Here is a 144,179-nt window from a genome sequence, read left to right on the forward strand (position 1 = left end):
TTCTTTTTTGTGGGCCATTGTTGTTTATGTTGGGCTGTTCTCTCCAGGAGTTATTTTGGAATGTGTTTGCACTGGGGTTTGAGGTTTTTCAGAAGAAAAATGCTGGTTTATATTTATGTTTAAAATATACTTCCAAGGAAGAAAAGACAGAATCTTTTGTTTCATACATTTATCCAAAATGCACTTTATAGTTAAATTTTTAGTTCCTTATCCTGCTGTCCTGTATCTTTTTGTTGAAGTCTTTGACCTAAAACATAAGGTTCGAGCCACTGAAATATTCTATTTGTCCTTTTCCTACCTCACCTTCTGCTGCCCTTTTGCCCCCTGTCAAATAAATAGCAGAGAAGTTATTTTGTCTTGAGCAAAGTTCCTAATCTCAAGGAAACGATAAGATAGTATGATAAAACCCCAGCCACCTACAGAATTGGTTTGGATCAAAATACTTTGGAAAACAGTGAAATCAAGTTTCCAAACATGTTTATTAGGTAAAGTTATTTTAAATTCCCTGAAAATGTTTGTAACCTTTAAAATTGTAATGCCATTTACCCAAGAGTTTATACATCCCACTTCTCCAGCAGTAAGGGAGCTGTTTAACCCATGGGCTGCAGTGTTAAGTGTAGCTCTCTTAGTAAATAGTAATGGAATCAGTGGGCTGTGATTCAATAGAAATATATGATATTGTATATCAACAATAAGTAGAAGACTTTTTAGCCACTCTACAGCTTCTGATTCCCCATGAAATAATTTTATCCATATATAAATTCCATTTATTAATGGAAACAAAATTTTGACTCTAATACTCATGAATTAATATATCTAACTACCATATGTAAAGGCTACCTGAACAATGAAAATAGTCTTAAGAGTCTAAGTAATTACAGGAGACTTATGATGAAATAACATCTCTACCAAATGCTTCACATTTCTACTTAAAAGATTAAAACTGAGAAAATGTGAGGGTTAAATCTGCTATACTACAGCTTCTGTAGCATTTCTGGTGCTGCAAAGGAACAAAATCCCAGACAAAGAAGAAGGAGCACAATACCTCTGTGCTGCCCACTCTAGAGACCCAGTATAGAAGGCCTGCCATGATGATGCTTATGGAAGATCCAATGTGTGGGGAGATTCTTCTGCTTCAACATCTTCTGGAGAAAAAACAGTGAAGCAAAATTTTAGCAGAGTCCTGAATAAAGATGTACTTACGTATACTATGGGCAAAATAAGGTGGATTAAGTAGACAAGAATACTCTTTCTTTCTAAATCCTCTTCCACTTTTAGACAGAAAATGGTTTGGCCAGAGCAAACCATAGGGGTTGGTGTATGCTTTTATTTTGACACAAAACATCATGGCCCGTTTAAACTTAGGGAAAAGATATTGCATTCAGATGGATTTTTAGCACAGACCACAGAAAGGCTATTCTGTACTTTAAATTAAAAAGGACATGCATTCCAAGTCGTGCTCTGAAGGGGACTGGCTTTGGTGGGGAGGAGATGTTTGTTGCTCCCACAATAAGGACTTATGAAACATTTTAATAAACAATAAGGCTTTGTCTGAAGAGAGAGCCTTGACATCCAGTTTGCAGTATATGCACAATACATCCAAACTGAACCCCTGTTGTATTCAGAGAACCATGGCAGACTAGTGGATGAAATCCTTATTTGCACAATCGTGCACTTATTGAAGTGGCCTTTCTCAAAGTACTTTCACAGGGGGTTTAACTCCATGCCAGTCATGTTTTCTCCTGTCTTCTATCCTGACATGAGCATTTTTCACTCTCTCAGTAACAAGGGATCTTGTGTGGGAAAATGTTTTCCCTTTATACCTTACAAAGAAAAGTCTTTTCACTCCGAAAAATTATGTTGTTAATTGCATTAATCCCATGTTCTGTGTGTATGCTTATTCCAAGGAATTCTCTCAAAATTTTATGGACCATAGTTTTTCTTTGTTCAGGTTACTGAAAAGCTACTTAGGAAACATTTAGAGTATAAAAACTATGAGTTTTGTTTCTAGTTTTTTTAATACAAGATAAATCAATGGAAGCAATCATAGTTTTGCCAGACCTCTGCACAATTCTAGGCTTTGAACATCCACATCTCTGACCATACAGGAGAAACATCAGGCTCAAAAAGGCAGGAATGCAGACTCAGAGTTTTGGGTACAATAGCTTGGACCTTAGCTTAAGGGTTCACATATATGAGTGTGCTACACAACTGCTCTCCATCTCAGCACTGCTGGAAAAGAAAGAATTCAGAAGTTCTGCTTTGTACATTTACATGGAGGCTGAAGGAGGTGGAGACTGCAGGAGCTTGATTCCAGATTTCATGACTCACTAATGGCAACGCTTTCATCTCGTTTTCCAAACTCTCGTTGTTTACTTCCAGTAAAATTGCAGGCAACATTTTCATTGACTTCAGAGAAAGTTGGATGGCGCCAGTGAGGTTCTCATAGTTTTAGAAAGTTATCCAAATTTGTCACTAACTTCAAGAATTTGGTCTGAAAAGTCCTTTTATATGTGGCCTAATTACTGTGGGAATAGATACAGCCATTGTATGTACCAAGATATTTTAGCTTCCCTTCATACTGTAATTATATGTATTATCTTACATCACTAATTAAGTTCAAATGTTCTTTTCTTAGCACTGTCATTAATAAATTGTAAAAAATATCTCCAGAACAAAACTAATTTAAAAATCCACTATACAGGCCACTTATAAGAGAGCAATCTGGTTGCGTGTTTTTAACTACTGGCTTTCAGATACAGCCTCAGGGACTCCATTTGGGCGCTCAAGTAATTCTGTCTGATGAGTAATAAACAAATAATTCTACACCCAATTCTGTTTTATTCCCACTGAGTGGTAGCTCCTTATGCAAGTAGTTCCCCTTCAGTATTTAGGCATGCACTTAATCCCAGCTATTTATATGGCTAAACACCACTCCCTGAAATAAGGGATACAGTATTAGGCCATGTGTAAAAAGCAGACGATTGCCCAATAAAATGCAAAAAATCATATGTTGAAAAGAAAGACATTATATTCAGGACTCAGTCATCAAACTAATTATAATTTTCAGTTAAAAATAAAGCTTCTCAACACCATATCTTAATGCATATTTTTTTCCACAAATTTGAGATGAGCATTCATGAGATGAGCATTCATAAGTTTCACATACCTGGTTTTTGAGTGGCAGTGATTTTTTTAATAAGTGGAATGTCCCTACTCTCTTGATCTTTTACATGGTCAGTGCTAACGTTAACAATAATTATTTTGGTGCTAAGAGTATTTCACTGAATGTTAAGTATTGTTTTATACTATCTTTGAATAGCAGCTGTCAGGTTTTTCAGTTTCAAGGGAAGAAGATTGTTTATTTGAAAAAAAAAAAAAGACATCACAATACCTTCTGGGCACCCCCACCAAAACTCTTGCATGGAAAATATAGAACTATTTTCTTTATTAAAGTTTTAACTAAAAACAAACTTTGGCAGCTAATCTTCTAAACATCTAAACCTCATCAATTACTTTCCTCTGCTGTTAGAGCAAAAGTATGCCATTCTTTGGAGAGCAATATTCAGGATGTGAAATATGCATGCATACATTTTCGTATATATGCATACTCTGGCAAAGATTTTAATAGAAAAATGTCACCACAGCTCAAGCTCAATAAAGAACTGAGCAGTCCAGTCTATAGATTTTATGTTTTAGCCTTTAGGGGTGGGATTCTGACCCCTTTATTCAAGCTAATAATCAGAATTTTCAGTGAGGTTTATTGAGTATTGGTGAAAGCTGCAGCAACCAACAGAGGTGTGTGAGTCAAAACACCGCGGAAAAAAGGCAGCTATCGTGGTTTTTACCCTTATAACTTTGCTGTGTTATAACTGCAGGTAGAAAACACAGTCAACCTCACTTTAAATTAATATTTAAGCATCATAAAAAGTGCTACACCTGAGGATTATTTCCAAACTCTTCTCCATTTCATAGCACAGGCAGGCATTAGCTCATACACAGCTACATGTCTGCGTGCAATGATACACAGCACAGACTCAAAGGGTCCTCCTGCAAATCTCCTTCTATCTACAAGAACACCTGTATTATTTGTTTTTCAGATTTCAGTTCAGTCAAATCAAAGAGAAATTACTTAAGGAACAAAGAGCCTTACTGACACTTCTGGCAGATTAGGGAACAGCATCTTAACCTCAGATTTCACTTACAGCATAAAGGCTTGATTCAGGCAGCTGTCTGTCTTACTGAACTTCAGCAACTACATTCTCCTCTGCCTATTCTCAAGTCCTTTAAAAATTAAATTCAGAAAGGCTTGTGAAGCTGTGCCTGGCACAGTTTTGGCTCTGCATTGTAAGGGTGAGTTCTTGGGCATCTTGTCTTGGTTGCTTCAAATCAAAAAATTCCCAGAAGAAATCTCAAAAACTGACAGCAAGTACAATATAAAAACAAAGTGTATAAAAGCAATGATATAAAAGGAAATGAAGTATGTTTTTCTATGCTTTATGGTAACTTTCCATCAGTAAATTTTTTAATATTCTTCTATGTTTTAGGTTGACAGAAACTTCTGAAAAATATACTATTTTTAATCGTAATAATTCATAGCTATAATTAAAAAAATCTTACAAATAAACATTAGAAAGGACAATTTTAAGTCAAATAGGAGAAGGATAATTCCTAGGATGCATATGCATTTGAGGACAACTGTAGTACCTGGCACCTCTGCAGTAGCTCTAGAGATGCCCTACTTGCCACAGAAAACACACATTAAAGAATTGATGAAGAACCTGTTCAATATTACAATAATAAGAGAAGATAAAGTAAACCAGTGACTCCCCATTGCTTCTGGACAGGCACTCTCTTTCTGTAGCATAATTCTACAGAAAAACATTTTTTCATCTGACAAACTTAATGGGACATGGGAGAGCACAGCTACCATGCTCTGACACATGCAAGACAAATTCCTTGGTTTGGGATCTGCCAACAGCACCTTAAACTCTTGTCCTGAGACTTTGGCAATTAGCTTATCCAGTGTGATTTTTATCATATATTTAGTTGAAGCACAGATTATGAGTTATCTTGGGGAGATTTTTTGCTCTGAAGTGTGAGCTGAGAATGGGTGTGGGAAAAATCTTTTCTTCTCTGGTGCTCTGTTTTCTTGCTGAATTTACTGGGAACAGCAGAAGTTTAGAAACAGTGAAAACAAGCCTCTGTTATTTATTCCACCTAAAGTGTTGCAACTCTGAATCTTCTTGTCAAAGTGCATTAATTCAAATTATTATAATAAATTATATGTTGTGTGGTTTGGATCAAAAGAGCTTTAGAGCCTATTTTGCCTATGGATTTCTCAGATGCTATTACAGTTTGCTTTCTGCTAAGCAGTCTATGAATAGAACAAATAGAACAAGAATGAGAATTGTTTGACAATTAGCGTAAGAATATAATACAAAGCACTAAAAATGCTCACATCCTCTCTCACCTCCACTAAGGGTTTCTTTTTTGTTTTTTCCCTCACTCAAGAAAGAAATACTCTGGAGCCAGCATCCACAGCCTGCCTGTAGATGTAGTTGCTATTTATTTTAGGACAGAGAACAGAAAGACTTTTTACCCAGATATAAGCATAAATCTCAATAGAACACATCTCTTCCAGCTCACTGTGACACAAGACTGGTTTTTGAATTTCATTTGTTTCTTTGAAATCATCTGAGCAGGGAAGGGATTTGGACATAGCCGTGCCCTCTGATGTATCCCATTTTTTTAGAGTTCTGAAGGTTTCCTTGCAGAGTGTGAGAACCAGGCACAGCCCTCTTCTGTTCATTTCAGACGATGCTATTTCTTTTAAACATGCTACTAACATCTTGACCATCTATTATTTTTCCTAAAGAAAAAGGTGCAAGGCATGAAATTATCTGAATTTTGATGCCCATGCCTATTATATAGTGCTGCTGCCATCTCCAATGGAAATGCAGGTTTTTTAACCACTCTGTTCTACAAAAGACAGGCAGCTCTGCTTTAATAGAAAGATACAGGAACACAAAAGCATGGCTATACAAAAGAAATAATGCCCCACGTCAAACCAAACCAGCACAGTTAAACTACAGGTACCATGGAGCATTTTCATCTTCTGGAAATTCACTTGAAAGTTCCTCTGGAAACTAAAACATCTCATGATATGGGTACTAATGGAACAGGATGAATGAGACTTGGAGAGATGCACAGACCCTTGAACAAGCAGGGTAAAATCCATAATTAGGCACCCAGCAAGGCAGGTGATGTGTCATAATGTCCTTCTTTAATAAACAGCAAAGGAACAATTTGCAGCACATTACTAAGGACAGTCCTGCTGGGTTGCCTGTCCAGGGAAGTGGAAATGTACAGTGTTAAAAGTTCACTTAACTATTACACACCTTCTTAACACAAATTGTTATCCTTACACAGAGATATCCAAAAACAAAAATGAAGGAAACATTTGTTCAGACACTAAGATGATCTGTATACTTGATAAGGAAGAAAGATCTTCTATCCTTCACGTAAATAAATAACCAAATAAATAAATAAGCATTACAATCCACCACCTAAAATTCTGTCAAAATTTTAAATATTTTATCCAAAAACATTTCAAAACGGGTGGTGTTGCATCTAAAAATACAAAACACATGGGATTTTATTTCAATGAGACATAGAAACATTATTAAAGACATTAAATTAAATGTAGAAAATAATTTTGGGAATCTGGTTCAGTTAGAAAAACATCAAAGAGCTTATTACTGTATCTTGAGTTAAGTAAGCATGTTGTCACTCTAACAGACTGGTTTTAATTTGTTCAAACCACTCTGTTGGGATGATTTATATCCCAATATTTCTGGCAAACACATTTAGGAGAGTTAATTATCTTTTCTGAAAGGCACAACAGGTTTTCGTTGACTCAACTGTGGCGCAGAATATCAACACATAAATTCAATAACTTTGAACAGGCTGTTAAAATTCAGTATTCTAATTGAGCAACTCCAATTCAAATAAAACCATACCACTTTCAGTTTAAAAAAAGGCTTTCTAACTTTCTTTTTTTATGATCTTCTTAGTTCTGGGGGCAATTTATGGGATGAAATGAGAGCCTCAGTGACCCCAAAGGAACTCTGCAGTAGTTCTTTACCCCTTCAGCCTCACCAGAGCAGCCCTTTACGGGAAGGGGGATTTTGATTTGGGTTTTTCTGGGGGTTGCTTGTTTTGTTTTGCTCATGTCAGTAATTCAGCTCACTGAGTAGCCCCATATGCTGCTATTCTTGTGCAATGGGGATGAGTTTTCTCAACAGCTTAAACCAACTTTGCCACCAACACCTCTGTCTCTCCCTTGCCATCTCCACCCCTCTGCTGCTGGCACTGGCAGCTCCCAGTGCCTCAGAGCTGGATCAAAGGGCTTCACAGAAAGCTACCAGAAACTTCTGTGGGCTGGCACTCTGCTGCCAGGAGCAGTGCAGGAGAGGAGGGGAGGGACACAGAGCAAAGTGTGAAGATGGGACCACGATTGTGGATTGTGCTGACTCAGCTTTGCTTAATTTGTCACAGAAGAGTGACCTGAGGGTATGGCAAACACCAGCAAGGAGATAAAAAGCATCAGGGCAGAAGGAGTGACTGGAAACTTATAAAACCAACCTTCCCAGCAATGCCAAAGTCTTGAGCAATTTCAGCCAGAGGTCTGAGATTGACACAGATGGATCCTGTGCTCACAGCATGTCCTGGCACAGCTGGCCCCACTTCAGTCCCTGTGCTGCTGACTACTGTAGGGGAGGGAGGGGTGGGAAGCAGAGAATCAGCATATTTAACACAGCTAGGAGGCTGTTCCCTGAAGGAAATATCTACAGGACATATTCAGACAGTTTTTAAATTCTTACCCTCTTTCAAGAAAAATAATTATTAAATGCACTGCCTGTTATATCACTTTGCAAGTTGGATTGGTGTTTGTCTTTTTAGTCTTCCACTCTTTGCATCTTCAGTATTAACAAGCATTAATAGTTTATAAGTTTTAACAAGCATTGTAGCTAATTCTATTGCTCGGATTCTTTCTTTGGGTGATTTCTCACAGGGATCATTTTTGTGTCTTTTGTGAGCAGAACTGCAGACCAGAGTGAATACTTGCAACCCACATTCCCTAGTAAAGTGAATTCATGTTGAAGGAGAGAAAACACAATCAGGTCTGCAAGGATAATGTCATGCCTGGTCAGTGGAGGAAGCCCATGTACTCCCCTTAAGAGTGCATAGCCCCATTAGAGGAGATGCACAATGAGGTTTCTAAATTTTCTTTGCAGCACAGCATGTAAAAATAGAGATTGCCCCATACACTGAATTTATGCCTTCAAGGGAGAGTGATTTGAGCATTTTAGGATTGGAAGGGATTCTCAAAAATTTTCTAGCCATCTCATCAGGGAGAAAATCAACAATATCACTGAGGGATTCAATTGTGTTCTATATAAATTAAAAGTTCAGGGAAGAGAAAGAAAAAAATTTGGCGCTTATAAATTGTTTGTTTTGGCAAGCATCCTGCTCTATGCAATTCCATAGAAACTGCCAGAGAGTTTATGGAAGGTTCAACATTTTTATTTAAATCTTTTTGGCCCATTTGGGAGGACAGTGACCTGTGGGAAAATTTATGCATGCTTACTCAGAAAAATATCTGAAATACCACTGTAGACTCCAGCTGTTCAAATAAGAAGGAAGAATGATTTAACTGCTGGCCATGACCAAACTTGGATGACAATAGTTAATGTGGGATTCCCATCTCAGCAGACATTTACTTCAGCATCTGCTACATTCAACAATAGCAGGAAAGAGTGGGAACCAACAGCAGGATTTCCTTTGAAAATTCACTTTTATTCCTTCTTCCCTTAAATCCCTTTATTCTTGCCTAGTAAAAATTGTATGCATAGTAGGAGCTGGAGGGAATGCAAGGTCAGGCCTGCAAACACCTCAATCCATCAGCAGAGAGGTGTGGCAGCTGGTCAGCGCTGCCTGGCAGGAAGGAAGCTGCAGCCTTCGCTTTGAGTCACGAGAAGCAGCCAAGGAGCTCCATCCATGCTCAAATCGTGGATGTGCCTGGGTCAGGCTCTGGGGGAAAGCTGTGCACAGAAAACACTGTCAAGCAAAGCTGCTTTGTCATCAGTTTACAGCAGATGCCAGTGTATGTCTATGTTCACAACAAGAAACTGAGATATGTCTGTGTCTGCCTTGGCAGGTGATGGATTGTAATAGGAGCTGACCTTTAGAGAGACAAAGCTGCTCCTGAAGAGCCAGCTTCTTCACTTAGTAGAGAGGATTTTACAGCAGGTTATTTCCAGTCTGGCCCAATTGGCCAGAAGGGTGTAAGCACACCGAGAGCCAGCTGGATCTCTTCTCAGTGAAAGCTCTCCAGTTTGGTCAAACAGTGTAGTGTTGACCTGGAGTGCACAAATTGCAGAATGTGGGCATAGCAGGGGACTTGTTTCAGAAGCAGCCTTACAGCAGCTGGTTTTCCTCTGCTTCACTAGGGAATGAGTTATGAGATCAGCATCCTGATAGCAGAAAGGAGCTGGACTGGAATTACCAGCAATGATCCTTGGAAGGACAGGTCCTATCACTCCCCCTGGGGTCACATCAGAGAGATGACTTCTGGTCAGGAGCTCTGAGATCCCAGCAGATCCACTGCTGGGAATACTCAAGCAGCTATAGCATAACACAAGACCTCCATTACAGCCAAAACCAACTGTGCGAGAGGATATACAGTTTAACCACATGATAAATCTCCCTTGAAAGTCCCTCCTATCCATCACCTTTACAAGCTTTCTGAAGTTTCTTAAGAACGAAAGCTAAAAAATTTTAGCCAGACAAAAATATAATGTTCAGAGCTGGTGAGCACTCTTTCTGTTCCTTTTCTTTTTCAGACATTTTCATGGCACTGTGTAGTAGCACAAGCACAATGAACAATGCTTGGTGGCACAAGGTGGTTGAGGGAACTGAATCAGCTCTTGGTTGGCTGCCTGGCTTCCTCTGGGTTGGCAGCAGGCTCCCAAGGAAATGCCTTGAGGAGCTCAGAAAGACCACTCTGAAGAAAATTATTGTATGCAATAGTGTCTTCTAACCCCTTCTACACAGCAATAAGCACAAACCTTTGTAAATGTATGTGGTTTATCTTCAGAACATACAGGAGAGCGCATTCTGCTGACACATGCCATATATGAAACAAAAAGGAAGGGAAGCTGATCTCATTACACTCTGACTACTTGACTCAGATTGAGTTTTGACTATTTTTATCTTGAGTTTTGACTATTTGTATCTAATTGAAGTCTTTGTATCAGAGTACATTCTGGGTATTTGACTACATGCTGAACTAAATGTAGTCAAAGACAGAAAAGTTACAAAACCCAATGTTGGTGTTCTTTCTTATATACATGCAGGCACTAGAAATCAAGAATTATGGCTGAAACTCCACCATCAACTCATACTCAAAGAACTCTAGCATCAACTCATACTCAAAGACTTCTGTGAAAAGACAGGGATATTTATATATTTAGGAATATGTGGACCCAGTTAATGATAAGAAATCCATCTAAGCCTGCTTTTCCTTATTGAGCAAACTCCTACAGTTGCAGGTGTTTTTAATTTAATTTTTGAGTGATTTTTCTCAGATTATCACCCGACTAACAAACATCAGGGGATTTGCTACTGTCATAATTTCTTCACTGAATGTGTGAAAATACAGATTTAATTCTTCATGGATTACACACTGGGGGTAAAAAAAAAGAGAAAGAAAAATCCAATGATCAACTGAATTAATATGAATTTATATGAAACCACATTGATTTTATCAGAGCTGAGATTATCCACTGGTCCAGAGCAGGGAATGAGACCAGATCTTTCTTTTAGTATTTTCTTTCTATCTTGTCATGCCAATATGTTGCTATTTGACTCTGTTGTTAGTGTCTAATATGGTTTAACTAACATGAGATTCATTATAATAAAATTCATAATTTTAGGAGATTTAAAAATGTTTTTATTTATTATTATTCTAACTAAAAATTTAATGAAATATCCATTTTGCATTGTCTATGAAATTGTATCATGGTTCCCTGGCCCTTGGTAATTCTTGAATGATGACTTCTGAAAATTTTCAAAGTAGGATTGAGAAACAAAAACCAGTGAACTTTTGGTTTCGATATCTACTAAAAGACATGTCCTAATGTCTTATCAACTTCAATCTTTAGAACAGAACGAGATGTTCTTGGGTTGAGAGGAAAAGCACAGGGAAACACTGGGGCTGAAACAGGGGTGTGAGCACTGAGCACACACTTCACTGCTAAGTCATCATCTGCATCCTAAATTTGAGTAAAGAAAACTATTTTCTTCTATCAATGATCAAAGCCTCCATTAAAACTGCGTGGCTTGTGTAGGATTGGATGAAATCCCAATTTGTAGCCTCAAAGGAAGCCTCCAAAGGCGTGTGTGTGTGCACACATTCACACCTATCAGCACCTGCCAAAACGCTTCCAGCTCGCTGATCCCAGAGTGCATCTGAGGCTGCCTCAAATCTGATATGATTGCACTGAAATTGGACACTTCATAAAAGGGCTTGGAATGAGCAAATGGAAACATGTGGCCTAACTCTCCTCTCACACTCATATCAGGGCAAATTAAGGCTAACACTGGATTAGTCTTTTTGACAAGCTGCAGAAACTGTATGAAAGCTTCTGGGAAACCCAAGGCTTTTGCAAATTTGTGTTTAGCCTGACCAAACATTTCTAATAGAAAAGGATTTTTTGGCATTTTGATGAGAAATTATTTTCATTTTGAAGCTAATTTTTTTAACATAAAGTGTTAAATTAATCAAAAATAAACTTAACATTTATGGATTATTTCTTTGTACTTTCTGCAAATGGGAAAATCTTACGTGAAGTTGTCACTTCCATTCCTGTGGTGAAAAGAAGGCAAACAGTTTCATATAGTGCACAAGTGAATTCAACATATGACTACAAATAGTAATAATACACTCTCCTTCCATGGATCAATTTTGCTCAAACATTAAAATCAATTAAAATTTTCAGACTGCTTCATTACAGATGAATAATGGGGTCCAGAAAATTTGATCAATTCCTTAAATATTTCTCTCATTTAAACAGAGGAAATTTCAAGGAGCTTTACAGAAAAATTATACTCCCAAGTCTTAATTAAAGACAACAGATTCCCACTTGCAGAGAATACTCTTTTCACTGTTTGGAAAATGTAGCAATGTAAGGTGTACTCAGTTCACTCCAATCTATCTTCACTTTCATTTTCCACGTCCCTTCTGGAAAGGTCCTAAAGGATCTTAAAATAAACTGTAAATCTAAGTTATACTGACTTAAAACTTCTTTCAATATTATGGTAATGATAGTTTTGTAGCAGGTAGAGTTCAGAACACCCAGCCAGACTGTGTTGGCTCCAGCTTTGACACCACCTAGTGCTTCACATCTGGCCAAAAGGGAGTTAAAATGTCAATGCTTGAGCTAACTCCTTGTGATTTGGAATGACAGTGCCTCTTCTCTCCTCAAGAACAGAAGCAGATTCCTCTACTGAAAACTGTTGGCTATCAGGGCAGGTTTTGTGATGAGTTCCTCTCTGCAACTACCTTACTCCTGCAAACTCAGGTTTTTTATTCAAGTTGACAGCTTCCAGAACTTTTCAGTCTAATCCTAATTTGAATTGTTAACAAAATTAAACTGCTGGATATTTAGTTTTTTCCAACCAAGATTTTTAAAAACTTCACAAGACATGCATACATTTATGCCCTGTTTGCCTTGTGTGATCTTCAACACTATTGTGAATATTTATCAGTATCACTTGACAGTCTAGACTGCAAGATGTGGCCAGAGACCTGTCCTAGTCTCCTCAACAGTTAAGAGAAATCTTCCCATTCTTTGTAGGTTAACTTCTTGATTTCTTTTTTTCTTTGTAAAGTATTTGGAACTTTATTTTCTGTTCTCAGTCTTCATTGAAAGATAGAATTCTAAAGGTTAAATATCCCCTTGAACTATAACATGAACTGCTGTCTGGGATGTTTTGAAAACTGCTAAAATAACTCCTTCATTTTCTTAACTATATATCAATCTATATATCTAGGTGTTGCAGGAAAAGGGTTAAAAGCAGAAGATTTGGCAAGAGAGGAAAGTAGAGCTATCTTCCTTCAAGATGACCTTGCAGCTGGGAGACACCAAGAATATCCAGTGTGGAAAATTTTGTGTATTGTGCTTGCTTTGGGTTGTTTTCTGTCTGTCTTGAGAGGTGTAGTTTTTGTAGAGGATTACAGAAAGCTATCAAAGGCTTGGGGCACTCTTCATGGGCAGGCTTGGCAGAGAGATGAGGAGCTGGGGTTTATGGAAAGCACGCGGAGAGCACAGCACTGTGAGGTACTGCACGTGCCCCGGGCCCTTGGGAATGCTGAGGGTGGGAATGTGCTCCCGGCTTTCTGCCCCTGCCAACACAGACTGAGCATAGCAGTGCATGTGTTTCCTCTTGCTTTTGGGGTCCTCCAGCCAGCAGGGTGATGGAACAAATAAATCGACTCTGCACCTCAGCTGTGGGTCGTGGTGGCCTGGGTTACTTGCATCCATCAAAGCGCACACGAGGTTGGACTGATGGGTGATTATCCTGATTAGACAAGTACATGCCTAGGACAGAGGGAGGGAGAGGGTAAAATTAGCAGTCTAGATGGATATAGTGCACGATATTTTTGGATAAATGTTTATTTGGGGCACAAAAAAAACACTTCAAAACCCTCTCTGTCTTTCATGGGAAAATTGAAGAATACACACAGCTTCAAGATGCTACTTGACTCTTATGAGGCAAAATGCCTTTTGAGTGTTGTTGTCACATAGATAAGGCGCTGGGGAAAAGCAGGAGTGAAGTCATAGGGATGAGTTATGGAGTGCCAACCCTCACAGGAGAGAAAGGATATTGCCAGGCCACCACCACGAACAAGTTCTCAGACCTTCCCTGCATGCTGTGAAGGACTAAGGCATTGTGTTGGGGCTGCAGTGCATTTCCTTCCCAAACCTGAGCAGGAAATGGGAGTGCAAGGAAACAAAAGAAGAAAGAGAAGTCCAGAGATAGTTCCATTATAACCACATGCGACACTGCAAAATACTTCCTCTCTTCTATAAGAAAAAAAATCTAAATTAAACTGATCTATGAACCTAGAAAAGAAATGGTCTTCATTCCTCCTCTTACACTCCCCATGTTCAAATTTTGTCACATGACTGGCAATACTTATTCTTTCCTTTCCTGCCCAGCAAAATGCTTAAAGTGCCTGACTAGTCAACCAGGAAAAAGACACAGAGAGACCCTTAAGTTACCAGAAAACCCTCCTGATTATCCCCCTCTCAGTTTAAAAGGGATTGAATTTTTTTGCTTAAAAATATAATCCTTTTTTTTTAATTGCTTTTCTTTTCTTCCTTTTCCCTGAGCAAAGTATTACTGTTCACTTTTTCCTGGAAAGATATCCACTCTAGTCTAGCAAGTGAAAATTAATAAGTCACTGTTACTGCTAAATCAAAAGCACTGGAGGAATGCTTTCTCTCCAAGCCTTCATTGACTCCAGGAGACTTTGTACTGAAACCTCTAGGGGAAACATAATATGAGACTAAACAGGTTTTCCAGTAATCATATTTATTCATTCTTCCTAATGCAATAAGATACACCCAAAGTTACTCCATGTTAACCAAGAACATTTTTATACTTCCAAATATATTTTGCACTGTTAAATGCAAAGATAAACAGCTTGAGGATACAGTTTAATAGTTCCTCTCAGTATTAATCATCAAAATACACACACACAAAAAATAGTATTCATACTTCCACTGAAATAGTTAAACGCTGAAATTTTAAAAAGATCTTTCTGTAACAGGATAGGGAATATTACCTCTGGGCTAATGTGCACAGTAAAGGAAATTAAAAGAGGCTGCAAAGCAAAAGTAAAAGTGGAGCTGGCCCTTACTGAAGTCAGTGACAAAATTCCTTTAAACTGCAGCAAGACAAGAACAAGCCCCAGCAGACTGGACTGACTACAAAGCCAAGGGAGATTTTAACATATGAGTAATAATAAGAAGGAACAGTACAACAATTATTAATACTAAGAAATTAGGAATCATGCCTTTTAATATTTAAAACAGCTCTCCAAATACACATTTTAATTCTTCTTTAGGATTAGTACAATGTTATCAATAAAAAAAAGAAAGGATCTATCGTCTTAGTCTAATTGGGTTGGTTTTCCCTTCACAGTATACATGCAGTGTAAATGCATTGATATTTCTGTATATCTTTACCATGTGTGCCTGCAGAGAGGGAAGGACCATAGTTACATGGGCAGGAAACAGAAAATGTTCCATTTTCCAAGCTTATACTTGCCTTCAAATCATCGCAATGCCAGATTTTATCAGGAACGCTGCTTTAAAAATATTAAAGAGAATTTCAGTTCCAGATGGAGCCTACAGTGATGTTACAAAGATAATATAAGAAACAGAAAGTGGAAACAGATGTGTCATTTTTAAGGAGATGGATTCCATTAGTGTAAAACTCTCCAAATGTTCTGTGAGCTGTGACATCTGCAGCAGTATTTTCAAACCTGCGTAGTTCTCTCCCCTTCCCTCTATGGGTTTCCTGGTTTGGATGGTCTTTTCTTCCTTTGTAACTTCATAGATTGTAAGGGACCATCTAGCCTGACCCTCTCAAAGGCTGCAGGACTTCCTACAATTAAGTCCTAAAAGAAAAAGTTGCCTTGAATAGCAGCAGTAGAAAAACAATAACAATACTTGCCGGCTATACTAATGAATTTTTTGTAGATAGAAAAGCAGAAACCAAATGTCTCAGGACAGCCATCCTCTAATCCTAATCACAGGATTGTCACCTCTTGCCCTCAGTTATTATCTCCTCTGTTGCATTGCTCCTAATGTTTCATACTTTGATGAATAACCTTCCCATACAAAAATAAATTATTCTCTTTCTTTCTGCATTGACACATCATAGGACAGGAATCACCTGTCCTCTGACAGTTGCCAGAAATAGTTGAAGTGTGAGCTATCACAATGAGGTTTTAGTCTATGTTATATTACCAATTGCCCCTTTCATGTCTTAACCAGAATTCCAAATGAAAAACACTTCACTGCAATTGTCTTTAACAACCAAACATCTCAATTTATTCAAAACAAGATAGTAAAAGCTGTTTGCTTCAAACCTATGTCAATTGATGGTGACACAAGGACTTTCATTTTTTGTGTAGAAGTTCTGCAGCAGCTTCCCACAAATCCTCCACCTACTGCAGTCACTGTCTTGTTCCTTTAAAACATTGGTACAGTATTAATTTTCCCAGATCTATATTAGAATAAATGTTTACAGGGAGACTTATCACACCAATTAAGTTTAAAAAATCTAACTTGAATGGTATGTGTTTGATGTCCTTAAATACTGGATGACATGGTTACTTATAGAGCAGTTCTGCCTCTCTGGGTTATTATAGACAATAATAGCACTTTCTTTTAGCAATGGAACAAGTATAATTGCAGCTTTTCTTAACATATTTTAAAACTTCCCTCTTACACTCTACATGTTCTGTCTCTGTGGGGCTTTTTATTCCCTTAACAACTGTTGAAAAATTCCCACCTTCTGTAAGGTCCCTTCCAGCCCAAACCATTCTATGATTCTACAATTCTGACCTGTACCACTATCAAATTTACCTTTCTTCCATTTCTGTATAAATTTTCATTCTTCCTGGGTTTATTATGTTTGTTTGTTTCATATCTGTTTCCACTTTCCCTTTGAGCCAGGGTTTCGCTTTGTTTTGTTTTGTTTTGTTTGGGTGGTATTATTTTTTTTAAACCAATATGGCCTTCTCCTCATTTGTGGTTTTTGAAGCGTTTGGTAAAATATTCCTAAGCAGTTCCCAATTATCATTCACATTTTTCTGTTTAAAAGCTTTTTCCCCAAAGATTTCGCTCCTAATTGTTTTCAGCTTTATGAAACTGCTCTTTCAAAGCAGTAAGAGAGGGGGAATGTGAAGTTGTTTTTGACATTTTTTGCTTGTTTGAACACTCTTTTACTTTGATATGCCTAATATAATTTTGCTAAAGATGTATGGCTAAGCATTAACAGTGGCATTAACACTGAGTTTGAAATTCTCTTTTACCTAACAAGGTAGGTTCAGTAGAGGGCTGAGCATTCCAGAAACATTTTCTGACCCAAGAAACAGGTAAGAAGAAATTCCTATAACTTTTTTAATGTTTATAATAACTATTTAAAGAACCAATTGTCATGGTCTGTTCTGTTACTTTGTGCTGCAAAATTCTTAGAAAAGCAAAGTTAAAAGCAGAGTTTGATTCATCATTTGGTACTAGGTAAATAGAAAAATATTCTTCCTGCAAGACTGGTCAGATCTCAAGAGACACATTCACAACTGCACTTCAGATTTTCACCATTCCTCTTAAATGTTCCTCAAGTGTCTTGACTTTTGCTAGATTCTTGGTGATGAGTGATACAGGCTTTCCAGTAGAAAAACCTCTAGTGGACGGGGGAATGGGGTTTCAGAGAGAAACCATACATCAGTTTCTATATTAAAAAGCAATGAACTTTATATATTTGATAAAAAAATACAACTAAATTTTGAGTTTTTGAATGCGCTAAGAACAGGACTACATCTATGAACAGGTGAATAATTGCACTGTCATCCCTCTAAGTTAGCAGATGCTTCATTTGCTCAGAAGAATTACAACTGGGTGACAGTTTTTTTAGAACCCATCCAATCCAAAAATTTTTAATTAATTCAGAAGTGACATGGACAAAAATGAGAAACGGTGACAGAGAATAACATCTTTCTTTATACTTGTATTCAAAGTTTAATATATATAAAACTGATCTTCATTGCTGACCCACTGAAATAATCACAGAAGTTTTTCTGCAGTGTTACAAAATTCAGTTATTGTTTAATGATTCAGAGCACAATTTAGATAATTTTTTCCTCTGAGCTCCTTAACTAAATAATCACTATTCTCTTCTTAACAGGATTAAAAGATATGTAGTAACTCTTATGAATTACAAAAGCATTAGTGGCAGTAGTCATTTGAAGAGATCCAGTGTGGAATAGGCAGAAGTAATTTGGATGCCAAGATCAATTTCCTTATTACTGTAAGAGAACTTATGCTTCCAAAACTAATGAATTGAAAGTCAGTCAAGATCACACTGCAAAATCTGTTAAAAAATTTAGTTGGAAGGGATTAGGGGTGGTCAATTACAAGAGATTCAAAGACAAGTAGTCTTCAGGTTTAGTGATACATCAAAACTGTTTCCAGACAACTTTTAGGTATGTGGTTTGACTTGTCCCTTTGGCATAATCAGCTCCATCTCTCAGTGCTGACTTTTCTGTGTCTGGTCAGTAAGGAAGATCCAGAGGGTACCTGGGTAGTTGGGGCAGGGAGAGTTTTATTTCCAGTGTAAACATAGAGACATTTATTCCTGAGTGGCAACACACATTGTCACATCAACCACAGTGCTGAATGTTCCCAGTTGAGAACTATTTAAAGAATAAGAGCAGACTTTGGTCAGCCACCTCTACTTGTGTACCAGAAGAAAGGACCAGGTTTTTTCAAAGCAGTCAGTCTTTGCTTCACTTACTATGTCCACAAAGCGAGTGATTTAAGCAGGTAATCAGAAAAGTTTGGTAACTGATTTGAATAAAATGGAACAGAATTATTAGAAATAAAAATACTGTTTTGGCTTTAAGAAAAAAACTTTTCAAAGAAGGCGTCATAGACTGAAAGAAAATTTTGATTTGGAGAGTACACCCCCCAAAGTGTCTCTAGTAAGAGTCTTTGAAACAAAACCTACATTTTAAAATGATTAAGGCTTTCTCTGAATAGTCAAAAATAAAATAAAAAAAAGTTTAAAGCTGTAGGGACTTTAGTTCCATTTATTAAGGAGTTTTAAATCAACATAATCTAGTTCCTGAACAGGTTATAGACTGGTTTTGAGGGTACCCTCAAACTCCTATTGCTCTTCCTCACTTCGTATTAAAACTCAGAACAATAATTGGAAATAATCACAGGTTTGAAATTTATTTTCCAATGTCCTAAGGCAATGAATCAAATTTTGAGGCTAGAAAGTAATTTTTTCTGTGCTCCAAAAATATTCTGATAACTTGCATAAAGCAAAACTCCACTGATAAAATGGGTCTGGCTTTATCAGGATACTTAGACAAGATCAGTAGAGCACTCTTTTACATCTACAGTGCTGTTAAAAACCTCTTGAGTTGAAATAGAAATCTTCCACTTTCTGAAAAAGCACTCTGCCTATTCTTCAAAAGACTGCTCAACACACACACAATGTGTTAAGATGAATCCTTTATGATCACTATGTATTAGGAGCCCCAGAAATCACACAACTAGAAACAAAACTTTCTGAGAACTAAGGCAAGAGGAAGTCTAATTTCTTGACCCCAAACCTCATTAAGCAGAAGGCAGGCTACTGACAGGAATTCACTCAAACCAGATGAGCTTCTGGTGCACACTCCCGTCACCAGCTGAAGAGACTGAGATTGTCCTTCTCCAGTCCTTTCTGGGAGCTGTTGCATCAGGTATGCTCTTGGGAACTTAATCATATTTCTCGTTCTCCATCTTCTACATATGCACCAAAATTGCACCTTTCCTTCTACTGCAAATCTTGCTCACCATGTGCTTATTTACAGCTTTGGAGTTACCAAAGCAAATCGCCACTCTCTGCATGCACAAATGTGTTCAGAAAGGCCCAGTAAAACCATTCAATACCCTCCCAGGCTTCTGCTGGACTTCCATGCCCCAGGTGTCCCCTGGAGTTCCACCTTATGCTGAGTCTCCCCCCAACTGAGGCACTCAGTTTTCCAAATGAGAGGAGTAAAATTATGACCTTAAGCATAGATTTGAGGTTCTAGTCACTTCCTCAGTATGAAGGAGCAGAAGCATGGACAAGCTCATAGGGGAGGGAAGGGAATGTAGACTTCCAATAATGGAGAGATTACAAAGAGCTAAAGGAAAAAAACAGATACACACATATAGATATACATAAGCAAATAAAAACGGAAACCACTATGAAGACAAAACAAACTGCAATAGAAGGAGGATTCTAAGAAATGGTGATGGAAAAGAGAAAAAAAACAACAAAGTATCAAAAAAACCCCCCTTCAATCAACCATATTTTTATCAGCCAGGCTGAAATTAAACGTGAAAAAACCCAACATTTTCAATTAAAAATTCTGTTTAGAAAATGCTTATATTGGGGAAAAAAAATCACATTATGAACCTTTATTTTTGTTGTACTTAAAAAGAAATAAGTGTTTCTTTTCCTTCTACCTTTATCAATGAGTATTACAGTATATCTGTTGACACCAAAAAAATTTCTTAGCTCCACTGAAGTGAACAGAAAAACTGTATATGATAATTTAAGTACAGAAATAGTATCCATGCTTTTACAAAAGATACAAGCACAATATTTCTAACCTGATCAGGCCACTAAACTTGAAAAGTTATAACCAAAAGGGAAAAAAAATATGACTGCTTGAAAGAGTTTAACTAGGAGATCCTGCTGGATTGTGTCAGCTTTCCTTCTATTCAGAATTTAATCTGGTGTAAATCTGAAGCTGACATGGATAGACTAATAATGATTAGGGGGAAATATAAAGCAAAAGCCCTTCTCACTTAATTCTAATTTATGCATTGTTATGTTGCTCAGCTGGTTCTCAAGCTGGGCAGAGGGAAAGATTTAAGAGAAGTAGCAACTCATCTGAATGCCAGCGGTTTTCCAGAAGAAAGAGGAAAATGCATTTTCTTTGCAAAAAGACTCAGCTGCTTCAACGTGGCAGAATATGTCTGCGAGAAAAAAACATCTATGGTGATTATGGATAGGAGACTGAAGTTTTGCAGTTGAAAAAGGCTCCCTTCTAAAAGGATGAGACGTATGGGAGATCTCTTTCCTCGGCTGGTAATGGGCGCAGACAGCGGTGCAACGTCACGGCTGCCCCTCTCCCCACGCCAGTGACAGCACTGATGAAAATGAGATTTCCCTGGGTGCACACAGTGTCCAAAAACAAATAGGAAGAGACAGTGTCAATGAGTTTTTTTATTAATCATAGGAATGCTGAGGAGATTGTCAGGGAAATGAGGGTTATGAGGAGAAAGACTGCACTGAAAACTGAAGGTGATGTCTTGAAATTTTAGAGTGAAAGGCAAAACTTCTCCTGGCATCTACAGGGCCAGGAGCTCATCCTCTATGTGTAGAACAGTGAATGCAAAACTTTCTAAAGGGAATAAATAATTTCCACCTCAGAAATGTTCTGTTAGGGATTCACTCCCCCTGATGAACATACCACGAAGGTTGAAAAGCAAATATTTTCATTGTCTACAAATGGTGTTATAAATTAAGCTTAAAATGACCACGAGAAAGAAGCTCCTAAAATTATTGTATGCTTGATACACCAGCATAAAATAATTTTAGTTAAGTTGTGACAAGATTCACAATACTTCTCCCAAGGCTGAAAAACTTTAATAAACTTCAGAGCACAGCAGAGGTATGCCAGTTCTGGTATATCAAGCGAGTTACTTTGAAAACCTCTGTACACACCCAGGCACCAGCATGATCTTCCTAAGATCCAACACAATTGAATAATGTGACTGCAGGCAGCCTTGGTCATAATACATGTATTAATCATCTTTTTTTTTATCTAGAAGCAGGAGAAATATTACTAATGAAATGAAACATTAGAAACACCAATAACCCAGAGGAGAATTAGCCTGGATGAGAAGCTTACATCCTGGTTTCCAAAAGCTAAAATCTTCCCCAGCTCCTTCTCTCCCTGCTCATTTTCCTCTGCTGAAAAGTGACAGTGATTGATATCTTCTCCCACCCTAAGTATGCTGTGGTTATTTCTCCTTATGGTTGGAATTAAGCTAACAGCCCAGCTCAAACACTCACCCATTTAGATGAAGTATTTATTAGCCATGAATCCTTCTGTTCTTACACCACCTCAAAGTTCTTGTGTACGTCACTGAGAAGCACAAAGGGAAGGATTCTGGCATTCAGCACCAAATCCTCTAACAAGACGAGCAGGCATGGAACGGCTCCCAAAGCCCAGATGTTTAAACCATATGAAGCTGCAGAAGAAAATAAAGAGCAGCTGAATTACAAAGGAGGGGAGGATGCAATGTTTGTGTATGGTTAAACTACTGTAAACTTTGAAATTTGCATTATGGAATCCATTAGCAAACCCATAACTTTGATTTAAAAGTAATAGTCGTAAGATTCTTACTTTGCCATTATTTATGGTATAATGAGAAGGTACGTTACTAGAATCCCACAAACTAAATAGATGGATTTCATTAAAACTGTCCTGATGAAGAGCAAAATCGAAGGAAAAAGGAAACAACAACTTTTATTTGATGCCAATTTATTTTCATAGGCTGCTTTGCACAGCAGAAACCTAGGAAGATAAAAAGACAAAGAAAACTTTTCCGTCTCTTCCATAACAGAGAGGAACTTTTTAATGGTATTTGAAGGGCGGAAATGACCTACTTCCAGTTGCTTCTATATTAAGAATCTGGCTACATATCCAAGAGTTGCCTGAAGAATCAAAGCAGCGTACAAATTCAAATCAGGATTTATTTGTCAACACATTGGTTAAATAGAAAATTTGTTGCTAAAGAATGTGCTGTAAAAATGAATGCTTGAAAGTCTGCTCCAGTGGGGTCCTTCAGGGACAGAACTCCAATATTTGCCTCGCCTCCCCTCCAGCTTTCTCCTGCTCTCCCTTCCTCTCTCCACTCTGATGACTGTCCTGGGGAAGCAGAAATCACAGGAACATCATGAGCTTTATGCCCACCTCTCAGGTCAGCTTTTTTCTCCAAAGGACCCACAAACCAAGTCTGCACAAAGTGCAACTAGGACTGCTGTGGTATCCATTGGGGTTTTTTTGCAGAGATCCCCTTCCCACTCAACGAAGCCCCAGGAGTTCACCAATCCCCCCCCCCCCCCCCACCCCGGCACAAAAACTGTTCCTGCTACAGGGTTTTTTCACAAGACAGAGCTCCTCCAGGAAAACTGCCAAGACCAGAGCAAAGTGACTGTCCTGTCTCATGGATTCTATTTTGAATAAGCAACTGGGGAAGGAGACTGGCAGAAGCCTGGAGGGCTCATATCCGTGCTGGTAAACCAGCACAGCACCGATATCTGTGCGGGGTGCGCACGGAAAGGCTGCTCTCCTCTTCCTGCTCTCCCAGAGCAGCCCACAGAGGTTTATGTTTGGGACAGTGTGAAACAGATGATAGGTCACAGAGCATCACATCTGGGGCTGCACCCATCCCCTGCTGGGAGGAAGAGGAATGAATGATCCAGCATTTGCATGCTATTATCTTGTGAGGAAACAGGAAGGACAACACAGGCAACTCCAGAACTGTTACCTTTAATCTTGAGTTATAATTATGGACACCAATCTATAGTCAATTTTACAGTAACCAAGGGGTACTGTCCACAAAATCTATTTACTTGTCTACTTTACAGCTCAAAAGGCCACTATCCCCAACCAGTCTGTTGCTGCCACGTTCCCACACCCTGAGTTGTGTTTCTGGCTGCTGCAGTTGGCCCCCAGGCATGCCAGTGCTCTTTGCATTCCAGCCCACACACTCACCACCTCCCAAGGCCAAGGACTAGAGCTGGGTGCAGCATTCTAGGTGAGCACTCAGCCAGCCTCAGGTCAGAGGTGCTAAAGCTCCTCCAGCTTCACTGGAAACTCTTCCCCTTGATTCTACACCTGGACTATAGATATAGATATTCCAGTGTGACTTGAGCCTTCTCCTCATCTTCCCTTGTAGCCTGCAGACAAACTTTTGGCTTGTTCTTCCTAAGTCTGAGCCTTTGCATTCCATTTTAATATGTGCATCACCTTCAGATGGCTGGAGACCTCAGGTTCATTTATTCTTGTAGTGCTACCCTCCACTTCTTCTACCCTCAACAGCATCCTTTCCAGATCTGTATGGGCCCCAGTGTGTTGTTCTGAGCCCCCAAGACCAGTGGAAGCTGAAACCAGCAGGCAAACCACACCACTGAATACCTGGAAAATAGATATTTTTGTTTCCAGCTTTTTTTTTTATGAAGTTATATCCACTGGTGTGCACATGTGCTCATCAGATGTACCCATGTCTGCACACACATAATATGAACATTAAAAGAGCAGGCTTTAAAACTGCTCAGTCATTTTGGTACTTTTGCACTCTCAGCTATTGAACTAACAGCCTGAGCAGCTGAATTTTGTTTGGGATGATAAAAGAGACAGGTTGTAAATTCAAACTATGGAAACTTCGACACTCCCAATTGCTGTTCTTATTCTAATGTTTTAAACTATTTTTGTTGATTTATTAGGAGTTAAATAATAATCATTGCAAGAAAATTAGAGCCATTAAATACTTCTCACTCATTTAATTTTAAATGTATAATATACAGACTTTTGACCATCACTGCCTTACAGTGACACCTTCTGGAAAATCTTGGAGGAGAGGGAAAACTTCTCCATAAAGAGAGAGTGTGTAGGGGACAGATGTGAATCAATGTAGATCAGCCTTGGAGCACTTATTCCTGACAGACTTTGGATGTTCAAATACATGTATAGTGCTGTTACAGACACCCTACAGTTCAGTTCTCTCTAAGAAAACAAACCTATTGCTGTATCTTTAATCTGGTCATGTTTGTTTTCTTCCATAAAATGGTGTTAAAGTGTAGGTCAGTCATAGTATCATTCTTCTTAGCATCTCACAGAGATTTAAAAAAATAAAACTAGAATTATTTGTTTTTGCTGGATTAACATTTATTCTGTTTGCAATACTGTCTAAAATATTTATGTATGCTAAGAGAGACATTTGTGTCAATACCAAGTCTTTAAGGGACAACAATAGCTGCAGTACAGAGGTTCAGCTGATTAGGCAACTTGCTTGATCAGGCAAGAAAAGCAGGGGGAAATCCCCTCAAAATTCACTAGAGAAGACTAGCAGAAGATGTGAAAACACAGTTTCCACTTCTAGAGAGCAGTTCAGCTGCTGACAACTACTGTCATGGCAGAGCTTCCAGTTTCTGGGAAGCTCCCTCACTGTTTAACACACAAAGGAGTTACACTGGCATCAGCAGCAGTTTCTGAGACCACTCTCACTGTCAAAAGAGTGGCTCTGTTGTGTCTCACCAGACTTAGAGGAAAGGAAGGCTTTGAGGCTGGCTGCCATTTAAGCAAATGAAAGTTTTACAAGGAAGATCTGGGATCTGGGGATGGCCACGTTTGGTTCATTAGCAGAGTTACAGTGATGAACAGCTTGTGCAAGAATGGTGTAGGAGTATAGACAGTTTATTATAAAAAGCTGAAATCTAACTGAAAACAGAGCTGCTAGGCCCCCACAAAAAGTATGGCAGGGTGATTTTCCAAGTTTGCAATTCTTGACATCACAAGAACCAACTCCAAAATGTCTCAACATCCTTACTCACGTTGTCTCTGATGACCCTTGTGCCATGAGTCTCCATCCCTTTGTATAACAGTGCTCACTGTAAATTTCCAGCTCATTAGTTATATATGCAAGCATGAAATCAGCACAGCCATGATTATTTAAACCAGATGAGGGTTGACCTTTAGTTTGGACAGAGGACCATGTGGGAGAGGGAATTGTATTGCATGGGAAAGAGTCATCACAATTACCAAAATAATTCAGGTGAGCTCGGCTGTCCTCACAGGAGACAGACCCTTGTGCCCAAAGCCACCAGGGCTGGCTGGCACTGGCCCAGCCCAGAGCAAAGCACACCTGGGTGCTGCACGTGGCCAAGCTCTCCTCCCTAGGGATGGAACAGGCTGATGGCGTGGTGGGACCTGCCACCCAGCAGACAGGCTGTACCTGAGGTACCTGGCAGGGGCACATCCCACATTTTCCACCTCCAAAGCAACTCAGCCAGCATAATTCATCTGTCTGGTCCCAACAGGATACCAGCATGTGGACAAAACCTGCATTCAGTCTCAAGAAACTGAAAATTTTCCCATTGCTGCCCGCAAGAGAGGACTCCAGGAGTTGGAGGACTTTACAACAGAGATCTTTCCAATGCAGATTAGCTCAATTTTTCATTTATTTCTAAAGATTTCTGTTATCCTTTGTCTACTGGTAGTTTCTTTATTTTATTACATCAGAAAGGGCAGTTAATGATTCCCAAATAAAAATATTGTATTTAACATCACAAAAAGGGGACTTTGCTATGGAGACACAGTTTCCAGAGGAGAAGAGGAGAAAAATCCACTGAGCAATAAAAAAAGTTATCATATATTCAGGACTGATCAATCCAAACAGATTTTGTTTAAAATCCATGAAGTTTCCAAATTTGTGTCTACTAAGCCCTAGAATTTATTTAGTTAAATCCTCCAGCTTCAACCAGATGAGTTCTTTAGGTAGACAAACCTGCAGCAGGTGGGGCTTAGAAAATACCATGTACTGTAGGATTTTCAATAAAGCAAAGAATGAGTAAACCCCAATTGTATTTCTATATAAATGTAATCTCTCTTTGTCCATCTTGTTATTCCAAAGGCTGTGCTCTTTTGTAGCAACCCACTACAAAGGAGGCCAGAAAGTGGTGCACAATAGGTGTAACATGGAGAGAGCAAGATGGAAGGATACAAAAGCCAGGCTCACTGGAACTCATGGGAGCAGAAAGGGAAAGGAGGATTATCTGCAGGTGTGATCTATGCCCAGTGAAGAGACTTCACCACAGTAACATAATTTAAAGGGGCTTAGTACTGGAAAGCAAACTGGTGGCTCTTAAAATTTGATTTCTTTTTTAAAAAAGGGGAGCCAAATTTGTCACAATAAGCTCAGAACAGCTTGCAATAGCTGCCCCCACTGAGGGTCTAGAAACACCACTGCAATAGAAGCATGAGAAACTGGGAGAAGAAAAGGCTTTTGCAAGGAACATCTTAAGACAGTGACTATGAGGTCTTTTTTCCTCAAGACCTGCTGAATTATAAAGAAAAATTATGACAAGACGTGCATGCACTTTTCATTGATAACTATGACAGTCACATAGCTATAACAAGGAGTTTATTTCAGCCTGGATGCAAACCACTGGTCTTGAAATTTCAATCATGAAACGAAGGAGAGAAAGAGAGAAGGAGACTGAGACACAGAAAGAAAAAGCCTGTGTTTTTACAAAAGGACACAATATGCTGCCAGGTAACCGGACAGGGAACCTTCTGTGCTGTCAATGTAACTACTATAAACTGATCCTGAGAAAATATTTAAATGTAAATTTCTTTTCAATTCAAGAAAAAACCTTCAAAAGGAGCACTTTAACAGTAATCCATGTTAATTTACTGCAACAATAACCAGAAGTCAGTTTAGCAGTTGAAATTTTGCTTTTACTACAAAGCTTGAAATGGAAACTGTGGCCTTGATGAAAACTGTAAAATTCCAGTAAATGGGATTAGTCATCCTTTTGTGTGTCCCAGTTCCACATATCAAATAACAAGCAGTGACACCCTCAGCTAGCAAGTGGAAGTAAATATACTTCAAAAAGGGGGAAAAAAGCCGCAGAGAGGATGAGTAACATTTGACATTTTCATGTACGGAATTTCTGTAGATGTCTCTCTCCCAGAGGAGAAATCTCTTCCAAAATATTTAGTTCATTGTGGTATTTCTCTTTGATAGAGTACTATGAAATCCAGAGCGTTGAAATCCTTAATGAAAACATCGTAATATTTAACTCTTTGCAACCTGGGATCATTTAAAGCTTTTCAAATCAAGATTAGTATAACAAGTGGCAAAGAGAAATGGATTTCAATTTTTGAGGTTCCTGCAGATTGTGGAAAACTTCACTGCCTGATCTCTCTCCATCCAATGCTGTGAACCTTTAATTCCACCTTCAAGAGAAGAATTCCATTGAAGAAATAACTACTCCATTGAGCAAGCAGATATTTCTCACACTAATACTTGTATGTCTAATCACTGGTTTTGATGGAATATGGCTAATATTTCCAACCCAGAGCTCGCTGTCCTCAGCAGAAACCTCATATATTCACTTTCTGCTGCCCTTGGTTACACAGTGTGTTTTGTCAAAGCATGAAGCATGCTGCTGCTTGCACAAGTAAGGAAACCCCATTGGAAAAGTTGCATTTATTAATTTTCTGGGTTAATTGACTGTTGCTATTGAGTAAAGCACAATTGTTATAAGAATTTAGCATACTGAATGGATCTTAAATAGATTTCCAGTCCAAACACGCTGTCAAGTACATGGAATAATAGGTATAATTCTTTTGATCCATAGTCAAATTACAGGACAATAAAAATCCTTTAAAATTAGTTATAAATTTCAGTAATTGACAAAAAAATCAAAACAACTCTAGCAAACCCATATTCTTGCAAGTGCTTACTGTTTTTATCATTCTAACTTCATGTCATGGATCAGAAATTAAAGTCCTTACAGAATGCCTCACCAGCATTGCTTAAAAACTCACAATTCCTGGAAGCTCTGCAGCTTTGGAAACGCCCTAAGTCATTTCTCTCCATCTTGCAAGAAAGCCATGCTCCACAGCAATCCCAGCCTTCAGCCTAATAAAGAAGGGCCTTTCTCCAGAAACTCAGCCCTGGATGTCTTCCTTTGTCAGGGTTAGTTTGAAAGTCAGACTGGGAGAGCTCCAACATCCAGGACATCCATGGCCCATCTCTAAATGGATGGGTGAAGGTCAGAGAGTGGAATCTCTTCTGCAGTGGCAGGATATCACAACAAAGGGCCACATCCCAGTCCTGCCACCCTTGCCAGCTGGCCTGTCAGTGGTGTACAGGTGAAGAAAGGACTGAAGTCATCAAAAAACCCACCTGCTTGGCTTCTCTTGGACACCTGCAGATTTACACCTCAAAATGCTTTGTTTTAAATAATAGTCCCAAAAAGGAAAGGATCTTTTGTTTATTGCTGTTACAAACATCATTTGTGTCACATTCCTATTTGAAAGAATGGAAATTCACTTTGCCTTTTAAAAAGGGGGTAATCCATACTGCACAACTGGGTAATTCTTTGCACATTGCATACAAGCATTTCTTAGATTTCAGTTTGGTATCTACAGTATTTCAGTGTTTAGTTTTCATAAGTTAATATCTTACCTTTGATAGCAGCTTTTTACCAAAGTTGAATGAAGATAAATATAGCACCTTTCACTACATTCACTGCAGGCCATGGCAAGCAATGCCTGTGGATAGATGAAAGGACAGCTGACACAGGCTGTCCAAGGAAGTTTATATAACAGTGGGAAAAGGCTGTGCTCTGCAGGCTCACAGGAATTACAGCAGTTAGGGCACACATATGCTGCACAAAGCCCAGCAAACCCAAGTGGGGCTGCAGGCAGAGCTGGCCTTACTGCCAGCAGAAAATCACAAACGCCATCAAAATTCTCCTTTTAAGCTGCAGCTGGCTGCCAACTGTTTAGCAGCTGCAGAGGAAAGGAGGAGAAACAGGGAAATTTTACAGTTTAACAGCATATAGCTTTGGTACAGATAAGTTCAAGGAGAAATAGAAGAAAAAAGCAAACACATTAAACATACATTCTCCCCCTTGTCCCCACCATTTTAAAAAGAAGTAAGAGAATTGCAGGGAAATGACAGGGAAATTACATGGCCATTTACAGACACCAAATTTCTGTACCGGCTGAGAGATCAATGATAACAGAACAGAACAGATTATACCCTTAGCTAGATAGGAGAAAGGCTGGAGTTTAACTGCTCTACAAATATCTAAAGGAGACCCTTCTAAGTCTACAAAATACAAATTCACAAAATGCACAAATTTTGACATTTAAAGAAAGCTAAGGAAGGTGAAGAGATGACTCAGGACACCTGAATCAGAGCATGATTACCACGTGAGACACAAGGGACACCAGTGCACTGCTCCAGGCTCATGACATCCGCTGATGAGAAGATGCATCACCCACTAAGCTAAAAAAAGATGCACAAAGGAAGAGTGGCTTCTGGGAAAGAATTTCCAGTAAAGCCACCCCTGCATAAGTAGCACAGACCACATAGTCAAACACAGCAGACCCACCACAGAATAAAAATTAATATCAGAGCTACATATTTCCTTAGGCTGCCTGTTAAAGAGGACCAGTGGGAGACCCCAGGGAGAAAATTCATAGAAAACCAGCATAGGAGACCAATAGGAGACTACAGAGGAGAAAACTCGGAGTAACATATTGCTGTTTTTCCAAACATATTGATATGGGAGATTTAAACTCATATGCTAATTATTTTCTCATTAGAAGAGTGCTGTTGCACTATTTGCAGACTGAGTTACTACTCAGCATTGGCATTTTGTCCCCAGTCTGTCCCTTAGTGGGGACATATTGATACACACTCTCTCATATGGAACATATTAGACATTAAGTATAAAAGCTGTTTTTGTTTTTATATAACTTCACACACAGAGAAAATAATATCCCACAGACTATATATTAATCATGTTTACTGATCTCTGCAGAGTATTAGTACACTTTGAAGTCAGCCTGTTGTGCCAAACCTCTGTCAGCTGAAGCCATAAATTTTCTGCTTTACTCCTTGTGTAACTTTTCCTTTCTCTCCCCACCCCAGCCCTCAATGAGGCAAGGTTAGTTTTGAGCTAGATGCATTTCTATGTTAGCCTGCCAAATCATATGAAATGTGTGAATGGATGACTTCAATTTGAAGGTACATGTTCAAGTACCCAAGCCATCTTTTCCACCCAGTAAACTTCTCAAACAGTCATTCTTTTTGAATTGTTCTGCAACAGAATGAAGCTTTCCAAAAGCAAAACTCTGCCCATCAGCACACTGTTAGTTAGCCACATTTCAAACCTAAGGCTGTAAGTTACCTTTAGAAAGTGATTATAAATAAATCATCTGAGATATGGTTTCTCCCATATTGTGAACCACAGCAATAACACATATTTAACTGCATAGGTATTTTGCATCAGAATACAAAAATATGTTCCAGTTTGGAAAAAAACCCAAACCAACAACAACCACAAAACCAGCTGCTAAAACAAAGTGAAAAGATGTGCTGATAAAACTAAGCATAGAGTTGTGCAGAGTTTTCTGCCTTAAGACACAAGGCTATCTAGCAGGGGAAAAGGAGTTATCATCTTTCAGCCATCAGCAGTGTAGGCATGCGCAGACATGCATCCACAGGATAATGGTAGCAGCCAGTGGCTGATATTCCCAGCACCTCTCTGCAAATCCTGGTCCAGTAGGAATAGCTCTTGAGAGCCTCTCAGCAAGAGTCACTGACAATTATCATGAAGTGCAAGTGTATGTATCAAGGCACTTACTGTATTCCAAAGCAGCAGCATTGCTTGATAAGAGCAGCTCAGGAAAATCAGGCTAATCTTTACATGCTTCCACCATTAGCACCAGCTTCAGCAGGGCAAACAAATGCAGCACTACAAAAATAATAATTCTGTTCCTTCACTAAGAATAGAAACACAGAGTGCATATAAACAAGAAAGACATACAGAAATCTTGGCTCTAGTTGGCTTACAAGTCAAAGTTAAGGAAGCAAGACTAATGTTCCCTGGAGCCCCATCAGCACTGGTGATTGTTTGTGGCTATGCATAGTTAACATCTGTATGCATCTGCATTGCATTTGAAAGTCTAGGCTTCTGATTTTGACCCTCTGAGAGTCTGAAGCAAGCTGCCTACAGTAGCCTGAAACCAGTGGTGAATATACATGATCTTCAGTATATTTTTCATAGTAAAAATCATTTCAGTCCCTAGTTGCCATTTGACTACAGTTGTTAAGGACTAAAGAGAGCTATCTCAGCTGGCAGGGGCAAAAATTAAATGGCCTTGAGATCTTATTGACAGTCTCCTTCTTTTTCTTCCAAAAAGACAGCCCTTACACAGCTAACCAAACAGAAGCTGACAGAGTACACAGAAAGCTGAGGTGCCTCTGAAACTACTGCTAGCACCAAAAGTAGCAAAACTAGTAAAATACAGGAGAGTACCTCAAACATATTAATTTACTTCATTTAGTAATTGATTGATATAGTGATTTTGGTGTGAAGTGGACTTATTGCAGGGCCAATGTTAAAAGCCAAGCTGCTGCTCTGGTGAATGAACCTGTTTCTCCAGGATGGACCCAGAGCAGCAAGCAGGGAAAGAAAAAAGTGCCACCACATTAGGTGGGGAATCATGAAGGAACTTGTACTTGCCCAGTGAGGTCTCCATGCAGCCATGATGAGAAGCTGCTCAAACACCATTTTTCTTGATGGTTGACAGGGGAGATGTGGGAGCATGCAAGAGGTGTTTAGGAACAGGGATGTAACACAAGATTCTCTTCCTAGCTCTGGGAAACTGTCATTAATTCAACAACACCTGGAAAACCAGGGGTTTGGCTCATCAATGGACAAGTGAATGTCCTTTTTCTGACTATGCAGCCAAACAAATACAGTCTCACTGAGAATCTGAACTGTGTAATCCCACACCAAGGCCTGTGCTGACTCTCAGTAAGAACAGGCTTGAAAGGAGTCCATCCCATTGGAGCTGCCTGTTCCATGCTGTGTGTATAAGCATTGAGTGCCAGCACCTTTCCCCAGCCTGAGACCCTCACCATTTTCTACTTTGCTTTTTTCTGACATTGTCTAGGGACTAGAATCTCAGATTTCAGTAAAGCATTGCTTCAATATTAAAGAAAAATGTTACATTCATTTTGAAACTCTCAAAAAAAACTTAAGAGCTTGAACCCACTGTCTTCCTATTACACCCTAAAAATACACAAGTTGAAGAAAAAAAATTACATGATCATCAGTATCATCAAATATTATAGTAGGTGAGGCTAGTCAATGTTACATGATTATGCCATGAAAGATTCTGACGTTAAAACAAATGCACATTATTCACAAGGGAGTTATTAAAGTAACAACAAGCTTCTAAATTCCCACGTTTTAGTTTTATACCTGAAATTTAACCTCATAGGAATTTGATTCAGTGCATTAAATAGAATGGCTTCCTTGAAAATAAGTACCTGCCAGCACACTCATTGCATCCCTATTCATAGCATGCCCAGAGTGCACACACTCTTTTCACCACAGTATGGATAAAGATAAAAGATCAGAGGTGCTTTTGAATGTTTTAGAATTTGTTTCTACTCTGAAAGAGTTAGTTATCAGGGCTGTGATACAATTCAGAGGCAGTTTTCTGACAAAGCTGAAGTGGCCACTCTCTAGGGCTGGGAAAGGATGTTACTGCAAGGGTTCCATTAGTCACCAAAGCATTTTTCTCTTAAATGTGCCAGTTTTTGACCTTGGAGGTCAGCAAAAGACTGTGCATCTGTTGTTGGTTGGTTTTCCTGAAGACTCATATCTAAGAGCTTGGGCTGATGTTTCCCTAATTGCATTTCCTTTCTACAACAATTTGCCATGGCCCCATTCACAAAGGGGTTCATCCAGCCTGGAAGTGCTTTTTGAGGCACCTGAGGACAGGGTCTCCTCCATCATTTCCAAGCAGAGCAATCACAAACCTTTACATCCTTGTAAAGTTAACCCAAGTGTTCTATTCAGAGCAGGGGAGGGGGAAAAACCAAAAATAATATACAACTAAATCAGAGCTATCCCACAACAGTGAGATACAAGGAAGCCACAAGGGACCTTTAATTTGCAATCAGCTGCAGGCAGGGAGCTCCTGGTATATGGACAACAGTATGAGGGAAATGATAGAAAATGTTACTAAAATAAACAAAAAATGCAGGAATGAAATGCAGACTTATTTCTTCCCAAATAATTCAAACAAGTGGATGAAAACTACAAAAAAAGAATTTCTTCTTTAAGAATCTCTCTTTTTGCAAAAGACAAATAGCTCAAAGCAGGAAACAAACACTGTGACACATCAAGGTTATTGATGGTAAATGTTCTTGTTTCCAGTAAGAATTTAGTGTGTTTCAGATGGCTTAAATGGAATTTAAAAATTACAGAAAATACTTCTGCCAAATACAAAGAGGCCATCTTTTTTCTTGCTTTTCTTTCCCTGTTACTTGAATTGCTTCTTTTTTTCTTAACATGTTTTGAAGCAAACAGCTTTTAAAACCTGTTTATATTCACCCAAGTAGTGATATACAAGAAAGGCAAAACACTAAGCATCCTAAGTATCCTTCCTATATGTCTTGTCTGTGTGTAAGACCAAATATTTACAGCACACATCTCAGTGAAAAGTTCCACAAAGCAGAAAGCAATCACCATGGGATTGACAGGCATGAAAATATGGATTAATATTGCAAATCAAAATCTAACATCTGAGAGTTCCCCTTTCAAATAAAAAGAAAGTTGTTTCCAAAGAAACAACCAAATCTGCAGCACAAAAAACAAATAAACAAGCAACATAAAAACAAAAAACAAACCCTCTCAATTAATTAAAGAGAAAAATAGTTCATCTGCTCTTGATTTCCTGATGTCATATCCTTAAATCCTAGTTAAAATGTCACTTAGGAACAATATTAAATGTTCAAGCTAACTACCCCTGTGACCAGGATTGAGCATAAAACAAGTTTTCACAGACACAGCATGGGAAAACTTTCAAGAGGCTGCAAAAAAAAAAAAAAAAAGCCAAACTAGCCCAGGCTTTCTGGGAAATCGCATATCTGGGAAAAGTCCGTTACATGATATATATCACCCACTGGCAACACTTTATCAAGTAAACAAGCCTTTTCACAAGGCTAAATACAACATGTATTTAATGTCCCAACATTTCTAGCTTGGAATCCAATGAAAGTGTATTTACTCTCAAAGCTGCTCTTTCAAACTTCCTGACGTATTTGTAAAAAATGAATTCATTTAGCAGAGGATTGTATAAGGTGGCTAATTCTTCCCTATTCACTAGGTGGCACTATGAGTCCACCAGTGAATTTAAAGCTCATCGGTATTTTCTATTACAGTTGTGCAAATGTCTGTCTGAAAAAGCAATATTATCTTTTAAAGCCTTCTTTAAGAGCTCTTCTGGGGGTTAACTTGACATGCTTTGTCCTGTTAAGCAGGAAAGAAATTTTTCCATAAGATATTAAGGCCACAAAATGCACCATGTAAATCACTTTCTATTTATATTGTTCTGAATGGTGCTCAAACTTCATAAACTGAAAGATCCAGCAAGGGGGGGAGGAAGAAACCAAAAATTTATCCCTTAGGCTTGACATTTCTAAATGTTTAGATAGAGAATTTGAGCTGCAATAATAGTAATAATAGATGGTACTTATTTTTTTTTGTATTTATTTACTTACTGATTACTAAAACTTAAACTATATTTAGTTAAAACTACATATAGTAGGTTTGCTGATTTTTATTGAGGAAAAAAACCGTGAAAATTATGGGAATTGAAGTTAGAGCCTGACTTTTCTTAACCTGAAGAGCTAATAACTTGGGACACAACATCCAGTGCTTTCCAGTGAAGGGGACACACTTTCAGGGAGGGTGGATGTGCCAGTCCAAGGGTTTCTCACAAAAGCCTGCAGCAGGACTGATGGCACAGGAAAGCACACTGAAACCTGCTCTGATCCCCAACACTGGTTTGGCCAGCAGGCCAATGATTCACTAGGCTGGTTAACAAGGGAAAGGGGGAAAGAAAAGCCAATTTTGTTGTGATAGCAAAGGAAAGCAGCAGGCCCTGCTGTGTGCCTGTGCTGTTTCTCCAGTGGGTTACTTTTCCTGAACACCCACCCAGCCTGTCTGTCCATGGGCTGTGGATGCAGTGGGTGCAGCCAGGAGCTGGCATGGTCCGTGTCCAGCACCAGCCCATGGGGAGGAAAAGCAAAGAAAAAGCAAAGCCAAAATAAGGAGCAGCTGTGGCACTGCTCTGTCAAAGTGAAGAGCCAGTGGTTGCCCATGGAAGGCCAGAGCCCTCTCCCCTTGGGCTCCTCTCCCTGATGTAAAGGTCATGTCCATCAGAACAACACTTTCCAGTGGTCTGTGATCTAGCTACAGAACAGAGCTAATGGCAGCCATGGATGTGAGACATGGAAAGGAGGGGGCAGGATGCCAGGGCAGGTCTGGCAGGTGCCCAGGACACAGGGCAGAGGTGCACAGCCTCTTGCAAGGCCACAGCTCCTGTCTCAAGGCCACAGCTCCTGTCTCACTTGTGTGCCACAGAAAAGAAAGGCCCATTCACATGTGTGTCCCAGCCTTCCTACAGGACAAATTCCAGCCTTGCTCAGAGGGTAAATCATACACAGGGTTTCCAAATGATCAAGAGCCCTTTAGAACTATGTTTTCAAATACACTTACCAGTTTGACTACATCTGAAAATCTGGATCTCAGGTGATGAAATAGGAGATGGGGCAAATCTGACTCTTAGAAGGGGTCAAAACCATAAATAGGAAAGAAGAAAATCCCTCCCTCCTAAATCAACCCTTCTGTATTGAGCATATCTTCAATGTTCCCAAGGTAGGATATTTTTAAAAAATCTCATATATTACCATTCACAGGAACATGGGCATATGAGTAATTCCTGGGGTCCTTTAAAAGTATTTATTTGAATGTTTTTCTTCTTCCAGTTTGTCACGTGCTCGCATATCAAAAGTTCAGAAAAGGCACAGAGCACCACTGTGCTCCCAAGCAGCTCCCTGAATAGTCCCTTGGCAGCTGTAACTCAGCAGGAAAGCTCAGGGGCTTGGATGTGTTAATTAGCTGGCAGCTCTCCTCAAATTTTCAGCAGCAATGCTCAGTGCTGTAGCTCTGTCTCCAGGCATACACTTTCATTTTGCTGTTTCACCAAGCAAACCCTGAAAAAGGAAGAACAAGTGCTGAATTTAATAGGAGTTAATGCATTACTTTGCAAGTGCTTCATGGCTGAGAGTCTAAAGTCTTCCTCCCAGCAATGTGACTGAGACAGCTGCAAATCTCCAAGTGATGACCTCTGCTAAGGGACTCAGTTCAGCCCAGCTCCCAGCAGACAAATGACTCCAGATATCTCCCTTCAGCCACTTACCCAGGCTTGGGGAGGCAGCAGGGCATGTGAGCCCTGTGCTGCTGTGGCTGCACACAACCAGCTGTGAGGTTCACCCTGCAACTGGGACCTTGCAGTCGCTCTGGGACTGGATGTTCCTGCCACACAAACCACCCAGGAGCATCAGCAGCCTCCAACATCCACTTTAAACACATTTTAGAGTATTGTGCTCAGTTCCTCAGCACCAAGGGTTCTGTCAGATAGCACATTACCTGGCACCTCACACATTGCAGGAGGATATTTCAATTTCCACAAAAAAGTCCTGGACAAATCAGATTCACCTCTGAGTACTGGAAGGGCCCAGTTTTCAAAACCTTGGGAATTCTTTCCTTCTCTTCTCTATTTCAGCAATAAGCAATAATAAGTAATTAGCACCCTCAGTATTATTTCAACATCCATTTTCTGGACCCCATTTAACAAAATGCATGCTAAAAGAAGTTTTTCTAATGGATAAGTTTTCTTGTGCAGCTTTTCCTTATGGCCAGGTAGCATTGTAAGATAATTTCTGTCGGCTGTAGGGAGTAGAGACCAGCTCAGTTAATCTGAAAAGAGGTATTGTAATCTACTGCCATATGTCAATATTTGTACTTGCTCAAATTAAATACATGAGGTTAAAGTAGAGCACAATCTATCTAACATATTTAGAGGGGGGTTAAGGTAAATGAAGCTTACTTAGTTTTGTTTGGATGATAAAGCATTTAACCGCTGCTCATACACTTGGAATAAGTGGATTTATCCTTAGTTTGGTTATATGTCTATACAACTTCCGTACAGTCTGTCTGTTTTTCCTTTACAGTTGAGAAAAGGTCAAGGAACTAACTTCAGCCTTCATAAATAACTTTAAATTAGGGTGTTCTAGCAAATGTGCCATTTCAGATGCCATTTGTGTGGCAGAAAACAGCTGACAGTAAGTGTGGCCCATTGAGAGGACAGGGCAAGACAAGTTCTATCTTAATGAAAATGGTGCAAAGAACCAAGAGTGCTGCCTGTCTCTGCTATTATTGTCCAGAAGGAGACCTCAGTGACAGGGAGAACCAGTAGCCAGGAGCCAGCACACACATCACTGGGCAACTGGGGAGAGCACTGGCCACTGCCACCCCTGCACGGGGACAGGCAAAGGCACCTGCCAGCAGAGGGGACGCACAGCAGGGCCCAACACCCACAGTGGCCCCAGCCAGACAGTCCTGAAAAAGCACTCCCTTTGAAATCATTAGCGATATTGTTTGTTTGTAAAATATTGTGTCTTAAGGTCCAGAGCTTCTGCTTCTTTAGACTGACTTATGCCAACAGTCAAATATATGTCTTTAAAAATAGTATGTGGAGTAGGAATGTAAATGTAAGGTTACTTGTTCCACTAGAAAAATACCAGATCAGTGAAGTGATTCAGTTTTGATATTGCAGTTCCTGCTTGTTAAGGAAGTCATTCTTGGTTTGGAGCTCAATAAGCCTGCAAATGGCTATCCATACCATTGTACATTAAATATGGAGATATTTAACAGTGATTAAAACAATATTTGTTAGCTTCATTTCCAGACATCAAATTGGGGAATTAGTACAAAATTCTGAAAACAAAGTGCTGCTTTGGTAAACATCTACATTGCCCACCACTGTTTTTTCCAAGAGATAATTTAAAGAGGTCTAGTATTTAAATATTTGCCTTGTCTTGTCACCACAGGAATACCTCAGGCCCTACAATTACTTTTCCATTTTTAATGCAGAAAAGACAGCTCTAACTGGTTGGATTCCCATAGCTATAATTACCTAATATCTCTGAATTTTTCATTATGTATTCCCCCCTGGATTCTGGGGCTTAAAAGGGGCCACAGAGCTGACTAAAGGCAATAAACATGACTGTGGTGGTTTCCCTGTGTGATACCTCTCCCAGGGATCCTGACTCATCACAGCCCTTGACCAGGCATGCAGTTAGCTAGCCAGAAAAGCAGGCATTAATATTGTGGCATAAAATCTGTTTAAATTTGTTGCAATCCATCCAATTCAGCTCAGTTTCCAGCCAGGAGGTGGCAATCTTGTTTCATACTTGTGCTGTTTTCAGCTAGACTCCAGCATCAGGACTTGGACCTGTGTGTGCCTGCAGAATAAATAGTGAAAACCAACTCAACTTTAAATTGGCTGCTACATCTTATTATAGGCACAAGATCAAAAGAGAAAAGAAACTCCTCATCTCTAGAAATAAAGATATATTAATGTTGAACATTCCAACTGGAAAGAACAATTTTTAAAAGTCGTTCTTGGTAGGTAGAATAATTTTGCAACAGGTCTCCTATTTTTGATTACATTTAGGGTGGAGAAAATGATCATGGGCTTATTTCAGAGGCAGAACTCTTAAAGTGAAAGTAGATTCAATGGAAAGGTCTTTCTTTACAGGAGGTGGGATTTGCTTTCCTCACAAAATAACAACAGAGGAGCTCGGTATTGGAAAGATGCTGTAAATTTGGTTTCCTGGAAAAACCTGGAGTAAAATAAAAATTGATAGGTATCTGGACACACAAAAATGATATTTGAATAGATACTAAAAAAAAAAAAAAGCATACACTACAAAGTAATTCAGCTCTGGTCTGCAGAAAAAAATGAAAACAATTTCCTATAAATAAAGACGATAAAGATGAAGGAGCTACTTCTTATACAGGGCCTGATCCCACCCACCAACACCTCACTCACTGAAGGAAATGGAAGATTTACCACAACAAACTCTGTGATCACTATTGAACAGGAGGAAACACAAGTCTGGGATGATTTTTTCACTCCCTGAGCTCTAGCCTTCTACCATAGCATTTCTGGCATTTTGGGACAGTTTGGCCCTTCTGGCTTTTCAAGGTCCTGGGTGTAGACAGAGACACACCAAGAGACAGAAGTGAATCCCAGAGAACAGTTTTACTGGGAACTTGCACAGGCATCACAGCTGGGCTTCTGGTCTCCAGAGGCAACATGACATAACTTGGTATTTTTCACCCCAGAAGTGTTTCAAGAAGTTATGTGTTTGGAGAAAAGACCATCATCTTGCAAGCTGTGTGAAAAACCAAGAGATCAGCCTCTACAGAGGTCTACCATTAGTAACAAACCACTTCATTTCAGATGTTGCAGATTCCAAAACATCCAAAACTAAGGGAAGAGCTTGTTCACAGAGAGCACCAGGAGGTGGAGCTTCTCTGCAGTGTCCCATGACATGCTCAGTGTCAGGATCCTCACCACTGCCAGGTCAGGTGCTTGGTGCACCAATGCACGGCTGCACCTCCCAGACCAGCACCTGAAATGGGCTCTTTTCTCTGGGACTCAGCTGTGCCTTCCAGCAGATGTTTTTTCATCATCATCATGTACATTTTTTCAAAGAACCATCCTGATAACTCTCAGCAGTTCTATATTAAAGGAAATAAGAGCACACAAGAGTGGAATTAAGGAATTTCTGGTTCTTCGAGCCACCATCCATTCAAGCCATGCTGTGGCTGCTGAGGCCCAGGGCTCCTCATCCCTGGCTCCCATAGTTCATGGATTTGTGGATCTGTGCCTGTTACAGCATCACCCCCTCTGTCCTCTGCAAGAGGCTGCTGTTCTCTGTTCTGGGCACCAGCACAGCACAGTGACTGTAAAGGACAGAAAGCAAGAATTAGGTCAATAAATTATATGTTTCAAAGCACAACAATAATTATGTTGTGCACAGACATTTGCAGTTCATTTAATGAAATGAGAGTGAAGGCCCCAAGACCAGAGGGTGTGGAAACCTTCAATTCACAGACATACACTAGCTGCATACCAATGCAACATCAGACCAAAATAAATCACTAAGATAAGAGAAGATTCTTCCTGGAGACTGAAAAACACTGGAACATCTGGAAAGAAAAAAATAATTTAGTTCAAAATGTGTTTTGGATGCTTCGTAGGAAAAATATCTGCAAGAGACTTGTCTTTAAACAGTGAACATTGAGATCCAGGATGTTTCCTGGGGATTAATGACTACCTAGGAGAGTTAATGACCCAGAGAAAAGCTGAGGGTCACTAAAACCAGTCAGTCACCAGGTCATTGGGAAATTCTCTCTGCTCAAGTTTGTTATGGTTGCTGACAGTGCTCCTCCTTCTTGGTAAATATAAGAAAAGAAAAAAGCAGCAGCATACTTCTTTCTGCAGCCATCCCCCTGTCAGGGGAAATGTTGGGAGGACACCACCACTGTGCTAAACCTTGTAAAAAACCAAATATAATTTTTCCCCTTGAATTTAGATAATATTGCTATATTTCAGTGTGTTTAGATTAGGCACAGTTGCATATGAAAAATCTAAGTCCCCTTTCAATAAATTCTTGATATCCATCAGTTTGAGTATTACTTAAGAATTTTTTTACATAAAAGATTAACTTTTTTAATAATGCAGTTTCAGTTATTAATTGCACTTTTAGCTCACTAGATTTCTGTCTAAGGCACCCAAACGTTACCAGTTATTAAACCCTGATTTGCCAATGAACATTGGGAGAAACACACTGCTCGGAACATTTCATTTGTCTGAGAGCTTGTCAGTAACAAGGGAAGTACAAGACAGGCAACAGCTATAGTCATGTATTTCCTGTCTTAGTTACACACCATGATACTGGCACAGGAGTCAGCAGCTAAAAGCAAAGTCACAATTTTCCTGGAAAAGATGTTCCTTCAGGGAAACCTGCATCTGTGTTCATGTCAGGCTGGTCAGCCATAAAAACCAGAGGCAGGAAAGTTTCCTTTAATGAGTAAATTTGATAGTGAAGCACATCTAACCTAAAAATGTGTGCTTACAAAACCCAAACAGAAAGAGGCAGGGGGGCACAATTAACAAAGGTAGCTTGAACAAACAGCAGCTCTCAATTATTAGGTACTGCCACCAAAAGACCTTAAACACCAATTTTAATGCAAAAGGATGCAGGTGAACACAGATGGCTGAATCAGTGAAATATTGCAGGCCTGGAGTCCTTCAGGCAGAGACCAATGAGGGAGTGCCCAGGCCATGTCCCTCCAGCAGCAGAGGCTTCAGACAGATTTAGCAGAGAATCATGGAATTGTTTAGATGGAAAAAGATCTTTAACATCACAGAGTTCAAACATTAACCAAGTTCACCACTAAACAATGTCCCTAAGTGCCACATCTACACTTCCTTTAAATACCCACAGGAATGGCAGCTCCACCACTTCCCTGGGCAGCCTGTGTCTGTGCTTGACAACATGCTTGGATAACACATTTTTCCTAATGTCCATCTGAACCTCCTCTGGTGCAACTTGAGGTCATTGCCTCTTGTCCTGTCACTTGAAACAAAAGGCTGACCCTCACCTCACTGCAAGCTCCTTTCAGGCATTTGTTGTGAACCATAAGGTCTTTCTCCCCTGAGCCTCCTTTTCTACAGAGTAAGCAATCCCAGCTCCCTCCTCATAAGACTTGTGCTGCAGACCCTTCCCCAGCTCTGTAGCTCTTCTTTGGCCATGCAGGAGCAGGTTTACTGCCTCCTTCCCCAACTAGGCTGGGCTGGGAGTGGAGCTGTATGTGAGCAATTTAAGAGACACAGGACAAGAGCTGTTCAGGTCTGACAGAAAAGGTCTGACATATAAACACTACAGTTTCCATAAAACAGGGACCTTCTAAAACAGATAATTATTTTAAAAGTCTAATTTCATCAATTTGAGTCAGTTATTCAGAGCTGATAAAATAAATCTCTCTCTTTTCTTCTGTAGAGAATGTTGCTGCACTTTCAGCCAGGAAACCTTCTCTTGACTGAACATGCAGCTCCTCTCAAGAGAAGCCTCTTCTTCCTTGCAGGAAAAGAATGCACCACTTTTCCTTACAGACTTTGTTTGGATGTTGCTCCTCATCAAGGAGGATCATCCTTTTCAAGATGTGTTGGGCCTGAAATATTCAGAATAACAACTTTTACTGCAGGAAAAGTGGAATATTTATTTTTAAGTGGTCCTACTTTAAAGCCAAGTGCCTTAGCCTTTGTTTTATTGTTAGGGAATTTCTCTGCACTTAGAAAAATAGAAGTTTACCAGAACCCAGAAGGATCTTAGGAAGTTCAACTCCACCTGTTCCCACAAGGCATAATTAGGCAAATAAAATTTCCAGTGTTTACTTCTCTTCCAAGCTTCACTTTTTCCCTATCTCAGTTTGACAGTTTTAGGCAGCAGTAATCCTTCCTTAGAGAGAATGGAACAGAAATTCAGCAGCTTCTACAGATTAACCTGAAAATGCTCAAGTTTAACCTGACATTTCTGCATCAGCAATAGGCACACAAGTAAAATTGTTTGCCATATCAGCCCTATGACACCTTCTTGAAAGGCCAGGGTTCAATGTAAGGGTTAAAATAAAGATGGAAAAGTGAGGCAAGAAGAGGGAAGACTGCCAGAAAGTCAGAAATCTCTTCCAACATTTTATAAAAATCTTCTACTTTCTGAGTTTATCTGGAAATCTGTGAAAATCATGTATTGCCATCTGCACATTTTTTACTCAAAGCAGTGGCAATCAGCACAAAAAATAAGTAAATATAGGCAAAAAAAGAGGAGAGCCTAATAATTTTATTATGGCAAAGCTGCAGACTGGGAGAGATGAAAAAGAAATATGGAAATTCAAAACAGAGAAACTTCCAATTTCTACGGCATAATTTTGCTGAATATCAGGCACAACAAGGAGAGTAAACATCAGAAAAATCAAGAAAAATTAATCTCCATTGCTCAGTGGATGTCTCTATCTCATGCATTGCACCAGGGTGATTAGGAAGGTGATGCTATGAGCAGACCCAAGTCTCATACCAGTTGCAGAAGCAGCCACCACACTGGACCTGGGCACCAGACTCTTCACATATGCTCAAAGTTATTTGCTGTGCACAGGAAGCAGGTCTATGAGAACTATAAAGTAGTACAGCTGGGACAGTTTCTTGGGCGGAAGAAAAGGACTATTGCAATTCCAAATGGGCATGTGGAGGTTTTTAAAAATATCATTTGCCAAAAACTGCCAACGTGCACTATTCTGACTTTGTTATGGGATCTCTCTGCAGCTGAATTTTTCCTGTTGCTGCTCCTACAGGTTCTGGGGCACTAAAAGATCATGTACTCTGAAAACAGCTACAGCAGGAAAAGCAGAAAATTATAATAGCTCCTGTTAAAAATACAGTCTTTGTGGCAGTCCTCTGGAGAGGTAAGATTGCCCTTGTCAAGGCTGGGGGACAAAGCAAGCTGCAATAACCTATATGATGATAGCCTCAACATGTGTTAAGTTTCAAGCTTCAAGTAGTCACCAGCTGTGACAAGAGTGACTTTTCCAAAAATTCCTCTTTAGTCATCATGTGCAAGCAGCGACTTACTAAAAATCAAAACCTGCAGACTGAAAGATTGTTTCTTCTCAAATATCCATCCCACATCCATGAAATACATGCAGAATGGGGGTAACATTTCAATAGATGTCAGATCCTTTGCCCACCAGGAGCTTTTACACAAAGCCAAGAAAATGATAGAAAAGGGCAAGAGAGAATGACCTGCTGAAATGTAATTCAATATTGGGTCATCCTTAATACAAACACTGCAATTATTTGGGGTTTGGGAAAATTAAAAAGAGTTTCTAGAACCTCATTCAACAGCCTCTGTGAGCTGGCAGGGCTGACAGCCACTCCCACAGAGGTCTTTGCCCTTTCCACCTCCAAGACCATGTGTCTGATGCCTGCCCTGCCAATACCACCTGTAACCACAGCCTGTGCTGACCAAAACTGCACCTAAATAAAAGAATTTCTAAATTTTTTTTCCATCCAAATCCACCAATGCCCCCAAATAAAATCAACAACAGACAAACTAAAAAACAAACAAAAATTGCCAACAAAAAAACCTTTCAAACAGCTCTTCTGTTTAGAAACCATTTTCATAAATACATTTTCAATCTGACTACTTATTTAAAGACAACTGCTAATGTATTCACTCTGGACCAACTTGTGGAGAGGAAAAGAAGCAGTATCATTTAAAACAGGGACAACACTACTATACAAGACTTTCCCAAATTAAAACAGGAGAAATTGGTAACAGTAGTCAAAGAAATTGTGACAATGATTTTTGTAAAAAAAATGAGCTTATCAGGATGGAAGTATCCTTAGCTAGCAGATTCCAGTGGTAGTCAGAGCTGGTAACAGATTAGCATCTCTACAACAAATTAACAGCCCATTTAATAATATGCATTACAACATACACACACGATAATTTTAAGAAATTCAGAGTTGACAAAAGACAAGAAACATTTGCTCAGGGAGAACAGGGCTGGGCAATTTCCTTCTCTCTTGACCTGGAATGCCAAGATCCACACAAAGAGAAGTTCTGGAGAGAGCTCTGGCTTCTGTATCTTACAAATTCATCATCTCTCAGTCTGTCTGTTAATTTTGCAGACAGTCATGCATCTTATTTTTGAAGATAGCTGTTCTGGAGAGGAAGGATTAAGCTATCATAGCCTGAGGTCCAAGAAATTAAATTTGCTACTTCTCTGAACGTCACTCTGGGGCTGCCTTAAACTTTTCTGGGGGTGGGTTGTTGGATTTCTCCAGCCCTGCTGTTTTTCATGTGCTTTCACACGGGAGAGAAGGAGAATGCAGCCCTGAGACGTGACACACTCAGAGTGCAACTGCCAGGCAGCCTACCCTTCTGCAAATGCCATTAGGAACCTTCCTCTTCAAAAAAACAAACTTAAACCAACATTGGCACCACAATTATTGCAAAGCTGATGAATGGGCCACTCTGTTACCTAAAGTCCATTTTAATCCCAAAACAACATAGTTAGGATGGGAAAGACTTTTTAAAGGTATTTGAAATATGCATATTCCATTTCAGGTCCAGGGAATCAAATTACCAGCATGTAAGTGAGATAAGGCAGCAAGAGAGCACCCAGGTCCTGGATGGCTGCGGGACTTGGGTGATTTGCTCAGCTCAGTCCTCAGGCTGAGCAAAGCCCCCGATAACACCAGCTGGAACGTGTGCCCTGCAGCCCTGGACAGCTGGAAGGAGAAAAGGCTAGTCACAAATTAAATTAAGAGGTGTAATATGGTGTGAGAAGAAAAACAAATTGAGATTGTGAAAACAGGTGCCAACTGACATTTACTCAATACTCAGTCACACTTTCCTTTCTCTCTCTGTGATTAGCAGCTAAGCTGAATTAGGATACATTTCATGCTTCTGTGACCTTCTAGAACCCCCTTACAGAAAAAGAGAAACACCTGTAGCGAGAAAGTTTTTTTTTTTCCTCGAGGGTAAAAGTGCCAACTACTGTGAAGCTGGGCTGGCCAAGACCGATACCCTAAAGCAAAAATATAGTGGTGCAACCAGTTAAATTCTATTTTTTAATAAAAGAGCATTAAAGACAGGGCTTTAAAGTAGTGATCCCTTTAGTTTTAGCTTTCATATTTTCCAGATTCTGTACTGCATTAGGATACAACTCTGGACTTCATATACAGTGTTGGCAAGTTCTCTTCACAGTTTAGTCAGACAAATCCTTTTTCAGCCCAAGAACCAAGGACACTGTTGCAGCTTCAGGTCCAAAAAGTGTAAACAGCGAATTGATGAGAGCAATCTGCGAGGATGGGACTTCATAACCTGAAGCTGTAATTGGACAATCAACCCCAGTATATAAATGGACCCAAACTTATAAAAATGAGAGAACTCGTAACCTTGTACTGCCCAAGGTGTATCCTTTGAAGGCCTTTTTAATTAGTAACTACTCTATTCCTTTAACACTGTCTAGCCTCAGTTCTAGGCATGATGCCTCTCAAGGCATCAGAAGCACCAGGCAGGAAAAGTCATGGATTTATTTATCTGCATCATTCAAGTCTATCCTACTAATTATCATTCAGAGAATAAGCTGAAACCCATGAGCACCACCCTGAAGCTCCTGGGAAGACCTAAAATGAAAAGCAATGGACCCAATTGTTCCCTGCAGAGCCCTGTGTTCTTTCTGTGCCCCTGAAAGCAGAGTCATAATTTTGTATAGGCTCAATCTGGGGCTCCATGAAAGAAAGGCTTTACCTGTGAGGGTGCAGGATATCACCCCAATGCCACTATACCTGAATGGCATTCCTCTGGTCACACCACATTTTGGGGTGCAAAACTCTTCTTCCACTGCCTGGGTAGTCTCTCCTGTTCAGACATGGAGGCTCCCATGGGCTCAGTGCTGAGCCTGGCCCACTCTCAGCTGGGGGACTCTCCAGATGTCCCTCAAGGCCTCTGCTCAGCGCAGGCTCCACACAGCATCTTCCTCAACTCAAAGCTTCTTTCCTAGGAAGGAAACTATGGCAGATTTTCATCAAATGGACCTGCAAGCACATGACTTAGATGCTAAGGAGATCCCTGACTTTTGGCTAGGCAAGGTTATATAGAAGATATGCCATATCCAACTGCTAAATCCAGGACAACCCCCTTGTACACCCACAGCCCTTATAATTTCAGAAACGCCTCTTCTGACACAAAAAGATCAGCAGGTCTGTGGGAACAGAGAACTTCAGAAGTGCAGCTTTCAAAGCAGACCTTTCCCTCTTCCCAGAAGCACCAGAATTATCAGAATAAAAGCCTTCAGTGGAACTTACCTCTGTCTGTGTGAGGCTGTGCCCATCTGGCATCACACCTGGCTGTAGCAAATATTCAGTCCTATCCTGTGTGGCTCAGAAACCCAAGTTCCTGCACTCCTCAAACCAAAGTTCAAAGCATGATCGCACTCACAAACAACCCCAAATGTGCTACAATGCACAAAGATCAAGTGCTTTGGAAGAAAATACTTCAAATGACACCTTCCACTAATTTTTAAGATTAGACTTTTGTGCAATAACATGAAGTTTTGGGACTCTATCAAGGACAGCAGCATTGAATTAATATTTTTTTCTAAAACCCTCCACAGCTGAACAGATGATGGCAAGCGTGTACTATAAGAACACTTTATGAAAATGTCAGGGGTCTTAGAAATAGTTGACATTCTCTGGCCTCCAGTTTCATGATCTTTATCATAGTAAAATGTTTTTGCTTACTCCTTGCACACCTGCTGTGTGTCAGTTTTCCCCCAGTGGAGCTCCCTTACTGCATGCACTGATCATACTGACATACATAATCATTTTCTTTATACCAAGATGATCTCAGGCACTATTGGACCATCACACACTGGTAAAAACAGAAATAAAACTCTTTGTGAAGAAAGAGGAATGTAGACCAGGAGCATGGTTTACTGTTAGAATAAATGAGAACAGAGGCCTGGAATGAGCTGCCATGAAGCTTTGGATGAAAATTCATAAATATTTCTGAAGTATTTATTTTCATCTCATACAACCAATTATTCTCATGAAATGTCAGCAGTAAATCAGGCCAGGAGACAATCTTCTTGAATTTTGAAGCCATAAAGCATAACCAAAACAGTGCAGGGAGTGGGAAGGGTGGACAAGAGGAAGGGATATAGATCCAAGAACTTCAGTGCCTGACCTCTTTTTAACCTCTACAGTTCAAGAGTTTCAGCTCCTCTACTCCACTTCTTTTAACTGAGCTCAGTAACTTTGCTGCCTGCCCAAAAGTACCTTGTCAAATACATCATTCAGCTCTACACATGCACTGTGCAATCTCCTTCAAAATACATGTGCTTTTAGAAACATACTATCCTGTGCTTGTACTTTACAACAAAACAGCTTGAGGAACAGCAACAACAACAAAAATGGTGATTTTTGACTACAGATTTTAAAAAGAGCAGATTTTAAAAAGTGTTCTAGCAGGTTTAATTGTATTTGGAAATATTTTCCAATTTTTGTGAGTTTACATTTGTTTAACAAAAACCAGTCTTTCAAACTTATTCTACACTGAGTAAACAGTTGTTGATGTAAAACCTACTGAACACAAACAATACTAGAACTGTCTGGTTTACTTCAAATATAATTAAATTAAAAAATCAAGAGTAGAATATTTTTAACTTGATGTGTTAGGGTAATACACTTTGGAAATATGGAAAATCTCAGGTAATTATCCTTGCACAATTTTTTATTAGGACTTGTAAATTGAAATTACCTAAAAGATGCAGCAGGCTGTTAAGAATGGAATTTAGCTTACATGTGGAATTGTTAATAGGAGAGAGAAGATTCATTTAAATGAAATTATTCCAGGCCAATAAAAAATAGGCACAGAAACAGAAGTCCTAACTGTGGTTTCTCTCTTATTTAATGTAGAGGAATGGCCACCATGTAGAAGGCAAAAGCATTGGTCAAAACATTGCTCATACAGCAATTAATGAATCATACAAAAAAAAAAGGCATTAAGATAGGCATATCTTATATTTGAATTTAAAAAAAAAAGCATCATTTTTCATTTCCTCATATTTGATTTTAAAACTGCACAGTTCCCCCAAAATGGTCAGGAGGGTGGTACTTACTTGTATACTTTGCAACACAAAATATACAATTATGTATATATATATAACCTATGTTAGACTATATAACCTATATATAACCTACATGCTAGACTTCCTTGATTTAGGTTTCCTTCTACGAAAGAACATGAGATTTGCTCATTGATAAAAAATATTCAGAAGTAACAAACATTATCTCTGGCAATTCCTAGTAGTAGCACTTAGTATTTTTTGTCTTTTAAAAAAAGAAAAGTATTTTCTAGTTGAAAAAATTTTGATGTATCTACCAAAGCAATTTGCAAAGGCTAGGCAGTTTATTTGGAGAGTGCTTCCTTCATCTGTGATAAAAGCCTGAAAGTAGCTAATGGGAAAGAAAACAAGTATTGCAGGTGAATTAATATTTTTCTGGTGTGAAATGCTCAATACAAAATGTGTAAGTCTCAGAAGCACAAGTGCACACAATATTAGAGATCCACAAAAACCCAATTATGCTGCAAACTTCAATCAATTTCTAATTTGTATTAACACTGTAAAAGCTTAAAGTATTGGAATGAGATATCAATAGAGGTTTTATTTAAGTTTTCAAAATAAATCTGAAGTTGAGAGATGTTTCTGACCTACCAATCTTTCTTCTGCAGTGCTCTCTTCTCAGATTATTCAATTCTCTCTCAAGTTAATTAACTGAGAATATTGTACTGTTGCTAAATGACTACAAAATATTGCTGTTGCTAAATGAGTACAAAATTTTATTGTTTGTTTTCTAGAAAATGGGTGAGTAGACACACTATGAGAGCCACATCTTTCTCAGTTAGGTAAGTTATCACTTGACATGGCATTGAATAAATAAATAATCAGTAAAAAAGTTTCCAGTTAAAATAATTTTAAGTTACTATTCTTAATAATTAATTGTAATTATAATTTTTAATTTATTTAATTTTTATTACTGCTTCTTATGGATTCTTTTCAGCTGTAGTCCACAATACTAGGAGAAAAGTATTATGACTGTTAAACCAAGAGTCCACCTACCCAAAGAGTCCTCTATCCAGTATTAGTACACTCCTTAGGCTCAGGATGACACACCCTCTAGAGACCACAATATTCTTGGCAACAGCAATACCATTGACAGAAAGTAAAAAAGGATGGATTTTACAGCAAGTAGAACAGCACAAATGTTTCTGTGTGGAATCACTCGGTATCACTCAGGTGCTTCAGCGAGTTCTCTCAGTGCTGACACCCCCATGTGCTGGTTCTACAGAACTCCAGTCAGTTCTACAGATTTCTACACACTGCACTTCCCTCATGAGCAGAACAGCGAGGCTCCAACGCATTCAGAGGCACTTACCTCACCACTAGCCTCAGCAACACTTAGAACCCACATGCAAGAAGAAGAAAACTAAAATACTTTTCCTTGACATCCACAGGAGAACCATGAGTCCATGTTTTCTTTACACGGCACTGTAAAGTCAGCAAAACTGGTGAATTTCCAAATGCATGACATCCCACTTTCACTTTTGCACTGATACAAAACAGAAGAACATTTCATGGAGGTCCTATCCCTTTTTTCCCCCCAGATACCTGTGTTTCTACATTAGACATAAGCAGGTCTTGTTTCTTTGCAGAAATGATGTTTGGGATTAATGGGAAGCCAGTGTTTTAAATCAACATAGATAACATAAAATTGAGTAAGATGTGAAGCCAATTTTTCAAACAGACTATAAGGGAATGCTTTGTATGAAGTTCTTAATAACAAAAACATTGCCTTTGATAATCAAATTCCAACTTCACTGTCACACTGAAAAAATAACAAACCTGTATGGGAGATGACATCTGCAAAGTTTTGTATTTACCCTAACACAGGCTGGCTATTTTAAGAAAAAGAACAGAAAAAGTGAAAGTTCTGGCTATTCTGTGCAGGGAATTACCAGGTAACTTGCAGAACCATATTCCACATGCTCTAAATGAAGAAGAATGTTCCCAATTCAAATAATTTTTACAATCTCTTACCTAAAACTCCCAAAAGTTGGTAACAGAAAAATTTCATCATTATCTCTCAATTTAATTCAGAAGTAACATGTTTTCAGAGCTCAAGCTGAGAAAATTTCAGCACAAAAACCTCTAAAGACTACTTTGGACCTGTGTTTAAAATGTTATGGTTAGAAAAAAAAATACAGTTTTTGAAACCTACATTCCTTGTTTCCATTTAATATGTCTTGATTGCCAAAAAATTCAATATAATCTTGTTCTTTATTTAAACCCAACCTCAGAATTAATTTGCAGACTAGTCCAATTCTAACGTGCCAAATGAGAATTCCAGTTAGCCCTTGCTGAACCAGGTATCAAATTATTTAACTGACCCATGCAGATTATCCCAAGCCCAACGTGCCATAGTAATTCAGTGACATGGCAAATATCTCAAATAACTGGGAAACAGTTATTTGAGACATCTGAATACAAAAGAACTCAAACATATTTTGGGGAGGGACACACATGTAGTGGTGTACATGTTTCAAGTGTTTACTAAAGCTTAGTTTCTTTTGAAATACATAACAAAAGTGGACTAATTGTTTTCATGACATAATTTCCCTTCTTCCAAGGAAGAATTCCGAATTATGGAACTTGCAGTCATGTCAAGGAAAATTGACGCTGACAATTGAACTCCAAAAAAGCTTTAGCAATCACACTGCATTAGACATGAAAACCAAAAATTAAATAATATGATAGACTGAAGATTTAAATAAACCACAGAGACATATAAGGCTCAGTTAGCAAAGGCCAGATAATTTTAAGATGTTTTTCAAAAATAAGCTTATTATGGAGTGTATTTTTGCCATGAAATTACCCTAGGATAACAGGTTCAACAAAAAAGAACTTTCAATCAGCTAGTAAAATTCCTGATATGTGCCTATATCCTGCAGCAAAAGTGGTAAACACTTCACTCAAGGGTCAATGAACTAACATCTCTCTAGCTCAGGACATCTTTTTGATGAATGTGAAGCAGCTGGAATAAACAGATCAAGGGTAACAATTGTGATCCCATGGTAGACCCAGCTGCTGCAAAAACAAACCCAGGGGGAAAGAGCCGAAGATTTAAAAAACCTGCAATATAAACCCCTCTTACATCATACAATGCCATTGTTTCTGCTTCTTTTTAGAACACAGGACTCTCTGCAAACACTGGTCAAAAATGAATGTAGAGATTATTTTGTTAGAAGCAAACCCAGTTTATAAAACACTAAAAAAAATTCAAAGAATGGTTGTTTTATTTAGACAGTAATAGTTTTATCTTTAGCGACCTTTCGTACCTGCTACGAGAAAGTTATTTGAAAAATAAATGGAGACTCATACTATTCCTGTTAATACTTTATTAGTGTAATTTTTTAGCTTTCTATTGGACAGAACATAAATGCAAACTCCAAAAAAAATTCAGAGTCCTCTGCCATTCAGTAGAAGTGACCATGGCAGTCCATTTCATGTTCATTCTTTGTTACAGAAACGAGAGGAGGGGGAGGGGAGGGGAAAAGCATCAATAGAACAATTAGGCACACAGCTGACACTTACTGTACAATGATATGCACAAGTAATTTATAACAGCTCTATGAGTTTATGAGATGTGTTCTTCAGATTCTTCCCTTGTAATACATGAACTTTGCTCGAGAGCAAGGATCATTGAGAACAAAGGAATTAACAAAGGAGTAACAAGTAAGACTTTTAAAACAAGTCCTTAAATAAACTAAAGTAACAACAGAATGCAGAATTGTTCACCTGAGAAGACATTTTTAACCTAGACTTCAGAACATTAAAAATTCATTTATTTTACAGCTATTCAAATACACATGCATTAAATGAAAATATTGCACAAAATTAAAATTTAGATTGTGGAATTTATATAGTTTCATTTTGGTACACATTCTGGTAGCACTTAAAATTAACTGGTTTAGTTCTAGCAAACACCAGCAGCACAAGCTTGAGGATGAACCAAATGAAAAATTCAATTGCTTATTTTCTCTTAAAAATAATTAAGGCTAAAACAAGTGCATTTGTTGACAGTGGCACTATTTTCAGCAGCCAGTCACAGCACCTAAAGGCCAGAAGATACACTCAGACACTTAAGTGCTGTATATTAACATTCAGTTTTGGAGACTTCCTAGGATAATAGGCTGCATGGGTTGACAGCGTGGGTACTTCAAATTGTCGACAGGAAAACCTTTTAAAGAAAGATACATACAAACTTGCTTTAATAAAAAGTGCTCATTTCTGATGGTTCTTGCCAGCCAACAGGCACCACTGAATTAGGAAGCCACATTCTGTAATTAAATACAGAAGACAAAACTTCAATACATATATACGTATGCACACATGCCTATATAAATGTGTGTATAGGTATATGTAATAAATTCATTAAGTAAAACATCTAGTAAGTATGGTGTATTATGTTTAGTTCACATTCCTAGAGATATTATTTTATTTTTGTACAGAGATGTACCAGATAACTAAACAATAGAAAAAAGCCAAATTTTTATATTATCACTATCTTGATGAAATTTTTCATGGTACCTACAGATAAAAGGTTCCACAGATTTGACAAAACAGTATTTGAACTTCCCAGTTTCATACTGCTTAACAAATTCAGTGACTTAAAAGACAGAAATTATATTTGGTAGGATTAATGAGATATTTACTGTTTCACCAAGAACAACTGCTGAATGATCTTTCATCAGTCAGATATCAGTTATGCATGAGCACCCTGACAGAGGAAGATACAGGCATGTAAACAATAGGAGCTGGCTATGTTGATTACTTCACACTGAACTCAAGAATTTTGTTAAATTCAAAAGCATTTAACCATCACACTTCCACAGAACCTGCAGAGAGGAAGGGAGAGGGGTTCTTCTATATTTACCAAGTTGTCTTCCTAGGGATTACAAAATAAAGGGATTTAATTTACAGCATTTAGTTCTGCAATAAAGAAAAAAACAAGTGCACTTGAGCCCATGCATACTGTATGAGAATGTTAACAGTACAATATGATCATCATTAAGTAGTATGATAAAAGGCTACATTTCATTAATAGAGTCCATGAGAAAAATTATCTATATAGAAGTGTCAGTCAATTTAACGAGGTCCTTTGAGAGCCTTCTATCTTGTCTCAGAACGCTTTCATCAAAGGTCTATGTTTCTCTCTTGCATAAAAGGACCATTTGCTCCCATTAAGACACAAATTACAACAAGGATCCTTGGGATCCTTGATCCATAACTGTATTTTACCCTGTGTTTAGTGTTCAGAAAAAAAAAGGGACTCTAAAAGATTACCTTCTATTCACTCAAGATAGTGCTCAAACAGTCGGGGACTATGAAAAACAAAACACAAACTGAGATATGCTGTGGCCAAACAGGATTATTCAAATGTTACTGTATTTTTAATCGGACAGAACTTCTTCCATGAAACTAAACAGATGGATGTGGGGCCTTGATGTCAAATTTTTATTAAAATTTTACACTATGCAAAAAATAAAAAAATTATTTAAAAAAATATTGTAGTTTTATTTCCTTTTTATTTTCATATATACACTGAGATGCATTCAGAGATTTCCAAGTGTTTGCATATGACTAATGAAATCTTTTACCTGTGAGGAACCAAGTAATTCTAACATTTTTCCATATGAGGCTTACACACTAAAAGGTAAGGAATCTTTCAATTAAGTAGGACATAGTTCTTTCACATCCCAAAAATGCTCCAGATTTTAGTGGGGAGTTGTGTGTAAACTGTGTCTTAGTGCAACTTCCTCCTCTTCTAACACAATATCTATCCTCTTAGAAACATATACTCCTTTCCTTCTACAACTACCAACTTGGACTTATGTTCCAATAGACCAATTGAACATAAATATGATGCTCCTTCTCCACTGAAGTTACATGCAAAATGTATGCCAGGTGCTGTAAGAGCAGCATATGGCCTTTAAATGCTACAGAATAATCAGAATAAAGGGTTTGTTTCTACTGCACCTCTGCTTTTACTAAAACTCCCATTAGGTATAAGGTTAGTTTAATTTTCAAAATATGAAAGGTGATGCAAATGTGGCATAAAAGCCACTTACCTCCACTTTTTTTCAATAAATGTACTTTTACGATGGGGCTATAGCTATTCTCCCTGCTCCTACCAACCTGTTATTCCACAGACTGCTTTCCTGGTTAATTCAGCCTTTACAGGAATGTTAAGATAGCCCTACAGAGCCTCAACACTTGTAACGCCGAACAATTCCACCTGACTCTCACACATTGCACCATCTCCCAATGCCAAAACACCCTTTTCTTCAATTGTATCACCATAGTTGTGCTTTACTTGAACAGTCTGGCACTTTGCATTGCTGGCAAAACATCGACTCAGGAACGGAAGGGATCAGCATTCTGATATACTGGGCCAGTTTTCTTCCCAATGTTGCATGAAGACGCACCAAATCATTTAAGACACACAAACCATTCTGGTCGTGGTTGAACTACAAGTGAAGATGAGAAGATCCACAGGTCTTACAGATGCATTAATAATCTAATATGTGACACTAGAAGACTGGTGCAGAAATGATGGCATGTGAGTTTGAAGCCCCAGAGAATCTGCCCAAGTAATTAATCCTGGACAAACAAACACCAGCTTAATGGATTTGAAGTGTCACCTTTTCTGTAAAGAAGGCGCTTGAGTAGAGTGTAGTCTCTGCTTATATCTCTGCATTTGCTTTGACCTTGAATGCAGTTTGTGGAACAGCTCAGGGAACTTATTTTGTGGAAATAAGGTTTCTAGGAATCTCTCCAGAAACACATACACCATTCTCTTATTCAGCTGACTATGCTGGAACATTTCGAAGACCCGAAGAATGCCCTTCCGTGTAGTCTCAGCGCCTATGATGTGCTTCAGTTCATCTACAAAAACAGAAGTCACACAGAAGTTTAAGCTAAATTCTGCTTCCATGTTAACAGCAAACTTAAACTGAATATTCAGTCTTTCAAACCATGTAGTCTGAAATTTAAGGTAACAGTACCTCTGCACAACATTACTAAACTAAAAGTTCTCTTACAGAAGAAAGCATTTCTGAAAATGACTTCACTCTTACCCTATACATGTGGAAACCATGTTTGCAAGAAATCGTACTGGTTTGGAATATACCCACTTCAGCCACAACTTAATCCTCTAGAAACTTAATACTGGGACAGTTCCAAGAGAATTACTCGCAGTACACGTGAAAATGTCCAATGCTTTAATAATTAGAAACCTTTTTATTTAAATACAGTTCATATATCAAGGTTTCTTTACAGTACTTAAAACAACCAACAAGAATACTGACATTAATTTCAGTAACAATATATCGTATGGATCATTAGGCTTTAATCCCAGAGTCACTTACCTGGCATTACCTCCAGCAATTTGGTTTTCCCTGCCACTCTTGTTCTCATTCTAATAGCTTTGTCCCTTCGTGGAACAGTTTCTGCTAAAATGCCATTGGGCCAAAAAGCGTCTCTGTAATAAAAGCAAATCTGTCAAAATACATTAACATTTTATCAAGCGAAAAGCTCTTTTAAATCTCTCAAGGCTATCTCATAAAATAAATATAAGACAGTAATTTGCACAACCTAACACACACTTCAAATATCAGAAGAGAAAAAGAAAATGAAGAATGATGAAGACAATCAAGAAATCAAAAGCAAGTAGTACGATATACTCAACGTATCAGGAGCTACCATATACTTTTTTAGTACAGGGATCAGAAGAAATGACATTTTAATAAAACAATGCAAATCAAAATCATTCAAAAACCACATAGTTCTTACATAAAATAAACCTAAGTCTTGCTTTTACCAGGCTTTATTGCTACTGAGACTCCAGGTCTATTAATTGCTTCATCAAAATTTTGACACCAGCAGTTAGCTTTCCAACAAGCTAAAGCTGAGAAGAAATAGTTTCAGTGTAGTCAAAAGTCCAATGCAAAAGACATGCCTCTGATAAGCTATTCTGCCTCAGTGAAAGATGTTTTCTTTTCTGAATAAAAAGTATGCATTACAGTTTAATCAAAGAATAACAGTACATTTGTAAAGTATGACCCTTTGGAGAATAAATTACCCTACTTTGACTTTCACCCCAACAAAAAAAACCCCAAACTATATTGAAAGAAAAAAAAGTGTGCAACACTTTCTCAACACCAATTTAGAAGCCATTAAAATTTTCTGGAAATTGATAGTTTCAAATTCAGACTTTAGTTCCATTGTATCTATCCGAAGTGAAACATCATCTTGGAGCCAGGGCTCTTTTAGCACTAATTGTTTGCCTTTAAAAGCAAGGCATGTACATGCCTTCACCAAGGCAAACAAGACATTACATCACTACAGTGATAAATTATGAAATTTCTAAGCTCTTCTAGATGGCTTGACAAATAAGTTTTTGAGGTAGAGGAGAAAATTTTAAAATAGTTTTTAAGAAATATCTTTTCCATGTGACAACTGCTTTCTCTCACTTAACATGTAAAAAGCAGTGTATGATCCAACTGCATTCTGAAGAATAGTAATTTCCTCATGTAAGAGGAGAAGGAAGACATACAGATATTAGACATCAATTGGTGAGTGCTTTGTATTTAACATCTGTGATAAAAGACATACCTGAAGCGTTTCACTGCATCTGCTACTTGCTCGGGAGATGTCATCCAATCAACGTGATCAACTATTTTTCTAAAACAAAAGCAACAAGTCTCTTGTTTAATTTTTAAAGCAGACAACCCAGAAGTGAAGCATTTTAATGAGCATTCTAGGGAAAACAAAGTATAATTTTAACTTTCTCCAACTCTGTAAGTAGGTTCTATAATACTGCACATAGGAAGGCAAACACTGATTCTCAAGATAAAAATCTAAGCTCACTGATCACTCCCTAAAGCTATAACTTTTTTCTTTTTTTTGGTAAATATACAATAATGAAGTTGGCTGCAAAGCTGCTGTTGCATCACCCATCAGCATAAGATAACTGGTTTGCTTGTAGAGCACTCCATGTTTTTCATGGAGTACTCTTAGGTTCTGCTTCTGTAAGCAAAATCAGAATCTCAAAATACTTGCTGCAATATGTACTGTTACTTCACAATACTTAACAGGAAATACAGACTGATAATTCATCAGGCCTTCAGTCACCAACCCATACATACAGTTCTATATCCAAATCTAGGATGCTTACAGAAATGATATATGCATCTGTGTATCACCACAATCCCAGAACTGTTTCCCCAACCACAATTTGAATTTAGTTTTCTAAGAAACAGAAAAAGATTATTTTTCTGCAGAATACTATTAAATCCCAAGAACCTGCCAGGACAAGGTATGACTGCTGACCAGAGGAAGCCATGAGTATTGGAAATGGCTCTAAATGCAGAAGCAGACTAGCACTACACTACAGCCATCTCTGCAATAAGGAAGCAGCAGCCTGTGCAGAAACTGTTGCTTATACTACAATCTGGAAAGAGTTGTTCAACAGGGCAGCATGTTCTTGGAAGTACAGTTCTCAAGACAGTTTTCAACTGGCCAAAAGGAATTACTTGAGAAAAACCCCACGCTACTTTACCACATAGCTACCTCATTACTGCTACCACAAGTCTGCATGTTTAACAGTGATGATGAAAACATCACAAATATAATTGTGAAGGGTAAAAAGAAATGACACAGTGAGGAATGTCCTGAAAAAAAGTAATAGGAAGCTATTTCTCACCATCTAGAAATCAAATTTTTGATTCACGGTACAAAAGCAAAAGTAACAATGCAGTTGTTGTTTATATTTTCTCACATTTCAGAAACAAATTATTAGGAGGCAAGCCTGGAAACTGTATATTTCTCAGCTGAGGGCAAGAAATATTACTTAATTAGCACCATTAACTGTCTTTGCATTTGCATGGATAAGTGTACATGTGAAGTACAAAGAACATGGAGCGGCCAAAACAGACTCCATAGGAGTCCTTTTGCTTCCCCACTTCCATCTTTTAAGTGTGAGAGCAAAAACTTTACACAGTAACTCAGTATAGTTCACATAATTTGAAAGTGCCAATGTATCATTTGTGTCATGAAAGAGATGTAAGCAGAAATAGTGCAGAAAGTAATAAATAATATTAATAAAAAAAGGTATAGTGGTAAAACAGGGCAAAAAGCACAAATATTTAAGCTACATTCACAGAAATATGAACTCCTACATGTGAAATCTATTTTGTAAGTTCTCTGACTTGTAAGAGTTACTGGAATTTTTCTTTCAATAATATTTTATGTTTATCGCCATTTTATACCACGTTTGCACTCAGTTAAGTGATTTTCTCCAAGGAGGAATGCATGCAGTTTTAAAGCACAATAGTTTAGTATTACCAAGAAGGATGTATAGACAGATACTGTACAGTCTCACATACATGATTGCTCTATAGAAGAAAAGCAGTACCTATTAATTGTGTCACCATATGTTGCTCTAATAAGTTGCTGAAGTAGATTTTTTATATTTCTTCTTAACCACTGATTTCTCTCCTTTAAATCAAAGACTTCATCCATAAGCAGAAGCATTACTCTCAGCGGAATATTGTCATCCACCTGATCACCAAGTAAAAGAATAAACAGTAAACTTTTATTTCAGTTCAAGAAAGCTACAGTTTTAGAAGCTACTTTAGCTGTCAAACACTTCAGTATCAGCACAACAATGACAAAAACTTCACTCTGAATTTTACTGAAATATGAAATCTTCCCTAAATCTTCGGTAACATCACAGTAGCAAAGAAGGACTGAACATTATATATAAAACCACATACATTGAATTTTTAAAATATTACAAGAAGTAGCTATTTCAAAAGTCAACAGTTATTACAGAAGTTGAATAAAATTAATACATGTAAGTATGTCCTAAAGAGAGACCTCATCCCTGATCTCTTCCTGGTTGCTGTGCCTCCAGCTGCCTTACACAAAAACTCAGGAAGGAGATTTTCTTGGGCACCATTTTCTTATGGATGCTAAAAACAGTGACATTTCACTGCAATGAACTGCTTTTTATTTAGACACCATTGTAACCTGCATGACTATCCTGTGCTTTTATGCCTGAAGATTAAGAAAAATATAATAATTTTACTTTTTTAGCAGATTATGTTACACAGATTGGCTTACAAAAATATGTTGGAGGGAGAAGAGAAAAAAGCCCAAAAAAATTAAACCCCCAGCCATAAAACACAGAAACAGTAGAACATGCACTCTTCACAGTTATTCCAATGTTGTGCAAACCATTACAGTGCTAGCAAAAATGGTAATTTTAAAAGGAAGTATGCAAATTTCTTTTTAAAAAGCTTAGAACTGCTTTGAAGTGCCTGGTATAGTGCCAGAAAAGAACAGAAGTGTAACTCAGTGCAGAATAAGTAACTCATTTGTTTGGTTTTAGAGGTGTCAACTCTGAAAGGACAAATGTCACTCACGTTGTCATCGATTGGTGCTGCAACACGGCAATGGTCAGGATCTGAATAGGTTTTCTGCATCAGAGGTGGCACCTACAATAAAAAATGCTATGTTAATGAAAGAAAAAAATACTTTTGAGTATGAACAAATCAGAAAAAAATTCATAAGCAGTCTGATTATGAAAATATAAAACAACAACATTTGCTCAAAAGTAACTGCAAACTAATATATACACAGCTGTGGATAAGTAACAGCAGTTCTTTCACCTTCCAAAACGAAAAATCAAGTCTACATATATTTCCGTATAGCTACCAAAATTATCAACATCTTTAAGACTTTCACATCTAATTTATCAAGTGCCTAGTGCTTCACCTGAAAAATACCGGAAAACTCTTATAAGAGACTGATATTTCTTTTGATATTTCTTCCTGATCTTGACTCCTGCCTAGTCACAGGCTTCCCAGCAAGTACAGCTGCAACTCTATAGCTAGTCATACACCAGGGAAGTTACTAGCAATGATCAAGTCCAGAGACAGTCACTTTGCCCTGCAAGTAATTAAGAAACCTCATATATCTCCCCAGGCCCCAATTTATTATTCCCTTTCATGATTTAAGGATTAATTCACCCATCTCAGTTGCTGTTCTACATCTGCCATATATAGCACAAGATGGAACAACCCCTGACCACAGACCTTACAGCTACACATAGAAAGAGGAACACCAGAGAAACGAAGGGAAGATGAACATGTTCTGAACATAACTATTTAACTATTTTCATAGGACTTCCAAACTGCATATCAAGGTACTCCTCACCCATAAAGTATTATATTTTATAAATGTAAGAAATAAGGGAAGATGGCAGTAAAGGCAGGGAAAAAAATTTAATTCAAATCAGAATTCAGCAAGGAATAAGTTGAAAAGAGGCTATATCCTTATTCTAAGTTTCAAAATATATGGGTTTTTTTCCCTAACAAAAACAGCAGATGCAGGAAATTAGCTGACTGAGAACAGTTAGTTAAAAAATAAGCCATGAATCTCATGTTCTTCTCAAGTTACTTCACTGAACTAAGTGGAGAACTGTAGTAGTCTGTAGATGCCATCTTAAAACATGTTACTTAACTGCAAAGACCTCCATTTTTGCAGTAAAATCACTGCTTAACCTTATTAAAAGGTGCAGGTACAAAACAGATTGGTCTTCTGTTTAATGACTTGATTCTACATAACATTAGTTTCAGCGAGTCAATAGTGACTCTTCTGTTAATTTACTAGTATGTATTAACCACCAGTATTTTCTTACCTTGAAAAATGATTGCTTTATGTCTTGTCCCAATCTCTCTGACATTTTACCCATGTTGTCTGACATTTTAGTCATTCCCTCTGCCAGGCTGTCAGGGATAGACTTGACTGCATTTGATACATTTCTCATAGAGTTACGCAGTGGATTTACAAATGTGTCCATCTGAAGGGGAAGATGTTTAACCAGAATTGTATCATCTATGAGGACACCAGTATATTAATAAACTATGAGAAACATGGCACAGAGAGCAATAACATAATAGTTGTTCTTACAACTCAAATTACTTAGCTTCCTTACAGAATGCAGAATACAGCTCTAATTTTACTTCCATTTATATTTCTCATTTGTTACAGCCCTACTGCAGCTATTTACATCTTTCAACAGATGTGTTTTCCTGAGTCATTTTCATTTCCCATCCCTTGGCTTTTCTTAGCTTAAATTTATTTTCCTTTTCTTCTCCATTCAATACCATTTCTCCCTTCCAAGCTTTCTACTTCCAGATGTTTCAATTCTGCTTTCAACTCTTCATCTTTGCAACATGCCTCTTCTAAACAGCACTGCAATAGTATGTATCATGGCAAGTATAATTAAAAACATAAAGTAGATTCACAGAAACTGTTACAATTTTTCTTTTGGTATATACTCTGAACTCAGTCCAAACAGAAGCACAAATACCAGAGTGATGCCCTTTAAAAAGTTATGCGTATAAAGAATCTTGTAAGCTGGAAAACACATCTTAGTCATTATAAAAACCTTGATAAATATTTAACTATTTCACTGTTAATTATTTAAGGAATATAGGCAGGACAGTAACTTGAGGTGACAATAGAGTTGCAGATGCTTTTTATATCTAAATTGCTAAAACTTTAGAAATAGCTACATTTGCAAAGCAGATGCTCACACAAACTGGTCAATGGAACAAAGAACCACTTGTCTGAAGACAGTTCTGGTGGCTTAATAAAAAGGATGTTGAGCCCAGAGCTCTGAATTTGACCAATGACTCTGGATGGTTACACCTAAATGCATAACAGGTGCTTTTGAAGGGAAATGCATATTGTGTTTTGGGCTGAAGAGTGGAAAGCAGTAAACAGTAATAGCAGCAAATACAGAGTAAAGAACTGAAAAAAGAAATCAGAAGGAATAAGACGATAAAAAAAATCACAGATGTTTGATAGAAAGCAACTTGCAACAAACACACTTTTAGACTAGTAGAGAAGTCTCAGTGCAATTTACTGTGTCCAATTTCAAAAGTTTATTTTATTGGCATACAAACAGATTCACCTATTATAAAAATGGTAATTTTTTGGTTCTGTATGTCCTTAGATACTTTGCCACTGAAAGTTTTAAAACAAGCATCATTTGCAAGATTTTCAAAGTGCTGTATAGTTCTTTAATATCAGTTCAACGTGTCTATTTAATGCAATCATTGCATTAATGAATGCTCTAAAGTTCCCTTGACTGTACTAAACATTCTTACCTTCCGTGCAAAATCTCCCTTCCCTTTGCTGTAGGCTTTATTCTCCAGGAAGTCATACACATAATGGGCTAAAGCTGGAGAAGCTTTCATCATTTCAGGATTTAACAAGAGCTGAGTAAAATAATTTTTAAAATCTATTTTAATACATAACGAACAAGAGACAATCAAAGACATCACATGTAGCATTATATTTTTTCATTCCTAATTTATATTCCAACATTAAAGTAGTCTCAGGATGGAAACAATGGGTTTCTTAGTAATTACCATAATTTTAACCACTATGGTAATTATAGCAACTCACAGAAAAATATCACCAAACAGTCATTTTACAGTGTTTTACTCATCTTCATTTATTTACTGTTAACATGTTCATTGACTTGGCCAAGAAATTTTAGTGCTAAATGACCAGAAATCCTATGAAGGAAGACAATTGAATTTGTTTGGGCTGATACAGGCCTTATCTGAAAAGAGGAACTGTGTGATTTGCTACACCGCTGGAGTGGGTGCCACTGAAATCCTTACACAGCAGCACAAGAGAAAGTCATCACAAACATGTCAGCAGGAGAAGGTCAATGGCATAAAGCTCAAAACCAAAATATCTAGAACCTCATCAGCTCAGAAGAGCTGCGACAGAACTGGCTGAGAATAAACTAAAACACCAAAGAAAATGCAAACTTATGAGACAGTATCAAGTTCTTACGGTATATTATTCAGTTTTGTGTACCACCTACAACACAACCTTTTTTTTTTTTTTTTACAAAAGAAAAAACCACAAAGACAAGCCACCTCTGAAAAAACCATTCCAAGCACAGAGCTAGAAAAACCCCAGTAACAGCTTACCTGCAAATAAGCATTTAAGTCTTTTTTCCTCTTTTCCAAAAACTCTCTGTCCATGTTGTTAAATGTTTTTTTGCCAGGAAGTTTTAGTATATTTGCAAGGTTTTCAAACTAGAAAAAAAGAGAAGGTTTTTTTTTTTTCTGTTTTCAAGAGCTTCAAGTCTTCATATAAGTCTTCATATATAATATTAACCTATTCTTATATATTCTTGATATATTCTTATATATCATCTAACACCTGACAAAAAGAATTCTCCATCATGCCTGGAACTGAGAATTCTTGGAGAAGCCAAAGAGAGAGGTATGGTGTAAATAAAAAATGCATGAAAATTCCTGGGAGACTATTAAGGATAAAATTTAATTTCTTGTGAAACTCTCTTTTGAAGTACACTTTTGAAATACAAACCAATAGAGTGTGCAAAAGGCTTAGGCTCAAAATTTACCATTATTATTATTTGGAATGAAGTTACTACGATTATAAGACTACATAAAGAGTAAAGATTTTCAAGAGAACTTGTAAATCTTTCTAAAATCTCCCTCCTTTCCTATCCTGATCAAGTCTATCAAGGAAATAATTAAGCTTTTCTCCCTGGAGAGATAGCAGCACCCAGTTTGCACACAGGTTATCACAACTTGGTCTAGATGTCATGATCTGTGCCTTTTCTCCAGATAATGACAGTGGTTGCCACTGTACTCTTTGACACTACATGGTTGACATGCATCCTGATCTAGTTTTGCAGGAAGAATGGCAGTCTGAGGGAAGGAGAAGGGAAAGAAGAGGCCCTAACACTTAATAAGGCTGAATATATTTGGTAAAATGCACAAAAAATTAAAAAATTACAAGAATAAAATTTGAAGAATCAGGACTATCTCCATACAGAATGCAGACTGCCTATAAATAATATCCTTAAGGTGGTAAAGAGAGAAACATACAGTATTCTAGGCTTTAAGAGACAATCTGGAAACAGGTTGCATCCTTTTCCTCTTTAGAAAAGACCACAACATTACAGATTTAAAGATATGGATTCCATTCAGTCCCTGCAAGATCTCCTCTTGCATCATTAAACTTCAGAAGGCCACAAAGCTCCATATAAAATTTATGGTCTGCAGGAAGCACCAAAGAATAGCACTTTACAACTTTAGAGATCCCATTCCCTTGCAAGTAGGTCATATGGGAAAATAACTGAACAAAAGATGGTCTAGTTTTCATTTGGACTCTTAGATCTGACCAGAAGCAATATAAGCAACTAACAGCCTCTATTTTAAACATAGGTATCTACTTCAAATGGTATTTACTACATGACTCACTAAAGGAACTGGTGTGAATCTACTCAGTGCTCTAAGAAAAACCCTTAGACACTTTGAACTGCTAGTTTCAATTCCATTTTATATCAACTATCTATTTTCTCTGAAAAAAAATCCCTGATCATCTTACTAATTTTAAATCAATGATTCTAACTTTTACCCTTAACATGTCAATAAGAATGTCTTAGACAAGCACACAAGACAGTAAGAATGTCTATTTTCTTGTCAAGACTAAGCAAAACTGTTGGGAACATCTGAGATGCCACAGTGAATCACAGAAATCTGTTTACTTTTTGCAACCTTAGTGCTCTAGGTTAACATTTCTATCTCTGTAAATTCAATCAGACATAGCAACCAGAAATGTTGAGCTTTCATATTTTGAACAACTTTGCTTTTGCTATTTATTTCTATTAATTTGAAGTTATGTTAGTTTTAAATGATTGTCCCGAACAGCAGAATGTTCATTCACTCTAAGATTAAGAATTCTTCAAAACACTGAATTAATTTAAGAAAATCAATCTGAAGGAGTGCAAAAATTGGTATTTCAAATTTACTGACAGCACACTAAGACTATCAGAAATTTGAAGGAAAGTCAGACTTCATTTCTAATTAATCCAAGTATTAAACATGTTTTCTTTTTTAATAAAGCCTTTTCAATTTTTATTACTGCTGTAACTTTAAAATGCTAACTTACCTGCACAGAATTTGTTCTCTATGACTCTCAATTAATAACAGAGTAAAGGGATATAGTCTGACACTTCTGACTAGTTCAAAGGTTATGCAGTTAAATCTGACTTCTCCAAAGGCTTGGTTTAAAAGCACTTCAGCCTCCGTTCAAAAGCACCATGTTTTCATCCTTTTTTCAAGTCAGTAGGTTCTACTTTGTACCAGGTGGTGAATTACAACTCTCTATTTCTTCCTTCTTTCATTTTAGGAGGGTTAAGAGTCTGAGAATACAAGTACAGCAGTAAAAGGCTGCTAGTACTATTAGTACTAGATTGCTAGTACTATAGTTAAGTGCTACCAGCTCTTCCTTTTGCAACCCTACCAATTCTTAACATTCACCTAAAACCTAAATACCTATTTCCCAACCTCAGCTTTTATTTCTTAATCTCTGAAAAATACAACTAACTCTCTTGGAGACCAACAGCACTTCCATACAAAGATTTAAAGTAAAATTAAGCCGTGTGGGAAGAGGAGGGAGACTTTTTAAGTTCCATTTCGTTTCCAAAGAGCAATCATACAGTCACCAATCACAAAACTACAGAAAAGTGCACCTGTAAAGGTCTTCATCAGATGGGTTACCTGCTCAGTGATCCTCATGTGGAAGTCGTGGAAGTCGCTGTAGCGCCGGTATGTCTTCCACATCTCCTCGTTGTTTGCGTTTCGCCGGTGGACGGTGATGGCGTACAGGGCGTACGTCTTGCCGTGGTCATTGCACACTCCTGCCACAGCATATGGGTCAGAGTCAGCATAGACTAGCAGTTTTAAAAACAAAAATAAAAAGGGAACAAACAGAAAGAAGGAAGACGAAAGGACACAAATGTGAAGTGAAAAAATGTCTGGAATGACAGACTTAAAAGACAAAAATGGACATGCAAGCAGAAGATTAAACTATCCCTTTAACTTAAACATTGTACAGTACCCTCCAAAACTTACTACGTAAACTTAAATAGAGATTAAGCAGCTTTAAAGCTAGGCAGGTTTCAATGACATGCAAAACATAAAAAGAAAAATTTTCAACTTTTAAATAGTAAATAGAACTTTAAAAAAAGATATTTTAACTTAAAGAACTCAAGATGAGAGTGAAAGACAACTGTGAAACCAGAAGAAATTCCAGTCTGCAAAGTAGTCTAATCACATTGCAAGTGTCTGCCCACCAGAAAAGCCTATAAATACAAGACAATGATTGCAAGCTGCAAGCATTCAGTTTTGTTATTGGCATCAGGAGTTTGTTATTAACTCAGTTATTAACTCTAGGATAAAAAACACTCCCCATGTTATTTTGGTCAACCATATATACAGATATGTGTACGTATATATGTAATGCATTCTCTGTGTGCGCACACACACGGTATGGAAAAGTCAATTCATAAATAAAAAGAACGCATATAGCTATCTGAAATAGAAGCAATCATCTTTTTGATCTCCATTAAATATTGAAGTTTTCTAGGACATTCCTCCCTCACAGAAATTTTCCCAGTACAGTATTCAAAACCTTCCATTTCATTCAGAGAATAACCTAGAACCACTATTGTTTACACTGCCATTTAAATTGGCAACATGTAGTATTTCCAATTATTGAGCCAATACCCAGTATGTACAGTTTTACAGTGGCTAAATGAAAACATTTTTTAATCAAGCCCTCTGAATTTTTCTATGCACCCATACTGCATAAAATAGAATCCTTCTGAGAAACCATCAATTCCATCCTCTGTAGTACTTTCAGTCTTGATTTCTCTGAAGTATAATACTTTTGTCTAAGCGCCCAGAGAGCGCCTCTAGGATAGTGGCAGCTGCTGCCAATGCAAGAATTACACATTAGAAAGGTGAAGAGTGGGCACAGAGCATCTTGTCTTTGCCATCCAGCCTCTAAAAGAAGCATGTTGAGCGCTGAATCCCTAGGGGAATGAGCAGCAGTCAGGATGGAGCCAAAAGACTGCCCAGAGAGCAGAGCGAGGAACCCCCAGCACCACAGATTCTGCACAAGCCCTGTCCTCTACATGCACATTGACCACTTGGTCCTGCAGCCACCAGACCACATCCCAGGGGCACTGCCAAGTGGCACCTTCAGAACCACTTCAGGCAGAAAAAGAAAGAAGTTGTCCTGCTGCCCCTTATGTCAAAGCCACTTAATTAGTATTTATTTTGCAACCCAAGACAGTGTGAATCCTGAAACACACAGAGATAATCCTGCCTGTATATAACCCTCACACACAGGCAAGGCCAGTAACTGGGTGAGGAAAAGGACCTGCTCACAGATGCAACTTAATACCATCCTGCAATATAAACCTGTACAGATCTCCTGCTACAACTGGAGCATTATGTATTCAAAGTCAGACTGGCAGTTATCAATACATGCTGCCCTCAAGATTATAAATATTACAATTTATGTGGTTCTAAGCTTACCTTTTTTTCTTAGGTTAGAATGATGAAACTTCTAAGTTTAATTCAGAAAAAAAGTACCATATGCCATTTTAATTAAAAAGCAGAATTTGGTTCTCAACTTTCAACTCATTTTCCACTTTCCCTGAGGACTGACTACCATTACACTTGGATTGCATACTGCCTTCACACTGAGTTGGAATAGGTTTAATTAAAAACTAAAGTAGCTGAATGCTTGCTGACAGCATGTGTCCACTACATAAATGCAGAGATTTAAGAGCATATTGCATAGTAAAATCTACCAAAAAATATCTGAAAATCACAATTTAATTTCCCAGTGTAATTGCATTTAAACAGAGTATTTGTAAATAACAGATGAGATTTTTTTGTTATTTACCCTCATGTAATAAAGAAAAATAATTTCATTCTAGGCAAAGTTTTTTAAAAGATAACCAAAAATGCCACCACAACAACAACAGAAGTTGCTTCCTGAAACTAAGCTAAGTCAGTAAGGAAGCACAAAGAATAAGGGAAAAATATTATACTAAGAGAATGAAACAGTCAAGAATTATAATTCTGTGACTAGAAAGAGAGATGTCTTTCAGAATTTCTTTAAGTAATTGCTAAAATAAATCCTATTCAACAGCAAGTTTAATGAATGATTGTCCAGAGATAAAAGCAGTAATAATAATAATAATACCATACGAAATAGAAATTAAATCACTTTTTAAGTACAGATATATAGTCTGTGACCTACAGAACAAATACTGGAAAGATTTCCAAAAAAGACTTAATGGAAAATATGAATTTAAATGTTTTATGAGGCCAAAAAATGAGACAATCAGGATTTCAAGGGCCTGTAATATTACAAAACTCAAAACAAATGGTGGCAAAAAAGTCAGCACACATCCTAAGAGATTCACTTACCAGTATCTGAGATGTATGCATGGAGCTGAACAGTCTCATCAGTGGGGACATTTGAAAGGTCATCTAAGGACTGCAGGGTGGGGAGATAATGCAGGAAGAAAAAATGTGGAAAAAAGAATAAGATCAGAAATACATCATATTCGAGATGTGTTTTGATTTATCTATTTAATTTTCAAACTTTCAGTTCACTATACTAAAAGTTTAGTGCACTGTAACAACTCAGGTGTTTGTACTACTTGGTTACCAAAGCCATTCTTTTGCACAGTATAGAGCATTTCATTCCCCCATCATTTTCACACAGTTTTGTGACCACTCATATTTGATCAAACATATTTGCCACTTCAGTTTGGTCTCAATTCTAATGGAAGTATGGTCTTTTACTGAGCATTGGGGAAAAAACCAAAACAAAACCAGAAAATCTCCCAAACAACTGGGGAGATACAGATGTTGTGTAACAGGTCTTCTGGCTTTTACCTTCATAGCATTCTGCTTTCTTTCAAATATCTTTATGCCCTACACAAACGTTACACAGCAGTAGAAACTAAAAGTTTTTCTGCTGTATGTAAAAAAAAAAAAAAACAGCCAACATTCTTTTCAGGAATACTTTATGTCGTAAAAAATGAACAGGTACATCCTCAGCTGGTTAATGCTCTGTCTGAATATTTAATAATTACTGGGATGAAAAGAAGCCTAATGGGTCTTTTAGAGAAGCCTTTGTTTAAATCTGATTACTAAGATTTAACATAATCAAGTTCTTCAAGACTGCTGAAAGACTTGCTTATACAACTGACGGAAATAGAGGTTGGCCACTATGCATTCTAATCTTAAATTACCAGATTAAAAAAAAAAAGAGTTGGAGCCACCTAAGTAGCATTCGCAGACCCTTGGATCACAGTTACTTTATGTATTTTACCCCCTAATTGTAAAATTCTCCAAAGAAACATACTCAGAATGAATATAGCTACTTGCTATCTTTTATAATTTAATCAAGCCAGTTTAATAGTGACTTATCATGAAAAGTTACCTACAATAGGACTTATTGGTTAGCAGTGCCATGCCCATATCAAATTAAACCTCTACCTACATCAATTCAGTTTCTAAATCTCTGTTTCCTTAAACATAAAACAATATACAAGATTACAATCAAAAGACAGGCTGGACTTAAACATCAACTATTTAAAGACTCTGCTCTTGCCCCTTCTTCATCTGAATCTTTATCAGCTCCAAATATCCCAACATAATACTCCTTTCCTCCTCTAGTTCTCTTCAAGGAATGGCTCTTGTCTGCCTCAATGACCTCAATCAGTCTCTGCCTAAATGTCTACTACTGAAGGCAGCTTTTCTGTTATAAAGTCTAGACACTGAATAAAAGGCAGCTTAAAAGTGGCTGAGTAACATGTGTTGCAGTAGGGAGTCTCCTGAACAATATGCTTGTAGACTTGTAGTACCAAGGTCCCAGACTGAGAAAAGGTAGAAGAAAGAAAAACCCTTCTGGGGAAATCTGTTTTGCCACAACATGCTATAGTGCTGGAAGTTTATGTCTGTCGAATGGTAGAACAGATGAATTTATGCAAAAATATTTTGACAGCAGACATCATCTTTACCTCAAGAATCTATAAGTTACTGGATGCTGGAGAGTTATTCTGGTTAAGTATCACCACAAGTGGGTTGTTCCTTTAATCTTTATGCTTGCTTTTAGTCATTGCTGGACACAACACTGTGACTTAGTCCATTCTTGAGCAAGTGCCTTGGACAGCCATGACCCTGTCAGGTGTGCTGCTCTACACTGCAGTGTTCAATTCAGGAGCAGAGTAGCAGCTGAGACTGGCTAACAGAAGACTTTTGTGGAAGCCTGGATAAAGTGCTTGATATTCTGAAAGCTCTAGGATTTGATTATCAATAAGATGGAAGTGATGTGATGTTATAAGAGAAGACAAGTAACTGCCAACTGCTCAAATATTTTGTTTGCTACAAAATACTGGCATTAAGGTACTGTTGTATTGTTAAAGGCATAATTATTTCTTGTTTTCCTGCATCCCTTCACTGTCACTCAAGTTCAGATTTCTTTGTGACTACTGAGTGGGGTTCAAGCTGACATATGCTAATGACTGCCAAAGTTCAACCCAACCACTTCTGCTGCCCTTCAAGGTCTTGGAACACCTGTGTAAATCCTTCTATTTACTCAATGCAAAGCTCCCATTAGGGATCCTTCAGAGGAAATCTGCAAGAGTCTATAAATATTTACAATAATTTTATACTCCCAAAATGTGACCCACTGTTTTAATGTAGCAGATTAATGTATCAAAACAAAAGGCAGCAATTATGATATTTTTGTAAAACAACTTTTCTTCAAAACAGTTTTGAGCCCCTCTTCCAAATTCTTACAGTGAAAGTTGGAATTGCAGACAATATATTTTATAATAGTAACTTTAGGAAACACTCAACTACTGTGGCAAGGCACTATACAGCAACTATTAATACAAGTAAATTAAAAGTTTGAAACCTGAACAGATAACACAACAGACAGACATTTAATATGAGCTAATATCTCCACCATTAGATACATTCACAGGAACACAAGTTAATTAAAAACCTAAAAATACCACAACCAAATCTTATTTAACACATTGTCATTAGCTGCAAGTACAGAAATTCCCTGACCTTTGAAGTAACCTTTCCAAGGTCTATTTTTCTTATGTAACAGACTAACACAAGGGAGCTAAACTATGAACACAGAAATTTACTCTTGACATGGAATTCAGCCAGCAAAAACTAATATACCAGTATCCAAACACCTGTAAAAGCACTGAACACCCTGAACAATATGGACTACAGAACAGCAAAAGTAGTTCTGCATAAAGAGATATTTATTTATGTATTTCTCCCAGAATGTTCCTAACTCTTTATAATAAATGTAGTATTCTATAAATACCTTTGTCACAACAAAACCAAAAATCAAGTCTTTGAAGAGTCCCATGCAAATACCTATTTGCACTGCAACAGTGCTTGGTAAAGGCTTTAGGACTTTCTAACTTAGCTTGGAAAGTCACTTCAAATGAAGCAGGAGATAACCACAGCCAGATAAGCCACCACAATGACAAATCCTAATCCATAAAACATAACTCTGGTATGTCACAACATTGTTAGAAAGAGTACTTAAAAGACATTTGAAACATCTTTTAAAGAAATCAGTCAGTTAAAAGGCTCTTGTGAAAAAATATGGCTGAATTAAGTTTTTCTTCTGCATCTACCAGGAGTTTGCATTAATTGCATAAGCTAAACATCTCCCCTTTTCTTTACATTTCAAAATGTCAACAATAGGAAATAACAGGAAAGAAAATCCCAGTTTAAATTAAAAAAACATCCAAAACCTACAAAAACCCAAACCCATAAACAACAAAACACACAGACATTAAAGGTATGTTTATTTCTTTAGAAAACACTCATTCCTTTTGATGCAAGCATGACCTTACCAATGCAATGGAGCTGCTAAGGAGCTGCAGCACCTTCCCAGAACAAACTAGAAGGGCCCAGGCATCACATAATCCAGGAAATTGCATGCAGACTGTAAATCTTTATGTAAACCTTCATGAAACTAAAAGGTTTGGAAACATACTCTCATATGCCAAACTGAATTTTGTGTACCTTGTGCCTCAGCTACACACTGTCTGCAGAAACACAGGAAGGATATATACCAAACTTCTTATGATTTCTCCTTTTTAAATAAATATATTTGCATTTTTGGTTTAGGTACACTAATTTAACAAAGAAAAGGTTTTGACAAACTGACGCAGGTCAAGAATTAAAAAAAATAAAATTGAACTTGAAACTGGACAAATAAAAAAAACAAAGACTCATGGCTGAAATAAATTCCAGATACTTAAATGTTTCCAAATCGAGTCCTGAAAAAATCAACCAACAAAAATATAATTAAATGCCTCATTTTTCAATCCATTTGAATTTAATCCTGGGAGATTTCTGTTTCAAAGGATTTGTTTTCACCTATTATTATGTAACTCCAAATTTCTATCTATTTATGAAAAGCAAGTAGGGGTAAGAAATTATGCCTTCCATAAATTAACTGTTTCTGTGAGAAACAATGCAAAATGTCATTAAACACAAGAAAATACAAAAAGGAGAAATTTTATCTTACAGAGTAATTAATAACTTGTGTGTTTCAATTTGATTCAAAAACTTTTTTAGAAATTCAACTGCAGTGAAGTGAAACCTGTAATGTACATTGTTAAACTACTTTATCACACTTTCTCTACTTTTGAGGACAAAAAAAAAATACAAGCACTTACCAGATTTATGCTGCTAGTAGGAGACCCATTAAAAGATTCTGGGAGCAGGGAGGAAAATGAAAGGAAAAACCAGGTTAGAAAATTTTCCCCCATTGTAGGGCCACACATAAATAAAAATGCATCCACAAAACATTATGGAAAATGAAAGAGAACTGTGGCACTGGGCAAAATGCTGCATGCAACATGCAAGTGTTTCAAATTTCCAACAAAGACACTTAAAGAACTGTAAGTTTATAAAGATTCTACATCAATACTTCAACATTTTTTTAAATTTATATCCCCACATGGTACTCCTTAAGGAGTTAAGGAGCTAGTTAAACAGTGAAAACAATTTCCACTGGATTTGTACTTCAGTTAACAAGAACAATGATTTTATTTGCTTTAAAAAGCCACATTTCCTATGTACTTTCAATTTCTATTTCCAGAGAGGAGTATAGTTATGTATTAAAAGAACCCAATACATTGAAGAGTTTTAAATATCTTCATGAAAAAAGTAGAATGGAAGAACTGCATATTTTTTTAGTGACAAACTAGTTACCAAGATCTGACAAGAATTTATGTAAGATTATTAAACTTACTGCAGTGAAATCCCTATGTGAGTTTACACACAAAAGCATGAGGAGGAAAATAAATTTAAGTATGAGACACCACAGAAGTATTTAACTTCCTAAAAACAGTGCGGATAATTGTTTTATTTTCATTTGAAAACAGAGAAAAGAATGGTCCCAGGAAATACCCCTTAGAGATACAGAGCTCACCTCCTTCACCATCATCTGATCCTCTGAAACTAGGATCCTTCAGCATGTCCAGCTCAGCTAACATACGCACGTACAACACATTCTGCTTGAACGAAGGGTAGAACCTCTCATCTCGCAGCATCAACTCGTACACCTTATTGAAACAAAAGTGCCAACTTCAGAGATACTTACTGCATTTTTTAATTAATCAGACTAGTTTTCATAAATTCTACTTGAACAAGAAGTACCTGTGCATACATGTCTCTGACTTACTCTTAATGGAAAGGTTATCAGAAAATAACTAACTAATCAGACATGCACATCTAGGAAGGGAAGTGGCACAATAGATGCAAACATTTCTGTCCTCTGCTCTGAACCCCTCCAACTGCAGTATAAATCTATTTGGTCTTTATCCATTTTATAAAAGGTTATCTCAGTCCCTCCTTGTGGATAAACTATAAATGTAGACCTGCAAACACTTAGGGCAAGAGGTGAGAAGAGGGAAAGGAGGAGGGAAGACACCATATGTCAGAAGACCCTTCTGACAATTTCTAGTTTAGCCAATACGATATAGCCACACCTCACAAAGATTTAACCACACCACCTTAAACAATTCACCTTCACAGCATATACACAAATATCTATACATGTAGGAATTAATTCATAATGTTTGGATACTCATGTCAATTGCAGAATATTTTAATTTTTTTTTTCATGGACCACTGTTCAAGTACTTTCATCTAGTAAGAATAGAAAAAAACTCAATACATCCAGGTTTGAGGAAGTTCATTTATTTTGTAACATATGGGAAACTTATCCTCCTCAGCAGAATTCCCAAGAAAGGCCCAGATTTCCCAAGGTGCTTTAACTAGTCTTAAAGGAAAGTCCCATGTATGATAGTGTGATTCTAAATTCAACAGCTCATATCACTAATTTGTAGCATGAATGAGAATATCAAAGTAACAATCTAAAATAAAAACATTTCAGACTGGGTATGTAAGTTATTGCCAGAATATTAATCATTCACTTTTCCTTTTAAAATATATATACTAGACTTGAATAATAAAAGTCTACAGGTAGTAAATATACTGGGTTTTTTTTCAGTACTTGTTACTTCTGAGTGCTTCACTGTGCAAGTTTGCAGAAAAGGACGAGTCAAAATAATTTCTGAGAACAGCTATAGGATTTAAGATGGGACCATTACATTTACCTTTGAAAAAGAGAAGTAAAACTGAACAAAAACTGTATGTCTTAGTCTAGTCATGACATATGTCTTAAATTGGTGCATTAACACAAATTAAAACATGAAAATTTTAAACTGTGTTTCATGCTTAGATTCACACAGGAAGGACACCTACCCCTTCTGTCAACTGCTTTGAAAACCATGGGCTAACGAATGGAAAAGCAAAAGTTGATAATTTTAAAAGAGCATGATTTTCATAGGACAGAAAAAGGGTTACACAGGTTTTAGAGTTTAGATATTTTACTTTTTTCCTAGGATCTAGAGTTATGTTTTATACTCTATAGCATTTACAGGTCTTATGAAATAAAGGACGAATAGATTATACCTTTCTCTGAATGTCATCAAAGATTTCAGGTGTTGGATCCTCATGGTTCAGTGTTTCTGCAAGTTTTGCTACTAAGTTGTCATCAATATTAACTCTTGGAGATGCCTGTCATAGAGATCTAAATCAACTTTTGCAGCATAAAAATAAGAAAGCTCTACTTTATCAAATAAAATCCAATACAATGCTGCAACTCTCTAAGTAAACTAAATTTCTTTTTCACAAGTATCTCTGTAACTGTCTAGAACATATGACAGGAGTCAGATCCCATCCACCCCCAAAATTAAGTTCAGAGTTTGTATTAAAACCTGGAAGTTTCACTATTAAACACTAGGAATAGCCTCCAAAACAATTTATACATACATTGTGAGGCAGTACCTAAATCAGATTTACTCAGACTTATAAACAGCTTTTATTTATTCATGAAAAAGATTAGGATTCAGAAATCAAGAACAAGCCAATAAAAAAGTAATAGGATGAAGTTCTGAAATATCTGAGGAAAGGCTAACAGTTTGTCAACAGCCCATTTCTGAGTGAGCAGTGATTTTTATGCACACACAAATTCAAAACAAAGATGCTTTGTCAATACAAGCTGATGAGTGGTTTCTTCCACAGAGGAATCCTTACTGCCTATTGAAAGTTACCCAATGGTGACATTTGAGCAATTTACACAGAAAATTGTAGAGAGGCACAAGAAGCTACTTCATTTGATAACCCAATTTAATCCAAATTTGGACAAATACACAGTTCCATTTTTTAAATAACACTTCTTAAGGGGGCAGGCAAGGGTGGAGGGCAGAATAGAAGGAAGGAAAAGGACAGCATATGCAGAGGGACTTTTTTATTCTGTCTTTACATTGCCTAGTTTGCATATTCTAGAAAGCCAACTTCTGAGGAGCACAGTGCATCTGACAAGGCAGTCAGTGGCAATATGAGCCTTTATAAATAAGGGGGAGCACAAAAGAGGAAGACTTCCTTACTGCTTGACATGAGAGAGAGAAGATACACACACAATAGCTTAAATGTCAACACGTAAGCAACTTGTACTACATAACAACCGTTTTATATTAACTTAGCCATAACTATATCAAAGAAGTATCAGGACAAAGAATAAACAAGCTGCAGAATGAAGTTATTCCTACCTTTTCTGATAAATATTGCTCATAAACTCCAAATGCAGCTGCTCTTAATAGACCCTTGGTCTGATTAGTCTGATGCTTTCCATCTTTCTGCCGACTTTGAAGTACCTCCAGTTGTTGCTGAGCTGTAACCCTGTATCCTTCCACTGTCATCCAGAAAAACAGATGTGCTTGGCCACCAGTTTGCTGCATGTAATCTGCAGAAAACAGGCACCACATGACCTTAGTTACTGTTGTGCATCTTGGAATAGCAATTCTCTATGATGTTGACTACATATGGAATACCAGAATCTGGTTATACATCTGGAATACTTGCCATATAGAGTCAATTAAAAAAATACATATACATATTGGTGATAAGTATGTGTATATATGTATACATATATACATATTTGTGATAATCATAAAAAAGAACCTGAGAGCAAAGTCTAGGAACTAAGCACTGAATCCTCAAATGCACATGTAAAAAGTGAATCCATTTCTACCGTGTGAATATAAGGCTTGTACAGCATGATACAAATGGAGACAAAGTTCAAACTGAATTTCTAAAAAACATGTTCATAGAATCATGGGATCATTTATATTGGAAAAGATGTTCAAGAGTGCCAATCTAATACTTTCAAGTCCATCACTAAACCATGTTCCTAAGCACCACATTTACATGTCTTTGAAATACCTCCAGGGATGGTGACTCAGCCGCTTTCCTGGGCAGTCTGTCAAGCCAATGCTTCACCCTTTTGGTGAAGAACTATTTCCCAATACCCAATCTAAACCTCACCTGGCAGATCTTGAGGCAATTTCCTCTCTCCCTGCTGCTAGCTGCCTAGGAGAAGAGAGCAGCCCTCTCCTCACTACAGCCTCCTTTCAGGCAGTTATAGGGAGTGATAAGGTCCTCCCTGAGTGTCCTTTTCTCCAATCTAAGAAACCCCAGTTTCATGGGACACTTCATACAAGACTTATGCTCCAGACCTTTCCCCAGCTTCGTTGCCCTTCCCTGGACATGCTCCAGCACCTTAATGTCTTTCTTGTAGTGAAGGTCAGGATTTGAGGTGTGACCTCACCAGTGCTGAGTACAGGGGAGCAATCACTGCCCTAATCCTGTTGGCCACACTACTGCTGATCCAAACAAGGACACCATTGGCCTTCTTGGTCACCTGGACTCACTCCCGGTTCATGTTCAGCTGCTGTCAACCAGTACCCCCAGGTGCTTTTCTGCCAGATAGTTCCCCAGCCACTCTGCTGCCAGCCTGCAGCACTGCCTGGGGTTGACACAAGTGCAGGACTTGGCACTTGGCTTTATTGAACCTCATACAAATGATCTCGGACCATAAATTCAGCATTCTTCCCACTAGAGAGCCTTCCTGCCCTCCAGCAGATGAACACTCCTGCCCAACTTAGGTGTCATCTGGAAACCGACTGAGGGTGTTCATTTTATGCCCAAGATGATGATGATGATGATGATTATTATTATTATTATTATTATTATTATTAAACACCACCCTGTTTGCAAACAACAGGTTCAGACAGGTGCCTTTCTAGACTGGCTGCCTCACCAACTGTGTCAGGAAGTACCTCCCATGCACTCCAGGAACTTCCTGGACTGTTTCCATCTACTGCATTAAAAGGATTATAGCCACCAACAAAACTGATGGATATTCTTAGTACTGACATTTCGCCATTCCAAGCACACAGTCCTGTGAGTTAGCATATTCTTTATAAATAAAACAGATCAGACAAATTAACACTTACCCATAAAAAACTGTAGTGCAACATTGTCTACCAGAATATGGTCCAAAGGGACTGTGCAAAGTTTTCCAAAGTTTGCTGCCAGTTTCACAGTATCTATTTCCTGTAAGACACCGTTCAGTGTGTTCATAGGCCTTTTTTGAACTAACTTTTAAAACTTCTACTTACAAAGCATATAGGTTAAAAAAACTTACATACAATAAAGTAGCAGCTCAATGATTAACTATGTGCATGATCACTAGTAAATGAAGGTCTAGATTAGAAGGTCATGTTTTCTTAATTATTTGCCTTCAAAAACAGCTGCAACTGTTCTGCTATATGATAAGCTGGATTTTAATACTGCTGTTCATGTAATACTCTACAGGTCAAATTAATCCCAAATACCTCATCAGCAGTGACAGTAGCAGAAAATTAATTAAAAAGAATTAATGTCAGCATTTGATGGGCTGCAGGTCACTACAACTTAAATTCATCTCTGTCACATTTTCTCCTGCTTATATGACACTTCTTGCTATTACAGCAATACCTTCAGGTCCAGCTAGAGAATGCTTAATTATTTTAATAGTCAATACATGCAGAATATTACACTACCTTGGAACCACATCAAGGTCAAATTAAGAGAGTCAAGAAACTAAGTAAAGTCAAACATACCAACTCTATCAACCCTTAATTATAAAACAAGCAAAACGAACAGCTCGTCAGTCTTTTGCGACCTCACTCTTTTGAAATTAAAAAAATTTTAAAACACTTACTTTTCCTGACTGCAACCTCTGAATTCTTGAATCACATACTTTAATAACATATAATAAACTGTTTATTTGATTTTTTATAGTGTTGATATCTGCAAGCAAAAACAAAGACAATTAAGCAATGCAAATGACTAAATAAAGTCTAGGTTGGTTTTTCTTTTTCAGTTTAAATACCTTGCTAATGAAAGTGAACAAGAAGAAATATCTTTCTTTTCCCTTTTTAAGATTAATGTTTAACTGACTACCATTAATACCTTAAATATTACTGAAATTCAGAACCACCAGTCAGGCAGTTTTGATTTAACAGAAACACACTTAGCTAACCAAATTCTCTGTCCTTACAAAAAGGCATTAAACACACACCAACCAGCAAAACAATTATGAAAATGAAAACTCGAGTTTTAGCACTTTTTATGCAATTTTTAAAAAATAAAATACTTTGTACTGTGTTGCATCAGAGCTTTTAATTTTTAATTGTTGCAATATTCTACAGAGATCATGCTTTTAAGTGCCCTTCATATTTTTCAAAACAATGCAGCACTAACCATCTCCTGCTGTATCTAGAGATCGAAGATATTGCAATTCTTCACTTGCTTTATCTTTCACAGCTTCCAATTCGCCTATATTATCACTTAATTTAATAATATTCATAAAGGCCTCATAGTTACAGTTGGAATCACGAATCTGAAACACAAAGTTTTACAGTGTAAGTAACACAAAACAGCTATAAGTACAAGACATGATTCTTCTTCAAATGAATTAGTTTGATACAGCACTGCAAAGTGACATTTTGAAAGTTCTTTGATACTTCTAAGTTTTCTTTTTGGTACTGGAATTTTACATGGACTAAAACAGAAAAAGCATGCATAGTCAAAAACTATTTCACACCATCACTTTCTGTTTTCAAGAAGTACAACACAGACACATGGGAAGTCCATCAACCTCCTTAATGAAGATCTCCAAAATCCAATCCACCATCTTCTGTTATTATCTTCTTAGCTAAGTAGGCAGAAAATGGTGAGACCACTGAAAGGGTTCAGCTTTACCAAGATCCCCTGCAAGTACACATGCCCCCAGAGTAGTGGCTTCTTAAGATACAGAATTACAAAAAGAATTAAAACATTCTACCATGTAATCATAACCTACTGAGGGAAAAACAAATCTACATGACTCCCCTCTGGAACCCTAATTCAGATACCCTGGCAAATAGTATTAAGCTATTTAAATACATACAATTTTACCAGTACTGGCATAGAATGAACCTGTATTGGCATAGAATGAACCTGCTTTAGGGACTCAAAGGAATTTGTGCAAGTGAAAGAAGCCTGCTGTGGTGCCAAGACACTGTGCTGTGAATGCAGCATGGAGATCAGGGAAAGGTTGGCAGCTTTACAACATGAGGACACAGGTGCTGAGGGTAAAAACAGCATTAGAACTCAATCAGATGAAGCTTAAAAAGTCACTTCACCCACATCTCTTATAAATGCTCACTTTGATATGGAAATGTAATACTTGGTCTGTACTGAAGAAGTGCATTGACATGAGCTGCATGAAGCAGAAAGAATGAAGACTGGATATCATTGATCAAAGTAAATGGGAAAATTTCCCTAAAATCTGCTTTTAAAAGTAATCGTACAAGCAACGCTTGAACTTAAAACATTTTGTAAATTTGTGAAGAGAGAAGTTTGAATTAACTTCTGATTTTGCCTTGAATCTTTGTATTTCATTGCAACAGAACTAGTATTGGACTGTGGTACACCAGGAATTAAACTTCTCCTTTCCAGAAACTAATCTTTTCATTCAAGTGTGACTTTATGTCAAAGGTTCCAAAAGGAGCCAGGATTTATTTCAGTCATCTCTACTTCTGACCTTAATTTCTGCAACAATCTCCATTTCATATGACTTGTATTAAACTTTTTCCTTATCTTTTGCCCAGCACATTTGCTTCTTCAACTCAGAAAGCAATTTTGAAAATCAGTTATTTGGGACATCACTATCATAACAGCAAGCTTTATAAAAAGCTCAGAATCCTATCTCTGGACACAGCCGGGGGCAGTGTGCAGTAAATAAAGAACGAGGCCAAGTTACAAATAAAGAACACACGTAGGAGGAAAGGGGAATTGAAAATTGAAAATTCTGGTCCAGATGAGCACTATTTTTTTCTTACTAAAGCTAGGTTCCTAGTAGAAAGCTAGTAGAATGTGTGCAAACTTTTACATGAAATGAAGGAGGCTGGAGTGAAGGAAACACTGTACATATACCCTTAAAGCCATTCCATAATTCCATACATAAGAAGAACTTTGAAATGCAAGGGTGTTTTCATAGAACTTGAAAGTACACTATAAGACTAAAATATATGAATAAAAAGAGAGAACTTGGGGGGGAAAAAAAATTAAACTTGATCCATGAACTATACAGGATAATAATGTATAAGAGTAAGTTTTAACTTGCTTTGCAAAGAATCAAGATCGTTAATTAAAGCACAAATATTCTATTTATGTTAGCTTTACTATACACTACTACTTTAAAAAGTTTGGGGGCGTTTCTCACAAGTGCATTAGAGAGTTATCAAGATTAAAAAATTGTTTCTGCCCATTCCATTGAATTATTTAGGGTTAACACAAACAGTCCTAGAATAACTGCCCTGAAATTCCTTAGCAGAAAATAAATTTTTCTTAGTTTTCATTCTTGAAGCATCTTAAGCTTGAAAGGCGAAACTGTAAACAGTCAGGGGAAAACACCTCCACGGGTACTGCCATGCTTTCCAAACAGCCAAGCAGAACAGTCAGAGGATTGAACTTTACATTTTGTGATACATTAGTCCTCAGTCAGGCAACTTCTGCTGAACAATCAAAATGAAGAGTGCAGATATATAGACTCCATGTGTATGTATGTATAAAATTAAACATAGCAGCCCAAAGTTCATTATCTCTGCCAACATATCCATTGGTAATGTTTATACCAGACACCTATCCATCATGATTATAGGGAATACAATTAAAGCTTTATATGAAAACGTTCTGGAAATAGAAATTATTTAAATAATTTTGTGTCTTACCATCCATATGACATACTGATTAATATAATCAGGATCACTGAGCTGGTTTATTAATGGAAGAAGAATTCCTCGGGAGAGGATTTCCTAAAAAACAAAGGATTTTTATATCATCATTTTATATATTTATTCATAAAGCTAGTATAACTGCAACAATTTAAACACCACTGTGTAGAGCTTAAAACACAAAAGTGTAATTACAGAAAACATTTAATAGGCACTACTATATTTTCCTCCAATTAACACTACAAATGTAATTTGCAACTGCAAGAAATTACAAGAAAAGCCTCCTCAAGAAAAAACAACCTCAAAATAAACAACATCCACTTTCTCATGCTTTTGTCATGATGGAGCTAAAATCACCTTCAAAAACATCTCAGACAAACTGTTCTCTGCTATTAAATACTTATCAAGACTCTACTGCTTTTAAATACCCTAATATTAAATTAGATCAATTTTAGAAAATAAGACCAGCAGTTGAAAAAATTTTTATGACATTAAACCAAAGAATTGGAATGGCTTTTAGAGTCTGTACTTACCCTGACAAAGTATCGCATGATCTTATTCTGGAAGTCTCCAGGAGGTAGCAATATATACAGTAAAACCTCACACAGATCCCTTAGGAATCCTAGAGAAGGAAAACAAAAACCCTTCAGCACAATTTTACATTATGTTACTTCTCATCTTACCTGATATCACCAAATGCCATACATAAATCCTTAATTCTGAGTTCAAACATACAATCATGTATCTCTTACATTCCAAGCATTACAGTAACACCTTTGAGATGGAACATAAGCAACACTGATGAAAAAGATCTACCTCAAACCCAAAACAACAAAAGCCAAATTGCAAGATTAAAAAGAACCCCAACAACCTAACTCAAATGCATTTTCCTTACTTAACATATTCTGTTTTTTTTTCCTCTCCTTCAACACCTTCCCTAAAACTATAGTGCTTTTTGCAGAAAGACTACAAAATAGTGATAAGGAAGGCACATCTACCAAAAAGCAGTAAGAATCTGCAAAACCATCCCCTCCCTCCCAGGAAAAAATATTTTTATCTTAAAATTTTTCCAGTGAAAGGAGGAAGACTTACATAGGTACATGCTTCATTTTAGTTATCACATTAATATGTACAAATCAGAGGAAATATACATGTATGGTAGATCGCCAAACTTTGAAAGTCATATGCTAAGATTTTAATGCATTTCATATTGTGAACACAATTGTTAGTATTTTAATTTAGTTTCCCATACTAAAAGATTTACTCAGAAGATAATATTGAGAGACCTTCTTCATCTTTGGGAGAAGTGCAGACTAGATCACGACAGACTTCTTTTTCCATTTCAACTTCAACCTCAAAGAATGTATCTACAAGTTCCTCAGCTTGATCTATGCAAAAGAAAATTTAAAAAGCATGTTTTTGTCAAGACTAGAAACTTGAGAGAGAACTTGAATTATAAAATAAAGCTAACTATATTTCACACACATAAGATACCAGCCTACTTAGACAAATAAAAAAATACTTCAGATTACCTTTCATCTGATTGCCTTTCTCTGCTATCCTTTGCTGAGCTTTTCTGAAAACTCGAAGATGAGTGCCAAAGTCATCAACAAGTCGTGTAGTGAAATAAGGCTGCCAGTCTGTTTCCTTTGACCTATTAGTAAAGGACATCCATGGAAAGTAATTATTTTATTGTGAACACAAAGAACAATAATAAATTCCTACCTCTCATTCCTTCCTGCCAGAACACTGACAGTAAACATGGAAAAGCAAAGAAATAAATCAGTCTCCTAATTGCCTATCCACTGAAAACCTAAATATTGAAAAATACCACTCTTACACCACATTAATATTTATGTTTGATTTAGTTGAAAGTCAACATTTGCATCTAGAATAGTGTTCTGATTTGTGACACTGTCAAATATCTGTGAGAAGTCCTGATATAAACAGTTCAAAATGCAAAACTAAAATACTCTCCAGGTCTTTTTCAGCCATACTTTCTACCATTTTGGAAGGCATCTAGTCACAAGAATTTTCTTCTGAACTTGCAGAATACGTACCAGTGAGAAAGCACACACTTGAAACTAAACACAGTCTAATCAATCAACAATTGATTCCACAGCTTATATGAGGTTCTTAGCATACTCCTCTGACAACACAAATAGGTTTCGATCAGAAAATAGTCACTGTCATAAAACTACTTCCTTAGTGGTGTGAAAAGGACAGAGGCATTTTTAGGATATCTGTGCCTTAATAGGCAACCTAGCAATCTGATTGTGAATTATAAGTTTAATGAACTTTGATGCCAGTAATAGCTCTTACACCACACTAAGTATTTTATTGCCTGAACTCTCAAGATGTTAAAACAGGAATCCTTCTACAACTCTTCATTCTTTTGTCTTTGTTCCCTTACCTACTCTTTCTTTTCTCAAGGAGAAAGAGACAAGGAACTCTGGAAGAAAGGGAAGACTACTGCAAAATCTAGACATGTAAATAGGAAGCAGAGCTGTCTCAAAAGGCCATTGATCAAACAATCCAGATCCCCCACCTGCACAAGACAGAACCACACAAAACCTCTGGATGGCAGCCTTACCACAGGCTCCCAAAGCTGCAGCTCTCAGGGAATACTCAATTCCCACTGAATTCATTCTCCCCAGAAGCTGACAGGCTGTATGAAACTACAGGTGATGGTACTAACCTAAACTGCTTCAGCTATATCTAACTACAGGCCTTATAAATACACTACATCATTTTTTCTGCAGAAGAACTGCTGCAGGCCTGTGAAATTGATTTGCTTTCTACAGCAGAACACAACTGCACAGGAAATGTGCCTATTTTTGAAGAGCTATAGTACTGTAGGAAAGAAAAATAAACCTGAAAGAATTTGACCTACTTTGACACAAACTCAGTGCTCAACACTGTCCAATGAAATGGACAGTGCCAAACAGACAAAAACACTGAAACTGGGTAGTCAGGTGCATTTCATGCATACATTTGGTTGTTGTGACAGTTTATTTAGCATCGTTTTCACCATTTCAATACTGCTTTCTAGGATTTTTATTATTTTACTATATCATATATTATAATTATTTTTCCTAGTATTAAACCCAGCTCTCCATCTTTCTCCATCAGAAAAGCACACTAACCTACATTGTCAAGTCAACAGAAGGAGGGTACTACACCTTAAAATTGCTAAGAAGTTACTTATATTTAGGTGACCCACAAACTCTTTTGCAGAGAAAGCAAGTAACAATAAGCACAGTGGGATAAACACCAGAAGTAAAAACTTAACAAACACGTATATGGATATAAAGGCACATGGCATCTGGACTAAGAAATCAGCCATACTCAAGAAGTGAATTTCCAAAACAAGTTGCTAATCAAGTAGCAGGAAATCAGGGAACAGCAGCAGAAATAAGGGGTAATTAACAAACTATCCATTTTTCCTCAATCAATCCTGCTTTAAAAAAAAAAGTTTGCATATATGACATTCTATTTCACTTCACAGACTACTATTCTTTCTAAAATACCCATTGTTCTTACATATGGAAGAGCCATACTGCTTCTAAAAATTATCTGAGGTGATACATATGTTGAATTCAGACTTTTGGACTGAATTCAGACTTACCTTGGAAGTGGCCCTACTCTTTACATGAAGAACACAAAGAAGTAATGATTCACAAACTTAAGCATTAAGTTGTAAAAAAGGAAAAAAGATAGCAGTTCAGTGATTTTAGACAATCTGAATTTTGAAATGACCATTTTGCAAAAAATTATGACTTAAAACACTGCCATCTCCATTATTTCCCTAGGGGATCAACAAAAGATCATATTTCTTCTATTAAAATTTTAAATTTTTATATGTTCTTTCTGTAAAATGCAGTGAACTACTCTAGTAGATAAACCTAACCACTTACCTACTGCCATACAACCCACAGTATATTGATGTAGTAAAAAGAAATCTTACCTGGCAGAAAACTGAACAAGAGCATACTGAAGAGCCTGCCTAATTTCCAGAAGAAAGGATTCATCATCACTTAGTGTGTAATACCAATACTGCACATAGTCTCTCAGGGAAAACTGGATTACCTGTAAATTGAAAAAAAAAAAAAAAAAAAAAAAAGAACTAATGAAAAAGGACAAAAGAAATATGACAAAAAACAACAGTTTTTTGTGCCTGATAACACGATAGCAGTTTTTCTAAAGGGTTACCAGAGTGAACAATACTCCTTTTCCATTATGAAACTGGGAGTGAAACCATAAAATTCACACACTGAAACTTCTTTTCAGACTGGTTTGCAAACACTGTTTTTATCACCACTACATTGTGAAAACAAAATATAACAAAAACTCAAATACTCAAATATTGCCCAATATCCTGGCCCATCTCCCATGGGTTTTTCATTTATCACTCTCATATATGGTAAAATTTTGAAATTCTATTTGTCACTCAACTACTTCTGTATTACATAGTCAATACTTTTAAAGTAATAAAGTAAAAAGTAATAAATAGTCCTGGTTAGAACTTACCTGTTGTAAAGGCTCATCAATTATATTCGCACCTGTCAGTCTTCTGTCAATCTTAATAGGTCTGGCTTCACGTTTCATTTCTTCTATGCACTTGAAAGAGATTGGGAAATGTAACGTTGTAGGCTTTAGCTCTAATTAAAAAACAGCTCTACTGCTTATGATATATATGTATACACCCACTAATGACTTTATATATTTTCTATATTATTATAATTCATAGAGAAGATATAATCATAGAATCAAACAATTAGTTGGCTTGGAAGGTCTAGTTCAACCCCTCCTGCAATGATCAGGGACATCTTGAGTGACGTCCGGTTGCTCAGAGCCCTGTTCAACCTCACCTGGAATGTTTCCAGGGACGGGGCCACCACCTCTGTTGGCAGCAATATTTTCTGTATTTTTCTCTATATAGTACATAATGACAACAAACTCCTGAAAACCTACTTCTTGCTAAATTTAGCAAGTGTTTGCTAAATTACTAAATCAGAAGGAAATAAAACTCAAAGGGTCAGGAAAGGAGGGAAAGGGGAGACACAACAACAGCACAAGGTAGTTTTTGTGCAAGGCTCCAGTTCCCCTCCTGCTTGTGAACTTGACTGTACAATCTCAGACAGATAATTTTCAGTTGGGTTTTTGGTTTCTTTACCCACCTCAGTTTATTCTATATGCCAGAAGAGAAATTACTTTATTTGTACCATTGCTACTCAACAGATGAGCCTTTGGAAAGTAATTGATGAGGAGGGAAAGAAATTACTTTATAGAAGGATTTGCATCTCAAAGCAGTTAAGGCCAAGAATGACCTCATCAGAGCTGACTTTTGGCAAGCGACATACCGAAGAACTCCCTTTATCAGTGCTTCTCTCAAGTGGACTAATGCAATGTCTTTCTACAAAATTTCAATGCAATCAGCAATAAACTCCTCTATTTTCACAGAAATAACAACCCAACAACTTACACTATAGTTCGAATAAGCCAGTAATTTCTTTGATCTAGAGAGAAAGTTATGACTATATTGGAAAAAAAAAAGAACTGCCAAAACCATAAATGAAGGAATTATAAACCATATATCCAAGGTTTTTATTCTATGTGAATAAAACTCGCCCTAAGTATGTCTCATTCCAATCAGTTAACAGTGAACGGCAGTGAAACACCTGAGGCCAGAAAAAAATCATCCTCCTATTAAAGCAACTCTGTATCACAACACAGAAATATTTTGTTGCAAAATTCTGTATATTTTTTAACTTTCAAGGCAAGCAAACCTTCAATGCTACTTTAATACAAATAACAATGAGGCACATTCAAACAATTAGCATATTCCACCAATGAATTTGCACTAATCCACTAATGAATTTGCAAAGTATTTTTGTTTTGATTGTGTCAAAACCACCAAAATTATGCAGAGCCAAATAAATAAACATTTTTATTAAGCACAGCATAGTACAAATTACCAGACAAAACTGTCAAAATAATCTTGAAGGACTGCATGCATAAAATCACATTTGGAAAACAGAGAGGAAAATACAGCAGTAAAAACAGCACAAGAAAGAGAGGCACAACAAAGAGAGTGACAGAGAATATTCAAGATTACTTGGTAAAAAATTTGAATGTTCATATGCTCACAGGATCCAGGTTTTGACCTGGATTTCAGAAATTCATCTTGTCCAACCTTCTGTTCAAAGCAGAGCCAACTACAAGATTAGACCATTTTTCATATTCTTTATCTACAGTGAAATCTTTATGCGCCTGCAGTATAATTTAATTTGCTTTTGATATGTCTGAAAATATCTAGATTTTAGAGTATGTGCTTTTATTCCATTATAGATACAACAGCTGACTCTAGTCTCACTTGGAAAGCACTTTCGGTTTTACTTCTGCCTTGCAGATGCTGACACCGAAGACAGACTTAAAGGAAGGACCCAACTCACATGACAACTGTCCCATTTGACTGTCACTTCACTCACAATTAATCTGATGCACTCTACCAGTATTAAATCATTGGTTAGGAAAAATGGGTATCACTTGTTATTATTACATTTGACACCTCTCCTCGCTTCATTTTAAGCAGGGAGGAATCACCTGGGAGGAACGCAAGAGACAGACTCCACAAAATGAGATGCAGCACAAACAAATCCAGGCTCCACAAGCATCTAACTGCACTGACTGAGTTATTTCAGACTTTTGTTTCACTGCACTAATGGGTATTTTTGAAGTCCTCTTTGACACTGGTAGCTAACTGTCAAGTATGAAATATGCCTCATTTAGACTACGCTATTTCCTCAATTGCAGGGTTTCATGAGAGAACAAGACACAGGGCATTTACACATCTGCCTCAAATCTGTGACATAGGATATGACCCACTGACTCAAAGAGACCCCAAGACTATGTAGGGATCCAACATACAACTACTGCTTGTGAGTTGTTATCACTATTTTCTTACTGTACTTTGGCAACATTGTACCAAGCCTACTCTTGGTCTTTTGGGTAAAGCTTAGAGACATCAACTATCATAACTAAACATTTCACACTTCTGTTGAAGTTGGGGTGAAACTGTAATTTCAACTGAAAGTAGCATTCAAGTTAACAGTTCAGAAGGTTATAAATTTACCTTTCACTCAACATTGTTTTAATACAAGCCTACAGACAACTGTATATCTTGCAGAGCCAGTTCATTATTGCATCACCCTGTAGGTTCATGACACAGAAGTTAGATGTGACTTGCAAAATGAAAAGCAAGTCTAAGCCTAATTTTTAAGCCTCCCTGTTTGTATGTAAGCAAACAAACAAACAAATTGTAGAAAGGTACACAATCTTCCATCAAATGTACCTTAAGTATTCTCCTTAATGTGAGGTATTCACTATATATTTGCTAGTAAGTATAACCTGCAGCAATCAAGGAAACCTATCAGCACCAGATCTGGTGTTCCAATGTATGGTACATTCTACACATTACACCCAGCCTCAACTTTGATGTTCTGTATTATTAGTAATTTCTGTAAAATCAAGCATTTGAACATTTATCCTAGACTAAAGAAAATCTCTAAGTACCAAAAATGCTCCAAAACTATCAACAAAACTCTGATGAAAAGAGCATCTTATAAAGAACCAATATCACCAGATTACTCCTCAGACTACCAGAAAACAAATTCATGTTCAGGTGAATTCAGCTTGTACTTGGCTCATGGAAAAAGTATAATCTATACACACCAGCCACTAGAAAGAATATTCATTCTTCAAGACCACTTAGGTCCAAAATGACTTTAAACATGAAATAAAATTCAAGTTAAAAACATTATTTTCCATACAAGTCAGCAATTTAATACAGAAATAGCAAATAGGAATCACAAAACAACATGTTTGGTTTTGGCTGCGACTCATCTCTACTAGCTACTGCAAAGCTTACCTACCCTTGTTAATGCTACTTTATTGCAGTGGCAAAAGAGAAAACACAATTGTAGAAGACAAAAAGATTTTATTTGGTGAACAAATTCAAATAGCATTTCATAAGTCAGCTAAAAACAAATATCTTTGTATTACAAAACTTAAATCCAGAGATTAGCTGAGACAGGTCAGTTGAGGAAAGTGCTGTGTCAATAGTCCCTACCCAAATCAGATGTCAAACTACTGAATTTGCAAAGAGTACACAAAAAACTCCACAAGACTTTACTCTTTGATACAGCAACCAGTACATACACACTGAACCCAAAATACAACATTAACATAAAAAAAAGTTTCAGCATGTAGAGGAAATCTAAAAAAACCAGAAAAACTTCTCTAAATCTGCTCCCAAAACACAGGACACTAAGTAACAACCTATGTAACAGAAGCACTAAAGTCTATGTAGCACCAAGAATCTTAGCCATCCAAAATGAGGTTTCATTAACAGAACAGAAACATTAACTGACTGCTGACTTTTCTTTTTTCAGCCTTAACCTTTGTACTTTTCATCTGGAGCAGTGACCTTACTTTAAAGTTTAGAGTATATTTTCAGATTTATTTTAAAATATTAAAAGACTTAAGCGAAAAGGCCACTCACCAAACTTTCCATAACTTATTAAAAACTTGTATTTCATAAAGGAAAAATATGTCATTTAATTTACACATTGCAGCTGACTCAAAAGATAAAAGCAGTCTCTTTTACCTTGAGAAATGGGCATAATTCTTACATTAAAACTGATTATTTCTAACCAAGTTATAAAATCTCATCTGTAAGTTAAGACCAGAAAACCTTCCTTACCTTAGGGATCCCAACCGATGTACAAGGGAGAAATGAATGTTCACACTGCTCAAGGTATTTTTCTGAATTGCTTTTTCCAAATAAAAGAGTAACCACAAAACCCCTAAAATGGAAAAACAAAGACCAGGTACAACAATAGCCACATTTTCTCACCTCTAGAAAATATTTAACAGAAAGTTATAAAATGACAAAACATGATAATCCTCACTGTTTACTCTTGTGCTTTTTCACACTGTAACATGCTTCTCAAAATAACTGACACAACCCTAAGTATGAAATTTCCCAGTCTTGTACTGTCTGTCTTGATATATTCTTACCACACAGAAGATCTGAGTAGCATTGTCTATGCTACAGTGTGCCTGCTGTGATGGCACACTGCCTGTGCTCACAAATATCAGCACTTGGGAAAAGGGGTACATACAGAAGTTGCTTTGCTTGCTTTTATATGAAGAGTCTCCAACATTATGGAGAAATAGACTCTGAAGGTTGCTCCACTGTAGTGTAAGCCACAAAACCACAGTCCAGGAATAAACTGATGCAGCAAGCATAACTAACCACTGCACATGTTTAGACATTGTGCTTACCCTTCTAGAACAGCAAGAATCTATTTACAGCTTATGACACTAGGGCACAAGAACACATGAACATCAAGCTGACTTTACTAAGAAATAGATGAAAACGTAGTGTCTGTCCCAATTCTAGCATAAGCACCTTTGAAATACCAAGCCAAGAAAAAAAGGAAATAGATTTATCTTGGGATGGCTAAACACACACAGTTTTTTACACAAATTTCAAAGCATTCCATTTAAAGGCCAGCTGACCAGTATTTGTGACCACAGGAACTTACAAAGCTATTCCAGGCCAGAAATGTGCTGAAGTAAAAGTTCTTTTAATATAGATTGCTGTTGATATATGATACTATCACTTAGAAGATTACAGAAAAAAATCCTATCCAAGCTAAAATATGCCATTTAAAGGTTTTAATTCCCAAAATTAAAAAAATTCTTTTTAAGTCTCCCAGAAGCCCAGTAATTCAGAAGCTCTGTCAATAATTCCATGAAAGAGGGAAAGAAAAAAAAGCTACTCAAATTATTATCAGTAACTTGACAATGTATAAAAGGAGTTCACTGGATACTCTAAATCCATTACAGCCATCCTTACCTGCCATATGACAGTAAGAAATAAAAGCAGGTTCAATTGCCCTCCTGCTCCCTGCAACTTTAAATTCATAACACCTATCAGAGTTCACAGACAAGAACTTGCTTAGAAAAATCACAGTATTAGTTTCATTAATGTTTTGGTTTGTTTTAAACTATTTAAGTTTGGATATTCTTTTGATTATCTGTGACTGCTATTAGAAACTTCAGTAGTATTTTAAAGAAAACAGTATACTCAAGTTTGGCCTAAAATCAACTTTAACTTCAAACACCTATCAGCCACTTCTCTTCTTTTATTCAAAAAGAATGACACCTTGGAAATAACTACCTATAGATTATATCTCTGTTTTCTCTCAAATATTTTAATACTTTTAAAGTTAATGACTCATTCAAAAATACTAATACCACCAATATGGTTTATAAAAGGCTGATCTTCTTAGATGCCTTGAAGTATTATCAGTTTTATGCTTGAAATGCTAGGAGCTGCTTCTTCTCTGGCAGAAACTAACACATTTTATTCTCTAATGTTTAATCTTGTGAGCATTAGAGAAGGATACATAGCCTAAACATACAGGACATCTGTTAGCTAATCTGAATCTCCTAGTGTAAATGCTTATTTAATTCATCAAGAGGATTTTCAATACATGAAAGAGAAATCTTCTGTAAATGAATAGACCAGAAAAAGGAAAAGACTGAATTTTGCTTTATTTAATTTTTTTTTCCAAAGATTACTGGATGGCCAGCTTTTTCAAGGGTAGATTAACAACAGAACAAAGGGGAAAGCTATAAAAAATGAAGACCACAGATTTATCACTTTCCCCTCAAGTCTGAAAAGTAACAGTCTCAGCTGAATGCTTTGTGAAAGTCAAAAAGCAGCTACAGAACCATTCCTGATTTGGTCAGCAGTTACAATCATTAACGGAGCCAGACAGTCACATACACATGGATGTAACTGAGTATCAATAATGATGGGATTTGATGACAGAGCAAATATTTTTAAATGGCAAAGCAATTGATTTCAAGAAATGTCAATTGAAATTTCCAAGAAATTTGTATTTTTATATTTGGCAAAACCACAATTCGCATCATTTTTATTTCACCTCCTTAGGGCTGAAAGAGGGAAGGAAAAAGATAGTAAACACTCTTAGTAGGAAAGGCAGATGGTAACAGACAGGCTCAGCACTCAGTTAAAGGGGTCTACACCAGTACTTGAATGAGAAGGAAAAAGAATACCACTCTGTAATACTCTACACAGGTTAAGTAAAGAGTATCTATCTTTAGCCTCCTGCTTTTGAGCTCAGTTCCCTAAGTGAATGATCACTGAATGGAAAAAGGCTAACATTTTATAAATCAGTCTCGAAACAAAACAAAATTAAAAATATAGAGAAATTGTGATTTTGAACTTTTACTCATATATACAAATGGTTTCAGTATTCTTCCATCTACACCAAAAACAACAGTACATTTACTACAAGTCATCTGTGCAATCACAGAGTTGAGTGCATATTAAAAAGAAATAACCAGCATATTATAGGAGTTAAACAGTATAAACAGATTGATTACATTGACACAGATACAGCATCACCATTGTCTTCCTGCACAGCTCACTGATATATTATTTAAGTGCTTCGGCCAATACTAAGACTGTGACCAGCTGTGATTCAGTATTTTCTTCTGTGGAAACTGCAAAATGAGACAGAAGCTGGACTTCTGGCTACTGGGAGTCAGAAAGCTTTGACACGGGCCACTTCTTTTTTGAACAAAATATAAAGACCTAGAAAGACTGTGTGAAATTCAAGTTTCAATAAAAAAATTCAATCACAAAAAACCCATATCCAAAATAGCTATTTTACTCCAGAGAAGTGTACAGTAAATATTATGGAAACCATTATAATCATAAACGAAAACTAAAGTTTTGTTTTCTAAATGTAAATATATGATGTTATGACATATAATTGCTAATTACAAGTGCAAAAATTATGAAGTAACAATTTCTGTTTGTTTCTTACAGAAGAATGACCAAGCATTTTGTGAAACTTCAGGGGAATTAATTAAACAAAAAAACCCCCCAAAACAAACAAACAAACAAACAAAAAAAAAAGCAGGCAAGAATAATTTAGATATAAACCCATTTGGCCTAGTTAGCACTCACAGTTCTGTGTGCTGAATGTTAAAGTAAGTGTGTCACTCTGAAAAAGATTAACATTGCAAAAAAGGGCCAGATCACAGCCACAGCCAAGATGTATATAATGAAGTAATGAAGTGATGACATTCTACTGCAAGGGCTTAGACTTTCCATCTATATACGTAAGTAAACACTCTGCTCCAACAGATACACTACCACTAGATGAATTTATCCTTAACAAGATCAATGTTTACTGACTAGCTACAAAAATGAATCAAAACAGCCCAATAACCACAGCAAAGAGATATGAGAGCTGACTTCAGAATGAAAATGCACCACATGCAGTTTAATGGTGCCAAACTGTGGCTGACTTCAGACATGCTCTGAGACCCTGCTTTGACTGTTAGCTTTGAAAAACCAAACAACTGAAACTGTGCAAGAATGAAGGATAATGTCTTTAGAAATTATTATATTCCATGTCATTTCCCAATACTGCAAGTACTAAAGAAGTGGAAAGACAAAACAGCAAGCAGATGCACTCTTGCCCTTTGGATAAACTCTGACTTTTGCCCTGGACAAACAGGTAACAAAATATGCAAACCGTACCTGTATGAAGACTTAACAAGATAAAAGTATTTCCTTCAAGTTAGTTTTACCTTAACTAAATCCTTTTTCTAACAGACTGGCTATTCTGATTTCTCAGAGATGAAATACCAAGCCTAATACAGTTGAAAACCAAGTGTAGCAGTTCTCATTCTAGCTACTACACTCTATTACATTTTTATGAGATATACAGGAATATACATACATTCTGTATGGTATCAAATAAGAAGGTAAAAAGAATATCCCACTAAGCCATTCTAACTTGCCATTAAAAATGTTTTAATGGTCACAAAAGCATTTTTGTGAATATAGGCAAATATAATATACAATGTAATAATGGTGCTAAGCTTCACATTTGCTCCTTTCCTGCCTATATAGATAACATAAGAAAAGTCTACAGCTGATGAACTGATCTACTTGTTCAAAGTGTAGCACTATTTCCACACACACAGGACAACATCCATTCCCATTAATCAAGTGTCTTAGATAGGAAAATGAGATTGTGATAGTAAAGGAAACGTAAGTACACAGAAGTACCTGGGAAAAGAACTGACACTAATAAAAAGTACGAACTGAATTTACCACTGTTTTTATGTGAGCATTTGTCCTCTAACATCCACTAAAAATGGCTAAATTGGGATTTCAATTACAAAAATTTCGCTCATAAAGAGGTGCTCAAATGGGGAAACATTAATTACATAAAGCCACTTCAGATGTTCAGAGCAAGCTCTTTGCTAACACACGCATTAAAATTTTACTTTCACAGCAAATTAAACAAAACACTAAGTAATATACTTACCCACCCACAAAGCAGAGGATATAAAATGCAAAGTAAAATATAGCGAAGGGTCCAAAAGTTACTAGAAAAAGCACAAGGCCAAGACTTCCCCATCCCCATATGGAAAGACTGGTCTGTAAACAAGAACATACAGAAAAGCAATAATTAATATTATATTCATACAACTTTAATAAGTACAAGTAATACTTGTACTTTCTATAATGTTTGATACATTTTAACCAGATACAAGCTTTGTTTGATGAAACAAAAAATTACCCTTGTTTTTAAGAGTATATTGCTATCAAATATGTCCCCCATTATACTGTGGGCCACTAATCCAGCTTAGCCAACATTAGAGCATTTTTCTTTCAAATACTGTTCCTTATCTCTTATTTCAGATAAAACTATCATCCTTTAAGGTGCCACCTTTTTCTTTTCTATTCTCCTTTAGTGCATTTTTTTTCTTGAGATCTCTTCCTCCTCACTTCTTCCCCTATCCCCACCGTGAGAAAAGTTCTCCACCATCTCCTAGGAAAAAGCAGACTTTGTGACAGAACAGGAAGAGACAATACAGCTTTGTTTTATACATCTAAACATGTTATTTTCTACAACCAAGCAATACTGTTTCCTCCCTAGATCAAACAAGGTGCAAGACTAAAAAGGCATCCCTTTTTCCAGTCGAGCCACAGGCGGGTCAATGAGTGCACCAAATAACTGGCACAAGTATACTTTTCCACATAAATCAAAGGGAGGGAAACCTCAGCAACTGATACCTGGGCAGTGGAAGGGAGGCAAGGGTTGTTTGAAACGCCCATGAAGAAGTTAAAGTCAGAGCACATGTGGGACTGGTGGGATTTTGGGGGTTGATGTCTGGCATAAATGCAGCAGGCAAAACTCCACCTGCACTGGCAGCCACCAGGAGTACAAAAAAGCAGCGAGATTCCAGTTACAGGTTATAGTGTGACTGCATTTACATATACCCATTATACACACATACTTGATCTATCTATACAGACAGATGTGTGCCTGTACATACCTGTACATACATGCATGGTCATCTAAAAAATCAAGGCAGTGAAAACATGACTGATCTGAGTGACAACAGTTTTTAGACCATCACAATGCTGCAATGCAGTCAACAAAGCTTATATAAATTTAATTCAATCTAGTCTCTAGTTCAATATGGAAAGCATGCTTCAGCCAAGACCCAAGAGTGTGAAACACAACGATGACAAGTATTTATAGGCCACCCAAACTGTTCCAGCTCTAAGGTTCTCAAAATTTTTTTCTTGGTTGCTGCTGTTGTCTAATTTACACCTTTCCTAACAGTGATCAAATGACACCCTGATGGGAACCCAGAAAACTGTGTCAACAAGTAACACTAAGAAAGTATTCAAATAAACTCGTCTTGCAGTTTGACATTTAGAAAACAAACAGAGTTTGAACACCAGATTTGCAGAGAGCCCTTTTTTAGCTTTTAATATGAAGGAGCTACAACTCATTTCTCTCAAGGAACTATTTAGATTTCATCTTTTAATTTTAGGCATAGGATTAAAAAAAAATCAACTTTTTTTGAAAAAGTTTTTAAAATCCTATAGAGAATGAAAAAGAATATAAATTAAGGCTCCTATATAAAGCAGCTTTGATTATTTTTTGAGAGCAAGATCAAAAAGCAAAAGCACAGCTCTGAGGAGACTTTCACAGATCTAAACTGTAATAATCAGAATTATTTAATTCTTCCTAGTTGAAAGTTTAAACCTTATGATGAAATTCTATTTTCTTCCTAGCTGAACTTTCCTAGCAGGAGATACGAGTTGTACTGGCTTTGTTCTGAGTGTTTGAGGCTGGGAAAAATTAAACATACAAGTATGTAGATAAGCGTAATTAAAGTGCAGCAATTAAAAAAATGCATTGCAAGTTATTAAATTCTCTTTAAGTTGAGGAATTGCTTCAATAGATAATATAAACCACAAAATCCACACTACTAAAATCACAACCGAGTAGAAGATTTTGTTGTTTTGTTGATTGATATTAAGTAAGTGCAGTAGATAATTGTGGCTTCCAGTTCATGAAGAGAGCCCATAAGAAAGAAAGAAACTATTCACAATGTAGTGACAGAACAAGGGGGAATGGCTTCAAACAGAGACTAAATTTAGGTTAGATATAAGGTGATGGTGAGCACTGCTGAGTGCACTCTGGGCTGAGGCTGCCCAGAGAAGCTGTGGATGCCCCAACCCTGACAGTGTTCAAGGCCAGGCTGCTTGGGGCATTGAGCAACCTGGTCTAGCAGAAAGTATTCCTGCTACATGGTGGGGGTGTTGGAACTACATGATCTTTAAGGTCCTTCCCAACCCAAACCATTCTAGGACACACTTTTTTCTAATTGAAAAAAAAGAAACAAAAAACCATGGCAAATGCAAGAATTAACTAAAACATGAGCCCCCACTGCACTCTACATTCAATACAAAAAGAAGATTCAGCATATTCATATCCTCAGAAACACATTTTAAAACTTCTGCAGAGCATTACAAGCATGATAAAGAAGATATGCACACAGAAGACAGCATTTAATGATGGTCTTTTTATGTCAAAAACCCATTATGCTTAATCGCATCATTCCAAAAAGTTTAAGTTCTAAATATGGGATAAGCACACTAAATGACTTAATTAAACTAGATGGATGTATAGTCAGAGTTGGATGAATGCATAATTAACAAAGAAAGCTCTATAACTCTAATAAATAAAACAGTGACCTTTTGTCCTATGCTCCAGTTTTGCAATTTAGCATACGGGTACAGAGATTCAAATCTCATGTGGTATTTTAATAGGATTTCTTAAAAATCGTACAACTTGGTACACTGCAGGAAGCACAACAGATACTGGCCCAATTCTCGTATATTCTAATGAGTGCTTTATAATCTTAAGGATTTTGAGACATTCAAAGGGATTAAATCATCAGGATGGTACCCTTTCTGCTGACTGTAAACAAAACTTTCCCTGACTCCACACTTCTTGAAGGGACTTCAGCAGTAAGACTCCTAGGGAAAAAAAATGAAAACTTAGAAGTTCTTTATACATAAAACCCAACTGTTTTTGAATAAAATGGTACACAGATGTGACTATACAGCTGGTCAGTATGAAAATAGTTCAGGTATTCCAACTCGAACTTCACTTACAGCTTATTTCCAAATTCTATTTATAATGTTAATTTTTAGAAGATTTACAGATTTAGTGAAGCTCTGTTAGTCATACTAAAGTTGGTTGCAGGGTGAATGCTTACCACCCCTGACACAAAGAACAAACCAGTCTTCTGAAGAAATGGTGTGATTGCTGGTGCTTAAGTCACAGCTATCCAGACCCTTTAAAAGAAGCCGACCTGCCCTATATCGGCAGGGCAAACTTCCAAGCTGACCTGGCACAGTGCTGTTCACTGACTTTCAAGGAATTAGGGACAGTTACCTAAAGCCTGAAGAGATACACAGGCCTTAGTGCTGTGGTAGGCATGGTGGGTTATATACTGTGTGCATACACATGGGTAAAGGATGTTTATTCCATGTCAGCAGCTGCTCCACTTCATCAGTTTTAGCCACCACTACAGATACTCTATGTTTGTCTCACCATCATCACTTCCTAGTTTTCAAGTTTAAGAATTTGCAAAGACTTCTGCACAATATTACCAAGGCCATATATATATATATATATATATATATATATAAAATGGGTTAACGCAGCATTGTGGTCACACACAGTAACTTCCTTTCCACAGTTGGAGTTGCTTCAGCAAAACAAACTGCAGTTGAAGTACAGGGGTGTCTGTAAGCTCCAACAGTACACTGCAGAGGCTCATCAGGTGTCAGAAAACATAAAAAGGTGAAAACTCATATGTGCTTGATTCAGCTTTTACAGCTAAAAAACCAGGCACCTCAATGACATCTGCTTGTTGGTTTTTTTTAACTAGGTTTTGTTCATTTTTCACATTGAATGTTTTTTCCACAGTATACAGCCAAGTACTAAAAGCAGTACATAAAGAATTTGCTTTCTTATGCATATTTTCTTTTTCTTTCTTTAGTTTATGCTTCCTAATCAAGGCAATATTTTGATAGTTAAAGCTGCACGCCATTATGGCTAGTAGTGCTGAGCTAAGCCTGATTACATCACTTAACATGACTACTCAAACAGAAGTTTCTAGAAATTATTTATTCCAGAAACAAACAAAATTATGTCTTACTAAAAAGTGCCTTCAACAGGTTTCTTATTTGTTTAATCCATTTGACAATCTTTCAGACCTTTGCCCCTCACCCATTTTTGAGCGAGATCTTCGGTCTTGACACATCTTCCTCTAGAAATGATTCACCAAGGTAATGTAAATTTGTTGTTTGGATTTGAGCTAGCGCTGTCAACTTTAGCTTGCAAGTGGCAGTGCTACCTTAGGCTTAGGGCAAAACAAGTGTTACTCCACAAGTGCAGATGACAGGGTCTTCCTAGCCCCCTCTGCCACTGAACAGAGGACAAGCATTTCCACTCATGCAGCTCTGGGTGCCACCACGCTCCTACTCCAGTGAGAAGCTCCTGTTCCAGGCACTTGTCTCTCGTCACAATTCCCACACACATTGGGTGGGAATTGTGGCTTCAAGTTTGGAGACACAGTTCAAATGCCATACAAGAAGGCCGGGCTCTGGAATCATCTGCTTGTCAATCTTATTAAAGCTGAGGCAGAAGACAATTTAAATCTTACATCGGCATCCAAAAGACTGATTCCACCTTGGAAGATTATAATTTGTGATTGTTTTCACATTTAATGGTCACAACAGAACAATGTGAGCTTTTAAAGAACAGCAACATTTTAAAACAAAAACATGTTTCTTTGCTCACAATTCTTTCACTCTTGTTGATCAAATTACATTTTTCCATTAATATTTTAAAAGTTACAGTAACTGGCCTGTTTGTAACAGACACTGTAAACTATCTTTTGCCGTTTGGGTAGTTTAAATGATCTGGGGTTGTTTCTTTTTCATGCCTCTTCTGGGCTCACATTAAAAAAATTGTCAGGGATTGCATTTACAGTAGATGTCAAGTTTAATTTTGTTAATTCCACACATCTGCCTTTTAATTTGACTTCCATTTTGAGTGCAAATGGAACATGTTCACATATAAGCTTTTCTATAATTAAGGTGAGTGTCACTTTTGTCAAGTGATTAAAAAGATTATTTTAGGTTTCAAATTACTGTCTCTTTCACTAGCATGACAAGTAAAATTGGAAAGCTGTACCAACCAGAGTGCCAATTTCAGTGCAATGAAATTGTTACGTTACACCACTCAGAGAAATATTTAACAATTTTGAAATAAACCATTAACAACTTTGTAGTTATATCCTCCTATCTGCCAAAGTTAAAGCAATCATCTAAAATATATGTCAACATGGTTTTGACTTCTGCATATAATGATTTCCTAACAGCACTGAAGGTCTTTTTTTAACCTTTTTCTTCTTATCCTTTTGCCCTTTTCCTTCCTTAGCCCGAAAAGGCAAAGGAAAAAAACACCCTAAAGTCCACTCCTACTGCATACTATGGAAAAATAATTGTGGTGAATCGACACAATAATTTACTGCAGTACTCCCAAAGAAATTCTTGGGATTAAAAAAAAAAAAAAATTTAAAGGATTTTACATAGTCTATTTTGCTTTTATTTTTCTAAGTTTAGACTGTTTGGGGTTTTTTCCCAAAGAAAGCTTAAAATATGCTTTAAAAATAAAGCATATAAATATACACTAAAATCTTTTAAATAAATAAAGAAGGAAATGTTAACTAATGTTAAGAGTTAAGAAGTTTGGCCAATGCAGTTTTTTCCAGGTAGAGTAGCGTTCCCGCTGGTCCCTCATGATTGCACAGGCTGCAAACTCTGCTGCAAGCAAGAGTCCATCCGTCCCCTCTCTACCTCACCTCCCCTTCTTCCCCTAACACACACTTTGGATGTCAAATAGCTTAATTACTTATTAATTCAAACACAATCATGTCTAACTGTTCTGAGTTTGGGTTTTCCTGCTGTTCCTCACACTGCATGAAACAGCAAAGCTTTTGGGATCATTTTCTCCTACTCTCCCCGAGGCTATTCAAGGCAGCCAACAGATTAGGCTCTAATATCCCGGATAGGTGACAATTTTTCATCTGTATTCACTATTACTGCAATTTTATTGCTGAAGCTCATGTTCAGAATGAGTTAATGCAGCATTGTGGACACACACAGTAACTTTCTTTCCACAGTTGGAGTTGCTTCAGCAAAATAAACTGCAGTTGAAGTAGTTTGATTATTGCAAACATTTAAATGAAAATACATGCTAACACTTTTGTTAAATATGCAACATTACAGTGTGTAACTAGAAAGATTAAAAGTTATTGTGCACATTACTTCAATTTTACTATTTATCCAGAGAACAACAAATTCCCTTACTAAAACTTTACTGTTTGCAATAATCAGAATATTACTATACAACTTGTAATATAATTAAAAATAAAAACATTATGTTTTATATTTTGATACAACTGGGTTTTTTGCAAGAAGAAGACCAATTTTCTGTTTAACACTTACAGTTTTATAAGAAATGATAAATATTTTCAGTGTCATATTTTCTTCTCAAGAGAACACTCAAGAGTCAAGATTATTTTTTCCTCCTCTCTTACACCTGGCTTTGCCACCATTGCTCATCATTACATGAAATTCGGAAGGAAAATGTTAATTTTGAACTGACCTTCATTTTACTACCCTTTATTTCCAGTGCTAACAGTTACTTTATTAAATAGCAGAAGTATCAGCAAGGGACAGAAAGTTTTGTTCATGTAACCTTTTTTTGAGCGGCCCAAGTACTTAACTTTCTGTGAAAAATAAAGAGGCCACCTTCACAGATACACACTCTTTCTGATAACATGTTTGCATCAAAACCCAGTCTGAATCATGTTGTAGTTAAAGGACATGGAATTTTGGTCAAATTTAAAAGAAGCACTTGAGCATCTTGGATAGCAATGGGAAATAAGAGATACAAGCCCAAATTTCTGCTACTTTCTTGAATATAAAAGTGACATACTCAAACTCATCTTTAATACAAATTCCAAGGAAGTGATCCTTTTCCTTTGTAACAATCCATTTTGACTTGTATCCAAGCTAATTTATTTATTTGGACAGAAAGCAAGACAAAAAGATAAAAGCATTTTGGCTCCCCTTAGGTGACTGAAACAAGGCCAGGCTTGACAGGATTGCCTAAGGTGATGTAAAGTGAGAGAATAAAGTAATCCCTCTAACTCCATCTTGAATGCAAGCCAATGAGATAATCTAGACTGTTCCACATCCAGCCTCTGGATAAAGAGATTATATCTACTTCAAGTTTTTCTGGTGCAAAATAGTGGCAAAGGGGAGAGAGGGGGAAGCCTCCAAAATCTTTAGCAGGTGAATAAAACAAAGGCCTGTTCTCCTATATGGCTCAAAATAATGAGGTCACAGGTGCTAAATCAAGAAAATGTTATTGCGTATTTTATTTGTGACTACTGCTCAAGCAGCATCTCAAGCTTTTTACTTTCCTGCAGCAAGGAGTTACCTAAAAGTTCTTGTCACCTTTTTTTTCCACTGCTTAAGAAACCTGATACCACTGAAAGAACTTTAAAAATCATGAGCTTTGCTTTGAGAACAATTTCTACCACCTCAGCTTCTAATATTTATCTGTATGGAAATGTATCTGTATGCACTAAATGAGTCTCTCTCCACAAGAATCAGATCTAGTGGTTATCTCTTTATGATTCTATTAAAAACATGCAGGCAGACCTCACAGATACAATTGTATGGGACACATTTTTAAAAAGGTTTCTTCATACCTTAAGATCTAAGCTTTTGGAAGGTAGAGAAGAAATTTCTTTAGTTCTAAGCTGTTCTTCCATAGCAGTGGTAATTTCAACTCAGCATCCCTTCTACCAAGCAATAAGCATCTGCCTACTCCTGGAACTTAAATCTCTGTTACACTTGCCCAATTTATACCATTACTGAAAAAAATATATAAAGATTACTTACATAAACACTGTTTTGCACAGAGTCTTTTTTTTCAAAGGCAATGCATTATTGTCTATGATCTTTACAGGGAGAACAAAGTGGAAAAGGTGGGCTATAAGAGGTCTGATGAACAATGATTACTTCTCCTAAAATAAATTCATTCTTTTTTTCTATAGAGATACCACACAATTTCATAGCAGTGGCTGTGTATAAAACAGTGCAGTCTTAAATTGACAGAATCAGCTCAAAAAAGAATAAATACAAAAAAGATACAGTTTCTGCTTTGGAAAATCTCGCTACCTTTAAACAACAATCCCACTACAACAGAAATGAAGTAAAAGCACACAGTTTTTGCAAATACAGAAGTGTCAAGGACATAAAGGTACAAAATAAGACAAATTATATAAAATTTGGAACATTTTGGAACTGCACATTGCAGCAGCAATCATTGAACTTTATTGTTTTGCTTTTTCCTAAACAACTCATCACATGCAAACAGCAGACAACACCTTCAAATTTTATACTCACAAAAATACTAAGATTTTTGTTTCTATCACTTGATGACTTGCTTGAAAGCAGCAATAAGCAAATAATTATTTTCAAGTAAATTCCTTAAAACCAGTAGTTTCTTCTACACAGACTGATAAACCATACATTTCAATACATATCTGCAGGATGTGTGATTTTTTTTTTTTTTTACTGAGAGTTAAACATTTTATATGTGTTTATACATATTTCACAAATACACGAATATATACACACACAAAATCCAGTACTGTGGTAAGTTTACTGCAGAAAGATTTAGTAATTAATTTCTGATCGACCTTTTAGTACTCTGGCTTCATCAGGCTATAAAATTAGTCATCAAAGAGTTTTGTTAAGCTCTTTAACCCACTTGGTAATATTATGTTGCTATTTGCAGCAAAATTTTCAGCATTATTCCACTAAAGTTAACGTGCAACCACTTTGGTCACAGTATCCTTTGCCAGTACATACCACAATTTAATACATCCCAAATACGCAACATTCCTCATCTAGATGAAAAAGTTACTTTAAAAATACTAAGCTAAAAACATAACTTTCGAATATTTTTATCAAGGACTGTACTAAATATAAAGATTGACCCTACTTGCCTTATTAGGTCAGGTTATAAATCTGAAAGAATACAAGCGGAAGAAGCCAATTCACATTATCTATCATAATTGCTAGGAATCCTCCAATAACAAACATACTCAACAAGACTGAAAATTTATTTCCACAATGTCTCTAGTCATAAAGGCTGTTGTCTCTAAATACAGTCATACCACCTATCGCTGCAGAATTATTTTGGGAAATGAAATATTGTGGTTAAAACATTCCTATCCTTTTTACTACTCCTAAAAAAATGTTTGTTGGGTATTTTTGTTTTTTTTTTTTAATTTACTAAAAAGGAGGAAAAAAGCTGTAAGTATTAATGCAGTGTTCATAAAGGAAAATCATGTTGAGTTTCTCACCTGTAATGCAAAATGTCACATTTACTGAAGACAGTACTATAATTGCTATCATGGAATTAAAAAAAAAAACAAAATTTAACAGAAAGCCACCATAAATGACTTCCCAGAGTGTATCGGCAGCCAAAGACCAGCAGCAACAATGAAGGTGCAGGCCAAGGAAAAAGGAAAAATATGTGCCAGGCAGCATCACCTCAGTCCCTAAGAAGGTTGCGAACAACCAAAAGATTTACCGAGTGCAAATCATGCCTGACCAACCCAAGTGGTTTCTCTGCTGAAACAAGTGATGCTGAGGACAAGGGTGGGGCCTTAGATGACGTGCACTTGGCCTTTAGCACAATATCCCACAGCTCCCTTATCACTAAGTTGGTGAGGGACAGGCCAGATGAGTGCATTTAAAGGTGAGTGAAAAATGCCAGATGCAAACACATGATCAGCAGTACAGAGTTCAGTGTGCAGCCAGTGACCAGGTGGGAACCTTCACGGATCAACAGGGGACTGATGATGCCTGAGCAATGTGGGTGATGTGACACAGTGAACTCTCACTAAAAGGGTGCACAGAATCCCTTAGTGGGGCGAGCACTCATTACACTGTAGAGTTCTAAGGTGTGTCAACAGGCTGGAGAAAGGGGCTGACAGGAACCTCATCAAGTTCAACAAGAACGAGCACAGGTTGGCATCCGGGGTGGACTAACCCTGGGCCACAATACAGTCTGGGGCCCACTCTCTACAAAGCAGCTCTGCACAAAGACAGGTGGGCTGTAAGGTGAACACAAGTCAGCAGCATGCCATTGTAGCAAAGGTGGCCAACAACATTCTATCCTCTGTCAGCACAAGTGTCACCAGCAGAGACAGCAAAGTGAACCTTCCTCTCCATTTGGAACCATTCCTCTCCATCCCTGGAGTACTGGGTCCAGGTTTGGTCTTCCTGTTACAATACAAATCCATCTGGAAACCAATGGACAAAATCCAATTCCATCACAAAGGATTTTGTGCTAAAATAAAATATATCTATATTATGAAGTCACACACTGGCTACACTTGCCACCAGGAGAAGGGTAGATTTAGAAAGCTTGTTGGTACACCTAATTAACATTCTGACCCCCTTTTATGTGACTGAGAAGTAACACCATTTTTAAAGTATTACCCCCCCACCCTCTCCCTGGTGCTCACCTTTGTCTTCAAACATAAACAAGTCGTCTCTAGACTCTTACCACCAAAATAATAAAGAGCATCTACTGCCTAAACACTGGATTCTGAAGAAACAGCTACCAACAACTGCATTCACAGATTTTACTATTTTGGCAGATTTGTTTTGTTCTTTTAATTCCAAGACCTCACTCAGTGCCAGCATCTGAACTAGTTTCAGTTTGCACTCCTGCTTGCAGTGATCACCCCTTCACTGTAACTGATTTCTTGTAAAAAATGTACTGATAGTTTCACAACTGTTCTTAAAACTATATAGTGCTTTTTAATCAGCATCATAATCTACAAGCTGGAAAATGAAATGGATACTAAGAATAGAACTCCAAAGATCAGAGTATGCACCACAAAGAATTTGTTGTCAGTACACAACAAGTAGGATCCTAAGGTGTAAATACAGTCCATTTTTAAGAAACTTAAAACCACTGACAGAATACTAGCACCTTCCTTTGAAGATTGTGATGTTACTCTACTGTTTTCTTCAAAAGTTTAAATTTTATGCAGTTCTCTGAGTGCCACAGGTTTTCTCCAGTTATATAAATAAAACACAGAAACTCTGATACAACCACTATTTCACTACAAATTCCCAGTGGTCTCTCTGAGAGTACATCTGAACTCCTACAGGGCCAAATTTTGCATGAAGCATGCTTGCTGGATGAAGACAAAATAACCATGGAAACAGCTGTTATACAAAGTGACGCAAACCTTTACAAAGCTAGAGTAAGCCTAAAAACTTACTGCTCTTCTCAACTGTTTTTCTGGACAGAATATCACACAGTTAGACAAAGTAAAGCAAGAGAAAGAGATCAGTTCAGTGTCAGCAAGTTTTCCAGTAGTTCACAGTATACGAAATTCTGCAACCACTTTAATAAGCAGCTGATGCCTAACTCTTCACAGAATGGACAGTGCCAACACAGAAAATCACCACTCCAATTTTGCTTTGAATCAGCAAAGGAGAAATTGTTTCAATATTACTGTCTTTTTCTAATGGGACAAATGTAATAGGAATGTAACAGAAACAAATAAAATCTTTCCCCTTCATGTATTTAATATCCTCCTTTTCCAATCCCTCCTCCAGTCTTTATTGTTTGTGTGCTTTACCTGCTTGTTTTCCAAAGATGTTTGCGCCCCATCCCTTTCAGGAAGGCTTGCTCACTCCATGAATCTCTTTGACAGTCCTCTCTGCACCTTTGCCTTTCCCTTCACACCTGAGAAGGGAAACTGCTGTTTGCTGCCTGCACAACCCTGAGCAACTCCACAGGTTTTATTCAGTGGTTTGCTACAGAACGCTGCTGGCAGCACTGCAGGTAAGTGTAAGCAGAGAGAAGCTTCCTACAACTTCTTCCAAGACTCTCCCCATGACCTCTGTCCTGGCCTCTCTGTGGAAGCAAAGAGCCTGTTGAGTATCCTAGATGAATCCTCTAGCCTCATGTAGTCATCTTCTTCCTTGTACCAAATCCGGGCCCAGAATCAGCATGTCAACTATTTCCTGGATATCTCCCAGGTTCACAAACTTCCTCTCCCACAGAACAGGGGAAGGGAAGTGTGAATACCTACAAATAACATCTATATAAAGGGACAGTTTTTTGAACTTGCTGGAATACTTCATTCTCCTACATAAGGGCATGGAATATTTCCAACAAATTTCAATGAATTCAGAGAGGAAAGGAAACCACAGAAATGGCACATCAACTCTTGCCACTTCAAGATTATAGACTGAAACTAATTATAGATTAAACTAATTGAGTCATTTGAATATCCAGCTCCCAGGGCAAGTTTAGAGAAGATATCTAAAAACTTCAATCATTGTCACATGGCCAAGAACAAAAAAAGAAACCTAGCTGGAACTACCAAACTCTATTTGTAAATTTTTCTGGAGGCAGAGATGTGCTCAGAAGTCACAGAAGAGATAGTGACATTCCCTGTTTTCAAAAGAACAGGAATTATTTTGGGTATTCACTCATTTCAGATCTACACAGAAGGAAATGCAGACTGATACTATGCACTTCCTGAGCACCAAAGCATGCAGCTGTTGATTTGGCAACTTATTCTGTGTTCCCACCCTCATATCCCTCCACAAGACTGGTTCACCAAGGCAAAAGAATTCTTCGTGCAGTTGCTACTTAGCTGCTAGACCTGAAACAAGGAGCTGTCAGAGCAGCTTGTGTCTGGTGGAGGGGAGAAAACCACTTAAGCAGCAGCCAAACTAGATCCAGTGAAGTCAAACATGAAATGGCACTCCTAGTATCTTAAATACCTTTATGCATGGACAACATCTAAAGGAAAATATATGGCCATCCCAGTGACAGCAGCAGGAAAACAAAAAATATATAAAGAAAATAATAAAGAAGAGGGAAATACATGAGAAAAACAAAAGAACAAACAAAAGAAGAACAACACAGACAGCAAGGTGGAAGCATTCATAGACCAACCCAGGGACACAACTCTACACAGAAACAATGCAGCTTCTTTTATCATTGGAAAACAAAAAAACATTTGGTATAATGCATCAAAAAACCAGAAAATAAGGGAAATTAGAGTTTGGGGCAATTCTCTAGAAATCTAGAGAGAAAAATAAGAAGACTGCAAGCATTATGTTATATTGAGATTGTTAAGAGAGAAAATATATTTCAAACAAAAAAGGTGCCAGTAAAATAAAGTCCAATTAAAAGAAACAGTGATTGGCAACAGCCAATCATCATTAATTGGAGAATTCAATAAATGAAAATATCAAATAAAATAATGTAAGAGCTTAGAAACATTCATAGACACATTGTTTGCTGTTGGTGTCACTATTGCTAATTCACAATCTTAAGAATTTTTGAGAAGCTGCAGTAGAGCAGCTGCCAACTAAAAACAGAGCAGTACCATCTAAAGCCCAGACCTTAAAAACAACTTCAAGAAATAAACAAAATTTATTTCAAAGTTTTAAGCACACATGCAAGTCAAGCATGAAGCACTAAAGAAGAAATTAAGTACATAGTTTTAAGACCATAAAGCAAGGTACCAGTATTAAGTGCTTGTATACACAAAGCAAGGACAAATTATTTTTAACACACCTACTGCACTCTATTAAATTCAGGAAAAAAATGCTGACTGTGAAGAGAAAACCTTTGGTAAATGTGAAAATTTTAAATAAAACATTATTCTCCTAGCCTAATGTTATAAGTAAATAATTCTTATCAAAACAATAAAAATTATATTCACGGAAACCAATTTGTTCTCCACAAGATTTTTTAAATTGTATAGAAGAAATAAACAAGCATAAAAAGTAATTACCATTTCATTATATGTACCATCAAATTAAATTTGTAATTCAGGCATTAAATTACAAGATTGAAACTTCCATAGTATATGATTTTGCTTTACTAAGTTAATGAAATTTCCATTTGTTAGTATTATAATACTAACACTCAAAAATACTAATTTGAGTATACAAACTATAAAGAAAAGTATTTTTCTTCCAAGTATGTTAAAAGAGGTTGGATACCTCAATCCCCAATAGGTTTCATTAAAAATTAAACTATCTATCAGTAACAAATATACCATGATATACTAGGGAGAGGGGAACAGAACTACAACCACTTGCATAGATTTTTAGAAAAAAAATAAAAAGCAATCAAATACAGATAAATAGAGATATGATTTGAAGCACAAAGAGGTCCTTCAGTGAATAAAGAAAAGATATAATTTTTACTGATCCCATTATTTTCAAGATATCACAAAAATCATTACAAGGCTTCAGAAAAGTAAGGTGATAGAACAGTATGAAACCCAACCTAAATAAAGTTTTTATTTATTATAATGGACATGGAATGTAAAGGTTTAAGTGGGTCTCACAAAGGAGAAAAGACTCAAGACTCAGAGATATCCCAGCCTGCATCAGCCATTGTTAGAAGAGCAGCAGGGCAACAAGCAAGGCCTCCTGATCTCTCCAAGTCAGGCAGCTCCAGGACCATTCTGACAATCAGCAAGACTTCAAAGCAATCACTCTTTCTGCAGTAACACAGGTTGCACACTTGTTTCCCAAGGCATGTACATCACCAGATTTTCAATTCATCCGTGCAGACTGGAATGCCAAATCCTGAATAAGGGGTGACTGGGAACACCATGAACATTTGCTCCCCATTGCTTTTAGTATCACTTAAGAGGTATGTGAGAAATCATTCCAAGTCTGAGGCACTGTTTCATAATCAGCTGGACAGCTGCTGCAAGAATTTTGCTATTCTAGATCATTTTCTACTTGGCCTTGTATAAGAGCGCTGACTGAACAGTGGAAATGTAGGGTGCCCTACAGGATATGTGGCAATTCAAACTTCCTGCTCAAGTTCATTCCCTCATATCACAAGAGATAGCCTAACCTGCACTGCCTTAGAGGCACCAGCAGAACTGCTGAGTAGGCATTCCCTAGAATTGCAAAAATTTACTGATGAACAAGAATCTTTCAATAATGACAGCTCTGAAATCAAAACATTCCAACACAAACACATGTGATTAAATTAGAACCAGGATCACCCCCTTACTCTAAAAAGCATGAGATTAAGGGAAGAACTGCAAAGGAACAGACATAAAAGATTAAAAAATAACATTCTAACAAAAGCAAACTGCATTTAAGCAGTTAATACTCTTCAAAGAATGTTCCCAAACTTATGAATGCCCTTGGAAAGAAAATGCATGCAAAGCTCATCCTCCTACTCAGAACTCCAACCACAATGGGATACTGAATTAAGCATTTCAGACATCAGTGGTATCTGTGAACTTTTAATTAGGCCATATGAGCCCTCACATGAACAAACACAGTGCCATTTCCACCTGAAATAAAGAAAAAGTTCTTAAAATTTAGCATTTCTAATTATCAAAAAATCCTTCCAAGTGAAGTTGAAGAAAGGACATCATACAAGCCATCTGATGCATGAAGGGATTTAATGGGATTCAAGCCAGCAGAGATGATTTTATTTTCATCTCCTGCTGGCAACTAGTGGACTGACAAACTGGTGAGGTTCAAATCAAATTAGTCTTGTGCTCACTGTCTGAGAAAATAGGCAAAACAACAGGACTGAAAAGATTTCACTGTCACTGGTAAAAAAGCTTCAAAATAAACTACTGTACTAACCACTGTGGCCAAATTCCATATTCCATGCTAGGAAATCACGAATTTTTCATAACATCCCACTTGAAAAAAGACTAGTTAAAAATTGGTGGCACTTTTTAAATATTTGTAAAATGCCAATGTTAGAATATAGCAATAAATTTGGCTATTTTAACTGCAACACTGAGATCACATCTCATTCCACACAGAACACAAAGTCAATCAACATTGCAACTTCTTCAGAAATCCATCTCTACTCTCTCAGGATTTTACAGCCACTCCTGTTTTAGAGCAATAATAATTTTTAACAGATCCTCTACAACTGTGACAGAGTAGGAATTGACTTCTTGTCCAAAACAAATGGTAGTTATAAAAGGAGTCCCCCTGGCTGAACATACCAACTATCTGTGCTTCCCACAGTACAAACAAACACACATTTCACCTCAAACTTGTAAATCACCATCATGCCATCATCATTTTGAGGTGTGATCCCACAGAAATTATGCAAACAAGGCTAGAGTGCTCTTATTCAAACTAGTCAATATGTTTACATCACAAAATAATGCCTTGTTTAATTAATTCAGAAATCAGAATATCAGGCCTAAGCTTACAATGCCTTGCACTTCTTGAAGCTTCTCGCTCACATAACTGCAAGTGCCAACTGCAATAGACTTTGCTGTCATTCCAGCCTTGGCATTCCCAACCAAGCAATGGGGAAAATACCATTGCAAATAACTTAGATACAATATCAATGACTTCTCTTTTCTAATAATAGCAATTCTCCCAATGCTAGCTCAAAGCAAACATGCTTTGTCATCTTTGTAAGGGTGGAGAGAAGACCACAAACATATTTAAAAGAGAGATAATTCCCTAGAGTGCAACCAGACAGAGGAAATCATCACTTGGAGCTCCTTCAGCTATCTAACCCAACAAGCTATTACTATTTTTGTTGAAGTAAGGAACTTCATGCTTTTCTTCTTCCACACTCTTTTGGGGAACGGTCCAGACTGACATTTTAAAGTTGTTGCAGAACTCTGCACTCAGCCTCAGCAATTTAGGCCCAACTGTACACTCTAAGAATAGTCCTGAGTGTTTAGACACTGTTTTACTAGTAGCCAGCAAAATATTTAAAATCAAGTACTTAGGAATATATGATAACTGTTCTTTGCAAAAGGTTAGTTTTCTTTATATACTTTCAACTGACACTTCATCAATTATAAGAGTTATTAAAAGAGCTCTAATAGGAACAATTAGGGACACAACACAGACCAGCTGTAGGGGAAACCTCATTGACAGAAAACACTGAAGGAGAAAGAGGCATTCTACCTCCCAAGGGCTTGCAGCTAATTCTCCAACTAGATCTCATCTAGCAAAACACTGGCACTAAAGAAAGCCCCAGCACACAAGTTCCACAAAAGGACAGAAAACTTATTTATTTCAGCACCCTGGTAAATGTCTACACATTTGAAAATGGCTCTACCAGCGGAACGTAGCTCAGACACATAAAGCACTGGAGCAAGCTGCCACTGACATGTATCAAGGAACAGAAAAAGTTAATGCTACAGTACATCAAGCAGTTAACTGTGTTCTGCCTCTTTCAGAGCTGTACTAATATACTTTACAATGTGCTACTGTTGCAGAAGGGCTAATTCACTATTATTCTGGAGCAAGTTAAGCTGCTGAGTCAACCTTTATTCTTAAAAATCGGGCTAATTTGCTTGGTTTTACTCAGAAACAGTTCTCAATGGCTAGTAGTTAACAAAATTTAACCAAAAAAAGAAAAGGTTGTTAAATCTCTCTTAAAAACAAAATGTAGATTGTTTAATGGAAAGGAAATACTGCATGTAGTTAGTGAATTATCTTAATCAGTTGGAATAACAAGACATACCAACACGTCAGAGCTCATTTAGTATGGCTTGTTCTTAAGTATGGCTTCATTCTTTGAAAAAAAAAAGTCAAATTTCAAAAACCTTCTCAACTGTCACTAGTAGTGCAACAAGTTACTCTTGCTAAGCTGAGAATTAAGTTGTCAAAAATTTAGCTGCTGATAAATTCTGAAGTCCTCCCTAAGTATCTCAAAGTATTTTAATGAGTAGCTGGGGAGGAAAAAAAAGGAACCTACTTCTCAGCTGAGATAAAGTGCCCTCTTCAGAGACAACACAGCCTGCCAATGCAGACAGCACAGACTATCAATTTGAAAAACATCTAAAACTTCTTGGAAATTAAGTCAAAATCCTACTGAATGCTTGGTCCATCAGAATTTAAGACACTACTGACCACCAAGAGCCAGAGCTGTAAAACACCAACTGCTTCCCAAAAGCTTCTTGTCCAAAAAGACAAGAGAAAGACCAACTTGTGTCTGTCATGGCCTCTCCAGACGAGAAAGTGCTGAGGCACTAAGTCACATGGGAACAGGCCACACGGGCCTGGAAAGCAGAGGAGACATCTGATGAACAAGAAAAGGGGAACAAGTGAAAAGGCACTGAATGGCCAACATAACAGACCAGGGAAATGATCACCACAGCAGGACTCTAAACACATGCCAACAGAATGTATTCAACATTACTGCAGAAATAAGTTTTATGGTGAAAAATTTGGAAATGCCATTTGCCAGTTAGGTAAATAAATGTATGTGCTTGGCATCCAACAACATGAGTTTTGAAAGCAACTAAAATAAGATGGGCAGAAAGGGACAAATAAAAAACAGGCAGAGTATTTTTTCCTGACAGGAAGTGTGATCTTCCCCTGAAATTACTGATTACAAAGTCCTAATCCTAACTGCATTCAACAAAACTGAAACAAATTTGCTGGGGTCTGCATATACCAATACAGCCGAAGGATGTAGGAAACTGACCTTGAAAAAATCAACACTTTGTTACTGCATGATAATGATACATGTAAAATCCGATCTGCCCTTCTTTCATTCTTAAACTTATTTAAGAAAAAATATTTTCTATATCACTAAGTTATAAAACCAGCAGTTATAGTAGGGGAAGTGGATCTAAATTTTTAATGGCTAAAAACAAAATTACAGTGATTCTGGCCACTCTAGACAGTAACAGACTGGACAAGGCCATAAATATCCAGCATCAAAAACTAGTGCAGTTTGTGCTTCTAATGTCAGTTCACCATACAGTCAATCTCAATTTTCATATAAAAAGAAATCACATATCAGTAGACTTGAAACAATATGCATATTCCTCCAAAGAGTGGTAAGGGTTCATGGGTGCAACTGTGCACAGCTTCCCCAGGCTGTTGTAGCTACCAAGACATCCTTGGAACACCCAGAAAAGCTCACAGGGAAAGGACTCCTCCAGTCCACCTTAGGTGGGCATTCCTGATAGCCTGAAGAACTCCCCACAACTGCTTTTCAGGCAGGCAAGGCCTGAACTTTTGCTAGACTCCCTTAAAATTTACTTTCATCTCAACACTGGAACGCTTCACCTTGAAGCACCTACAAGCAACATATGTACAGGAACTAGAAGAAGAGAACGTCAGAACCCTCTCCTCCTAACACCAAGGATAAGTGTCATAACTGGTCATCACACATGAAATCATTAAACTTTATCTCAAAAAGCCAATGGATTGTCATCCACATTGCTGTTCACAGAATTTCAACACTGTTAAAAAAAAAAGAAAATTCAGTTCCAAGATAACATGTCTTGGATGGGCACACACAGCCACCAGCAGAAGGAACAAACAGTCCAGAAGGAGGCACCGACCCAGAACGTTCTATGCTGCCCTTAAAATAATCTAAATTACTATGGCTAAGAGTCATAGCCATCACACTCACCAACTCTCTTTAATGCAGCTTATTAATCCTGACCACCTACCAAATACTCTCAATTCAAAAACAGGTCATATATTTTTACAGGTTTAACTCATTCTGCAAATTTTACCCTCCTGGGGATATCTGGCTCTACAGAACTGCTTTCAGAATACCCTAAAACTTTGAACTGATGCAAATGAAAACATGGAAGACACTGTTTAATATCATTCAGGAAAGTAAAGCTGAAAAGTTCAGGTGTTCGAAAGTAAGCCTTTACCCTGCAAGATTTAAGACAACTCACTTTTGGATGAATAACCTCCACTGTAGAATAATATGACAAATTATACAACATGGGTATCACAGTCATTGTATAGCAGAAGTATCTGCACTCAGGACACCTTGCTGGCATTAAAAATAGAAAATCAATTGCTCTTTGTAGACAAAACAGAATACGGGTAAAGTCTAATTTCCAGTAACTGGAAAGCACTGCCAGATTCCACCTTTCAGAATGCCTTTGGACACAGCAGACATTTATAGCCCACGCTGATCCTCAAATACCTGCCCGCCTCACAGCCCAGCTGCTTCGGGACAGAAACCCTCCACCAGGCAGAGGTGAAGCCAACTTCTAAGGATTACCTACTGACACAAACTCCGGCAAGCACAGCCGAACCGCTCCGCTTAAGCCCTCCAAGAAAACAAACACGGAGCCTTTACCAAGCCACCGCGGAGAAGGAGGCCAGAGGGGCTGAAGCCGGAGCGGGGCCCAGGCGGGGGCACCTCCCCGGCGCGGCCCAGGGCCGAGGCGGGTTCCCCCTCCCCAGGTGCGCTCCGCTGCGCTCCTCCAGACACGGGCCCGCCGCGGGGGCGCGGCCCCACGGGCCCTCCCCGGGCAGCGCATCCCGGCCGTCGGCGGACAGCGTCGGAACAGGGACCGGGCCCAGCCGCCGCACGGAGCGGGCACGGCGGACCGGGCTCCGCCGCGGAGCCGGAGCGCCCCGCTCCCGTCCCGCCCTGCCGGGAGAGGACGGAGGCTGATAAGAGGGGCCCGGCACTGCCCTGGGCGAGCCGGCCAGCGGCTCTGCCCTCCGCGGCCAAGGGGAAAACTGCCAGCCGCCGAGACAACTCGGAGGCCCCGGCGGAGGGCTGAGCCACGGCGCTGAGCGCCCGGGCGGACAGCGAGCCGCTCCCCGCGCTCCCGCACCTCCTCGGCAGCGCTCTTACCTCTGTTAACATTATTACCCCGCTGCGCTGCGGCGGCGCCTCGGCGGCTCTAGCCCCGCAGCATGGTGAAGCCTGGCGGCCGCGCGGAAAACTACCCCGCACCCCGCGGGGAGGCGAGGCGAGCGCCGCCAGCCCCCGCCGCCGCCCCGCTCAGCGCCCGCCCGCCGGCCCCGGCCCCGCTGCCGCCCTCGCAGCCCGGTCCGGAGCGGCCGCCATCTTGGGACGGCTACGTGCGCCGCCGCCCCGCCCCGCCCGCCCAGCAGGGCCGCGGGACCGCCCCTGCCGGGGCCGGCGCTCCGCTCTGTGCCCGGCCCGGCCCGGCCCGGCCCGTGCTGCGCCTGCCCGGCGCCACCGGCACCGGCACCGGCACCGGCCCTTGGCGGGGTCCGGCCGCCAGGCACGGAGCTCGAAACTGCGGGTCGGGTTTTTTCCCCTCTCTCCCTTGGTGTGACCTGTCTTAGAGCTCTTCAGTGTCAGGCAACTGTGCTGCGGGCGCTAATCGAAATATTTTGTTAAATTTCTGACCAAGCAGCGCATCTCTCATCCCCCAGTGACGTGCGCGGCGCTGCGCGTCTTTCCCTGTTCTAGATGCTAAGGAAGAGCGCATGTCCTATCTGGAGCACAAGTCCTTTGGGAAGCGGCTGAGGGAGCTGGGGTTGCTTAGCCTGGAGAAAAGGAAACTCAGGGGTGACCTTATCGCCATGTACAAGTGCCTGAAAGGAGGCTGTAACCCGGCGGGGGTCTCTTCTCCCAGGCAACCAGCGGCAGGGCGGGAGGACATAGTTTTGAGCTGCACCAGAGGAGGTTTAGGTTGGATATTAGGAAGAATTTATTCACGAAAGTGCGCTTAGGCATTGCAATGGGCCGCCCAGGGAGGTGGCGGAGTCACTGTCCCTGGAGGTGTTTAAGGAAAGGCTGGATGTGGCACTCAGTGTCATGGATCGTTTGGACTCGACGATCTCAGGTCTTTTCCAAGCTCAATGATTTTGTGAAAGAAATTTATATAGCCTGTTACCTACTCTATTGCTAAGTAATGGCATGAAGTATGGAACAGAAACATATCTCCTCAGAAACAGAGCCATGTCTGCCCCAGCTCAGAGAACCCTGGGGTGATTTGCCCCCATCAGTGTAGTATTTGAATACACAGAAATATTCCTGTCTGAAACTTGCTCTTCCTTTAAGCACAGTTCTGTAGGCTTTGCTTTTTCACTAGACTTTGGGTTACACAGTTAACCTTAGGTGCATTAGGAGAGTAGGAGAAAGATGGGATTTTTTCCTGCATTGCCAGTAACAACATGTAACTACCAAAGAAGTAGTAATGGTTTGCAGGAAAGATGCAGGAAAAACAACTCTACTATTTTAATGTGAAGAAAACCAACCTTCTTCAATTGCAGGGTTTTTTCTCCCGCAATAAAAGCAGAATGTGTTTTTTTGTAGAAATGTGAAGGGCATTAAGCAGTTCTTAAGGCTGATGGATTTTGCAGAAGTTCTGTAATTTTCCCAGGTATTGTTAAATACTTAACATTTCACAGTTGACCACTTCTTAGTTTTATTTGTGAGTATTACTGAGTTTCAGTTTTACTCATACAACTGTTTTTCCCCTGTTAGACACCCATCTGTTAGTCATGTGAAGCAAAAAGAGCAAACTCTTGATACTAATAATTGTTTATTTGCCTTTTATAAATAATAAAAAATACTAAGTTTTCTAAGTGTCTAATAAACTTTTTACTTCAGAGTCTGTAATTTTGAATGTTTCATGTCAGCAGTACTCTTTCCCCCAAGCTGATCCCTCAGGGAAAATCCAAATCTTGCTGCACAAACAACTCTTCTTTAAACCATAGGCTTGGCAATAACAGCACCATGCAGAGGTCTTGCACATGGTATTTCACCACCTTGATAAATTAGAAATTGTTCAAAACCATTGAGAAATGGGAGTTGTGAAATACAAATTCCAGTGTATTTCTTTGGTCCCCTAAAATTGTGTAGGTGCTTATTTGGCTGATGTATATGTATACAACTAGGATCCATATTTGTGGCTTTTACTGTGCATCAAGTCAAGCAAATAATGCCCTGTGCTCACATCTGTGCTACAGGAGATCCTGAAGGTACCCATTAAATAGCAGGGTGATCAGTAAATGATCAGTAGTGTGTAACTATGAAAAAACTTCAGCGCATTCTTAGGTAGCAGGAAATAGAATGAAAATACTTAAAGCACCTACTGCTTAACATGTCATTGAGTCAATAAATATGTACTTTGGGCAAGGCACAGTATCATAAACTGATAAGATAAATTACCTATTTCATAAAATGTAAGGGTTAAGCAGGATGTAAAAAATCTCATTATATTGATGAATATATATAAATAATAGTGATTGAACCAAGGTAATAGCCTAGACAAACAAGCTTTCTAGGCACTGTATCTCTTTACCTTGTGTTTTTAGGTATAGCAGTTAAGGTTTTCAAAATAAATAATCCCTTTTGAAAACTTACTGCAAAGATGTATATATCCTGAGTGCACTGATGGAAAAGAAAAGCAAATCTTACACAAATCTCCCAGCAAGATGAAGTCCTAATTAATACTTTGTACTTGAATTTGCCCCTACTTCTGCTTGGAATTTGGCCACCCAGCAGCATAATAGTCTGGGAAGCACCTTCTGTTCTTGCACTGCTGGAATAAAACTTCCAGTACTTCTGCTGAAAACTGTTATCTGATTTAACAGCAGTCAGCACAACCTTAATACTGTTCCAAATTGTTACTAATGCTAGAATCCATTGTTCTAATTTTTGGTCAATACATCTCAACTTCAAAAGGGAAAGGCAGTGTGTAATTGCAACAGCAAGGAGTGATGCTGTGAGGAAGGACTGAACCACATAGACTCAAGGCAGATGAAGAAGCAGCCTTATAAAGGAGAGGTGAAAAGGAGCAACAGCTTGGGAACAGGATGATATCAGGGAATTCTTTAAAAACTGCTGGGAGGAAGAGAAAACAAACAAGCAGTTATGTTGGCAGTTCCCATTCTTATAATAAACTGAAAAAATGTACAATTTTTTTTTTCCTTAGGAAGGAGGGTGTTTCTAAATTAGCGTGAGCAGGTGTAGAAATGAGGCTTCAACAGAGATGGAAAGAATTATCAGTGGTAGGCCAGAAGCACTAGAATACTTGTTTCCCTGAGCCCATCTTCCAGTGACAATAATCCCAACAGACTTGATGAGTCATCTGTAAGAGAGTTTTATCTGTGTCATCCTTTTGTGTTTGTTACACACAGCTCAGGACCGGCACTGCAACAAGCCAGCATTTTCCCAGCAGCAGGGCAGCCACGTTAGCACCACGCTCATCCAGGCAGAGCAGCACACACCTTATTTTCATGTCACTTCCACAAGCCCACAAGCACGGTGTGAAGTACTGTGTTAGGGCAAGTATTTATAACTGCAGTCAAAGGCAAACCTGGCAGAAAGTTTGCACTCAGTCCTTAAAATACTCACAGAGTTTCTTTCTCTTAGACCTAGACAAATGCTTAGCTCATCTAGAAGGAGTACCTGAAAGCTGATGGCTGTGAATACCTTCATAGTTATAAAACAACTCTGACCTGTTGCCAAACATCTCACTGTTCTTTGCACTCATTACAGTTTTCACTACAAGCTAAAGGAGTGGTCTGATGCTCTAGATCCACATTTTGAAATTCCACGGGGGACATTGGGAGCCATGGGGCTGTCTACTGAAATGATGATGAATGCAGCATTAAAATCTGAAATACAGAGATAGCACCTTCAGGCTCTACATCCAGAAGTTTATAAAGATTTTGAAAAGTAAAACATGGAAAATGCACTAAGTAAAGAGACAAAAATATAGTCATGAGGGGGAGGACATGACACGCACAGAAGCAGGGGCATAAGCAGGATTTAGCAATAAAAGAGCAACTGTGCCAACTTGCAGCAAAGCACAAAGGAGTGCAAATTATTTTCCAGCCCTGAAAGGAGGGCAGTTCCACAACCTAAATAACTGTTAGCTCACCAGCTTATGAAAAATGAAATTGGTGACCTAATTGCCATCATGATAACCTCTGAAAGAGCAGTAGCCTGCATTTGGATAGTAAAAGGATATGTTGTCATGACCTGTACAAGAAAACAAGCGAAGACTAAGGAAAGGGGAAACTACAGGCAGGGTTGGGGGAGGGACAGACTGAGAGAACAACAGACAGATTTTGCTTTGCAAAGCCGTTTTATGGAAATGGCTACAAGACTGTTTCTAACATCAGTAAGCCTGAACTTCTGTACCTTTTTGTAAAATCTAGAAAGATCTTTTACAGAATTATTTCTGAATGCTGTAATTAATTCTGATTGTCCATAACAACTGATGCAAACCAAAGTTTGGCTTCTGTTCTCTTGTTTAAGTTGTTTGTAGCTTAGGCTGGCAGTATGGTTAGAGTTTGCATAGGGTTGTTCAGTTTGAGATTCACTCTTTTTGTTGGAGGAGAAGGTGAGGCAGAGAAGATCAGAAGAATTTGTAGTTATTAAATATTTCAAGTGTTAAGTCTTAACTGTTTAAGTGCATTTCTCTGTGATTGCATTCCATTCCATTTCAAATAAGGTCACATGACCCTGAAAGTCTACATAGCAACATGATTGAAAGGGGAACTCAAAGTATCTTTTAAGTGTAAAATTTGAATATTCTGTTATTTCAGGATGTTGCCAATTCTAAGCTCTTTGGTCTGAGTGGCCTGATCAGAAGTTTTGTTTCTGGTCAGGATCACAACTGCATAATTTCCAATTAAATATCTCCTTCACTTTAAGCTTTTTCATCATTCACCTGAGATGCAGCACAGACAGAAGATGCAAGGGTGTATGTGAAGGGGCCACTTGAAGCAATATGATGTTGAGCATTAGATTAATAGTTACTGAAGAAGCATCAGCTTTAATTTCTGCTTCATCCTTTGCAATAAGGACACAATATCTCCCCAATGTTCATGTTCTCAGAATTGTTTATGGGAGGCTGAAATTTCTTTTCAAGCTTTTGCCAGCTTACGTCTTTGCTATAGTGCTTTGAAGCCACTTTGGGGATTGTCTGAATTCTTCTGCTCGTTTGTTTTGCTGCCCACTTACAGCAGTTTGTTCTTAGCAAACACTGATGCAACTACAAAATGTAGAGATTAAATTTAATCACTGGAAACAGCTACAGTATGTTCAAACACCTGAAACAAATATACTGCTTGTAGTGCATTAGGAGGAGGCAGCACAGAGGAGTGCAACAATCTTTGCTTATTTGAGTACCAACATTTCCTCTGGTCATATCGGACGCTCACAGTACTCTCCCCTGTGGACTTTACAACAGAAATCTGTGTCTGGTCCCCTGAAGGAGCATTAAAAACTCCTCCTATGTCAATGCCAAATTGGTTTTCATGTATTAGAAGGACTACCAAGTTCTTCCTTCACCAGAAAAACCTGTTCCTCAGGCACTCCTCTTCCTCATTTTTGCACGCATAGTCAGAGGCCATTACAGAGAATTTCATTAGGGTGGATTTTATATATATGTCCCTGAATAAAGATTTGATCCTCTAACTGTTTCCATGGTTTGTTTGCTTTAATTTTGACAGTCTGTTTTTCTCCTTAAGTTTTTTACAAGTTTGGTTTTCTGGTTTTGGGGTTTTTTCCCTGATGTTACAATTTGGAAAAAAAAAGAAAAAGAGAGAAAAAAAATCTCTGGTTGTGTATGTTCTTCCTTCACTTTTCCAGGAGGACTAAATGCTACTAGTTCTTTCTCATAATTAACATCCAGTTCCCAGAAAGACAGACCCTTTCTCCACAGTTTATTGTGAAAGAATTGGAACCATGTGTGCCACTACTGCTGACATGAGGACATCAGCAATACATCTAAGGTCACAAAGGATCAGCAAGGGCATCATCTTAGATAGGATTTTGCAGAGTGACTCACACGTCTGAGTATTAATCCTTGCAGCAACGACATATCCTAAAGTAGGACGGTGAAATTTTCCATGATAAATCCCATAATTTCGTGATAATTCCTGTTCTTTCTTAAAATAGTTCCTCTGGAAATGCCAACTTGAAGAGGATTTGTAAGCTTAAAATGCATGTGTAGTCTTTCCCTTTCTCCTTGATGTCAGTGGGTTTAACAAAGGATATCACTTTTTCTTCAGGCTGACAATACAGTACTTCAGGCTTACTTATGTCCCATATCACAAGCAGTACAGATGCTGCAGTCAAAACTGAGTCTCAAAGCAAAAGTACAATCACAGGGATTTTGTTTGCAAACAATGAATATAAACAATTGAACCAGACTACTCTGGAGTGAAAGTTGATAATGCAAAGTAAAAAACTAAGCTAAAATCTCTGTAACAACTATGCACAGGAGTCTGCAATGTAGTTTTGAGTTGAAATTTAGATTTGCTTAGTCATCATAGTGATGAAGATTTTGGATTTACACAGATAACTGCCAGAAAAAGCCTGATTTACTCCAAACTCACCAGTGCTTTGGAGGTGAGAAAAGAGAAAAGATGTGTTCTGTCCAAGCCTAATACATGACTGATCTGAACATTGTTATTTTGAATTTTTATCCACCTATTAAAAACTTGCCAATTAGAAACAATTAGGTGCATCAAGTTCTTCCTCAATACATAATGCAATTAAAAACTTATGTAATGCCTTCAGATGTTGCCAGAGTTAAAAACCAAACAGCACCTCTAATTTAAGTTGCAAATTATCTGACAGAAGTGACGAAGAGTAGGACTGGAACAAATATTTTGCAGTTACAAAACAGAAATCAGCTGCACTAGATCTTTTCTTGCTTTTTTCTGGAGCAGTGCAATGAACACACAGTTAGAAAGTATATCAGGAGAAAGAAACAAAACTAAGTTAGAATAAAATACTTGTTTAAAAAAAATAAAGATTTTAAAAAATAAAAATAGAATTACCATCCCATTTACATCCAGCCATGGAAAATGAACATCTTCCTTGCAAAGGCTAGTGTTCCTTGCAAAGTCTATCCATCTGTAACTTCTCTGCTCACTCAATGCCATTTTAATTTTTTCTTTTGTTCTTCACCCTGCAATATCTGGTTGTAATACTTTCTTAATTCTATTCCTCCAATTTCACAGGGGAAATATGCTTCCTTTCAGTTCCTAGGCCCCTGGTGTGGCAACAACTCCATATTCCTTTCAGAAATGCCCCTCTTTCTCACAGCTCAGCATGAATGTGTCTTTTGCTTGCCACCTGGGCAAAGTGCCGTCCCAGGGGAGTGAGCAAGCTGCCAGGGTTCATCTGTCTTCTGCCCCTCCCTCAAACCAAAGAGCTTCTACCTCTGAGAAGAAATGTGCTCTGGGATAAGCCTGATGGTAGCTACCAAAAGCATTTCTGGATAGAATGGTCTCACTAATGGGGAAAGGATATGTTTGCTCTGTAACTTTAAACTGCATAGCTTTTCAGTAAATGTGAAACAGCTTTAAATGGAAAAATCAAATAGAGTTCATCACTATAGCAGGTTCTGGGGTTGCTTTTGTTGCTTGACCTAAAGCTGCCATCTGTGAAGACATGTGCTTTAGCCATGTGATGATGAAAGATTCTGCTGTAGGCAAGCAAGTTTTTGTCCTTCCTCTTGGAACAGAAATGCCTATGGGGATCCTAAAGTCTTAGAAAACTGGGTAAGTAGAAAAAAAAATGCATTTCTAGTTTGTGATAGGGGTACCACTGAATTCAAAACCCTACATTTTGGGTACTCATAATGCTTTGAATCCTCAAAAACTTTTGCATATGTTAACATTACTACTGGAATAACTTTTGTAATCACTCAATGCACAGAACTTATATTTATACTTTAACACAAATATGTTAAAGTGTCTATAGGACTGTAACCAAAGAACATTTAGGCATGTTCTGCTACCTGCTACTGACAGAGGTAACTGTATTCCAAACAGTGTTCCACAAGCAGATTAATATTTAAAAATATGTGATCAGTCTTCTTCTCCAAAATTTGGAGATTTCCAGGACACAGAAGACCTCTTTAGCAGTCTTTATCCAAAAATAACTATAAAGAGACGGAGCTCTGTTCCACAAGAACATTTATTTCTGTGAGGATAAGGAAAAATACTTTCCTTCCCTTAGGTGAGAGATGTGAATAGAATTCCATTCATTCATCCAGGCCCACATAGCTGGGCCTAGGCTGGCTGCACAGAACTTTGCAGAGCCTTTGTAAACAGTTTCTTAAACTTTTATGTTATATAGAGGGAAAGTTCAATTGTGGAATGAATTACAATGAATTGGAAAGAATCTAGAGTGAGCTGGAGTCCTGCATTCAAGCTAGAGAAAGCAAAACTACATTTATTTCCATGGAACATTTTCCTTTTTTTTTTATTTGACGTTAACACACTCATCATGTATGTAAAGTACACAGCTGCTGATTAAAAGATTGCAAGAGAGATGCAAAAAAAACTTTTTAAACATACAGAATGAAATAGTTTGAGTGGCATTTTGTGATGTGTTTTCCAATTAGGAATGACATTTAATTTTAAGAGTTGAGCTGTTTTTAAGGTAGCATTTTATTGGCTCAGGTGCATGTGCCAACTAGGGTGATTACTGATTGGAACTCCCAGGGTTTTAGGCACAGATAAATGGTCCCTTACACCTTTTTCCACTAGTCTCAGTTTTATTGTGTAGGGCTAGACTTACTGTTGTGAATGACACAACCCCAAATTTATTTTTGCTTCCAGTTTTTATGTACTGTGTATGTTTCTAGATTATTAAGGAAGCAGTAGGTTTAAGATCTTTACTGACTTCACCAATATTGGTGGTATACCCTTCTCTTCAATAACAAGGTAAAATAAAGCTTGCCATGCAGACCACAAACTGTCATAAGGCCAGTTTTGAGGTGTGTAGGCATTAGGACTGATTTGACAGTTTTCACATTAAAATCCTATGGTTGAACTAATAAATAACTAATAATGTCCTTTCTTAATAATAGAGATTTTAAAGTTGTTTATCTAAAACTGGCAACATTTACAAGGAAAATTCACTTTTTAAAAGTAACCCCAACTGTATGAGATGCTTCATAGAAATAAGCAAAACTACATCTATGCTGATAGCTTGCAAATAAGAAGCTGCAGTGATGGCTCACACATTAACCTGACACAAATTGACTCTGTCTCCTCACATGCCCAGCTGCTCGCCCCCAGCATCTTCCCTAGCGCTGCCACAAGCAGGGAGGCTTTTGAGCAGGCACAGTCAGGCAAGTTAAAGAGCACATGCACCCATTTTTGCATGTAATCAGCAGGATTTAATCACATTAAACAGACTGTATAATCATGACCTGATTCTGCAAAACTGTGAGTTTGAGTTTTGCATCTTAAACAACTGCACATCTTAATCATGTTATAGCTTATATGATGCTAAGCACAAAGCTGGAGACCTGTGCTAAGGAAATCTATTTCCACTTCAATTGGGTGCAGGTGACAGCACTACTGAAGGAAAACTGTGATGAGGGAATTAGTAGCTTGGATATGGGCTTTTTATATAATATCAAAAATAGGTGTGCCACAAAATAAAATGAGGAAGGACAGAGAACCAGATTATTTCCTGTTTTGCCTTTAGACACTTGTTTTCTTTGAAATGCTTGCATGTCTTTAAAAATGCTTTAAGCAAACTGCCTGGATTAAATCAAAACAGTAATTATGATTTCATGAGTTATTCTGTATCTTTTAGGACTGAGGCTTTGATCTCTGACATGCTACGTTATATTAGTATTTATTACAGATCACCATGCTGTTACTTGACAAATAGGAAATCTTTCACTATGCTGGGACTTACATATAGTTAAAGTATCTTGCTGGGACTATAAAAATAATCCTTTTTTCCTATATAAGCTTAATTCTATAGTTCAATTTTGGTTTTTATGAGCAATGGGGAAATTTTCCTAACCAAACAAAATGTCAGCTGTTCTTAATGTATTTGTTGTTGTAAAACATGTAGATTACTGCTGAAGGGTGTGTTTTAAATTGTATTTTCAAATTGGTTTCTTATAAGACAACAAAAATCGCTGTGTGGGCTCAAATGTATGTGTGTGTGTGTGTTGAATGTATGCACACATGCATAGTTATCTCTCTGTTTTCCATTAATGCTGTTGAGCCCTTTGGTTAATTCCAACCAAATTAACTTAGGACCATAGTTCTAAAAATAAATATGTTCCTACAAGGCTTGGAAAATGGCCAAGAGAAATAAGGAAATCTTATCAGTGTTCTTCTTAAAGGAAAAGTTGTTGTGCAAGTGCACACATGATTAGACACTAGGGAAGCTACCTTGAGGACACCCTGTATAATTATCTCAGCTGAGGGACTTCTTGCCTGATACCTAAACGGGGTGATGCACGTTAAGATGTGTTCAAGATGCATAGCTGTCTGATTTTATGTCTTCTTTCTTTACCAGCTTTGGGAGTGTTTCCAAGTCTTTCATTCATGTGCAGCCTTTGATGTTACAGCTGTTAAGCCCCTGGAATTCCCAGCTCCATGAAATTACTTGAAGAATTTTAAAGGGTACCTGTTGCCTGTGTAGGTGTTTGCTGTCTGCTGGTAGCAGCACCTGTGTCCTTCAGGAGCACACATCCAGCCCTGCTGCCCTGTTTGCAACACTCTGGGATGCTCTGTAGTGCATGGCAGCCAGATAATTAACTGAAATATCTAAAGATAGATTTGCAGAAGCTTCTCAGCTCCTTTTCACCTCTGAAGTCATAGGCCAATCTCCACAGACTAGCAGAGACTCGGTGCTGCCAGCCACCTGCAAAGGTCTCCAGAGCACCAGACTTAATTGTTTAAGGAATCGAAAGTGCAAGAAACTCTGTCCCCTTTGATACTTTACAACTGTTTTGTTGTTGGGTTTTCTCCCTATTTTTCTGATGCTTCCAATATTCAAATACTGTATGGCAAAATAAAAGTTGCTCATTAATATCACATCTGGCTATGGTACTTTTGTCAGACTTCTGAGACTTATATTATCTTGATTTTCTTGAAACCCCCACACTCACATAAAGTTTCTTTGTTAGTGGTCAAAGAGAAAGCTGTAAGAAATAATGTAATAGCATAAAAGCAGATCAAAAAAGAAAAAGGCCCACAACTTCACATTTATAAAAATAATTTAGGAGTTTTTAAATTTTGATTAAGGAATTTGTATGTCCTTATATTGTCCTTGTATATTAATAATGTATCTTAGCTAGATAAAGATGTTAAGGAGGACATTCAGAACATCCATAGCAACAGCAGTACTACAGTCACGTACTACTTTTAGACTTTTTTTTTTGTTTGCATAGAAAAGATGCTCTCCATTTGGCATTGGCTATAACTACTATAAAAATGTGTTCTATGTTGTAATTTGGTCTTTTCTGGTTATTCTGTATGCAAATATATTCAAAATGCTTGATGAAGTACTAAAGCCTTCTTCTATATGCAACTATGTTTAATATAGAAATTAGGAGAGAAAGAGATTGATTTATTCGTATACTTACTTGAATTGATGGAAATTTCATTTTGCAATAGATTTTCCAAGTTCTAAAAAAATAAGAAATATAAGGACAACTATTTACCTCTTTTAAAGTAATTATTGAGGACGTTTGGGAAAGTAATCATCATCCATGCATGAAACTATTGCTTTAAAGGCAAACATCAGTAGCTTTTTCATGTAATGGTGCATATTCGTAGCAAGAATTTTGAAGATTTTCTGGAGTTTATGATCTTTTATGGATCTTTTTAATGTAACTTTTGGGGAATGTTGGTATTTCTAAAATATTTTGCCATAGAAACTAGCATGGAAGACCACTGATAGAAAAACCAGAGTCTAATTTAAAATTTTAAATATCTGTGGATGCATTCCATAGTTCAATCATAAAAATTTATTTATAGCAAAACTGTTTTATAGCTCAATATGTACTGACTTATACATTACAATCAAAACACACAATGGAGAAAAGTTATCTTATTAAAGATACAGTTTCTTCCTACTTCAGTTAGGTATGAGATTTCAAAATAAAATGGTGGAAGCTCCTGTAATCTCTTCGTATAAGACCCAGAATTACAAAACTTAACGTTCATGGTAATTTTAAGTTAAAAATTTACTTTTAAAGGCTAGTTATAAATCTTAAGGAGCAGAATAAATTGTCTTAAAAACTGAAAATTATATTAAAGTTTGGTTTTCTGTGATTTATGATGTAGCCATGAACACTTGCAATAATCCCGTGTTGCCATAGGTCCATATAACACCCCCAGTGCAGAACTCCAATCTTCTCCAAGACCTTTATTGGCCTCATCCCTAACAGTGTCTCCAATGTCCACCACACTTGCAAAAAAGAACCCAAATAGTCCAGCACTCAGCATATCCTAAATCTACTTTAATTCTACCTGCTGCCTTTATGGTATGGCTAGCTCAGTTACATCTGTGCTGGCTGGCTGGCCAGTGTAAGTAACCCAGCCAAACAATTCTGTTAAATAGGATAGAAATGTTTCCATTTTATTCATTCTGTTTTTCCTCTAATGAACATTAGTAGCAGCTCTTTTCTCTCTATAGGTGTAATTTTCTTTTTCACTGAGTATGAGGATATATATCAACTGTGAAACCTTAGTGCTTTTTGTGGTCACTGGTGCTACCAGCTTCCAAGTTACCAGGAGGGGAGCTTGCACAAGGAGAACCATTTCTTAACTTCTTAGGGAAGTGCACAAAAAAAAAGCCAAATTCAAGTTTTAAAAAGTCGCATTATCTTTTGGCTCTCTTTTGCATTTTTTTCACAGTGGCTTTAACGTAAACCCATGAGCAATTATATAGAAGAAATTCTGATTGTGATCTTCTTGAAATCCATGCAGTCAGTTTAATGCACAGGGTCCTAAAGTGATATTGGGTTAGGTGATTTTGAGTTGCAAAACAAGTGAGAAACAAACTAAAGCTCAAGAAAAATGAGCCTCTGAATCAATGTATCTCACGTGAAGTCACATCATATTCCCTGGATATGTATTCAGGGATGACCCTTTACTCTGTGGTTCAAGTGTAAAATGGACCCAGCCTGCCACTTCCACGGTAGTTTTGCCATCCCTGGATTGAGAGTACAGGGTGTCACTGAAGAACATTTCACTTGTGAAACTCGTTCTACATTGTCTGTCAATCCAATTAGAATTATGTTTATTCATGAAAATCTGTAGTAGTTTCTGATGTTCTCCCAAGCTTCTAACATTAATTCAGGAATACCGTAAGATTCTTTATTTTGCCAGCTTCATAACAATCTGTCTGAATTTCCTTTTAATTGCATTTCTTTCCTTCTTTCTTCCCATATAGGCCCCAGGAGACCTAATTTAGTGCATTACATCTTCCACAATGATGGCTCTGCATTTATGCTTAGCTGAAGAATTGAGCCAAAATTAAAAATAAAAACCTCTCCAATCAAAGGACAAAGCTACTGATAGGTATATGAATTCACAGAATTTTTTAAAAGTCAGAGCATATCTCTAATGCAGTTCCTATCTGTCAGACACAGACAGCCATGTCAAAAAACACATTTCTTATAAATTTGGGACAAACTGTTTTCAAGAATTACTGTATCTTATTCTTCACAACAATTGCTTAGTGCTTAGTCTCTTGAAGATTAAAAATTGCATTCTCTGATGCAAAGCAGATCGTTTCTAAAGGGTATTTTCCCAAGTCTTCCTCCCATCTGGTGTTCTAAAGGTATACCTATATATAATGACCTTTTTAGGATAATTGTCTTTCTGAGAGGATTTCAGACATGATCTGATTGTTTAATGTTAACAGTTGAACCACTCAAAGCAAAAGTTTGGAGTTACTTTTTTCATCATGTTGATTGTAATTCCGGAGGAATTCTCATGATGAATGAAGACATATGGTTCATGTCAGGGCCCTGAGTGCACAGAGAGGGTGCAATTGCTGTGAGAATCCTTACATGAGACCTGGACCCACACAGCTTCTGCCCCTGCCCAAGACCTCCATTTAAGCTCTATCTTGTCCTTCGTTTGAAAATTAAGTTCCTTACCATTGATTGTTATTGGGTGCAGAACTAAGCCAAAACTCTCATTTTTCCATGTGTACTTTAAACCTATTCCTTCTCAAGCCCCCTTGCTCAACATCTTGGAGTAGAGTTAATAAAACAAGTTCCTTGTCTAAAAGTCTGCAACTAATTTATTGCTTGATCAGAGTTTCCGCAGTAACATCTGAGAAAATAGAGGAAGGAGTGGTGGAGAAAGCAGTAGGAGTGAAATAAGCAAGAACATGCTTTCCTAGGACAATCAAAGGTGCTGGATGCTTCCTTATGTTTTCAAAGGGCTCGTGTGGTGTTTCTCAACATGTGCCAGGTGACGTTGGTTTTGTACTGGGTTATGACTTTTATACTGGGTGGGGCTATGAATTATGCTGATCTGTTTGCCATGCGTAGCTCTGCAATAAATGTTGGAGAGCTGCAGAATGGTCGGGGTTGAAAGGGCCTTGGGCATGCCCTCCTGCAGCTCCTGGCAGTGCCCCGGGTGGCACTCGGCAGGGCCAGCAGCGCCGGGGTCTGGCTGCGGGATGGGAGCTGGGCTGGGGCTCAGCCTGCTCCCTCCAGTCCTCCCACCCCAATTCACTGCCTGTATCGAGACTAGCCATTAGTTTTACTTCCTTTTTGTTAGAAGATAATGATTCTTACTGAAAAACCCACCAGCCATTAACGGGTATTACTTTACTGATGGGTGCTTGAGGAAATAGGACTTAGCCTGAGAAATTTAGATGAAAGAACTTCTTTCCTCGAGGAAGGACTTTTTCCAGACTAATCCTGCCTAACTATCAGTACTTGGTGTATTCATTAATAGTGTTAGAATTTCTGAAGAAGGTCTGTAAGGAAAATTTTATATGTGTTTGGTTTCTGTGTTTCTTCATTGGGAACTTTATCTCAGCCTGTTCAGTGACAACAGATGTCAGAACAGGTTATTAACTGCTGCTATTTGCTAAGCTCTGCAATTTGACTTCCAAATTGCAAAACAGAGGGTTCTGCAGCCAGAGGCATACTTGGAGTGTAGCTGCAGGTCTCTTCTGTGCAGCACAATTTCCAGTGTTGCTCACATGATTTCAGTGGTCCTAGATGAAGTTGGCAAAGCATGTGACTAGTGAATCAGATCAACTGCAGCAAAGCAAGTGTGTTAGGCAGGTAGAGACAGGGATATTTGGCCCTTCTCTTGTCTTCCAGATGGGACTGAGATTCAAAATTCCAGACTGTGAAGGTCATAGGTTGTGTTTGTTCACATTAGAATTGGGTCATTGCAGTTTATTTTTACACCACCTTTTTTTTATCTTGCCTGTACTTAGGCTGCTTATTGAACAAAGGCTGCCTGAGCTACCAGCAGAGTTAGAGCCCTTGCATAGATCTAATTAAAGGAAAAAAAGAAAAAGGTGATCAGCTAGAAACCTATATTTTGAAGGAGTTAAGTTGTCTGAATTAAAAAAGATATGTTTTTTTAAAATGCTTTTCATTGCTTTGATAGTTTTCTGTCATTGAACTTGAGTACAGAGATGCACAAGTCCTTGAAGAAACCTGTATGTAAATACTGCAGATGAAAGCAATTTTACATTTTAAAAAAAATTGTCCTGCTTCTAGGGAATAATTATACATTTATGGATAATCCAGGTATTCACACTGCTTGTCCTAGGTATCTGAGGCCTTCAAGACTGATAATCTACAAGGATAAATGTACTTTTAAAGCAAAATACGTATTTCTAACTTTTTGAAAATATCATGCCATGTCCCTTTCAAACAATACTAAATGAGGCTCTGATTCTGAACATCTCAGGTATGCTCAAAACAAAGAACAAGATCTTTAGCTACTGCAGACAAGCTATTCCCCTTATAATATTCCCTCTTTTTCTTTTCTTTTTAGAGGATTTTAATGATACTGAAACGTCAAAACCTTTGTTTCAAGGTCACCCAGCTTAAACAAGGTTAGGTGGATGAAAAAGAAAGGAATTGCTGTCAACAAAGCAAAAAACTTATAAGCAGAGTAGACTTACAATGTAGGGAAACAGTAATTTATTACATTACAACTATAGCTTGATAAACAATTACTTGACATGGACTGAACTGCACAGTTTCCCTGTAGAAGCAATTTTTAAACATTTAATGGCTTTGTGCAAACTTTTTCACTATTTCTGTGTCTGATGTGAGAAGTCTTCACAAACCATGATGATGATGATGATACAGCATGGCTTTTACAAATGCTTCTAAAGTGTTAGTGACAGACTTAATGCTGCATGACAGCCCTGTAACAGGGAGTAACATGGTTATATCATATCAGCTGCTGAGATAGAATTTACTGGTGGATTTGAGGCTTGTTGTAAGTTATTTCAGAGAAGCAAGGCATTATGCTTTTAGTATATAGTGACAATACAGTGAATATGCACAAACCACCACTTTTTTGGTTTTGTTTTTATTACTTGTTTTACATTTGAATTTTTTCAGGAGCTCACTATTCATCCATGCAGGCCTTTGCTTGACCTCCTGCCTGTCAGCTGGAAAGATCTTGAAAAGCAGCTAGGTATTTTAGACCCCTCATTCCTCTGGGACTATCTGTGGGATTCTTCCAAGTAACCCCCTGAAGAGGCCTGAAAGTCAGGGTTGTGATTCTGTTTATTGGATTGGTTTCCTTCTCTCAGGACCCTGAACTCCACAATGTTATGTGGAGTCACTGCAGCCAAAGCTACCCTCTGTCTGTTCCTTACTTGCCCATGTTAGGGAGTGGCCACCAATGCCCTCCAGAAACCTCCTGGATTGCTTGTGCTCTGCTCTATTGTCTATCAGATAACTGGTGGTTCAAGTAATTCCTGATGAGTAATTACAAATGTGACGGTGCTTCAGTTGTCTGAAGAGACCTCCTTGATCAGACAGCCCGTAGGAGACACCCACCAAACATTGTCCATCCTGATCTCTCCTCTCATCCCAGTCCATAAGCTTTGAACTGCATCATTGTCCATCCCAGGGCAAAGTTCTGGGCATCCCTGTTGCTGTCACACATGAAGAGCTGTTCCCCCTCCTTGCTGTCCTGGTTCTGTCCATCTTAAAAGGTCTACATCCACCCAAGACAGCTCTCCAGTCATGAGCTGTCCTAACATTCTCCTTCCCCCAGTCCATTCCCTGTGCTGTGGATGTTATTGCCTGAAGAGGCACTCAGCTCTGCTGATTCAAAAGAAAAGGTATTGAATATTCTCTGTAATATTTTCCCTCTCATCAGTTCCTTCTTTCCCCTTTCTGCCTTGTTTTGGAGGTCTGCCTTATCCCTCTCTTCAAGCAAGTTTTGCTTACCAAACCTGATCTACCACTTCTCCACTCTCAAGCTGATCAGTTGGTTGCAAAAGGAGAGGGGACGGGGAGGTAAAATGGCTTAATCTTGTTGGCCATTCCTTTGTATGTGTTTACTAATTTTTTATTTTCTCTACTCAATCATAGATTTCTTCACAGCTTGTAGGATTTGAAATCTGATTTCCAGTTTGATTTGTAGGGAAAAATGCATTAAAATCTTACTGGGAGGAGGCTTCCATACATGTGAACATATGGCATGACTTGGTCAACCACATTGTGTCAGAATACTAGCTCAAAAAGAGTATGTAATAGGTTTTTCTGCATTAAAGGACTGAGAGGTGTTAGTGTAAGGGAACGTATTAAAGGGGTCCAACTTCCATCCCCCTTTCTGCTATAGATTGCACAGTATACATCTCTTATGCACTTCTTGTTGTATCTCTAATGAGGGGATTTTTTTAAAATACCTGTGTAAACTGCTCTGGGAAATCAGATTACACAAACCATCAATGTCTGGAGAAGATAACTACTCAAAGGACTGGTCAATGCCCACCTGCAGTATTCACTGCTGTCCTCAGCTGTCACAGCTGCCTTAATGCTGAGATCACTTTTCTACAGGGCAGCAGAGGACTTGTCAGCACTTTCAAGTTATTGTTGGGATAGAATGAACTTTCCCCATAGCAGCACTGTGGTGCTGGGGCCTGTCTGTGTAGCCCAAGCAGTGTAGATAACACAGCAGTGTTTTGGCTATTGCAGGGTGATGCTTGCACCGCATCAAGGCTGTCTCTTCATCCCCCCACTGCCAAAGGCCAGGGATTTGCCATGCTATGTGATATCCTGTCCAGCGATTAAAGGTAAGGGATGTGGGGGAGGTGCAAATGGGCAACTTGGTTTTAAGGTATTTGTGTTCTGAAGGGGCTGCTATAAGTATTGAGGCTCTGCTTCCCAGAAAATGGCTGGACAATGCCCGCTGATAAGAAGTAGAGAATAAATCTTCCTTTTTCTTTTGGTATTTGTTTTTCTTCGATGTGCAGTCTTTGCTTCTTTTATTAAAGTGCCTTTATCTTGACCCATGAGCTTTTAATCTTCTTTTCTCTCTGCCTTGATGAGGAGGGGAGCTGAGAGAGCAGCTTGGTGGGCATCTGACAGTCAGACAAGGTCAATTCACCACATTTACTTAACAGAGTTAATAATAGTTTAAATACAAATTAAAAAATAAAATTCAGAATTCTTGCGGTAGGTATAGGGGGCAGTAGATATTTATTTACTTTAAAATACATCTAGGATGAAGTCAACCAGCTAATGAATTTGCTGAGGCAAATACACAAGCAGTACCAATGGACTGAAAGTGACTGCCAGATGAAAAACTGGCACCCTGGTTTCAATTATACTTGCTCACTCTATTGATCACCATTATCAGGGTGAGAATAACATATGCCAGTAATGATCTCCTTACTGATTTTTAAATGGATTTATGTCAGTCAAGAAATTAGGTACATCATCAGATTCCATATGTAATCTATATCTAATGTGTACTTCCTTTGCCAGTGTTCAAAGACTGTGCTGACATCTGGTACCTGGGTCCTGAATATTGTAATAGTAAAGCTGTCTATCTTGAATATAAATGTAACCAATATTAACATCAAGGATTTAACTCTAGGTGGCAGCTTATTCCATATTTTTAAATGCAGTCTTAGCAGAAGCATAGTAAACAGCACCTTTTTGTAAATGCAACATTAGAAATGCTGAAAAAGAAAGCAAATGAAGTGGTGGTGAAGTTATTCTGATTTTTAAAATATATTTCTTCCTATAACTATGCCACTGAACAAATGGATCTTAGAGGCTATTAATTGAACTTTCCTGGATTATTAGTTTTTCCTTTAATTCTGAGATGGCCAGGAAGAGCCTGATACTGATTTTAAAACCCCTCTGCAATTCTTCTTTTACCATATTTTTGGCCAAACCAGTCAGTAACTACTAAATAAATAGTCTCTAGTAGTCTTGCTTCTACTGCTTCAGGTATTTGATATTAGTTGCTGCTCCTGAGCAGTCTGCACCCTTTTTTCAGCCCCTGGCTCCATTAATAATTGTTAAAGGTTCTGATGTTCAGGATATGAAGTACCATAAAATAATTAAGGCTGGAAAGGAAGAGCCCTGGAGGGTTCCAGTCCCACCTTCTGCTCAAGGCATGGTCAGCTGGGAGTCTCTCTGCAGAGAAGTTAATTTTGCACACTGATGACTTCAGTGTTCAGTTACACACGCAAAGAAAGCCAAGGGAAAGGAATGTCCATCCTTCATTTTAATAGGAAGTAATTACTGGGACTGACAGTGTAACTCAGAACTGAGAGACTCAGTGGATACTACTGAGTGCAGGAAAACTGAACAGATTTCCTTTTCATCCTACATAGACCTGAGCTAGATGAAGAATTTTAATAGAGGCCTCAAATGACATACCATGACATTTCAGGCTTATATTTGAAATGCAGCAATGATCAAGAGCTGTGTCTTTCTGTTGGAAAATCTAAAATTTAAAACTCCTGTAGTTATTGCTGATGGACTAAACTCTGGTTTAGTAATAGGATGGCAAGAAGTACAATTAAAAGAAAATGTTCAAAGTTAGGTAGAAGAGTATTAATTTGGTATATTTTGAAAGTAGAAGCCAGAGAAGAAAGTAGAAGAAAGTAGAATTATCAAGAAAGAAACTGATAACTGATGTATAAGCTTTTTTTGTCTTTTTTTGCCTTTTTTTTTTTCTTTGAACTGATTCAATAGCAAACAATCCCATCCTGCTGTAACCAATGCCAGTGACAAAATATTCTCTGACTTCAGCTGTGGCCACATCAGACTCACTAACTACAGCACCATTTACTGAGGTGGGAGCAGTATATTCTACCCAGCCAATATGCAGGGTTTACCATAGGTCAGCTGCTTGGTTTTAACTGGGAAAAGTCCTTGGCTTAGCCTGAAATTATACATTTCTTTTTGTCTTAAAACCCCTGTGGGAAAGTAATTCAGACTTAATATATTTTGGGTGATGTTCAGGATTTCTAAAATTAGCTACATATTCCAAAGCTAAATATTGCTTTCAAAAGCGACTGAAGATTTTGGGGTTAGGGGAGAGTCTAAGGAACTATATCACTGCATTGCAGCTGATTCAAGCCTGTTATATAACATGGGTCTTGCTGATAAGACTGAGAGTTTCTAAGCTTTAATTTAAATAGATTTATAATGATAATTTGAGTTTTTTGATAGATATACCTATTTCAAAATGCAGTGTTGCATATTCATACATATCCAATCCCAAGATCATCTCTAATTGAGAAGAGTGTGATTACTAAGGAATATAATAGGTTGCTGCAAGTGATGATAGGAAGCAGTCACAACAATTTACTTCATTTTAAGAGTCAAAAACTCTCTGTGGATGACCACTGCAATCCTTGCAGACAGTCTAAGTTCTTTAAATGAAGTAAGGGAATTTTAAGTTTTCACAGTAATGAAAGTTTTCATTTTAAGTATTACTCTATTTGAAGCCATGTTAGACTGTACACAATATAACTGGGGGCATCAAAGTGGCATGTGGGGAGCTTAAAATCTAACCTAATTTCCTGTGTTTATGTAACTCTTGGTAAGATGCCTAAAACAAGTTCTAACAAGCCTAAAACAAGCTTTCATAGATTTTTTTTTTCACTAATGACAATTTAAGTCAAGGCAAGATCCCTAATCTACTTCAATCATCTCTCTTCAGAATCCCCATCCTTTTTCTGCTCTCTTGCCTACTGGGCCCTGACAGCACCACTGGTTCTTGAAGTGCTGCCATTAAAAAAGTTTGGCAGTTTGGTTTTAATTCTGTTAAACTTTTCCATATGGTATAGGAGTCTCTAGAGGTTCAGCTTTTTGGTTTTATTTTAATTGTGAAAATATAAAAATCCTGATCTCTCAGGCTTTTGGCTTGAAAGGACTTCATTACCAGGATTTCTTCCATCTCTGTTTCCAGATTCAGAAATTAAGTTAAGTCTATTTGATAAATATCTTCTTGCATGGGTAGACATACTGTCACTCATTTTTTTCCTCAAAAATACATAAAAAAAAAAAAAAAAGATGAGCCAGCTTAGGTTGTCAAGTACAAGCTCTAGGTGGTACTTTTTCAATTTTGGAACCTTTGTGTCTACATGGGAATGCGTTAGAAATGTTTCTCCATGAAATTAAATTTATGGAGAATTTAAGGTATCCCGAGCTGGTTTTGCTTAAGGCACTCATTTTAAAGCTTTCAGTTGTAGGTCAAAACTACATTACTCTAAGCGTCAATATTAATTAAAATTATCTTGCTTTATCATTACTATGACTCATCAAAAGAGTGTCAAATTCTCTTGATTTAATTGCTGAAATTGCAATATTTCTATTACTACATGAAAAACAGAATGAAATTATCTTTTAAAGAAGCCAGATAGGAAAGGTACAGATTTCCATGCAAAACCAAATTGCTTTAAGGTAACTCAGTAGTTAATTTTATGCTCTTCTGCAGTTTAAACTTTCATGCTTATTCCCTACCTCTCGTATTCTGTTAACTCCATGAATTCATACTACTACATGTTAGAAACTTGTCAGTAACCAGAAATAAGCAGTCAGAAAGGTAAACTAAGCTCAAGTCAATAGAACAAGTATCCATCTTTCTCTCATTCTCTCCTTGCTCAAAGCATTTGTTAAAATTTTATACACTCTGTACCTTTTCCAATGCTGCAGAATTCCTCCAGAGGTGCACATCTTCAAGTAGATTTCCAAATGTGCTACTAGGAAGCCTCATTCTTTGAGAAGACTCATTTTCCATGTCTCTGAATGAAAATTAGGAAAAAAATTTGCCTCTGTTCTGAAAGAACAAATGAGTTTTATAACCTGAAACAGCTTTCTCTGCTCTCCTTTGAACAACAGTATAGAAACCCTATGCTGTGTTATCTTCTGTACAGATCACTGCTCTTAGCATTAGGCTATCCATTGCATGTAATCCTGTGTTCTCTGCCATGAAAATAAGAAATTGAGACCTTACCTGCCCATTAGTTGAAATTATGACAAGTTTTATTTAGACAGAATAGTTTTGTATATTGATTCTCCATTGTATTTGTTTCTGTGATTGATTGATGATTTGTATTTATAATTGCTATGAAATGTGACTATTTTTCCTTAAAAATTTAGGCTCATAACATGTCTAAGGGCTATTTTAAAGATATGAAAGTTTCTTATGCATGAAAATTCAAAGATTGTTTGAAAAACAGATTTGATTCCAAAGTATTCCTTTCGAGCAGTAAAAAATATTTGAAACATGAGAGAATTCAGCTGTTTCAATAAAGATGGCCCTAAGTATTCCTTGTTTTTGAAACAGAATGTAAAGAGAGGTGGAAATGTCTCTCTGAAGCATTGGGAGTTATCAGAGAAACACAGGCCTGAAAATGAGAAAAATCCCCATCAAAATGCAGTTTGTATTACCTTTACAGAAAAGCAAATGTGGATTCCCAGAAGAGAAGAATCTGTGTTGTAAACTGGGCAGCCACAGTCAATCACAAATAGAGGTAATTACAAAAAAAAATAATCTCTGAGCTAATTCAAGTATTAGTTATGAGGACATTTTGACTCACTTTATAGAGTCTGCTCAGTTACCATCAGCATCCAAACCTTTCTGAATTCTGTAGCAGCTGGGTACTTAGGTCTTCTGAAAATTTCAACCTTAAATCAACATCTCAATGGTTTAAAGGAAAGTGATTTTTCTGAAATAAAGCAAGTATTGTAACAGTGCTTCTGGCAGCATTATAAAGAGGAATAGATGCAACCTTGGGAGGTGATCTAATCAATCCATGTGAACAGAACAGGAATATTGTGGCAGGTCTCCTGCAGTCTCTATTGCTGTTAATTGATTCTAGTGTGATGTTTGGCTTTTTCATAGCAGCATGAAACTGCTAACTCATGTTCACTTTTTATTAGGATATAACTCTTAGCTCTTGTTTCAAATTACCTTAACTGAAATACTGTATTTTTGTACTCTTCTTGCCCAAACATAGTACTTTTACTTTTGTAATTGTATTTTATCTTTTTTTTTTCTTTTCATGTTTCTCTGCTAATCTCTCAATAGGAATTTGAGTTCTGATCTTCTGTTTCAGCATACCTATGGTTCCTTTTAGGTCTGTTTTTTCCTCAGATATAATAACTACATTCCCTCAGGTCCTTTCACTGGTCCCCACAGAGAAGAGAGCAGTGCCTGCCCTTCCTCAATGAGGAAGTTGTAACTGCAATGAAGTCTCTCAGTCTCCTTCACTCCAGGCTGAACAGACCAAGTGCTCTCAGCTGCTCCTCACAAGGCTTCCCCTCAAGGCCCTTCACCATCCTTGTTGCCCTCCTTTGGACACTCTCTAACAGTTCAATGTCTTTTTTATATTGTGGCACCCAAAACTGCCCCCAGCACTCGAGGTGAGGCTGTCCCAGCTCAGAGCAGAGCAGGACAATCGCCTCCCTTGCCCAGCTGGCCATGCTGTGCCTGATGCCCCCCAGGACAGGGTTGGCTCTCCCGGCTGCCAGGGCACTGCTGGCTCATCTCACTGTTCAACCTGACATCAACCAGGACCCCCAGGTCCCTTTCTGTGGCACTGCTCTCCAGGTTCCCATTCCCCAATCTGTCTGTACATCCAGGGCTGCCCTGTCCCAGTTGCAGAATCTGGGTCTTGCCCCTGTTTAACCTCATATGATTGGTGTGAAGCATTCCCCACCCAATTCAATTTACTTATTTGAAAAGCCTTAACCACAAGAACTGAACTGCTTGCTTATTCCTCACTGCATCACTTATTCATGTGTGTGAAACACAATCTTTAGACAGATCTAATGTCTTGTGGAAAATGCACATTGGATTACTGCAGTGTTGCTACATTCCTGTAGTGTTCATTGCAGAATGTGTTTTACTTTAGGTAAACTCGCCTATCCCGAGTTATTTTGTTCATGGAGCTGAACATTACAGCAGAAGCCTTCTGAGAAAACAACAATGAATGGTACCATTTAGGCAAATGGTTAATTTTATCTTTGTTTTGCCAAGTCACAATTCATTGTCCTTCTTGATGGTGCAAAACTAATTGGCTTTTATCACAGTTACATTACCTCCAAAGGCACATAAAATTAATGCAAAATAAACATCACCATGATCAAAGGCGGACTGATTAAAAAGGAAATAGATTCACATTAAGCTGATGTTGAAACCTACAACAGGCTGTCTCAGAATTATAAATCAAAAAGTTTTTCAGGTTATAAGCTATGGCTCCAATTTATAATTTTGCATTTGCTTTAACCTTGGAGCACCCTTAATGCATCTACTCTGCAGTGATTGATATGACTGATGAAAATAAACTATGGAAGAGCAACGTTACATTGCATGACTAATTACTGTATCAGGTTACTTGTTTACAGCTTTTAAAATGTTTTTGTTCATATAAATAAATCGAAGCCTGTTGAGCTCTGTGTTGTATGTGAGACCATGTATGACTGTGATACTTCCAAGGGGAGTCTGTCACTTCCAAGAAAGGTTACTTTGAACTGCAAAATCTGCAGCCTTTTATTTTCCTTTATTCAGCCCCTCTTATACTTGCTATGCTTGCAGGAAGATCCTGTTTGAATATGTGAGTAATGTAATTTCTCTCCTCAGAGGTCACATTGGAACAAATTTGTATATTAAATTCCTTTGAAAAAAATCTCAAATAACTTTGGCATTTGCTATTGACTCTGAATGAAAGAAGGCTTATTAGGAATGACCACTGAGGGGCCAGGATCATAATTTCACTTTTTAAATTTAAAAATCAAAATGCCAGTGACTTTATGCAATCCCAGTCTTCAAAGAAGAGTGCAGAAACATTCTTGGAAAAACAGACATTTCAACATGAAGGAAATAAGTCATATTTAATCAAAAGAGGCAGTTTTATGTGAAGCAAGTACAATTCAAGAAAAGTTGAAGAAAGATATGTATTTATATGGGATTTGTATTTGAAGACTTGACAGTTACTCTGTATAGGATAATTGATTTTAGAAACTATGATTCTTAATTAAATTGAATGGCTTAGAGACTGTTATTGGGGAAAAATATAGAAGAGCTGTTAAACCCCACACAGAAGTAGGATAAGTTCAGAAAATATTGTGGTCTACAGATTCAAACACTGACACTTAACAACCAGACAATTATGTAGACTACAGCAAATAATTAAGAAATTAATTATTCTTCACATGCACTGGTGATTGTACAAGGAGTCTGAAACTTAAACTCTGAGAGAGGGTGCTCATAAGAATGTACTCATTCCTGGAGAACAGGGGAAAGAGAAGATTCTCTTCAAATTATTCCTGGAGAAGTCAATAAAGTCAAAGACTTATCACCTTCAACACAGAGGATCCAGACAGGACAGGTTGTTATCCAGTAAATAATATATTTGAGATTACAGGCTTAATTAGATGCATTTAAATTTAATATTTTCTATAATATTTAATATGTGTGATATTAAATACCTCAGAGGGAATTGATGTGGGTGCCTGAGTGAATCCAAAATATTAGGCAAAATGCAGATTTGGAGCCTCCATTATATGCGTGACTGTAGGGAGCAATGGGGAGAAAGAATCAGGGGAATAAAGAAGTTACACAAGGAATTCCAATATCCATATGCAATTTTCCAGAAGAACAGCCTGTAATTATTTTTAGTGAATTCTGTTTTCTTTATATACAGTTTTTCATTTTCAGTGCTTCAAACCACAACTGAGGTATGAGTTTTTAATGTTGTTTTACCAACAGCTTTTTCTATTTTCATATAACAAGGTGGGTGGTTATGTTGCCATCAGTAAACCAATTGTGTTCTATATTAGCAAAGACAGAATTAATACATAAATTGTGTGCAGACAATCTGGACACAACTAAAATGTAGGGGTTATGCTTTCTAAGCTGATGGTCTGCTGCACAGGATTGTCTCATAGTTCCCAGAAACTCAGCATAGAGGCTACATGGTCAGATAGTGGCTTTGAGGTTTGTCTAGTTTTTTTTTTTTTTGCTAGGCAAAAAGAATTGTTCCTTTTGTAGGTAACAATGAGTCACCAAACTTCCTCAGCCCTTCTGCAAAGCAGCAGCAGAGAAAGTTTAAATTAGACAAGGCCACTCTTGTGGTAAGGATTACTAAGTACTAAAATAGATGTCATGGGAGGTTGTGTAAGCTTCTCCTTTAGAGGTTTTTGAGAGCAACGGTAAAGTAAAATCTCTCTCAAGTCTGACAAGGCACAGCTGATCTATTTTTCTGTGATAACTATTTTATTTTCTAAAATCCATCACATATAGCATTTTATAGAAAACAAAATGCATTACATTTAATATTGGTAACATGGGGCATTCAAAATGCTCACTTCCAGTTTATTGCCTTTCTCATAAAACCCTGAGCATGTGATAAAGATGAACTGAACTCTTGTATCCATTTAACTATTTTTCAAATAAATAGTCTAATCTTAGAGGGGAAAACTGCAGAACAGAATTAATTTGTTGCCTGTGTATTTTTACAGTCATCTTTTTATAGCCACAGAACACAAA

At 37.7% G+C, this 144,179-nt stretch overlaps 1 protein-coding gene across 2 annotated transcripts; it reads right to left on the reverse strand.

Annotated features, from left to right (window-relative positions):
- Positions 1 to 55,205: 55,205 nt before the first annotated feature.
- SNX13 (sorting nexin 13) lies at positions 55,206 to 117,404 on the reverse strand. 2 transcript variants are annotated; one of them, XM_054273967.1, is made up of 26 exons: positions 117,292 to 117,404; positions 96,511 to 96,623; positions 91,827 to 91,929; positions 87,593 to 87,682; positions 87,030 to 87,151; positions 84,595 to 84,716; positions 84,349 to 84,450; positions 83,596 to 83,684; positions 83,060 to 83,143; positions 80,547 to 80,685; positions 80,005 to 80,093; positions 79,256 to 79,355; positions 77,510 to 77,703; positions 76,371 to 76,475; positions 74,824 to 74,956; positions 74,066 to 74,103; positions 69,762 to 69,831; positions 67,035 to 67,174; positions 64,428 to 64,535; positions 63,588 to 63,698; positions 62,111 to 62,272; positions 60,834 to 60,905; positions 59,822 to 59,967; positions 58,021 to 58,089; positions 56,775 to 56,887; positions 55,206 to 56,292 (listed from the first exon to the last, which is right to left on the reverse strand). In XM_054273967.1, the coding sequence occupies exons 1-26, from the start codon at positions 117,301 to 117,303 to the stop codon at positions 56,045 to 56,047; spliced, it is 2,874 nt and encodes a 957-aa protein (XP_054129942.1). In that variant the 5' UTR covers positions 117,304 to 117,404; the 3' UTR covers positions 55,206 to 56,044. The 2 variants fall into 2 exon arrangements, with proteins under 2 accessions (XP_054129942.1, XP_054129941.1); XM_054273966.1 differs by having other exon boundaries at positions 67,035 to 67,207.
- Positions 117,405 to 144,179: the final 26,775 nt, after the last annotated feature.

This window comes from Melozone crissalis, unplaced genomic scaffold, assembly GCF_028551555.1.
Source record: "Melozone crissalis strain CALT ecotype California unplaced genomic scaffold, PUWL_Pcris_2 ptg000016l_1, whole genome shotgun sequence".
NCBI classification, from domain to species: Eukaryota; Metazoa; Chordata; class Aves; order Passeriformes; family Passerellidae; genus Melozone; species Melozone crissalis.

Coding starts and splice junctions, on each gene's coding strand:
- SNX13 (XM_054273966.1), bottom strand. Junction 91,930..96,510: donor ATCCTCTGCTTTGTGGGTGG/GTAAGTATATTA, acceptor TTTCCATTTTAG/GGGTTTTGTGGTTACTCTTT. Junction 83,144..83,595: donor TCATGCGATACTTTGTCAGG/GTAAGTACAGAC, acceptor TTTGTTTTTTAG/GAAATCCTCTCCCGAGGAAT.